Genomic DNA, 144,179 nt, shown 5'->3' with positions numbered 1-144,179 from the left:
AGAAGAAATAAACGAAAGGTGATTGTGCAAGGACGAGTTATGAAAGCGCTCACGGTCGAATCAGGACTTACTCTCTCATTATCGACCACCAGCAGCAGCTCCACGTAATGTGTCTGGTGTAGCACCGCCCTCTTTTTCTACACACACACACACACACACACACATCGTCACACTTTAATAATAAGTACATTCTGTGCATGAACTGGCGCACATTCTCAGACACTGACTCTGATCAGATGACTCTCAGGTCGACCAAATGTAGCGTTGTGGGCGTGGGCGTGGCCAGGTGATACTTGGTTGCCATGGTGACGGGAGTGGGGCGTGCCGCAGGTAAAAGGCTTCGTCTTGACGTCCTCCAGGTGGTAGATGAGGTGCTCATTATCTGACGAACCCTCTAGTGGCTCGATGCCTAAACTGGTGTTCTGCATGTGGATCACGCCTCTATCACACACACACACACACACACACACACACACACACTCAGGACATGTATTAGAAATAAAGTATCATTTCCCATTGTGGTTAATGAAAATCTGCTCATCTCTCCTACCGTAATCCAGAGCAGAGACTCAGAGCAGCGGAAGAGCCGTCTACATCCTCCACGTAACCACGGTAATGACAGTGATCCTGAGAAGGAGAGAGAGAGAGAGAGAGAGAGAGAGAGAGAGATGGGGGAGAAAGAAGAACATATATAAAAATGGCATATAAACCCAAGGAAGTTTGTGTGAAAGGAAGGAAGTTCTGATGGAAGGAAGTTCAAAAGAAAGTTCAGAAAGAAAAGAAAAAAGAAAGTTTGATTGAAAGAAAGCTTGAAAGAAAGTAACAAAGGAAGGAAGGAAGCCAGACGGACATTTTTATCGTTGGAAAGAAGAAAGAGAGAAAGAAACGGCTAGAATGATGTAACAGAATTACACGAAAGCTGCAGGTAAAAGAAGGCGCGTGAATGCTATCATTAGCGGCTAAAGGCTAACGAGCTCCGGCTCCTCCCCTAATGCAGCTCTGGCTAACGCACGAGCCGAGCCTCAGCGTCTTACACTCGACCTGTCGCACACGTCAGAACCACACGCTTTTATCCTCGGATCACGGTGAGATACGCTAATGGGATTCTGGCTCGCTCTCAGAGTTTACAGTGCTCACGTCACACAGACATATCAGTCAGGGTGTCAGAGACTAACGCCATCCTCCTCCTCCTCCTCCTCCTCCTGCGCGGTGTGAGGTTTAGTCACACGGTACAGAGCTGCTTGTGCAGATGAAATCCTCTGGGTAAACAGAGGTCTCTGTTCGTCTCGGTCTCAGACACTTAAAGAAGATACATGTTTACAGTATGCGTCACTGTGCACGGGTTTGCTCACAAACTGCCGGCATTACAGAAGTGCTGCGTCCAAAAAAATAAAAATAAAAGTTTCACGACTCATTTATAGTCTACAGAAATACATTTTATTACTTAAAAATGTTTACAAAAAAACTTAAAGCTTAAATGTGCAATTTAAAAATATTAAGTACAAGTATTTTCTACTAAAGAAAGAAAGTTCGGAAAGAATGACATTCAGGGAAAAAAAAAAAAGTAGCTCAGAAAGAAAAAAAAGAAAGAAAGAAAGCAGTTCGGAAAGAAGGAAAGAACACTCAGAAACAAAGAAAGAAGTTCAGAAAGAAAGAAAGAAAGAAAGAAAGAAAAGAAAGAAAAGAAAAAAGCTCGGAAAGAAAACAAAGAAAGAAATAAAGAGGTTTGGAAAGAAGGAAAGCTCGGAAAGAAAAAGAAAGAAAGAAAGAAGTTCAGAAAGAAAAAGAAAGAAAGCAAGCAAGCTCAGAAAGAAAGAAAGAAAGAAAGAAAGAAGTTCGTAAAGAAAGAAGGAAAAGTTCAGAAAGAAAGAAAGGAAGAAAGAAAAGTTTGGAAAGACGGAAAGAAAGAAAGAAGTTCGTAAAGAAAGAAGGAAACAAGTTCAGAAAGAAAGAAAGAAAGAAAGAAAGAAGTTCAGAAAGAAAGAAAGAAAGAAGTTCAGAAAGATAGAAGTTCAGAAAGAAAGAAAGAATGAAAGAAGTTCAGAAAGAAAGAAAGAAAGAAGTTCAGAAAGAAAGAAAGAAAGAAGTTCAGAAAGAAAGAAGTTCAGAAAGAAAAAAAGAAAGAAGTTCAGAAAGAAAGAAAGAAAGAAAGAAGTTCAGAAAGAAAGAAAGAAAGAAGTTCAGAAAGATAGAAGTTCAGAAAGAAAGAAAGAAAGAAAGAAGTTCAGAAAGAAAGAAAGAATGAAAGAAGTTCAGAAAGAAAGAAAGAATGAAAGAAGTTCAGAAAGAAAGAAAGAAAGAAGTTCAGAAAGAAAGAAGTTCAGAAAGAAAGAAAGAAAGAAGTTCAGAAAGAAAGAAAGAAAGAAAGAAGTTCAGAAAGAAAGAAAGAAAGAAGTTCAGAAAGAAAGAAAGAAAGAAAGAAGTTCAGAAAGAAAGAAAGAAAGAAAGAAGTTCAGAAAGAAAGAAAGAAAGAAAGAAGTTCAGGAAGAAAGAAAGAATGAAAGAAGTTCAGAAAGAAAGAAAGAAAGAAAGAAGTTCAGAAAGAAAGAAAGAAAGAAAGAAGTTCAGGAAGAAAGAAAGAATGAAAGAAGTTCAGAAAGAAAGAAAGAAAGCCGTTCAGAAAGGAAAAGAAAGTTCAGAAAGAAAGAAGTTCAGAAAGAGTTTGTGCTGTAAACCGACAGAAGTCCATGACCACGTCACAATAAACTGCCGAAACGGACTTTGGGTTTAATGTGATTTTGGCCGATCTCTCAGAACTCTACGATCTCTCAGAACTCTACGATCTCTCAGAACTCTACGATCTTTCAGAACTCTATGATCTTTCAGAACTCTGCGATCTTTCAGAACTCTGCAATCTCTCAGAACTCCGCGATCTCTCAGAACTCTACGATCTCTCAGAACTCTACGATCTCTCAGAACTCTGCGATCTCTCAGAACTCCGCGATCTCTCAGAACTCTGCGATCTTTCAGAACTCTACGATCTTTCAGAACTCTATGATCTTTCAGAACTCTGCGATCTTTCAGAACTCTGCAATCTCTCAGAACTCCGCGATCTCTCAGAACTCTACGATCTCTCAGAACTCTATGATCTCTCAGAACTCTGCGATCTCTCAGAACTCCGCGATCTCTCAGAACTCTGTCTGCAGCCGAGGTGTTCCGACAGCGTGGGAATGAAATAAGCCCCTCCCACTGATCCAGATGATGTCACCGTCTTCCCCCAAACATTTTTAATAATACACTTGTAATGGAAATGCTTCAGGTCTTCATGCTGGAAGAGTTTCTCAAAGTAGATGGCACTTTACACACACACACACACACACACACACACATTCACACACACACACATACACACACACACACACACACTTCCTGTATGGCTCCCGTAGGAGTGTGTAGGACTTCCGTGCCTCGGCTAGGTGAGTAATATCCGTCTGGAGCATGGGGAGAACACACTGACTGTCCCGACACTCAAGTCTGGCAGCTCGTACACTCACACCAGGGTGTGTTCTGACTAATCCATAAAACTCACCGCAGCTACTGAAGATACTCCATCAGAGTATTATCACGACGTTTATGATTCATACCTCTAAACATTTTAGAATCTCCAGTATCTGGTACCAGGCGTTATAAAAAAAGAAAAAGTGTGAGCGATGCTGCTTCCACTGCACAATCATCACTTGTTCTGTTTGGATGCAAAGGCGGGTGTGTGTGTGTGTGTGTGTGTGTGTGTGTGTATCCAAAAGAGCTGACTCACATTCCGGGCATAATGCAATGGAAAAAAGTCTGACATCAGAGCTGAAAGTACTCGCACTCTCTGTCTCTCTGTGTATGTCTCTCTCTGTCTCTGTCTCTTTCTCTCTGTGTGTGTGTCTCTCTCTCACTCTCGGTCTCTGTGTGTGTCTCTCTCTGTGTCTCTTCTCTGTCTCTCTTTCCGAGTGTGTGTGGGTCTCTCTCTCTCTGTCTCTCTCTCCGAGTGTGTGTGGGTCTCTCTCTCTCGGTGTCTCTCTCTCTCCGTGTCTCTTCTCTGTCTCTCTCTCTCCGAGTGTGTGTGCGTCTCTCTCTCTCTGTGTGTCTCTCTCTCCGAGTGTGTCTCTCTCTCCGAGTGTGTCTCTCTCTCCCTCTGTGTCTCTTCTCTGTCTCTCTCGCCGAGTGTGTGTGTGTGTGTCTCTCTCTGTGTCTCTTCTCTGTCTCTCTCTCTGAGTGTGTGTCTCTCTCTCTGTCTCTCTCTCTCTCTGTGTCTCTTCTCTGTCTCTCTCTGTCTCTTCTCTGTCTCTCTCTCCGAGTGTGTGTGTATCTCTCTCTCTGTCTCTCTATGTCTCTTCTCTGTCTCTCTCTCCGAGTGTGTGTGTATCTCTCTCTGTGTCTCTCTATGTCTCTTCTCTGTCTCTCTCTCCGAGTGTGTGTGTCTCTCGCTCTCTCTCTGTGTCTCTCTCTCACACACACACAAATTTACTATTATCTTAAAAATAAACATTAAAGGACTTCCAGACCATTTTAGACGAATTCAGAAGTTCTCCAATTTCCCCATATCACCAAACGGCCGAGTGCAAAAGTCTGTGCACCCGAAGGACAAAAACCGAAGACGATCCTAAAAACTGACTCTATAGCGACAGGATTATTTATTGTGTGTATTTATTGTGTGTTTTTGTGCTTGTACGGATCCATCGTTAGTCAGTAGCATAAAATGATAAAATAGGGTTTAGTTAAGATATGACCAGTGAAAAGATTAAAACGATGTCCAACGCTCAAAAGTTTGCATCTCCTAATTTCTGTTCTCACACGTGTGTGTGGCCTAGATGGGATCAGGTCCAAAGACTGAGAACTCCATGTAAACTATTTTCGCAGGACACACTCACATTTATCCCTACTTTCTCTGCTTTCTTTTTTTCGGCCCCCTAGGCTTATAATGTTTTGCAGTGAAACTGTAATCCTTTCGTGGAACTTTTTACAGATAAGGATCTGTTCTTGTGACTGAGTTCATCTCTCACGCTGACAGGCAGCGCCATACCACGTTTGGTTTACAGACAGCCAGAAATATCTGACTCATATTTGATAGAAATTCTGGGGAAGTCATGTGGTAAGTAAGACTTCCTGATTCCAGCCCTTCGGGAGACATTTATTCAGCTTCTACAGCTAACGTCGCGGTATTTACATCTGGATGTGGCTCAGCTGTAGCACAAACAGTCCTGAGAAGTGAAAACACACACGCACACACACACGCACGCACACACACACACACACACACACACACACACACACACACACTTCCAGATTACACACTAGATCGACTTTTCTCCCTGCTTTCCGCTTCCGATGAAGCTGAAACATGAATTCCTGTCGTCCTGCGTAATCTTCCATGAAGATCTGTTTCGGCTCCAGGAACACGAGCGAAGAGAGATGAGGGTGCCGATAGATTCGCACGCTGAAACCGATTCGATAATCACATCCTGAAGTGTTTGATTCGTCTTATACCACCAACCATGCTTTTATTTATTAACGATTGACACGTTGTACCTTTTATCCATTTATAGCTACATTTACAAGGTAAGACAAGATGTACCTTTATTGATCCCCTAAAACTCTTGATAGTTCCTGTAGTCATTTACGTTACAGCAGCTGGAAACGGCCGGACTCGCTTTTTTCCTCTTCACTGGCGTTAATAAAAAGAAAACGGACCACGCTGTGCGTGCTGTTACTATAGAAACGATAACGCGTTAGAACGAGTGCATTGATATAAACCCGGAATTTGCAGCTGCACTACTGTCAGAGCTGCTGTTATAGAAAATTAATCAATACCTACCTTCCGACCAATCAGAATACAGAACACAGAAAGAGCGGTGTGGTGTAAATAATTAATGCGCAAACAGCAGATTACGAGGAAGCAGAATTACTACATTTCTTTAACTGTAATGGGTTATAAATATTTAATGATACGGTGTGATATGGATTTTTTTTTTTTTTACACACATCTGTCTGTGCTGGAATCAGTTTTGCTCCCTCACACACACTGAGATCCCCACACTGAACACCGCACACAGAGATCCCCACACTGAACACCCCACACAGAGATCCCCACACTGAACACCGCACACAGAGATCCCCACACTGAACACCGCACACAGAGATCCCCACACTGAACACTACACACAGAGATCCCCACACTGAACACCGCACACAGAGATCCCCACACTGAACACTACACACAGAGATCCCCACACTGAACACCCCACACTGAACACCCCACACAGAGATCCCCACACTGAACACCGCACACAGAGATCCCCACACTGAACACCGCACACAGAGATCCCCACACTGAACACCGCACACAGAGATCCCCACACTGAACACTACACACAGAGATCCCCACACTGAACACCCCACACTGAACACCCCACACAGAGATCCCCACACTGAACACCGCACACAGAGATCCCCACACAGAGATCCCCACACTGAACACCGCACACAGAGATCCCCACACTGAACACCCCACACAGAGATCCCCACACAGAGATCCCCACACAGAGATCCCCACACCGAACACCACACACAGAGATCCCCACACTGAACACCCCACACAGAGATCCCCACACTGAACACCGCACACAGAGATCCCCACACCGAACACCCCACACAGAGATCCCCACACCGAACACCACACACAGAGATCCCCACACTGAACACCGCACACAGAGATCCCCACACAGAACACCGCACACAGAGATCCCCACACTGAACACCCCACACTGAACACCCCACACAGAGATCCCCACACTGAACACCGCACACAGAGATCCCCACACCGAACACCCCACACAGAGATCCCCACACCGAACACCCCACACAGAGATCCCCACACAGAACACCGCACACAGAGATCCCCACACTGAACACCCCACACTGAACACCCCACACAGAGATCCCCACACTGAACACCGCACACAGAGATCCCCACACCGAACACCCCACACAGAGATCCCCACACCGAACACCCCACACAGAGATCCCCACACTGAACACCACACACAGAGATCCCCACACTGAACACCGCACACAGAGATCCCCACACAGAACACCGCACACAGAGATCCCCACACTGAACACCCCACACTGAACACCCCACACAGAGATCCCCACACTGAACACCGCACACAGAGATCCCCACACAGAGATCCCCACACTGAACACCCCACACAGAGATCCCCACACAGAGATCCCCACACTGAACACCGCACACAGAGATCCCCACACTGAACACCCCACACAGAGATCCCCACACTGAACACCGCACACAGAGATCCCCACACCGAACACCCCACACAGAGATCCGCACACAGAGATCCTCACACAGAACACCGCACACAGAGATCCCCACACAGAGATCCCCACACAGAGATCCCCACACAGAACACCGCACACAGAGATCCCCACACAGAACACCGCACACAGAGATCCCCACACTGAACACCCCACACAGAGATCCCCACACAGAGATCCTCACACTGAACACCCCACACAGAACACCGCACACAGAGATCCCCACACTGAACACCCCACACAGAGATCCCCACACAGAGATCCCCACACTGAACACCCCACACAGAGAATCCACACACTGAACACCACACACAGAGATCCTCACACAGAACACCGCACACAGAGATCCCCACACAGAGATCCCCACACTGAACACCCCACACAGAGATCCCCACACAGAGATCCCCACACTGAACACCGCACACAGAGATCCCCACACTGAACACCCCACACAGAGATCCCCACACTGAACACCGCACACAGAGATCCCCACACCGAACACCCCACACAGAGATCCGCACACAGAGATCCTCACACAGAACACCGCACACAGAGATCCCCACACAGAGATCCCCACACAGAGATCCCCACACAGAACACCGCACACAGAGATCCCCACACAGAACACCGCACACAGAGATCCCCACACTGAACACCCCACACAGAGATCCCCACACAGAGATCCTCACACTGAACACCCCACACAGAACACCGCACACAGAGATCCCCACACTGAACACCCCACACAGAGATCCCCACACAGAGATCCCCACACTGAACACCCCACACAGAGAATCCACACACTGAACACCACACACAGAGATCCTCACACAGAACACCGCACACAGAGATCCCCACACAGAGATCCCCACACCGAACACCCCACACAGAGATCCTCACACTGAACACCACACACAGAGATCCGCACACAGAGATCCTCACACAGAACACCGCACACAGAGATCCCCACACAGAGATCCCCACACAGAACACCGCACACAGAGATCCCCACACTGAACACCACACACAGAGATCCCCACACAGAGATCCCCACACTGAACACCCCACACAGAGAATCCACACACTGAACACCACACACAGAGATCCCCACACAGAGATCCCCACACTGAACACCACACACAGAGATCCTCACACAGAGATCCCCACACTGAACACCCCACACAGAGATCCACACACAGAGATCCTCACATAGAGATCCGCACACAGAGATCCCCACACTGAACACCCCACACAGAGATCCTCACATAGAGATCCCCACACTGAACACCCCACACAGAGATCCCCACACAGAGATCCTCACATAGAGATCTGCACACTGAACACCCCACACAGAGATCCCCACACAGAGATCCGCACATAGAGATCCCCACACTGAACACCACACACAGAGATCCGCACACAAAGATCCTCACACAGAGATCCACGCACAGAACACCGCACACAGAGATCCCCACACTGAACACCACACACAGAGATCCTCACACAGAGATCCCCACACTGAACACCACACACAGAGAACCCCACACTGAACACCACACACAGAGATCCCCACACAGAGATCCCCACACTGAACACCACACACAGAGAACCCCACACTGAACACCACACACAGAGATCCCCACACAGAGATCCCCACACAGAGATCCACGCACAGAGATCCACGCACAGAGATCCACGCACAGAGATCCTCACACAGAACACCACACACAGAGATCCACGCACAGAACACCACACACAGAGATCCTCACACAGAGATCCCCACACAGAGATCCACGCACAGAGATCCTCACACAGAACACCACACACAGAGATCCTCACACAGAACACCACACACAGAGATCCTCACACAGAGATCCCCACTCTGAGATCCCCACACAGAGATCTGCACACAGAGATCCCCACACAGAGATCCGCACACAGAGATCCCCACACAGAGACCAGGCTTGTCATGAAGCCTTATAAGCGCCGGGGAATCCGTTCGTACCTTCATGTTGGGTCTTTCGGTGATCAGTGATCCATCCTTAGCGTAGGAATACACGGTGAAATCCTCCGGCAGGAGAAACCTGAGAGAACACACAAAGAGAAACTTAAAGCATGAATAAACACCAGTGTGCAGAAGAAAGTGTACCGTGTAGAGAGTAACGTGTTCTACGCAGGTGAATGCAGGTGTGCGTCGTCCATGATCATTTCTTTGTCTGGATTCCTGTCATCTACAACCATGAACTAAACTTCACCATGCACCTGCACGCTGTCACATAATGGCGGCGGCCATCTTAAACCAGAAGGACTCTTTTTCCCCATAATATGGTGTCATTCCACCCGCTAGGCCCCGCCTCCTAAAGTTTCATAATGCACTGGAAAGCAGGAAGTGATGCGGAGGAAGCTCTAGTTGCATTTTGAACTTGCTTATCAATAGGACTGTATTTGCATTTGCTTGTATTTCCTCATTTGTAAGTGGCTTCGGATAAAAGCGTCTGCTAAATGAATAAATGTAAATGTAGGACTGTACATCTCTGATACAACGAAAGAAAAGGAAAAAAAACGGAGAACAGGGAAATAAAAAGGGAAAAGTAACAAAAGAAGCATGCACGTACACACACGTACACGCACATATATACAGAGAGTGTGTGTATACGGAGAGAGGCCTAGAGAGAGAGTGGATGAAGTCCAGGATACACTCAGCCCCGGCTGTGTTCCAAATTAGCAGCACTAATCCCTCTGTTCTGCTGCACTCTCTGTGCTGGAGGGAGTGCGTGTGTTTCTCCCAGACACCGGGGATCAGTCCATGCAAGAACACGCCGCCTTTCTGGATCTTTATGCTTACGTTTATATATATGTGTGTGTGCGTGTGTGTGTGTGTGTGTGTGTGTGTGTATTTCTCATTCTTTCTTTCCTAAATATTACCTTCCTACAATATATTGGTCCTTCCTGTATCAAACTTTCTTTTTTCTGTCCTGTATCTTTTGGTCTTTCTTCTATCTATCATTCTTTTCCCCATCCATCCATCATTCTTTGTTTCTTTCTTTCCTATCTTTATATCCCTCCATCCATATGGTCATCCTGTATCTTTCTGGCCATCTCTCTCTCCCTTCCACTCGCTCTCTCTCTCTCTCTTGGTGTGTGTGTGTGTGTGTGTGTGTGTGTGTGTGTGTGTGAGATTAATCTTCAGTTCTGTTGGTGGAGTTTTATAGTTGATTGGAAGCAGCTGGAAGGAATTAAAGCAGTGCGTGCTCGCGCTCTCGCTCTCTCTCTCTCTCACACTCTGTGTGTGTGTGTGTTGTGCTGTTATAGGAAAACACCCAGTGAGCGGGTGGTGTGATGAAGGAGTGACTGTGACCCAGCCTGAAGTTGATTCTTTTCCTGTCACAGCACGATCCTGAATTGTTTATTCCTCTGTATAACACACAGCTGTTCGCCAGAGACGACACGTCATAACGCACAGCTGTTCGCCAGAGACGACACGTCATAACGCACAGCTGTTCGCCAGAGACGACACGTCATAACGCACAGCTGTTCGCCAGAGACGACACGTCATAACGCACAGCTGTTCGCCAGAGACGACACGTCATAACGCACAGCTGTTCGCCAGAGACGACACGTCATAACACAGCTGTTCGCCAAAGATGACACGTTATAACACAGCTGTTCGCCAGAGATGACAGGTTGTAACACAGCTGTTCGCCAGAGATGACACGTTATAACACACAGCTGTTCGCCAGAGATGACACGTTATAACACAGCTGTTCGCCAGAGACGACACGTCATAACACAGCTGTTCGCCAGAGACGACACGTCATAACGCACAGCTGTTCGCCAGAGACGACACGTCATAACGCACAGCTGTTCGCCAGAGACGACACGTCATAACGCACAGCTGTTCGCCAGAGACGACAGGTTATAACACAGCTGTTCGCCAGAGACGACACGTTATAACACAGCTGTTCGCCAGAGATGACACGTTATAACACAGCTGTTCACCAGAGATGACACGTTATAACACAGCTGTTCGCAAAGATGACACGTTATAACACAGCTGTTCGCCAGAGATGACACGTTATAACACAGCTGTTCGCCAGAGATGACACGTTATAACACAGCTGTTTGCCAGAGATGACACGTTATAACACAGCTGTTCGCCAGAGATGACACGTTATAACACAGCTGTTCGCCAGAGATGACACGTTATAACACAGCTGTTCGCCAGAGATGACACGTTATAACACAGCTGTTCGCCAGAGATGACACGTTATAACACACAGCTGTTCGCCAGAGATGACACGTTATAACACAGCTGTTTGCCAGAGATGACACGTTATAACACAGCTGTTCACCAGAGATGACACGTTATAACACAGCTGTTCGCCAGAGATGACCCGTTATAACACACAGCTGTTCGCCAGAGATGACACGTTATAACACAGCTGTTCGCCAGAGATGACACGTTATAACACAGCTGTTTGCCAGAGATGACACGTTATAACACAGCTGTTCGCCAGAGATGACAGGTTATAACACAGCTGTTCGCCAGAGATGACACGTTATAACACAGCTGTTTGCCAGAGATGACACGTTATAACACAGCTGTTCGCCAGAGATGACAGGTTATAACACAGCTGTTCGCCAGAGATGACACGTTGTAACACAGCTGTTCGCCAGAGATGACAGGTTATAACACAGCTGTTCGCCAGAGATGACACGTTATAACACAGCTGTTCGCCAGAGATGACAGGTTATAACACAGCTGTTCGCCAGAGATGACACGTTATAACACAGCTGTTCGCCAGAGATGACACGTTATAACACAGCTGTTCGCCAGAGATGACACGTTATAACACAGCTGTTCGCCAGAGATGACACGTTATAACACAGCTGTTCGCCAGAGATGACACGTTATAACACACAGCTGTTCGCCAGAGATGACACGTTATAACACAGCTGTTCGCCAGAGATGACACGTTATGGAGGTCCGATTTGAAACAGGTGAAAGGCTTTGCTCTACATCCGTACACAGTGTTAGATGGCTTAATACTGTAATTCATCAGGAATTCTCTGCTGCTTCGCATTCCTGGTCAGCTGACTGCTTAAATCGCCGTGAGATCTCGAAATAAATCCGCTGACGAATCCGGCTGAGGAAGAGGAAGCGTGAGCAACAGTGTTAAAGTTCCTGCGTATTTAGCTGGAGTTAGCTCTTCTTCTGAGATGATGTGTGAGGTTAGAAGGTCAGGAAGTGTGATTAAGGGGCAGCTCCTTACTCTGCTCTCTTTAACATCCTGTGTGACTTGATCTGAAAGAACACAGCTTGATCACGTACAGATTCGAGGAACGAGAAGGACTTGAAGGGAAATCAGGAAATCAAGACCCTGACCTTCCTGTTTTTGTACTTCATCAGCACATCAGCAGCTCCCATGTCATACTAACGAACCGCACATCAAATTAATCTGAATGATTTATGCAGAAGTTTCATAATCGCTGGTAGGAACAGTCACTGTCGGGAAGCTCCGCCCCCTTCCCACCATCTCACATGCTCTTTACTGAATTCATGGGGTGCTCCTGTTTATCTATCTATCTATCTATCTATCCATTCTTTTCCCTATCTATCTATCTATCTATCTATCTACATTCTTTTCTCTATTTATTAATCAATCTATCTATCCTGCATATTTCTTTTCTTCTTTCCTATCTCTATATCTATCCATATAGCCCTCCTGTATCTTTCTGGCCATCTCTCTCTCCCTTACTCCCACTCTCTCTCGATAGAGATAGATAGATATATACACATACATATATATATGTGCATGTGCTTGTGTCAGATCGAACACTTAATACAAGTAAGGTTAGTAGTGATGACAATTGTGACAAAGTGATTCAACCACGTCGTTACAATCAGCTCAACAGTGTAAACGTCAGTCACGTGGACGTTACACAGCCGGTCTGTATGAAGATCATATCGAAAATGTACTTTTATCTGTGGTTTTCCGGAACATTACTGCAGAATCACCTTACCCGACCCCCAACCCCCACCCCACCCCCAATCCTGCTGAGTTTTCACACCTGCCGCTGCCATCCAGCAGTTCCCGACTACACCGCTGACAACATTACTAATCCTCCTGGACCTTATGACTTTTATTTTTTCAATGCACAAAAATCAAGCATTATAAATACATCAACCATTACCTACAGCGATCCCATACGTTCTCTAACGTGTTTGATTCTACAAAGATTAGGACGCTGAACACGTTTTTTAAAACGGAAAGTCAGTCCGAAAACAAAACGGAGCTAACCAGGGATGAGAGAGAAAAAGAGAGAGAGAGAGAGAAAGAGAATGACTACTCACTCGTTCTTTTCCAAGATGATGACATGTTCTTTCCCCTGAGCTGGGATAACATAGGACACCTTTAAAAACACACACACACACACACACACACACACACACACACACACACAGGCTCAGTCAGTTCATTGTGTGTGTTCAGAGATAGCCTGAGCAAGCTGAAGCACTTTTATACAGCACTTAAACATCCTCCATTTTAAGGACTTCCTCACGACTCTCGTCACTTTACGCCGCTTTATTCCCCCGATATCAGAACTCGTTCCTTTTCGAAAGAATTCCCGATAAACGTTCGACTTGTGTGACTGGACGTGACGGGAAGTAATTAAAACGTGCATGGAGTGAGCTGTTAACAGTTTTGCAGTTTACGTCTCACCTTTAATTCACGATCACAAGCCAGATTTTACCGACAAACGCTTAGCTAGCGGACCTATCGTAGCTAGTTAGCTAAGAAAGGAATAATCAAGTCGATTAATGTCCGTTAACAACAACGACGACGACGTCGCGAAGAGATTTCTTTCCCCCCCGACAGCAATTTCCCAAATCAATACGATATTTTATTTATCGATGGACGGCACGTCGTAGTTTTTATCCGTTTAATGTCTCGAAAAAAAAAAGTGGGTTCCTGTTAATGCTAATCTTATAGCAGCTACAAACAGTCGTTCTTTCACCAGCCTGTTGCTACAGGAACGGCCAATTGTGATTTGAGCCGTCTGTTACAGAAAATGAAGCCACACCTTCCGACCTCTTCTTGACCAATCAGATTCGAGCTGGTTCGACAGCGCTGTGGTGTCATTATGATTGGTGTAAATGAAAGCGTCGTGTAGTTTTACCGTCGGCGATGCGCGGCCCGCGGTGACCGAAAGCGCTGCGAGGCGCTCGAGCGCACGCGGCGTAATAAAGAGGACGTTTAGGACGCTGTCGATGACGAGGTTCCGTCCTAAAGACACGGTGTCATCATCGAGGATCACCCGAGAACACCGCGAGGTCCCCGAGCCTGGATTAAAGTTAGCGTCTTTAGCCGTTTAGGAGAATACACACACGGGAGAATAATTAAACCCCCTGCCATGCAGATCATTTGGTCATGTGATCACGTCCTGATGACGTGACAGAAGTTGATGAAGACCTTCAAGCAACCTATAAGACCATAAGTCATCTTCCCTCTTCCCTCTCTTCGTGATTTATCAGCGAGTGTATTTCCCTTTTCTCAATGACACAAAGGTGAGTGTGTGTGTGTGTGTGTGTGTGTGTGTGTTTTGTGATGCCCAGCATGACCCTGGCATAGGAAGTCTTCTATTAACTAGGCTCCCGCTGACTGGGCATCTGGACAAAGCAGATGGTTCCTGTAGAATTATCTTACACACACATATATAAATACACACACACACACACACACACACCCCACTGGAAAGAGAGAAAGAGAGAGAGGGGGGGGGACGGATATGAGAGAGAGTGGGATGCATGAAGAGAGTGATGACTGAGTGTGTGGGAGGATCGTGACCTCGTAGTTGTGGTCATAATTACACACTTACTATACAAACTACACAAACTTTTTATTACGTAAACCTAATTAAGGAGGGGGGAGGGGGAGTGGGGTTTGCCAGGTTGGGCTTCACCTTATTGGAAACGGCGCCGTCCTGCTCTCTCCTGTGTCTGCCGATGCGTTTCGGGATGCTCACTTCATACGAAGAGAACTGGGACGTCTGAGAAGCCGAACCTACGAACATACGGGGGGGGGGGGGGGGTAAATAAATAATCTACGCACACCGTTATGTAAGGAATAAAACATTTACAGGGGGAGTGCAATTATAGGAAAATAACCCATGACGGTGGTGGTGTGATCAGGCTTAACATGAGCCAGAGTTACTTTTACCACCATAACAAGTGTTTTATTTCTCCAACACCTCAGCAATTTGCCAGTGATTACATAATGTCGTACTTTTTATCCGTTTATAGTTACATTTATGTTCGTTCCTGTGATCGTTTTTTTTTGTTGTCGCGGCGGTAAACAGCTGTTCCCTCACCAGTCTCTCATTTTTTTCTCTCTCTCTTCAAGTGGCAGAGAAACTACAAAGTTTGGTTCGTTTTTGCTGATCAATCGGCACTGATAGCAGAAATAGTTTTTCCCGATCGCGTCCGTCGCGAGAGCGGCCGAGAAGCGTCCGCTGTCATTATTATATGGTACGAGAGCGGCCTCTACAGGCGAAATAAAAACCATCCAAATTTTGTCGTGTTATTTGAAGTGTTTTTTGATTCATTTTGGACGTGTCTATTTTTATCTCTTATTCGGCGTGTTACTTTTTGGTTCAGTTTGGATGTGTATCTTTTATTTACTTTAATATTTATTAATAGTTATTATATATTGATATTCACTATCAATCCACTATCGGTCGACCTATAATCTAAAAAAATTCACACTTACGTAAATATTATTTCAGGCTTTAACCAAATGGTGCAAGTTTGCGTTTTCTGCCCAAAAACTTCTAGATAATAAAGGAGATTTAATACCGAGTGCACACTACAGGATCCTCCGAATTGCTGACCCTCTCCTCTCACGCTACAGGATCCTCCGAATCCCTGACCCTCTCCTCTCACGCTACAGGATCCTCCGAATCGCTGACCCTCTCCTCTCACGCTACAGGATCCTTCGAATCGCTGACCCTCTCCTCTCACGCTACAGGATCCTCCGAATCGCTGACCCTCTCCTCTACAACTACAGGATCCTCTGAATCGCTGACCCTCTCCTCTCACGCTACAGGATCCTCCGAATCGCTGACCCTCTCCTCTACAACTACAGGATCCTCTGAATCGCTGACCCTCTCCTCTCACGCTACAGGATCCTCCGAATCGCTGACCCTCTCCTCTACAACTACAGGATCCTCTGAATCGCTGACCCTCTCCTCTCACACTACAGGATCCTCCGAATCGCTGACCCTCTCCTCTCACGCTACAGGATCCTCCGAATCCCTGACCCTCTCCTCTCACGCTACAGGATCCTCCGAATCGCTGACCCTCTCCTCTCACGCTACAGGATCCTCCGAATCCCTGACCCTCTCCTCTCACGCTACAGGATCCTCCGAATCGCTGACCCTCTCCTCTCACGCTACAGGATCTTGAACCGCAGACCAGCACACTAATCCCAAAATCCCACTTTCACAGATAAAATAAATAGGAGAGGTGTCGATCACCTGACTTTGTCGCTATTCTGTATGGAATTAAGAAAAGAAAAAAAAACAAAAACGAAAATGTTGAGGAAATATCGGTTGGGGGGACGCAGGTAGCGAGGATTCGTCTGTTCTGCACAAGAGAACTGGAGGTAAAACAAAGCAGCTATTGTTACACTTGTGCATGGTGTTTGTTTGTTTTTTTTGCTCTTCCTAACGACCGTTTTTGGGTACGTCAAGCCACGTAACTTCTTACGGACGCGATGTTATTGCGAGTACAAACAGATGATAAACTGGATTCAGGGATCTGCTGCGCGTGTCCGTAGACCAATCGGATTCTCGTTGGCTGTTTCTCAACGACAGCCAAAGATCTCGCTACTGGATGAAGAGGGGATCGCGCTATGTGGTTTGTCGGCAAGAAACTCGAACATGGTTGAAAACATCAGCGCGTCAGAGACCCAAAATTAGAAAGAAACAGAGTTAAAATCGTGGTAAACGGTCCTATTAATGATTTATATAGGAGCAATATTATAACAGAGGTCTTAGTAAAAAATGTGTGCTCAAAGTTAAAATAAAATACTATTACTACTACAACTAATAATAATAATACGAACACTAATAATAATAATAATAATAATAATAACAATAAACACACCAATGAACTTTAATCAGAAAGAGTTCCAGCAACAGTTTGTGCAATACAGGCTACTGATATTTAAGATTATTACGTCGACAGCCTCAGGAATTGATCTACATCAAATATCAGATTGTTTAGCCTATAAATGTTCCCAGTCCCTATTTTTCCTGATTCTGTGAAAACTCTAATGGGAACTTCTTAGCGTACTGAAAGCATTTATCTTTGTAGGAAGGGGGGGGGGCTCATACTTTTGCACTGTACTGTATGCACTGTATCTGTGCATTAGCATGGGAAAATGATGACCCTTTATTTATTTACTCCAGACTGAGCTGGGAAGCTTTAATGTTACGGTCTGGGTTACACAGGGTTACCCCTCATTCCCAAAGCGGGAACGATATCCGACATCACCACATTTCCCACCAGCGTGAAAAAGTTTGCAACTGGATCTGACCGAATCGCATGCATGCACACACACACACACACACACACACACACATAATACACCCCCGATACAATGTAAACAAACAGATTACAAGATAAAACAATTACAGAAAGAAAAACGCTATTAACTTAAAAGTTATTAACTTAAAAGTAAGGGAAGGAGCGTTTATAAGCGTAGCTGTTATGACGCAAGTGATAACAGGAACGAATACGAATGTAACTATAAACAGATAAAAAAGTATGACGTGTCTCGTGTGGTTCTTTAAATGAATAAGAATTCCCTTATCATACTAGACGATCTCTCGAGGTCACACCCCCTTCCGAATCTTAACGAACCCGACAGTTGCTTCACAAACTAACTAAATACGGAGAACGAAGATGTTAAAAGCGCAACAGTCGATTTTTTAAATACCTTACATGTACAAATAACCTAGAAGACATGTAGATGATTAAAAAAGAACATTTTTTAAACATTTTTAAAACACCCAGTTGTTAAAACCCGAATGGATTAAGACACTACACTCTAAGGACCACCAAAGACCGTGAGGGCGGAGCTTCATGAAATGTCGTCGGGAATCATTCAAATGTCGAACCCACCTCACTATTCAAAAAAAAAAAAAAAGAAAAGAAAAAAAAAAAGACTAATCTTACCCAAAGCACCTTTATCGAGAACCACTGGAAGACGAGATGCTGCTCTAGAGCAAGACCCGCCCCTGGGGGCGGGACGTATACCTCCTAGGGAGCATGTGATTGGACGAACAAACGGCTAGTACAGGATGAGCCGTGAAAAACCATGTTTCAACGTTTTTCAAAAGAGACAAAAATATATATCTTTTTTTTAAAAAAAGATACAGACACTTTTTAAAAACGCAAAAACTTTGGAGAAGAGAAATGAAATTATTCTGGTTTGGGGTTCGTGAATAAATAAGAAAGAAATAAAAGGTGTGATTTGTTGTCCCAGGACCACTTAAGACAGGTATTTGGGAACTGTACCTGAGCTATGACATGTAAATAAAACGATTATAACTTGCCTTCTATTAGTTGTGATGAAAAGTAAACACTACAGCTACCTGCTTGTGTCTCCTTACCTCCAGTGCTGTCGAAGAGTACAAATATCACACATATTATCTGGAAGTGAGAAGATAAAACCACAGCCATGGCATGTACACACACTTTTCTTGATAGTCAGGTTGTTTCGTGTCTTTCTCCAGGCTTCAGGGGTCATAAACACTCCTCTTCCACATAACGCGCCTGTAACAGGGGAAGTAATCTGTCAACTATCTGCTCATTTTCTCTTAGTTTGCCTTCGTGGACAGTTCCTTATTAAACAGATACGAGTTCCTCTTTACAAATGAATGCTTTGCAAAGTAATCCGCTCATCAATGGCGCAGTTGTTGCGCCTAAATCCGACAGAAATAACCGCTTGAGTCAGAGATCTATGTAGTACGCTGGTTTCCGAGGTAGCCCTACTACACAGATCCAGACTGCGCATGCGCACGGAATCACTTCTTCCGATAATCCCCGCCTCCTGTACTGTGCTACGATTGGCTGCTAAGAGGCGCGGCCGTGTTCTGATTGGACAGCGCATGTCACCGTAGAAACCACAGAAAAGCTGGTGTCGCTGTTACAGCGTTAAAGGTGCAATAGATTGTTTGTTTTACTTTAAAAAGTTAGCTTGAAAAAACAAAACAAAAGAGAAAATGGCAAAATATATAGAGAAAAGAGAAAAATACTAGTGTAAGCCATGACTTCAGAACTAAAAAGTATTATGTGTATTATGAGTAAACCCATTTGGAAAACTGACTTCCAGTCCGGAAGGCTTGGTTGCGTCCTATTCGACCTACTTATACTACGCACTAAAAGTGTGTACTCTTTTTGAGTACATACTTTTGAGTGTGTGCAAGTACTAGGACATAAAACTGCTATGTTGTGGACAACTGCAAAAAATGTCTTTCGTTTATTTTCAGATTAATCTTGCATTATTAAGACATTAATAAGAGTCCATCCATCCACCCATTTTCTATACCGCTTATCCTACAGGGTCACGGAGAACCGAGCCTATCCCAGGGAGCATGGGGTTCAAGGCGGATATATTCAAGAAATATTACAAGATAACCACTTAACTACGTTTTACTGCTGAAGCCGCTGCCGTTTTGAGCATTTCCGCATGATGTTGCGTCGGAGTCCACAGTAATTTCCTAGTTTTTCCTAGTACAGTTTAAAGTTGCGATTACGAGTTCGACGAGGATCCACGTGGTCAGAATCCCGTCATAATTACAGTAATTACGACATGGCATCAAAGATACTTTGATCACATTTCAATGACGTCCCTGTTGTGAACGCTATATCAGTGGTTTTCAAAGTGGGGGCTGTGGCCCCTTGGGGGCCGCCTGGGGGGCCTCAACAATTTGGTCGGAGCCACCAAGCCCATCCCTCCCACTAGTGTGTTTTCTCTTTCTCACGCTCAGACAACCACACACACACACACACACACACACACACACACACACACAATCAATTCCTAATGAAATGTAATGTAAAGATGTAAGATGTAATTATTAATAAATAAAAAAAGGGGGATATATTCAGAAGTCTTTGTATTTTTAATGTGTTTTAAAGGCATCTTGCAAAAGGGGAGCCTCGGAAAAAATGTTAATGCCATTTGGGGGGCCTTGCCCTGGAAAGGTTTGGGAACCCCTGCGCTATATGATAACACAGACATGTATTTATTGTCCTGCACTCCTTGTCTCACACTCTTGAGTAGTGTGCGTTATTGTGTAGTCTTACATACTGTTCTGTGTTGCACCATGGTCCTGGAGAAACATTTAATTCAGATGGATACTAGCTATATAGAATAAATACAATAAAAAATACCCCTTGATTTGACTTGAAATTGAAATTTCCACACTGGTAGCTACACAAATGCAGTGTCCCACTTTAACCCAGTTAAAATTTAACTCAGTTAACTTCTAATTTCTCTCACAATGCCATTCTATAGCGGGAGGAAACATCACAAAAGTGTAATTAATGTCTGTATAGATGTAGATGTCGTCTGAAGATGGAACTAGAGTACATCATTAGACTGTTGGGAATGTTAGGGGTAGTCGAAAATTCTCGAAGTTATGTAACTCTTGTATATCCGTCAAATAATTAATTTGTGGTTTGTACTATACTTTATGATTATGCCGAAAATATACGTTTTTAAACGTTTTGATACTCTATATTGTTCCTCCATGAATCCTGTATCTACACAGAATATTAAGTTGTTCGTTTATAATTCGGATGAATAATTTTACCCCGGTCCCTTACGTTTCAGCCAACGTTCACAGCGCAGGAGTCTCAGTTCCTGTATTGCTGCACGCTTATACTGTAAGTACCGTATAAATATGATTAAATGTGATCTCTTTTTCTATTTTAATACACTTGAATACACATAGACGTATATATTTATGATGATACACTACCATAACCTGACTACAAAGAAAACACTTTGCGTAAATGTTTAGACGTTAGTTTATGCTAGCGCTAATGTTTTGCTAGTTAGCGCTAGCTTCTTCTTTTAATAGTCCGCTGAACTTTGAACTACATGTTCCGTAGAGCATCAATGGGGACCAATCAGATGTAGCGCTGTCATCCGGGTAGCATTTTGAGTATCGAAACCATAGCGGGCTAGTTATTTATTTAATTTATTTATTTTGACTTTTTTTTTTCTTTTTTAAATGTACTTGAATGTAAACACCAGATGAAAATCTTTTTTTTTTTTTTTAAGTAATTTAAAAAAAAAAAAAAAAAGACTGAAATGAAGTAGGGAATTTACTTCCGGGATCGGTGTGACACTGTATGACGTCATGTATCGACTTTGTTTTAGTCTCCAGTGAGCCTCCAGCACGCAGGATGGACTCCGTGGATGAAGATGTGGAGGAAAAGGTGGAGAAGATGCTGAACGGAGAAGGGCTGGAGGTTCTCGACATTGACGCTGTGCCTGATCACGTGCAGGCTGTAACCCTGAAAAAAAACGTCTGCTACATAGTGAGCGCTGTCATCTTCAACTCTGAGGTGAGGATCATTAGCATATACATATAAGGCAATATGCATCATGTTGCAGTGACGGTGACTCTGCGTGCGTGCGTGCGTGTGTGTGGTAGGGCGAGGTGCTGATGGTGCAGGAAGCGAAGAGGGAGTGTTACGGTCTCTGGTACCTCCCCGCGGGCCGCATGGAGGCGGGTGAGAGCATCCACGAAGCTCTGCGCAGGGAGGTGAAAGAAGAGACGGGGTTTGAGTGTGAGCCAGTCACCATGCTGCTGGTGCAGGAACAAGGGCGGCAGTGGATCCGCTTCGCCTTCCTCGCCAAGGTCACAGGTCAGCGCTCGTGGCGTCGGCATGTACAACTGGTAGCTGTAGGAGTGTGAGCAGTATTTTGGACGGGATTCTGCCTCAACTTTAGATAATAGCATCTACCAATATTAATACGATTTATAAGTAGGTCTGTTAAAAAACTGTCGATTATTTAACACAATTATTTCATTCTTCTCTTGTGCTCACTGCTTCGCTCAGTCTGTAGACCCAGGTCATCACTTCAGCTGTTATATTAAAAGATATATAAAGATATGATTCGTTCCCCATGTCCATGGAAAAACACTGTATGAAAGGAGTTATTTTCGGTTGAACCTAGAGTTAAGTGCTAAGTGAGGCAGTGCTTGAAGATGGTGTAATAGGAACGCTTCCTCTCTCTGTCCACTAGGGGGCCGCCTGAAGACGCCGTCCGAGGCCGACTTGGAGTCGCTGCAGGCTCGGTGGTGGGACCGCGAGGCTCCTCTTCCTCTGCGCAGCCGGGACATTCTGTGCCTTATCGACACTGGGCTGAGATATCGTCAGAAGCCTTGGTTCCCCGTTTCTCACCCTGTGAACTTGCCTTGCTCTGTAGTGTGTCAGAGGCAGCTCCTGATCTTCGGCTGCGAGGAGCGAATATGGCTGCTCCTCGCTAAGCACACGACCGATCCGGAGACGCGAACTCGTTTTCCAGTGACCGTCTCACAGAAAGGGTATTTGGTTAAATGGGCGGGGCAGAGACTCGTCCGAGAGTGCATGCGCTCGAGGGATCACGAGCTGCACGTGAATGTGCACGGGATTCTGGGAGTGCAGCACGACGGCAGAGTCCTGGGCCGGTCGGATGGGATCTGTTTCAATACGCTCGCCACTCTGGAGTGTTCAGGCGAGGGGGCGGAGCTCAGCAGCCCGCCGCTTTTGGACAGCAAGGGATACACGTGGCACGAAGTGACCGACCAGAGCCTGAAAGGGAAGATACTGAGGAGGATAAAAGACAGATCGTTCCTGCCCATGCACAGTCTCTAACGATCGACTAATTCATTAACAACAACAGATATAATCCGATGACCGGTTCACGCTGCTTTCCGACACGCGCTACAGTCATCTGCGTGCTTCAGCTGTCGCGGTGCGACGGCGTGTGAAACGTGCGATTACATTCACGCGTATATGCTTTTAACACTCCAACCTGAACAGAACTGCAAAACCTGTTTACTCATAAACATTCGAGCTAGACCGCTAGCATTCTCTAGATCTGCGGTATTCAGCAAAAAAAAATCTGTGAACGGATAAGAAGTCAACAACGGTTAACGTTTAATGCTTAGCCATTAGTGATTATTTTAAGGCTACGAGTAAGACAAAACAGTTCGACATGGTTGTATTTGCTGTCCGTTGTCAAAAGCAGCTACTAACCGCTTATTAACTTTTAAAGACAGTGTTCTGTGTCTGTAGTTGTGTCACAGTGTTGAAAGGTTTGCACAGAAGTGTGGAGAGCCAATCAGAGTGCAGCGTTTAAGATCCTGAAGGTCGCAGCCAGAAAAGTGTACGAAATGCATCGCAGTCTGTGTCCTGTGGGCGGAGCATCCGAGTACACTACCGGTCAAAAGTTTAGACACAGTCTTTATTCTTATCCCCCCCCCCCACACACACACACACACATTTTAGAATAATAATAAAGTCATCAAAACTCTGGAGTAACACAAATGGAAGTATGGGAATTATGTTGTGATAAATAAAATCTAAAAAATATTTTAGCATCTTCAAAGTAGACAAGCTTTTTGCCGAGAATTTCCAGAAATGTAGTCTCGGCTGATCCGGATTAAGAATGCCGGGGTTTTCCTTTGAGCGCTGTGACGCGTGGTGAGGAAAATGTATGGCGTATCAGGCATGATATACACGTTTCTGTCTTGTAATAAATCATTTTACTGATACAGCGAGTGTCGTGATTATCATCTTTATATTGTCCATGTTTACACAGATCTCTGAGAACATCTTAATTAATGTCACAGCGATAAGGACTGAGACTCTTTTTAGGAAAAAAAAAATGAATAGAGTGAAAAAGAGAGAAATCGGAAGACGAAACGCACGACCAGACTTATCTGCAGACTTACTGTTTGGGTCAGCTAGGTAACATTAAAACACATCGGATAATTATTAAATGTCCATATGTAACGTATCACACTTAATAAAGACTTTTTTCCGTACTTAATTCAAAGCCTATAATAATAATAATATAATATAAATAATAATATAAGACTTAACTAATGCGCAGAAATGGCTCAAGTCTCCTAAACACTTCTCTGTGATATGATCATGATACTTAAACATTAAACACGCATTAAAGCCGATAATTCTGCTGTCGCTATGGGAAACTCGATGACACGAAGGTGAGATGTGATATGGCTCAGGATTCTCCAAACTCTAGACTTTTTTTTTTTTGTTCTTGGTGTTATGTTTCCCCCTTACCTCAAATGTAGCTCACTAACTAACTGATAATCAGTTATACGATATAACTTAATATAAAATGTGCAAAATTTTTTAGCATGAACGCTTCAATTCGATACGGTCGCTACCCGTGCCTACTCTGTACCCTTTTTTGATTAGGCTGCCTAGATAAGGCAGCGTTTATGGGCAGCTGATTAAGCGTGTGCATTATCTATTTCATGACGTGTGCAGATAACGGTGATCTTCTCTACAACACTAGATTATTGCTCTGTTCCAGCTAAGTACGTCAAGTACCCCTTGCTGCAGAAACAAAAGTCCAGGGGGTGGACATAGACCTGATCTAGCTCCTTCTACCTGTGCAGACTCGAATCAAAAGTCCAGGGGGTGGACATAGACCTGATCTAGCTCCTTCTACCTGTGCAGACTCGAATCAAAAGTCCAGGGGGTGGAGTTAGATCGATCCAGCTCCTCCTACTTGTGCAGACTCGAATCAAAAGTCCAGGGGGTGGAGTTAGTCCTGATCTAGCTCCTTCTACCTGTGCAGACTCGAACCAAAAGTCCAGGGGTGGAGTTAGATCGATCCAGCTCTTAATACCTGTGCAGACTCGAATCAAAAGTCCAGGGGGTGGAGTTAGATCGATCCAGCTCCTTCTACCTGTGCAGACTCGAATCAAAAGTCCAGGGGGTGGAGTTAGATCGATCCAGCTCCTCCTACTTGTGCAGACTCGAATCAAAAGTCCAGGGGGTGGAGTTAGATCGATCCAGCTCCTCCTACCTGTGCAGACTCGAATAAAAAGTCCAGGGGGTGGAGTTAGACCTAATCCAGCTCTTAATACCTGTCCAGACTCGAACCAAAAGTCCAATAGTTGTCGGAACTCAGTGTTTCAGGCTCGATAAGTGTGTGTGTTGTTTTGTGTTGTCCCACGGCTTAGGGTTAGGTTTATAGGAGGAGTTGCATCAGGTCCATTTCAACCTCCTGGACGTTTGATTCAGCAGCGAGGATTATCTTGACTATGCCGCTTAACTTTCTATGGAAAAATGTGCATTAATGGATTTTATCAAATTAGAATAACTACAATTTTGGTTAAAAAAACCAAATATCTAAAAATAATAGTTTTGTCATGATTTCTGTGTATAAAAATACACATTATTAATACTAAATAAGGCCACTGCATCTTCATCACTTTTGGACAGATATGACAATAATATTCGGAGCCATTTTTCTCAGTTTTAGCGTTAGTGTAGTGACTGAGACGAAGAACTCGCCTGGATCACTTTAAATATTTTACCTACTATAGAAGCTGAAAGTCATTCGTCATCATCGTTCATCCAGTCAATTCCTGACTGTTTTAAAGGCACTGCGTGTCTCGTAGTCTTCAAAAAGGCTGGAGAAAAGCAGTCAAGTCCAACCACGTGTGACCATCAACGAGGCAACGGTACCGCCCCTTAGCGGTAGTGACCCATACCACAGTGTATTGTACCCTGCGTTGACAGTCCTGCGTTCCTCTGAAGCACCTGAAGTTTCGGCCCTGTGTTTATTTAAGGGGCCGAGAGATGCTCCTGATCGCCCATGGGAAGTTTGACGAAGGCGATGGCTGCCAGCTCCTTACAGAACTCCTCCAGTACGATCACGCCCTTCAACAGGATACCGTGATCCACTCTGGGGATGGGGGAAATCAGAAACCATACTGTTAAGGGTTTCACTGCTCTTCGAGCGCAATCTCACACAGCGTTGACCAATTAAACAAAAAAAAAAAGGAGGCGGGGCTTATCAACCCATCATCGATAGGATTCGCCATTTAATCAACACCATTTACAACAAGGCTCTGCTGAATTCTCGATTCTGATTGGTCAGAAAGCAGATCTCTTGTTCTGATCTGTTATTTGTTAAAATCACAAAGTGCATTAACGTGCAGAACAACTATACATAAATGCTGAATAAGTAGATAAACTATTAACAGATTGAAAAAAAGACGTGCTTTGACGCTGACGGTTCGTTGTGGTCAAAGATGTCTACGGAGAATGTTTCACTGAACATTTCTGGAAGGAGACTCCAGAGCGAGCGCTTTGTTCCAGTCTCCAGGAGACGTTCGTCCAGTACGCCGAGTCGTTACTTTACGATTGATCGCAAAAACACTCATCGGGATTGAAGAAAAAAACGAAACACGAGGTCTTACACAGTCTCCTCCTCGTGGCCCGTGAGCTGTTTCCTGACTGTGACGAGTCTCTGGGTGAAGTCTGGGATGTGCTGGATCCTCTGCATCAGCTCGCCGATCACCTACAGGAAGAAACAGGAAGCACGTCGAGAAACGAGTAATGATAATAATAATCAACCTACATTCCTACAGCAACGTATAGATAATACATATAATATGTATAAAACGGACATTCACACCTGTCATGTAACGATATGTAACAATTTGGGAAGAAAAAAAAAAGTAAGTCTAAAATGTTATTTTTTTTAGTACAAACTGACGACTTCTACGTTATCGGGTCAGAACAAAAAAAAAAAAAAAACATTTCAGATTCCCAAACGTTAGTTTTCCAGCCCAAAATGAAATGTTACAGAAACACGTTTGTGATGACGTCACGTGACGCGTCTCGGCCCGAACCCGCTGAGATTTTGAAGCTCCTCCGAATATCGTGGAGTAAGTAAGTGTCTAGACTTTTTGTTGCTTTACTCATAGGAACGGACGATGCAACAGGGAGAGAAGAAAAAAAAAATGCTCACTCACTCGGACGAGCGTAGAGAAGAGCGAGCGAGTGCCGGGGCTCAGGCTAACGTAGGGGTCCAGCAGGTACTCGTGAAGATGAGGGTGGGGAAACGCGGCCAGTCGAGACAGCACCGACGTCACCTGAAGGTTCAGCTCGTATGGCTGAGGGGAAACGATTAGAGCGTGTTGAGTTCATGTAGAGAATGTGACGAGTATTTCATCCGGATGAATAGGATGCGGTAACAAAATGGCTACCTGCTCCAGTATGCGTGCTATCCTGTCCAACAGCACTTTGAGGAAATGTCCTTCGTAGAAGTCTGCGCTGTCGGAGTGGACTCCGATGGGTTTCGGGGCGTCCGGCCAACCCCAGTCCGCAGACACAGCCGAACACTCTTTCAGCTGCGAAATGAGAGAGAGAGAGAGACTGAGTTAATCTAACAGCATACAGTTATGGACTACTGAAGATGGAATATTTTGTTTAAAAATTCCCAAACGAATTAATGACACCGAACAGCAGCCGGTCGATGACGTTTACGTCGTATTTTATTATTATATATTTTTGGCGAATGTTTTGCTATCCTAGACGATCGAATCATTAATTAGGAACGTTTTTAAAAAGCAGTGAAAAGTCGCCACGGTAACATAAGAGCTTACACGCTGGGTTTCTGTAAGTCTTACCGATGTTAGAGCATCGTGGACGTACGTGTCATATCCCGCTCCTTGTGCATGCTGGGACGTTTTTGCCTCTTGGGGAACTAAACAGAGAAAACTGGGGGGGGGGACAAAACGGGACACTAATACATCAACGATGTACGTGGCAGCGAGAAGAGAACGTCAAATACGAGCTTGCGCTACCTGTTAACGGTTTCAGCTATCTGTGGGCGCGCGCTGGACTTCCTGTCTTCCCGGGATATGGACAGCAAACGCTCCGAGCCGCTGAACTCGCTGTCTGTGAAGAAAGGATCTTCCTCCATCTCCCTGCCAGAGAAAGAAAGAGAATAATCAGAGTAAGAGAAGATAAACAGTTTTATAGCTTTTTTTTTAATGACTAGTTCCCCCCCTGCCCCCCTCCTCACTCTGACTCTTCCAGGAACTCAGGATCAGCTCCTGATCTCTCGTCGACGCCCCCTGAACCCGGCATCCTATAGGAGCGAGTCTCGAGGTTCCGCAGCACCAGGTTGGTCAGGATGAGCTTGTCGGGCTTCTTCAGGAGTTCCTCGAAGAGCCGTAATGTTGCGACGCTAATCTGTGGTTTTGCAATAAAAGGAGCGTTAGGTTTCAACGGAGAACGCGACAGGGGGAAAAAAATAACGGGTCGGCGATGAACCGTCATCAGACACCTCGTCTGAGATGTGGTCGCAGTGCTTGATGAGATGGTAGCGTAGCACGTGTGAGTGCGGGGGCGTGGCGGTCGGCTGCTCCCGGTGCGTGTCGCCGCCTAGCAGGAAGTGCGCCAGCTCGTGCAGAAGGACGGCGGACCGTATGTGATGGACGCAGCGTGACAGGAGAGCCGTGTGGACCAGAACGCCAACCTCGGACCTGCGTAATTACACACACGGCAAGATTTCACTTAATTCATAACAGAAGTTTCCTTCTGACTGACTGACTGAACATCACTCAACGTCACAATCAGTTTAAAACCTTTACGTTTCCTAGGCAACCCAAAATTTCAACCCACATAATCTTGAATATCTTTTCCCCCAACATACAGTGAAGCTAAAATCCGAATGGCTTCCTAGTCACTATATACGCTCCCCACGTAGGGTACAACACAAAGGCGTTAGTGATGTACTGCACTGTACGAGCAAGAGAACGTATAAAAGCGACGCACAACCATCGCCTCGCGATAATAAGTGAAAATCTTTTCGGATGGGCGTACAAAATTTGGACGATTTTTACTGGAGATGAAGTACAACCTGAGCTTTAACTCCTGCTTTATTATTCAGTTATTCATTTAACAGCAAGTTATTCGAATGAACTCACGTATTAACTCACTACTAACAGGAAATGAAAGTAGTTAGAAAAGGCAGGAATGTAAATCTGGACCTATCCACGATCGCGGAACGTAACGCCGTCACCACGCGCGTTCAGCCGAAGCCATCTTCGAATCGCGCGCCTCGGACGCGAGTACATCTCGTGGTCTCGTTTAGCACCAAACGGCACTCCTAAAACTATTTCGTATGATCGCGATTTCAATTAGTAGACAGTTTTGCAAGGGGAAGAAGAAAAAAAATCCGCAACAGAATCGGACTGGATATTATTAGCAAAGTGTATAAAATTTGAAATTCTATGCTAATTTAAAAATGAGCTTAGGTTAAACTGCTCTCCGGCTCATCCGCAGTAAATCTGCGTTTACATAATAAAAAGAAAAGGTAGATTAGGTACGTAGAATGAATATTCCTGCAGCCAAAAACAAAACAACGATAATAGAGAGCTGCAATAACACCATAACGAATGACTTAAAATGACACAACAGTCAATATGACGGGAATTTTAACGGGTACAAACATTACCCAGGTGAGACGGTTATTAGACTCACATCTGTAGCAGCTGGGGCTGAACGATTCCAGTAAGCCACTGCTGGTGAAGAGCTCTGGCGAGTTTGACGGCGAGCACCTGAACGCACAGAGAGACCGAGGCGTATTTAACGTACGGAGGATGAATGTATAATACCTGTAGTAGTGCGTTATGATAGAAAAAACGATCTTGTGTGATTTATTACCTCTGGCGCGTCTTTAATGAGCTGGTCACAGTAGTCGAGCCAGCAGAAGAACTTGTCCACGTGCTCCTGCGCCGGAAACGTCTGGGTTTCCTCCGCGCTGACCGGGGAGAACCGAATCCTGTACACGGAAACACGGCGTGCTGATCAAAGCTTTTTCTAACAAAGTGAAGTGAAGATTAGCAGAATTGACAGGAATCGTAATTGTTTTAGGTCCGGGTTTGTAACCTGCGTCTGTTTTTCCATCTGTTAAGTAAGGAATAAAACCCTTGGGATCATGCTGTCTCAGGAAATGAATCAACGGTGGCTGGTGTGACGACACGGCGTTCCTCTTACCGCTCTACAGTTCGATTTTTCCCATAAAAACTCGTCCTGTAGCGTTTGATTCCTCTTACACCACAGCGATTACGATTTTTTTCCCCTCAATTAAAGAACAACACGTCGTGCTTTTATCCGTTTACGGTTACATCCGACGTCCACGAAGACACTTCCTGTTCTCACGTTATAGCGGCTACGTTACAAACAGTCGTTCCTTCACAAGCCGCTCTCTCTCTCTCGTCGTGAAACATTACAGCTTCACCTCGGACTGTTACAAAGAGCTGACGCTGGAGACTCCTTCCATAAACGTGAAATAAAAGTCTCCTCGCAGGAAATTTAACCCACGACAACGTTTACACACGATGATTTTTAAAGCTCTTTAGGTGCCGTGGCCATAATACAAGTCCCCGTATGAGTTGTTACTATGGAAACAATAACCTATCAACGAATAAGTAATAATACTTGAGTAACCTGATTCGCAGACATTCCACAAATTTACTGTACTTATAAACGGATAAAAAGTATGTACCGTTCTTTAGTTAATAAAACAGTGTGATATGTTGGCAATAAAACACTCGGGGTGTTAACGGGGACTCTACGTCGTTGATTATTTATCTACAACAGCGCATCCCCAAGCATGTTATTCCATATTCCTCAGATTGATATACTATATAATGTAAAATCTTGTATGTTCTAGTCATTTATCCATTTAGAAAGCTATTTTTTGTTTGGTCTTGGTTGCACACGCGCACACACACCCGTCAATACCTCCACTGTTTGACGGTGTAGCTGTGTATGTCTTCGGGATGGAGTGTGACGGGGATGGCGCCGTAGAGCTCGCACGCTCTCTCTGCTAGAAGGTCACACAGCGGAGTTTCCTCTGCCAGAAGCTTGGACGTGTCCACCTGAGGAACGCTGGTCAGGATTAGCATGCTCTCCATCGCCCGCAAGGCAACGCGGCTTTTCTGACACACACACACACACACACACACAGACAACACACAACGTATCAGCAATCAACTCTTCATTTATACCGTCTGAGCTCGAATTCTTCACCGAGCTAGAAATGAGAACACCCAGGGGCTCACCTGGCTTTTCCCAAGCTGCACGAGGATCCGGATAAAACCCGTGTCTGGCTGGTTCGAGCTCTGCGTGGAAGGGGAAGCCGAGTCCTCTGGACTGGATCCTCCACCGGCTCCTTCTACACCTTCCCCTGACACGGAGCTACATCTCTGAGGCTGGCCTTCTTTATTCGTCTGTGTTGTAAAGGATTTACGTTAAATCAGTGTCTCTCTCTCTCTCTCTTTTTACAAATAAAAGAATCACAGGAGCAGAGAAGAACTGACTCACCTCCAGGATGTAGTTGAGGACGTACGGGTCTTTCTTCACACGAGAACAAATGGTAAAAAGAAACAGCGATTCCTCCTTCTCTGTTTGCGAGTCAGGGAGCCCACATAGACGGATCAGCTTCTGTAGTGCAACACCGACACGTGAAAAAGCATTTAAAAATATATAAATAAATAAATGATCAGCTAACAGATTCAGATGCAGAGCTGATAGTAAGCTGTGGCCTCTGTGCGTATCAGTCCCAGTGAAGGAGGTGTGGCCTCTGTGTCTGTCAGTCCCAGTGTAGGAGGCGTGGCCTTTATGCATGTCAGTGCCAGAAAAGGAGGCATGACCTGTGTGCCTATCAGTCCCAGTGTAGGAGGCGTGGCCTTTATGCATGTCAGTGCCAGTAAAGGAGGTGTGGCTTCAGTGTGTGTCAGTCCCAGTGAAAGAGGCATGGCCTCTATGCATATCAGTCCCAGTGTAGGAGGAGTGGCCTCTATGCATGTCCATGCCAGTAAAGGAGGTGTGACCTCTGTGCATGTGGTCCTATTGAAGGAGGCGTGGCCTCTATGCATGTCAGTACCAGTGAAGGAGGCGTGGCCTCAGTGTCTGTCAGTCCCATTGAAGGAGGCGTGGCCTGTATGCACATCAGTGCCAGTAAAGGAGCCGTGGCCTCTGTGTATGTCAGTCCAATTTAAGGAGGCGTGTCTTCTATGCATGTCAGTACCACTGAAGGAGGCGTGGTCTCTGTGCATATCAGTGCCAGTAAAGGAGGTGTGGCTTCAGTGTCCATCAGTCCCAGTGAAGGAGGCGTGGCCTCAAACTTTTTGCATTGCGCAGTGCTGCATCAACACATCTCTAACTTGCATTGCTCTGACTCATTGGCCTTTTATATTTCGTAAGCTGGCTTATTTATCTTCTATCAAATCGTCTGGGAAAGAGAGCTACACACTCATAGTCCCCAATCCCAGTCCCCATTTATAAATTCTCTTCACTATCACAGAACACTGTTAGTGAATCTTAGCACTAATCGTGTTGGTATCTGGATATCTCTCACCTGTACAGGTCGATACACGTTAATCATATGCAGCATGGGCTTCTGGATCTGTGCCAGGAGTTTGGAGAAAAACAGCAGGACCTGCTGGCTCATTCCAGGAGGATACTGTACAACAAAAAAACATGTTCACTTTGAAGAACAAAGACAAAGACCAGGCTCGCATGGTCTGATGTACACATGCATGTGTGTGTGTGTGTGTGTGTGTGTGTGTATACCTGTGCCTTTCCCAGCGTGCACAGTGTCTCCAGCAGTTTGTGTTGGAGCAGGTACTCCATGCATGGCCCTGTCTCCTCCACGTCCTGCTCTCTCTCCTCATACACCAGGATGTCCAGCATCTGCTTCAGTCTCCACGGGATGTCCGTTTGCTTCACCGGCTGCGCCTCATCTATACAACATAAAACAAACAAACAAACAAACAAAGGCCCAACTCGATCTGTGTGTTCTTTCAAAGGAAAGGTCAAAGGTAAAGGTGTTTAACGATACTCAGATAATACGTTACTGTCATTTATACCACTAAGCTGTTGAATTTTCATTGTTTCTATGGTGACGATTCATTATAGGCTTCAATGCCCAACAGTAAACACATAATAAACACATTTTAAAGAAAACTGTTCTCATTTAACAAAGATGTTTATTATCTCTGATACGGTGAAGTTTTCTGTGTGGAGACGGTTATTTAACATTAAATCAACGGGAGTTATTTAACATTAATGGAAGGAGTCTCCAGTGTCAGTGCGCATCGGGACACGTTTGTATTTAACTTCTCTCTTAATCCCGAGTGCTTCCTGATGTTCTCTCTCCAACCTCACCTGTAGTTTCAATGTAGTAGTTGGTTATTCCTTTCCAGTGATCGACGAAAGAGTCGAGCAGATTTTCTGAAGGCTCTCTCTGAAACAAAGGCAGAACAGAACGCCGATCAGACGTGCGAAAAAGTCCTTGAATTCTCAATCCTGATTGGTCAGAAGGTGTTGAGTAATTTTCTATGACAGCAGCTCTGACAGTAGTAGCAGCTGTCGGTTTATGTTAATGCGCTCGTTCTAATGCGTTATCGTTTCTGTAGTGACAGCGCCGCATAAATTATCATCTAAATGACTGCTAAAACGGGCTGTTAATTAAGAAAGCAAACGTATAATTGAAGGAGTCTCCAGTGTCAGAGGTTTTTTGTCAGAAATTTTCCACAACAGGAACGTCTTTAGGACAGGAGATTGTCCTGTTCCGTTTCTCTGAAACATGACAAGCTGCGTTTTTAATCCGGAAGTAACTTGTTTTACTATACTGGTTATTTGAAATACTATTGCTACTACCACTATTACTACCACTATTACTATTTCTATCACTACTACTATTACTGGCCCTACTTCTACTACTACTGATATTACTACTACTACTACCACAGTAATTACTACTGCTATTACTACCACTATTACTACCATTATTATTACTACTACTACTACTACTTCCACTACTATTACTACTGCTATTACTACCACTATTACTACCATTATTATTACTACTACTACTACCACAGTAATTACTACTGCTATTACTACCACTATTACTATTTCTATCACTACTACTATTACTGGCACTACTTCCACTACTACTAATATTACTACTACTACTACTACCACAGTAATTACTACTGCTATTACTACCACTATTACTACCATTATTATTGTTACTACTACTACTTCCCCTACTATTACTACTGCTATTACTATCACACTAATTACTACTGCTATTACTACCACTATTACTACTATTATTATTACTACTACTACTACTACTACTTCCACTACTATTACTACCACACTAACTACTACTGCTATTACTACCACTATTACTACCATTACTACTACTACTACTACTACTTCCACTACTATTACTACCACACTAACTACTACTGCTATTACTACTTCTACTTCTAGTACTACTACTTATACTACTTCTTCTACTTTTAGTACTACCGCTACTATTACTACTACCACCACTACTACTACTACTTCTACTACTACCACCACCACTACTAATTACTACTACTATTAATACTTCTACTATTACTACCACACTAATTACTACTGCTATTACTAATACTAATATTACTACTACTTATACTACTTCTAGTACTACTACCACTATTTCTACTACTACCACCACCACCACTAATTACTACTACTACTTCTAGTACTACTACAGCTACCACTACTACTATTATTACCACATTAATTACGTCTGCTATTACTAATACTAATATTACTACTACTTGTACTACTTCTAGTACTAGTACTACCACTTCTACTACTACCACCACCACTAATTACCACTACTATTACTACTACTAATATTAATACTACTACTATTACTACCACAGTAATTATTAGTACTACTAATACTAATATTACTATTACTTCTAGTACCACCGTTACTCTTACTACTTCTACTACTACCACCACCACCTCCAATAATTACTACCACTAATACTACTACTTCTAGTATTACTACTAATACTTCTACTTCTAGTACTACTACTACCACTACTATTACTACTACTAATATTACTCCTACTTCTAGTACAACGTCTAGTACTACTACTACCGTTACTATTAATACTATTAACTAATACCATTACTACTACTGCTCCTGGTACTATTATTAATACCGATACTACTATTACTTCTATTAATACTATTGCTAATACTACTTCTATTACTATTACTACCACTGTTACATGTAGTACTACTATTACTATTAATACTGATACTACTACTACATCTATTATTACTAGTTACTGGAACTAACTTATTTTGCAGATGTTCCAGGACACTGAATGTAACTATAAACTGATTAAAAATACAACTACTACTACTACTAATAATAATGATAATGATAGTAATAATAATAATAATAATAATAAAGTATGACGTGTCATTCTTTAATTCATACAGAACTGGAATCATTGGAAATTGTTGTGGTGTAAGAGGAATAAAACACTGCTGCTGTTGGGAAACAGTCATCTTCCAGGATGGGAACAGTAATGATGCTTCATGCTGTTGATGATTTATCTATACCAGCACGACACGGAGTGTATTTCAACCGGATTTATGAACAAAATGAATAAAGCTGACATGAATTTGCTGCATTACTGATTTTAATGTCTTAGAAAGCTAGTTATCCAGCTAACAAGCTAGCAATACAATACACAACATTTAAACTCTTTTTTAATTATTTTTTTTAAGTATTACACAACTCAATCCTGTTCCTTTTCTATAACTTCCCGACGATTTATTTGTCTTGTTAAACCTGTCAAGCTTGTTCTTTACACACTTCTCACGGCTAATCAGCTAGCTGCTAACATGCTAGCCTCCAAAAGACCAAAAGTTAACACTGTATTATATAACTTACTGTTTCCAGGGCCTGCTGGAAAAGAGTCGTCAGTTTATTAAACATATCCATTATAGGATATTTTTGTTGTTGTTGTTGTTGTTTTGTTTTGTGTCTCTAATAACGAAAATATGACGAGTCACATATTTTAACTTTTATCTGCAGCTAAGCCTGAGCTTAGCCAGTTTGTTTGGACACAGTTCCTTCAACACGTCGGGGGCCGGATCTCAAATGTCGCCACCCTCACTATTGCTGTGCACTACACAGGGCACGAGCGCACTGGATTACACACCCCATATAGTGCACTAAGCGTTTAACAGATATCCATTTGGGATGGGTCTTGTTTATTTGCCGTGTTGTCTCCTCTCTCAGTGCGAGCTGGATAACGTTACAGCAGATAAAAGTCTAGATTAAATTAATCATTAAATGAATGCTTCATGTGGGGTTTTTAAGAGTTGTCTCAAAAGTGTAAAAAATAAATAAATAAATAAATAAATAAATAACAATTCACTGAATATTCAGATTCAGTATAATTAACGGAATGTTTCATTACGATATAATTAAAGCATTCTGTTTAAATAAAAAACTAAATATATAAACACACATAATATAAAACATTTAAATAAATTATCCTAGTTGTTTGAAATGCTACTGATACCAATGCTACTATTATTATCACTAATACCACTACTACTACTACTACTATTACTATCACGACGACGACGACTACTACTACTACTACTAATACAATTCAAATTATTAGGGATTAGGGGGATTATTAGGGGCGCATGATGGACAATTGCCAATTTGGGAATTTCGCCAGGACACTGGGGTTATACCCCTACTCTTTTATTATATGTGTCCTGGGATTTTTAATGACGACAGAGAGTCAGGACCTCGGTTTAACGTCTCATCTGAAAGACGGTGCTGTTTTTATAGTAGTGTCCCCTATATTGTCAATATACTGGGACATTAGGCCCCATACAGACCACATGGTGAGCGCCCCCTGCTGGCCTCACTAATACCACTTCCAGCAGCAACCTTAGTTTTCCCCAGGAGGTCTCCCTCCCATCCCTGTACTGTCCAGGCTCAACCCTGCTTCTACTATTACTATCACTGATACACTACTGCCACCACTACTAGCAGTAATATTATTACTACTACCACCACTGCTGCTACTACTACTATTACTCTTGCTACCACTATTACTATTAATACTACCACTACTACTACTACTACTACTACTACCAGAACTAATATTGCTGCTACTAGTACTATTACTACTAATAATAATACTAGGCTATAGCTACTACTAATACTACTACCACCAATACTACTAGTAATATTACTACTGTTACTGGTACTACTACAACTACTATTGCTACCACCACTACTACTAATACTCCTACTACTCCTACTACTAGAACTAATATTGCTACTACTACTACTACTACTACTACTACTATTACCATTAATATTATGAATATTACCACCACCACTACTACTACTACTACTATTACTAATAATACTAATAATCATCATCATAATCATAATAATATAGCTACTACTAATACTACTGCTCTAATACTACTACTACTACTACTAATACTACTACCACTAATACTACTACTGCCACTGCTACTACTATTACTACTACTACTAGTAATATTACTACTACCACTAATACTACCACTGCCACTAATTTTCATAAGAGACAATAGTAAAACATTTTTTTATAACAAAATAAAACTTTAATCCTATGTTTAAAAGATGTAGCAGGCATTACAACAAAAAATAACTTACTTTCTAATTTAAAAAATAAAACGACCTTTTATATTCTAAAAATGTGCTTCACACCGATTCCTTTTCTGAAGCAGTGTAACAGGCACATATCAGAGGCATATTTGTTTGATCTATTATCTAATAATTCTCCATTTCGAATGAATCTGCTTCATACAGTCTTGACGTCTGTCAGTTACTAAATATACTAATGTGCTGTTTATGTGTATGAATTTACAATTCATTTAACTTGAGCGTCTGAAATCTATTTCTACCTTCATACCGTATATACCGTACACACCGACAGTGTGTGATATATTCTCTAATCCTCAGCCTCCAGTAAAACTACCAAGCAGCAACATGAGTGTGTGTTGAATTTGCATTCTCGTAGAAGCGCAGTGTGGCAAATTTAAATGCCTCTGATCAGTGAGTTGAAATGTAACCATCTGGAGCTCGTCAACAAGATCTCAGTTACATTTCCGGTGCAGTTATTCATGTGGACGTTTCAAAGGTATGGCACGGTTGAAAAATTTGCCAGGAAATGGGTTCATAGGCACCCTGCATGGTGAGGAGGATGATGAGGAAAACGTTTCAGAATGGCAGAATTTAGTTGTTTTGAACGCTTTGTTGAAAAATAGCGACTGTAAAAAATGAAAAATCCTCCAAATCTAGTGTAAAATTTAGCAGTGGGTCATTGATGCCTTGGGGCTGTTTTGCAGCTGTTGTTGTTGTTATTCAGAGGCTCTTGTAAGAACTAATACCCCCCCCCCCCCCAAAAAAAAAAAGGTTGCCTCTGCCACGAGGTTAAGGCTTGGTCGTATATCAAACTTCAACACAATGAGCCCAAACTTTACACCTAAAACCCATGTTTACAGGACACAGATCACTGTTTTTTTTTTCACTGACCATATCAGTTTCTAGATTTAAACCACGTTGAACAAACCTGAGAACATAAACGATCTTAAAATATCTTTCTGCATGTAGATCTTCTACAAGCGTCTCCAGTGTTCTGGCAAAAAAAAAAAAACAAGCCCAAGTACCATTATGATGTCCAGGACAGTCAACACGCATTGTAAAGGTGCCAATAATTTTGAAACCAGTACTTTGAAACAATACAATGTCCCCATAAGAAAGCTCAACACTTTCATCAAGGGTGCCAATAATTATGCAGCTGGCTGTAGAATTATATATTGCGAGTCACTGTGATTTTTCATCTGTTTTTTTTTTTTTTGTACCACTTCTAATATAATGTAACCAAAAAAAACAAAAAAAAAATTCAGTACAATAATTTGTAGTCAGCTAATGGAGCGGCTAATGGAGCTAATTTTGCTTTACAGAATAGCTAGCTTGAGGCAAACGCCTCTGATTTATTTCATCCGACACATCCTTGCTTACAAGAGCACCCATTAAACTGCAATGCTATTATAGTGTAATGCATCTGAAAAAAATGTTTTTGAAATCGGCTTAACTCGATGGAGTTTACTTAGAAAGTGGGGGGAAAAAAATCCCATTTCTTCACATGTGCTTTTCCAGAAAACGGTGTCATATAATTTGTTTTGTGCATTGATACTTAAATACTTTGGGGTTTCTCATCTTACTTCCCATTGGCTCATCTTACTTCATTGCTCCATAAATAGAACGGATCGATGTACTGTACCTCGTGCTCATGTGATCTACTGTATAATGAAATTTTTGTTTCGCAGTGCAACTCTGTCACGGAGTAATGAGAAGAATTTCAGTATAACTACAAACAGCATTTATGAGAACATACTTGAGCGTTAAGTGACACTTCAGGAAACACTTAAGTGACAAAAGGAGGTTAATGGCTGTACAAAAAAAATGGCCGAATTCTCAATAAGACTATCCCAAAACCTCCAAAACATCTGAAATTCCAAGCTCAGTAACACCATGCAATACATGATACCACAGCATGGTTGAATTCTGGATTCTGACTGGTGAGAAGTTGTTGATTCATTTTTATTTATTTATTTATTTATTTTTAAAGAAAGTGACGCCGATGAGGAAATAATTGTAGCTGCTGAAGCATAAGTGTTAATAGGAAGTGACTTGTTTTGTTTTGACATAACGCCTTGACAAAAACACAATCAAGGACAGAAACCCAAAAACTTCATGAGACCATGAGTAAGCAAAAATCAAACCGAACTGATCTAAAATGATCGAATCATAACCATGGAAAATATAATAAGGACATAATAAAAATTTCACAAAGCGTAAAAAAAATCACGAGCGGGGTATTACTGGTGTCGTAGAATAAAACGTGATCATAGCTTGAGGTTGTATTAACCACGGACCTCATTTCAGCCATTTAACCAAAAACCCATTCAAAAAACCCCCATTGACTTCGGGACGGTGGAACCGGAAGCGCTAAAATTCACAACCCCGTTAGTCGTTTAAAAGCAAAATCCAACCTGAGATGGGTCATCACATTTTCTGAAGGTTCAAACAACCTTGACTTCCTGTTGTTCTTGCGTTTAAACTATCATTTAATTCAAATCGCAGCCAAAGTGTCTCGAAACATCCTTAATGGGTTAACGGCTCAAATGCAAAGTCAACTAAAAAACACAGCAGAGCCCGTTTCACGCCCGGGGTCAAAATAAATAAATAAATAAATAAATAAATAAATAATGACTGCAATGATTAAACAATGACGAATGGGATTGTGAGAGCGACAGGCGGGTCACGCCACTGATACCAGGCATGAAACATTGAAACATCATCGGAGTGATCCTGAGATATTGGTGCCTGTTAAAAATAGCTACAGAATGGTTTTGCGCAGTGGGTGATGTAGGGCAAAGCCTCGTATGAACCCTGTGATAAAAGCTGAGCACCAACACGGGCTCTGTGGGGGGAAAAAAGGGAATCTGTCATTCCTAATTCATCTTTAAAATCCATGACGTTTATGCACAACGTTTATGCCCCAAAGGCTGAAACGCGTAGGTAGAATCCATCATATAAAAACTTCTTGGGATGTCTTTTATTTATTTATTTATTTTACATATATATTTGTGACTATGTATAGAGTTAGTCTGGTTGCCTTAATGTGCACTCATATACGTATGTGAATTAATCCTGTTGTTGCTATAGCAACAGACATGTCTGGTGGATTTTCCACACAATCCTAGACTTAGATGAAATACATAGATGAAAAGAAAAAAAAAACATCATTAATAAATCTTGCTATTCTTTAACAAAGAAAACTGTGTGACTGTTGATAGGTTTATGGAAGGAGTCTCCAGTGTCAGAGCTGTTGTTAAAAATTGTTATTTTGTTTAAAGATCTTTTTTTTTTTTATTTAGTACCGCCCTTCGGAAGCTACATAAGATATTTACATGTTTCCCAGAAGACAAAATAATAACAATTTTCACCGATCATCCTGTTCAAAAGTTTACCCCCCCCAGGTCTTAACGTATTGTGTGACCTTCTCGAACATCAGTGAACGTTCGCGCCTTTTGTAATAGTCGTGTACGAGTGCCTCAGTCGTCCTCAGTGTGAAAAGACGGATCTCGACATCAGGAAAGTAAAGAACGTGCCGGACCTGGAGGAGTTTTCTGAAGAACAGCGGGCGGTTTAACCGCTCAGGACAAACAAGGGACTCGTGAAGAACTCTCACAAAACATAAACACATCATGCCGGTGATCATCCAGGTAATGACACACGGGATTAATAATCGAGCGTGTGTAAACTTCTTAACTGGTTCATTTGTGTACATTCAGTTATTATTGTGTCTAGTGGACTAGATGTAAACATCTCTTATGTGACTTAATAAACAACTAAATGCAATTTGAATGATTCCTCTTATAATTATTATTTTTTATTATTTTTTTTTTAAATTTCTAACATTTTGCAGATTCTGCCAGGCGTATGTCAACTTATGAGCTCAGCTGTAACTACAAACGGATAAAATCTGAAACGTAACTTTAACACAGAGGTGGTGACAGTAATCCGACTACACCCTGTTGTTGATTATTTTCCCATGACGGCAGGACACGTAATCTTTCGCTCTTTAAATAAACCAGCTAATCAACTGGCAATGGCATTTCGTACTGTAGCTCTTATTATTAATAATATGTCGATGATTTAAAGAGTGCTATCATGTCATAATTCATTATAAAGTTTATGGTTCGTGCGTAATGGGTCGAGACACTTCATTCACGTGAAACAGAATCGAATCCAATCCAAATTTCTCATGAGATTAGGTGCTGCAAGAGGATTATGAGATTAATCTAGAGGAAGGAAATCCCCAGGTGACATGTCAGGTGATTCTGGAGGAGTTCTGGAAGGGTTGTGTTATATTACTACCAGTCATCTCGAAGCAGTTTTACAACAAGACAAAAATCCAATCCCGTCAAAGTTCCGACCCGTGTCTGTCACTGTGGCTTTATTTGACCAGCGTTTCTGTCTGCTCACTCCCGTTCTGTCCTCGGAGCTGCCCTCTGAATAATTGAACAGGCAGAAAGAAATGAAAGAATAAAAATGCCCTTCCCATGACAGAGACATGCTGCTACTGCGACTGTCTCTCCGCCACACCGTCATCCATTTTTAATGACAATGCACCACTCATGACTTGCTTGGGAATATTCTAAAATATTCATAACAACCCTTTCTTAAAAAGCCCCCCAACCCCCCCCCCCCCCCCCCCCCACACACAAAATAAAACTAGTTATATAAATCATAAAGACATCTTATCATTTGTTCTGCTTGTATGAGATATCTGTCGATCCTCATCTCTTTATTTCATTTTATTAATAATTGTTGTTTTAAACTGTATGTGTGTCACTTTTGATCATTTTTTTAATCATATCATTTCCTCTTCCGGTTCATGAACGCATTCATTTCCATTTTAGATTCGGTTTTCAGTATTATAGGTATATGTATCACGTGTACATTCTATAACTCGCACAACTTATTATGTGATGTTAATCATTTGACGCTAAACTATTCAAAATAGGCACATTTTTCTCCCATCGTTCTTCGTTCTTTTGTATTATTGTCGTTGCAGCTGTTACTATCCTTGTCATTGAGGTTAATTCTCACCTTCCTTTTCTGTTTCTCTCAGCCTCCTCCACCTATCACACACACACACGCGCATACACACAACACACACACACAAAATTAAAGCTCAGTAAGCCTCGCTGCTCACAGTGTGCTATAAATAGCCCGAGCCATTCAGCCAGAGTCTAGAGACAACCCCTGCACACCTTCGTCATAGTCTTCTCTCTGAATTCCTGCACACACACACACACACACACACACACACACACACACACACAGTATTTGTCTTTCTACCTTCCTCCTTCTCTCTCTCTCTGTCCGTTCCTCTTTCTTTATTAAACCACTACAGCATCCCTTGCATTTCATGGCTTCTTAGCAACAGTCTCCAGGGCTACAAAATGTCTCCCACACCCCTCATCCCCTTAGTTATCCCTTCTGCTGTTATTGCTATCTTAACTTCTTTATTACTTTCTTCCTGTTGCTTTATTTATAACATGAAAGCATTCCTCCCTCCCTCCCTCTCTCTCCCTCCCTCCCTCTCTCTCTCTCTCTCTCTCTCAGTTCAGTTTGATTCAATTCACTTTGATTCAATTTGATTCATCATTCATTCATTCGTCTTCAGAAAGAGCTTTATCGTGCGAGCACTTTCCACCTACCAGTATGTTTTTGGGAGATGTGAGAAAACCAGAGAACTCAGAATAAACCCAAAAGGACACGACAAGAACCCGCGAAACTCCATACAGACAGTAACCCGGACTTAGGATCGGATTCAGGGACGTGAATTCATAAAAAAAAAAAATAAATGAAAAATTGAATGATCATTAGGTAATATAGACACAACTACCGAATGCTACTAAGTACAATCCCAAAATGTGTAATTTATAGAAATTTACATTTTCAAGCATAAAAAATACGGTTTTTAGCCGTTTTTTTTAAAAAGAAGTGCCGTAAAGCTCAAAAGCAGATTTTTTTGCAAAGAAAAACATGCTGAAAATGTGCAAGAAAAATGTTATTTTTTGATTGCTGTAACTACAATATCGATTCACATTCCTTGTGCGTGTTATTTAAAAAAAAAATAAGACTCTCAAATCAGTTTAATGTTAATTTTATCGTTTATTATTTACAAGGAGTTTTTTGATCCCACAAATGATCCACTCTGTCTTCATTTGTATGCACTGGAGTTTTAAGCATGAGACAAATAATAGTTTCTTCGTCGTTTTGTTTTTTATCATCATTCTCTTGCTTTCTGTTTTTCTCTCTTTCACCTCTACCAAGGACGGGCCTTATTAGATTCCCTTGATCAAATCCTGATCCGGTGATTCACCGAGGATGTTTTCTGTGAAAGATTAGAGCACGGCTTTTGGGATTTTACCCACTCGCTCATTATAATCTGTACTCTTGCGTCACGGATTCGGAGAAATGTTCCAGCCTCACGGCTCATAATCATGTTCTCGGAATCAGCCATTTTGTTCGTGTCGAACCCAAAGTCGTGCTCACGGGTCAGAACTCACAAACTATGTGTCTAAGAGTGAAGGGTATAAGCACTTAAATCATATTCTTACAGTATGTTGTGTTGTGCAGGAAATGTATACAGTAGCCGTGCTCCACAGACAGACGTAGCAACGTTTACACGCAGAAATTTCTCCTTTAACACAAATGTACTTCCTGATGTTTGCTTATTAGCTAAATAGGTCTGTATTAAAACAAATTGGAACTTTTTTATGCTTCGAATCACTTCTAATAAACAATTCAGTCTGTACAGGATTCTGTGGAGTTTTTTTTTGTGATTGTCGTTGCTAAAAATGTTTGATTTTTGCTGTGGCTTTTTTTTCGTATTTTGCGATGCAACTTGCAGAGTTTTTTTGTGCTTTTTTTTTGCGGAAAACTACTTACTGTAAATTGGTGAAACGGCTAACGAGACCTTTTAGCTGTACTCATGCTCGACATACGTGAATTGAAGAGGGCTTTGGCTGAATTCGCGTCGTGATGACGTCACACGACACGTCTCCGCCCAAATCTGCGGAAAATCTGCGTTAGTTTTGAAATTTTTTATTTTGCGTTAATATATATTCCATTTTTACAGACGACATCAACAAATCTGACTGGTATCTTTTAGGTGTTTAGACACCAAACATCCCCTTAGTGATCAACAATATCTTAGGAAATTGATGACATTGTTGTCAGGATATCACTTTAAATTCTTGACAATACGCAACACGATAGCCTACTTGTTTTAAACTGCCACATCCATCCATCCATCCATCTTTTATACCGCTTACTTCTTCCTTCAGGGTCACGGGAAACCTGGAGCCTATCCCAGGGTGCACCAGGCACAAGGTGGGGTACACGCTGGACAGGGTGCCAGTCCATCACAGGGCACAATCACATACACACTCACACACCCATTCATACACTACGGACACTTTAGACATGCCAATCAGCCTACCATGCATGTCTTTGGACTGGGGGAGGAAACCGGAGTACCCGGAGGAAACCCCTAGAGCACGGGGAGAACCTGCAAACTCCACACACACAGGGTCACGGTGGTCACGGTGGCCACGGTGTAAATGACCTTTTAACCTCACAATACCGTCATGAACACAAATTAAATTGACCTTAACAAACAAAACAAAAAAACAACAATACACGTTCAACGTTCAACAAGCTTAGCTTATTCTTTTTCGTTCCATTCACACAAGACAAAGAGATGCCTTTATTTTGCCTTAAGCGCCTCTTAAATGATCCATTTGGTCTCCCTGGAAACTATTCATCTACTTTCATGTGCTTTTACGTGCGTAACCAGAAATACGGTTCATGCAAAATAAATAATGTCATCTTAACCATCTAAATAACAATGTCTCTTAACCATTGACCATTGGATAACCATTAACCAAGTGCACTTAACCATGTTGGGTCAAATAACAGAATTATAATGAATGAGTTATGAGTTTACAAAAAAAAAAAAAAGATATTTAAAATCTTTAGTAACTCCGGTGCGAGAAAAATGAAAGAAAGTAGTGCCTTAGAAATAAAGCTACATAAAGTAGACTAGATGAAGTATATTAGTGTGTCATTATATTGAAAAAGGAAGCAGGAAGCTGCTTAAAAATCCCCAAAATTGTGACTTTTTGTTTTACATCGCAAGTTATTAATCCGACACTAAGCACCATTTCTCTGCTGTTGTTTAATTAAACCTGTGCTAACCACTAAGCCTCCGTGCTCCCCTTAATTTAATATTGATTATTTGAATTACATAATCATTCAATCTGTGGAACAGAACAAGATGGAACCTTGTAAAATTTTCCTTTTTTTCTTTTACACACACACACACACACACACACACACACACACACACACACACACTTATGTACATTAAATCCGATGTCTCGTCACCTCCTGAATGACAGCTGGTTTATTAGAGCAAAACCTGGAGCTGTGGCCAGTTTTAACGATTAAAAGCCTCTTCCATCATCCCTTCATGTGGCAAACCACTAGCGTAGCCACTGGTATACCCAAACCACTTATATTTGCAGCTAGTGTGGTGGACGAAAAATCCATCCAATTTATGGACGACGCACACATGAGTCTTATCCGAAGCTGACAACCCATAAAGACTCCCCAGCTTATTGTGTAGTCGATACGTCAATTTATAGATCCTAATAAAGAAAAGCGATCGGGTTAGCCGTGTGCGTTTTTTTCCCCTTGGACTGACCTAGCGACCTGTCATTTTGACCATCTAAAGTCCATTGGCAAGCTTACAAGCTCGCACACTCTCTGTGAATTTTGTTTGGGGTGAATTGTCCAATCACAGGCTTTGTCTTGTAGCTTTTGCCACGTGCACAGTAGATTATTCGTTTACTGCTATCACGACATATTGTCTGCTGTCATTTTTTTTTTCTATGCTTGGCTGTGCACTTTTGTGTTGTCATATAGTGTTTCTCTAAAATAACAACTAAATGTAGATTTCTGGCTATGCTATTGCACCAAACGTCTCTCTTTTTTTTCATAGTAGTCAAAAATCATGCTAATGGTGGGTGGACCTTTCACCTTAATCAAATTTCAAACCAAGAACACCCAGATGGATGGATAGATGGATGCATAGATATATTGTTAAAAATATTTTGCCTTATTTGCTCAATGTAGTATGCCAATCCCATTAAAAAAATTATAATAATAATAATTAGCCTGCCTGTCCTACCCTATTAGGGTTCTTTAAGGGTTCACTGAATAAATAAGGATTAATACTGTATTTTTAAAAAAGTGGTCTACTTGAAACCCTGATTGGGAAACTCTGCTGTACGGTGTTTTGAGTGTTCCCCCAAAGGGGCAATCGAAGAACCCGTAATTGTTCGACATTTTCTAAGAGTTTAGGTACTGACTATCTCAAGATTTATTCTAGCTAACATATTGCTAGGTAGCAGACTAGAGTAAACAGCATAGTTAGCGAGTTACCTTAGCAAGCAGTTAACTTACAGTAGCAAGCTACACTTGCCTTAAGTTAACTCACAAACTTTTAACAATGAAATCCAGATGTTGCAGTGTTGAATCTGCTAGCAGTGAGAAACACATGACTGTAGTGTAGCTATACTTCATAAGAAGAGCAAAGCTAAAATATGAACATACAGTACAAAGCAAACTTCTGTCGTGGCTCAAAATGACTGCAGCTTTTCAGGAAGCACACAACCAACTCCCTATTTATTTACTACACCTCTTAATAAGAAGACTATCAGCCTGGCTGTCCTTTTAATTATGCGGAAACTAATCACGGCCTGTCTAAGACACACCGCGTTTTTAGAACATGCGTGTGAGAACAAGACAAGTACAGGCAGGATTAGCAAGACAGGGACAGGCTATATTTAGAAATGATTTATTCTGGGTGTTTTTGTTGTTGTTGTTGTTGTTGTTTGTTCTTTCGAGTTTCACCAGGAGGGTTTGTGGTTGGAGTGCTAGAGGCAGTAGGGTCTCTGGAGAAGTTGAATTGGCGACGGGCATTCAGCTAGGAGACTGGAAGGAGAAGGTATTCGTTTGGCTGAGGCAGCCTGCTCATTAGAGCTGAAATAAAGGGCAGTGTGATGGCATGGGAGAGGACATGTCATACCTGCATGGACTAGCACTGCCATGATCAGCGGGGTTATACACAAGATCCTACATTGCCTCACACAGCAGTCACAGTGCACATTTCTGTTACACTGGAGTACATTTGTCTACGTGGGTCCACTTGGAGAATCATAATTTGGGTTAGCACACTAAAGGCACTCCATTAAGGGAGGTTTCGAGGCAAGATTCAATCAATGGAATAAATTAGAGCCTCTCCAGTAGAAGAAAAAAAGGAGTGTGATTATCTTAGAGAACCTTCTGGATTGTATTTAGAGAAATGCTGTTTATTTGCTATTAGTTATAAAAGGAGGCCACAACGATATCGTCCATGCTAACTAATTACTTTATTATTCAGTACATTTTCACTTTGTTTAAGTAAGGAATTAATTCACATCGGGGTGTGCTGTTATAGGAAAGTAGAGTAACTGTAGAGTAACTATTAGTACCCTAAAGTTTTCCTGTAACAGCACGTCCCTATGTGTTTTATTCCTCTTATACCACAGCATTACCAAATGATCATGGTTTTAATGTTTTTTTATTATTAATTAAGGAACAACACATCATACTTTTGTCCACTTGTCATTCCATTTAATGTTGTGGAACATTCATGAAACATGCTAGTTCTACATTATAGTAGCTATAAATACTTGTTCCCTGATCAGCTTTTCTATTTTTTTAATAATAATAAAAAAAAGCGTCTTTGGATTTTGAGTTTTCCACCAAAATTGGTGATTTTTTCACAAATTTGGAGAAAAAAACAACAACATTTGCCCTTTAGTAAAACTGGGCAGCCAAAGTGTCTCCAAGCTGGGTGACTGAGCTCAACCCTAAGCTAAATACATAGACACATGATCGCACATAACTCCAAAGGCGGTTAAACAAGCAGAAGCATTAGCAAAAACAAACAAAATAAAAGCTCATTGAATTTACTACATCGGGTTGAGTTGCGTTAACACAATTTCTTTTCATACATCCAACATTATATGAAAGGTAAAGGCATGGCAATGCCACATTTCCATGCATCTCTTCATCTGCCTTTTCTGGCAGCGCATATTAATAATGATATATTATAAGCTATTAATGTAATTTTAAGATTTATTTAAAGACCCTGGACCAAAACGGCAACTTACAGTATGTCAGGACCAACCAATGAATGTATTCATTCGTTTTCATCAAATGCATGAAAGAAGAATTTTACAAATATATTTCATTATGGAGGCAATACGTAGAAGTGGACTGATAAAACGTGCAATTCTGAATGGTAGTTTTAGTAAATCCAGCGATGCTGGTTTGGTCATTGGTTGTCATTATGACCGATTGGTAATGAGCTAAAAGAGTCCACTTAAAACGAATCAATGACACATGCTATGTGCCGTAACCCAGGTGATACAGGGAATGACCTTCATTTAAAATAAATGAGCTTCTGCTAACATCGCGACTCGCTGGACTGACTTGAAAATTAATCAATGCCATTGGATAATTTCTCATGCTCAGTTTAGACACCTAGAGTGCGTTGGCTAACTGTGTTGAAGTGTTGAAGTATGTAGGCAGAGAGTAGATTCAACACGAATAAAAGATTTCCTGTTGAAAATGCCTGTGTGAAAGGAAGTGGGAATGTGAAAAAGGGAAATCGCTTCCAACAGCTGTTATTTAAACTAGGTCAAAGTCCTTGTAGTTGGTCTGTCCACTTGGTCTTGCCATCTTGGCAACGCTTGTGGGAAATTATTTTCAGTCATACAAGATCAGGATAGATAGATAGATAGATACTTAAATGGGAAAAGTGTCATAAACCAGAAATGACAGTATGACGAAAAATATATGTAACTGGATATAAATGGAGGAAAACATTTGATGGACGTCTCACTATTCTCCTATTATGTCCTGTTAGTCACAGCTTTTAGCTATCTAGCTATCTAGGTAGCTGATGTGTTCACTGTTTTATTTCCTGTTGTTGTACTTGTTTTCCTGAGTATGTTCACCTGTTCCTTGTATCCCTTTGATTTGTTTTGTTCCTGGCTTCCCTTAATAAACATAACGCTAAGCATGTGATTATGGTATGTTTTGAAAGGTTTGACGACCGTTAAATAAATCACTAAGAAAATTTACGATGTTAGCAAAATGGTAGCAAGTTTACTAGTAGTTTACTATGTGATTCGCTAAGTGATACCAGGTTACAGCAGGACGTAGGGGTGTTAAAAGTTTCCAAAAATACTCATACGCCACAGGTTTTAAGGGGTTAGAAATGCATATTTTTTTCAATTGTTTGTAAGAGCTTTTACGAAACGATCGTATGTTTACATGTAGATTCTTCTACACGTCTTTATGAATGAGGTTCCTGGTATTTTTTACTGTCTTTGAAGTAAAGTCAGATAAACTTAAAACATGAATAATCACATGATTCTGATGTGAAGTTTACACGTGGTTTTCCACACATTTTTGTTTTGTTTGTTTCACAGTGTAGGTCACGTACTATTATTATTATTATTATTATTATTATTATTATTATTTTACATGTAATCACATATTATTCACATGACGTCACGTGTTTACTTGAATTCACATGTGCAATTTCTGGGGTAACCTGGGGTGAACACGTGAAATGTATGTAGAAGTTACTAGAACATTCACGTTATTTGATCTGTTCTAATAGTTTTAATAGTTTAAAATGATATGTTCTGAGGGACTTTGAGGAGAGAAAAGGGCTAAATTGGCTACAGCACAGCGTTATCTCTCTCTCTTTCTCTCTATGTTTTCCATCTGTGTGTGTGTGTGTGTGTGTGTGTGTGTGTGAGAGAGAGAGAGAGAGAGAGAGAGAGAGAGGAGAACGCGGCTCTCCATATCACAGACTCGACGGAGGTACTGTTTATCCAGCTGCACCTGAGGACTGTATATTTTACCGCAGAAATGCAGGTGAGCGTGTCATTATTTATGTTTTATTTCCTGTCAGAATCAAATTGAATCAAACGACAACATTTCAACTACTATCTAATCTATTTACATACATTTCTATTAATTTTAACAACGACCAGTCACTGGTTACGGGCGACTTGTCGTTAAGTAACGTCCTTAACCGACCCTCTGAAGTGTCGCGCGCGGGATTATTTTAACGGTCGTTTTTTAAAAAATAATAATAAAAAAAAAAAGAAGAAGAAGAAAGAAAAGAAACCGCACGAGCTGCTGTAATGTGCGCGCGCGAGGGTTATAATGTCGCTCGCGCGGGCTGCAAGTCTCCCAATAATGATTACAGTTTTGTCCCGGGATAACCTGCGAATGCTGACAGGAATTTAGACTGAATTTGTCCTCCTTTGGTCACTATAGCAACAAATTGTGGCTAGTCAGATCTGCTGTCTCTAACACAAATGGTTTCATCTTTTAGTATATGCTAAACTGTTTTTTTTTTTTTTTTAAATATTATTATTATTATTATTATTATTAAAGAAATAGTTTAGAACCCTGAAATGATGTACATAAAGTTTAAAGAAATGTTCTACTCAATGCTGAGTGGATTACTGAGAAGAAAATGGTCCAAATTACACTACTAAAGGTGTCATTACTAGGCTAATATAAAGCTTTTAAATGACTTTTTAAATAACATGTCATAGGCTAATCTGATTCATTCTTGACTATTATTGGTTTATTTATTTCATGTTTCATATATACACTTCATATACAGTTTAGAACGATATTAGTCATGTTAGTAAGGTACAAAAGTGTTTCCAGACCTGTAATAATCACAACACGTGTCAAAGATACCTTAGAACCTTAGAAAGACATGTGGTTTCCAGTCTTTCAATGCAACGGACCTGGCAAGTTTCAATCACCATTTCAGGCTTTAGTATACCTACACAAAGGGTTCTTCATGGGTTCTTTAAGGGTTTTTAATGGAAAATGATGTGTTCTTAACTTATTGAAAAGGTTCTACTTTGTGATAGGAAAGTACTCTGTAGGATTCTGCATATAACCTGAGTTCTTAAGTGTTCCCACAGAGGAGCAGGGAGAGAGTGCGAAGTCAGCTAATTTTGTCCTGGAAATGACGCTGCATTTGACTTAGCGCTAAAGTCTGAACTTGGAAGTATTATTGTAAACCCAAGTAATATTATGTTTTAAGAAAAGCGGACTGTAGGGCTACGGTCAGTGTCATAGGTTTAACTAAAGTAGAGTTGACTCGTTGCGATTTAAGCAAAGTCATGCCGAGTGTTCTGGTCAGTTCTGGAAGAGAAGGAGTAGTTTGTGGACAAATAAATGATTTGCGACTACGATTATATTTCTGCCAAGAAATGACGGGTGTGGAAACAGAATATTCGTTGTATTTATACCAACTGTACATCTGATCGTGAATATTTTGAAGATTTCTGTAAGGAGACTTTTTCCGTATTCGTGGAAGGAGTCTCCAGTGTCAGCGCTTCAGGATATACGACATTGGGGTTTTTTTTTCTGTAGCAAGTTTCTTGTCCTATTAACTTGCTGATTTGCGATAATCTTTTGTGGGCATTCCAAAACATTGAATGTAACTATAATTGGATAAAAAAGTACATCCTTTCAGAAATGAAAAGTCTTCATGTTTGCAAGCTGTTGTGGTATCAGAGGAATAAAACACTTTCTTGTGTGTCGTTACTGGGAAATTGTGTGTTGTTATTGGTGAGAACAATAGCTTCACTTTATGACATCACCTCATTGATGATAATTTTAAATTTAACTTCTATAATCAACGAAATTATCACCAAGTGTTTTATTCCATACTTGTATGGATCTATCCATGCTATACAACATAGGAGATTTTGCAGTTTGACTAATATATGTGTGTGTGTGTGTGTGTGTGTGTGTGTGTGTGTGTGTTGATTTTTGTGTGGACTCGATGGGAAGAGCAAGCGAACAGTGCAGATATTTGATCTTAGCTGTGGATCAGTTTCCTGGATTAAACCCCGTCTTTGCTTTTTGAGGACAGAGTGCTCTCTCTTTCACTGCACATTTAGACATTTCATTGAGGGTTGATATGAATATGATTATCGATATTTGATGTGCTTTTCCCATAAGTAAGCTTTTAAATTTGTTCGTTTTTGGGGTTGTTGAACACGTAATGTGACGTACAAATCTCTGTCATATATTTTTGATTCACATCCCAGAGCGTGAGCGCCACTATGACGCTCGTCTAAAAGCCACCAATAGGAAGACGGCATAGGATTACGCAAGACTCACGGGGGACAGCTACAAACACGCTAGTGGTGATCGTGAAGCGTAAGCGTAAACGTGCTAATAGACCGAATGTTTGTGTTTACGTGAGCCCATTTTCTGTATGAGGTGACTTCTGGGTCTCGCTGATTCATGATGTAAGCAGAACCTAGTAATTTTCTTTAATCACAGGTCTATCGTAAGAGGATCTTCATTGTACAATCTGACTCGGAGAACACACGTTATCTTAAAGAATTCAGCAAGGATTTGATCAGGGTCTCGTACAGCGTGATCTCACAGTCACTACAGAACAGAAGCGATAATACAACTCGACCTGGTGATGCATTTTGATTCGTTCTGGAGTGGATTTTTAAAAGATACGATTACTCGGCAATTATGGGTGAATTTCAAAGTAGAACTTTCAAAGCCGCTGACTATCAAACGGTCCCAAGGTGTCTAAGACAGAGATGTAAAGAAGGTCGTGGAATCAAAATCAAGGATTTTCTCTGCCTGATTATGGAAACCAAATACCAGCCTTCCAAGCATTCGGTCCATATAGAGCGGTGTCATTCAGTAAGGTAATACAGCACACACACACACACACACACACACACACACAAGCATATACACATGGCCGTCTGGACCAAAAAGAGACTGCGGGACGGACGTGATGAATAATTTGGGGTTGATGTAACCATACACTATTCATAAGGAAAAGAGAAAGGAGGGAGAGAATGGATGAAAAGACGTACATTCATTATGAATAACGGACAAACCCACATCAGCGCTTGCTTTACATGTACCAGTGTCACACTTTTTGTTTTTATTATTATTTTTTTTTCCATTTTTCAGTGTATCCAAACACATTTCAGAAAGTTCCTGCTCTCACAAAACCCCAAATTTGCCTTGCTTTAGTGCCAGAAAGAATTTTAACACTCAGTATAAGAAAAAAAAAAAACAGATTTCTGTCCTGTATCTCTTGTCTTTAATCACTCCTCCTGACTGACTTGTGGCACCTAACCTCAAGAGTGACCTTGACATCATAATGGAAGGGTTAAATAGTTAATTATACCGCAACGCTATCGAATTCTCGATTCTGATTGGTCAGGAGGTGTAGATTCATTTGACATAAGCTCTGACTATAAGCCTCAAATCGCAGGTTTACATTAATGCATTGTTAATTAAGAAAAAAGAAAGAGAGAGGCTTGTGAGGGAACGACTGTTTAAAATATCAATTAAACGTAACAATAAACGGACAAAAAGTACGAGTTTAACGTTTACAATGTGGCTAATCAATAGCTCGAATCGAATGTTTTATTCCATAGAGATTTTATACGTCTAATACGCTGGACGTTTATGTTTCGGCTAGCAAACGTGTAACGATGCCGAACGTTTCGACGTATCGAACACGCCTCGCTCCTGGTGCTGATCTCCAGCGTTCTCCATCCAGGTTTTCATTTCACCTGAGCACAGGAGCCACACCTCATTCCATTTGGTTAATCAAATGATCTTCAAACAAATATTTGGTGTGAGTCTGGGCGAGAACCCCCAGGCACACCTGATAGCTTTGTGGGTCTGAAGAACATACAAAGTACACAACAGCAGCCATTTGACATAATGAAGCACGTCTTGACTATCTCATCACCGTCCGGTGTTTAAACACGAGCCTCGTGGTTCTTCGTCCATTCACTCGACCGAGCTCTGTTCAGGCTAAACCAAACTTTTGGTCAATTTTATTATGTTTTGGTTTATTTTTTTAAAAAAAGTTCAAAACAACAGCCGATTCAACCAATAAAAAATAAGCAAGATTATAAAAATTGCATTTTTAAAAAAAAAAATTTAGCACCGCTGTTCAGAAGCTACAGAAGATGCTAACATGTTTCCCAGAAGACAAAATAATACCAATTTACACCAGTGAGCTTGTTCAAAAGTTTACCCCCCCCCCCCCCCCCCCCGGCTATTAATGCATCGTCTTGCGTTCTCGAGTATCGGTGAACGTTCGCACCTTTTGTAATAGTCGTGTACGAGTCCCTCAGTTGTCCTCAGTGTGAAAAGACGGATCTCGATAACATCATACAGCCGCTGTCGGAACCGGGTCTAATATGCAGAAGATGCTGGAAAAGCGAAGAATGTGCCGGACCTGGAGGATTTTTTTCTGAAGAACGGTGTGCAGATTAACTGACAGAAATACGCACAGCATTGGCAATACGCTTTCTGATTAGCGAATCATTTCGAGACGATCGTTTTTGGCGACAGATTTGGCTTTGAATTTTTGTTATTCGCTGACGCCGAAATACAAAAAGCCCATCATGAAATGAAGGACAATAGTGAGTGATGCTTGAGATTCAGTATCCTGCACTGTGATTTCGGTGCATCACTGTACATGGTACGTTCGGCTTTGCCCGAGACGCTGACATCTATCGCGTGCGTGCGGTTGATGGATGTGTCGGTTTAGTCTGAGCTCGGTACCTAAAGCGACGCAGATGACAACGCCTGCAAAGACCTCGAGAACGGATCGTGCACGGAAACGCAGAGTGACTGTTGAGAGGAAGTGCGTACGGGTTCTGTATCGATGGCCACCATTAGCACGTTTTATTGTCTTGCGGTGAGCGCGTTGAGTGCGCTGGTCTGTCTGCTGCTCGTGGCAGAAGAGAGATGGAGCCTGTCTTTTTTCATCTGTAAGCTGTCCCTGTGGACCCATTAGAGGAGCGTGTGTCCGGGCTGAGAGGAGAGCGGGGAGCGACGTCAAGTCACGGCACATAAATGTGTTACACCAGTGTTTATATAATGCACTATATAGTCACATAGCAGCTATGCACGCACACACACACACACACACACACATATACACATATGTATGTATATATATATATATATATATATATATATATATATATATATATATATATATGTCCATGGTATGTATATGGTAAATACAGTCATCGCTGCACTTATTGGTCAGCACACACACACACACACACACACACACACACACACACACACACACACACACAGTGTGACAGTAATGAACAGATGCTCTCTCCTAGCAGACCTGCCACCGGTGCCCATGGAGCTGACGTCCACCCACTTACAGATGGATTGCCAAATGTACAGGGCAGACCCAAATAGCAACACACACACACACGCACACACACACACACATACACTCTTTGTTCAGGCAAACTTTTTGTTCTGTTTTGTTTTCCAGGATTCAGCTATAGCGACATTATCCTAGAAACAAGTTAAGAACACGCTGGGTGCCGGGCGTCTCGCTTTAATCAGCCTGCTTTTAAACGCCTCCCGAGTGTTGTCATGCAGATCAACTTTAGCAAAACCTGACACGACAGGTAAGGAAGGTCGAGGCAGCTCGCGGGATTAGACGCTGCTTTTCAGAGAGGATTTGACAGGATTTTGGATCATCTCAGGAGTCCATGCATGCGCGAGATAGATCTTCACACCTGCTTCTAGAAATAGAGCTGTTTGTGTGTGACGGTTCGTGCTGTTACCCGCTGGAGTGATGCGAGTGATTGACAGCCTGCCAGCGGCGCGTGGAACGAGCTGGAGTACGGCGTCTTTATCTTAGAGAGAGGGAGAGAGAGGGAGAGCGGAGAAGTCATTTAAGCGCCGAAAAGGAGCAGGAGATATAAAGTATCATATAGGAGGACAGGGTCAGAGTCAGTGCAGGTAGCTGGAGGGGTGGGGGAGGGAGAGAATGGACAGAGAGGAGAGAAGGATAGAGTAAGGTTAAGTCATGTATGGAGGAGAAAGGAAAATCTGTCTCTCTGTCTCTGAATCATTTTTTTGTTTTTATCACTCCCACGTTCTCTCTCTCTCTCTCTCTCTCTCTCTCTCTCTCTCTCTCTCTTTATATGTCTATCTGTCTTTCTCCATCTCTCTTTTTCGGTCTGCCTCTCTGTCTCTTTCGCTATCTATCTATCCATCAGTCTATCTATCTATCTCTTTTTTTTTCTGTTTCTTTCTCTCTGTCTGTCTGTGTGTCTGTCTGTTACTGTATCCCCACCCCTCTGTTTCTCTCTCTCTCTTTGACTGTCTCTCTATCTCTGTCTCTTTCTCTCTCTTCCTATGACTCTCTGTCTCTTTCTGTTTCTCTCGCTCTTTCTTTTTATGTCTATCTGTCTCTTTCTGTCTCTTTCTGAATCTCTCTCTGTCTATCTGTCTCTTTCACTCTATTTATCTCTCTCTATCTATCTATCTATCTATCTCTTTTTTCTCTCTCTCTCTGTCTTTGTCAGTCTATTTCTGTCTGTCTGTCTATTTCTGTGTAACCCACCTCTCTCTCTTTCTCTTTCTCCCCCCCCCCACCTCTCTCTCTGTCTCTCTGTCTCTGTTCCCCGCTGGGATTTTTACAGTAAGAGAAATGAGAGGAGTACAGGTTGGAAGACGGCAGGAGCAGCAGGTGTTTGATCTGATTGAGGAATCTCTCCGTCTTCACCATCTGTGGCGATCTAAGCTAAAATTAGCCGCTGTCAGTGTTTCCGAGTGTGTGTGTGTGTGTGTGTGTGTGTCAGTGAGACTGCCTCGGGAACGCCAGGAGGCTTCTCTGGAGCTGCTCCCAATCAGCACAGGACTTATTAACCAACCTACTCCTCGCCCAAACCCCTCCCACCCTTCCTCACAGTCACGATCTCTCTCTCTCTCTCTCTCTCAGCTTTATTCTACATTCTTCTCGCCTCTCTCAGCGAGCCCCCCGCTGCTCTCCACATCGTTCATCTGCAGGACGATCACACACAATGCCGCTGATGAGGGAAGGTGCGACGATTCGATCGCAGCCCGTCTCCCTGCGTGTGCGTGCCGCACGTGTGTGGACCGTTCACAGCGTGTGACTGTGATTATCTCATGCCTGGTGGCAATATTTCAATTTTAATCCAGATTTAGTCCCCACTTTGCTGCCACGATAAGCTCCGTTCTTCTGGGAAGGCGTTCCACTAGATTTTTGGAGCGTGGCTGTGGATTTGGGTTTCCATTCAGCAGCACAAGAGCGTTAGTGAGGTCAGGCGCTGATGTTTGGCGAGGAGGTCTGGGGTGCACTCGGCGTTCCAGTTCATCCCCAAGGTGTTCAGTGGGGTTGAATTCAGGGTTCTGTGCAGGACACTCGAGTTCTTCTACACCAACCTCGGTACACCATGTCTTCATGGATCTCGCTTTGTGCACAGGGGCGTCGTCATGCTGGAACCGGTTTGAGCCTCTTCGTTCCAGTGAAGAGAAATTAGAACGCTACAGCACACAGAGGCGTTCTATACAATTGTGTCCTTCCAACTTTGGTGAAGAACCACATTTGGTTTGTGATGGTCGGGTGTCCACATACTTTTGGCCATACAGTGTATGTGTAATCCCTTCATGAAGTGCGAAGAATGAATAATTGGTGAACTGGGCGGGGCTATTCTATGGTAAAGCATGTATAAGCTTTGCCTTTACTAATCGCGATACGTAATCATAACGCATGTCAGCTATTTGAAATAATACGATGTTTAATAAGAATAACATCGCCATCACTGAACTTTCTGCTTTAGAGCTTTTTTGACAGCTCTAACGTTTACCACTGTTCGTCCCGTTTCACGGCAGCGTTTAAACCACAGTCGTGCCTGACGCGAAACGCGTTTTTGCCCGTTTGCGTGACGAGGTACCGATTTAGTCATTTGAAAGTCTCTCTTCAGAATATTAGGCCACGCCCACACATTGCTAGCGTACGAGCTGTGTTTTAGTCCGTTTCGATCTCGTTACCTTCGTTCAAACCACTCGTTATTTAATATAACGCTCAAGTCATGTTCCCCGGGAACAAAGCACGCCATGTTCACAGACCAGGGATGTTTCACGCAACTTTTACGTCGTCATCATTTGTGAATTTACAGTAGGACTAGCCCAGATTCTAATCAAAGCTGGTCATACTGCTACTAAATCATATCGTATGCTCTAAAGACAAGATTAAATTAATGATTTAATCCATTCATTGCATCATCGATTGATTCGTTGATTGATTCGTTTAATTGATTCACTTATTACTTCATTGATTGCTTCGTTGATTCATTGGTTGGTTCATCCGTTGATTAATTGATTCATTGGTAGATTCATTGATTCGTTGGTTGAGTCATTGATTATTCATGAATTAATTAAAGGATGGCTTCAATAATTGCTTCATTGAGTGACTTATTCATTAATTGATTCAATCATTGTGTCATCAATTGATTAATTGATTGAATCATTGATTCCTATATTGATTGATTCATTAATTCATTTACTGATTGCTTCATTGATTGATTAATTTATTCATTGGTTGATTCATTGGTTGATTCAATGATTATTCATTAATTAATTAAAGGATTCATTAGTTGCTTAATTGAGTGATTGATTCATTCATTTCGGTTCGGTTTGATACGGACAGAAACGACGTAGCAGCATGCGATCTTTTTTTTTTTTTTTTTTTTTTTAAGTGGGTACAAACGGAAAGACGTTACGACGTGCGCAGAACTGTCAAAGACGGGAAGTTGTTTTCCTCTCCCGGTCTTTTTGCCGTGGCGTGTTTACTAAGAGCGGAGTGATGGCGCACAGCTCAGCGTGTGCTTGATGGCGTTTTAATGGAACAAACGCACTCTTATCTAGTGTAGAGATCTCCAGCTGTTTCTCCGCACACACACGCCATGCTGCTGTTACACACGCCTCATTTATTATTCAGCTTCTCCTCACATTTACTCTGTTAATGGTCCATAGATAAATCCTGTGTGCTGGTGTACAGAGGGGAGAAAAAACACAAACACGCACGGTTTTATTAGTTATGGACGGCAATGAAAAACTACAAACGCGGATCAGATATCCCATGATACAACATGTTTTTCCATCCTGTCATGCTTCAGTCCACGTTGTTGCTTCAATCAGTAGCGTTGATGAGGCACAGTTGCAGTTTATTCCTCTTACACGTCTTACAACAATTTGCTAACGATGATTGAAATCTATGAGCAATTTTTATCCGTTTATAGTTACACTTAATGATGTGGAACACCCGCAACACAAGGGTGAGCTCAAGGGTTCTTGATTCCAGCTTTCTGCTTGGAACATTTATTGAAAGACTGTACAGGACAAACTATTGAAACCTATAGGATGCTAGATGGAACCTTATTTTCCGTGGATTTTTGTAACTGGTGGATAAATTTAATAGTCATAGGTTCATAAACGTATGTGTAGCGAAATACACGCTACTGCAAATGTCTCAATGTCTAAAGAAAGCACTTTTTTTTCTTCTCTGATATCATGGGTTTATAGTAAAATCTAAAAGGAATCTAAAAGCAAAGTGTAAAACTTCTGTCACAGTTTGTAGCTACGAGCTCCTTACTCATTAGCTAAAATTAAAGAACCACACTGTATTCACCAGGCTGATTTAAGCATGATGCTTGGTTTGATTTAATTGGTTCATTAATACATTGATTGATTCATTGATACGCTGATTGATTCATTGATATGCTGATTGATTCATTGGTTCATTCAATGATTCACTCATTGATTCATTCATCGCGTAATTGATTGATTCATTGATTTGTTTAATTGATTCAATCATTGCTTCATTGATTGCTTCATTGATTCACTGGTTGGTTCATTGGTTGATTAATTGATTCCTTGGTTGCGTCATTGATTATTCATTAATTAATTAAAGGATGGCTTCATTAATTGCTTCATTGAGTGATTGATTCATTTATTATTGATTTATTAATTGATTCAATTATTGTGTCATCAATTGATTAATTGATTGAATCATTCATTCCTATATTGATTGATTTGTTGATTCTGTCATTTATTCATAAATTAATTTACTTATTGCTTCATTGATTGATTCATTTATTCATTGGTTGGTTCATTGGTTGATTCATTGATTGATTTGTTGATTCAATTGCTTCATTGATTGAGTCATTGCTTCGCTGATTCATTAATTGATTCAATCATTACATCACCGATTGATTCATTGATAACTTCATTGGTTGATTAATTGACTTATTCATTATTCATTAATTAATTCAAGAATGGCTTCAATGATTGATTCATAGATTGATTCATTGATTCATTAACTGATTCACTGAGTGGTTCATTGATTGATAACTGTTTTTCCTGACACTCGTTTCACCCTTAAGATATCGCTTTCCTTTTCCACTCTTATACCTTGTCCTTACACCTCAGCAAAGTGTTATAAATGTTACAAATTTTTTAGCATACAAGTGACTCCATTAACGCTGGCTGAGAGTAGAAGAATAACCCGTTACATTTGCATATTTGTAAAAAAAAAAAAAAAAAAAGCGATAAATACGCAAGATAATGAACAGGGCCTCGACCTAATTTGCATATTCACACCATGTAGACGTTTATTGTCTTTTCGGGAAAAAAAAGAGCTTTTGAGTTTGCAGATATTTATATCTTCCACACTTCATTATATAATGCTCTCTCTCTCTCTCTCTCTCTCTCTCTCTCGCTCCCTCACTACAGAAATAGTTATGCAAATTATTGTCCCTTGCCAAGTCAGTTTATATGATCTTCCCCCAAACCTCTCGCCATCGCCATCAGTTCCCCCGTCGCCCCTTTTTTATCCACACGTCCACTCTCTCTCTCTTTTTTCTCTCTTTCACTCGCTCTTTCTTACACCTTTTTATTCTCTGTGCTCTCTAGATATACTGTAATACCGGCAGAGATTTTTTTGTTATACCATGCGTAAACCAGATATTTTTATATTTCCATTTTTGTCCGGTCGCTATTTTCGTTGTGGAAAATGACTCAGCTGGAGGATGGGGTGTCGCAACAAGGCTGTGATGCTGACGTTGATTTCGGAAACTCGGAAACTTCTATCCAGAATTGCTGTTGCGTTGCTGCCTACTGAGATCTTAACATAGATTTCAAGGCCACAGAGGTGTTTATTCCTGACTTCCTGCTTAGGCTTAATATTTCTGTTCCATTTCGTACAAACCGGGGCGGAACTGGTTTCGTGGATCTAACGAAACGCATCTCTGCATAAACATCACGTTATTTACGAAATTAATGAAATGTCTAAGACCGCTTTCACACCTAGTAGTTTGTTTGCAGAATGAAATTGGATTGTTTGTGATTAAATCTTATGTACGCGCCTGCATTTCGATCACAATTCCACACATTTTCCTTTCACTTCACTCCACTCTGCATTTTCCACTGTTTCCATTTCTCTCTCTCTCTCTCTCTCTCTCTCGCCTGCTCTCTGTAGTTTTCTCTCTCCCTCGTTCTTTCCCGCATAATTTTGACATTGACCGAGCTCATTATCCGTATAATTAGAATGTAATGTATTCCTAGTCATAGATGTTTGAATATTTATTTCAATCCTCTGTCTTTATCACACCCTCTCTCGCTTTCTATTTATACCCCCCCCCCGACGGAGCCTTCACACTCCTTTCCCTTCACTTCTCCGTTCCCCTCCCTCGCTCATGTTTTCTCCTCCACCGAGCCCTCCTCGAAGACAAACGCCGGCTCTGGGCTTCGTCTCTCTTTCATCTCATCCCTCGGTGTCTCCGCCTCGTCGCTCCATCCCAGGGGTCTCCGAAGACTTCGGATTCTCTTTAATCACCGAGCGGCGGAGAATGAAATCACGCGTGTGTGGGTGCGTGTCTTTGATCCGATCGGACCGTTCCGCGGGTCTTACAGCTCAGCCCGACTCATTCAGGTCAACAGGAAGGACATTGCGGGATTAAAGCCTCGCATGCGAACTTTGATTAAAGTTTAATAGATACATCTTCGTCTTGCGAAGCAGTCAGCGTTCTCTAGTGACTGAATTTTTGCAGACTGCTTCCAGTTTCTACCTTAAAAGGCCCGGTTTTCACAGTTTTTAGCAACTTTAGCAATTTTATCCGGAAATGGAATACTTTATGCACATTTCTATTACGGAACCAGGCCCGATTTCAGTTCCTTTTAGTTCTGGCTTTAGAAACCAGCGCAATGATATAAATAAAGTGATTTACCTTGTAGGCGGAGCTACTGTCAGAGCAGACCAATCAGAATCGAGGATATGACAGCGCTGTGGTATAAACACATAGAAAGGAACGTTATTTCCATTTTTACTGGCAAGGTTTGTTCCAGAATGGACAGTTTCGTGGAACACGTCGATTTTATTGTCCAAAAAAACCAAAAACATTATCAGAAAACACTTATAGGTTCTTGAAAGCTTCTATGTAGAACCGTACAATTAAGCGTTTCTTAGAACCCTTGTTCGGAAGCGAGGGAACTGTTAATTATCCCTGTAAGAATGCACATGTCAAATAATATACTGTAAATAATATGTTGTACACATGTTATTTGATGTTTCTGCAGTGTGGTGGAAACAGAGCAGGTTGGTGTCATTGGAAACTGTGGATTTCCTGTTCAGGAACGTTGAAGTTCAAGGATATCAGGAATATTTCTAGGCTTTTTTTTTTTTTTAAGGTCAACTGATCACTTCCTGTCATGTTAGAGACAGTTCAACCCAGAGGACATGAGCTGACAAAACGCACACCAAATACACCAATGTTCCAGGACTTCCAGGAATCATCAATTTCTTTCCTGGGCAGCCTGAAGTACTACAGCGTGAAAGTTCTCATCCTGTTGGGTTCGGCGTTTATTTTTCACCTTCTATCTGTCCTGCCATTCAGGCTTGACTCTATCTGGTTAGCATTTACAGCTCGGTTTGCTCCAGTCTTCCGCTCTGAGCCGAATCGATGTCTGTGTTTATCTCCACGAGGCTCCTCTCAGGCTGCCGCTGAGATCTTTTGTGAGACTTTCTTCACGCTTTTGTGCGCGCGTATAAAAAGCCTCTTTTGTCAGAGTGTTTGCTGCTCCCTCTCGTATTGATGTGTTTTATAGAGCGACTCTGAATAATCGAGAGCTCGTCTGAGAGATCCGTGAGCCGTGGCTTTGCTGAGGAGGAAGGAGGTGACAGGAGGATTCCTCCAGTAAACACACCACAAACCGGGTGTTTAGAAGAGCTGCCATTTTGATTGGCACTTTTAATGAGCGCCCGAAGGTTGACGCTGTAGCGCCGGAGAACAGGCTCGGGTTATAAAATGAAAATGATAATAAATATCTAGATATTGGGGAAAAATCCGAACAGAATTTGGGAATATATCGCGACCTTGAAGGTGATTTTCCAATTACAGCATGTCCTGAAGTGTTTTACTCCTTAACACAACAGCGATTTCCAAAGAAAACTATTTTCATTAGGTAAATAACGACATGTTTTGCTTCCTTATCCATTTCTATGGATTTTAACGTTTAATGTTGTGGAAGGTCTGCAAAAAAAGTCACTTCCTGTGCTCACTTATCTTATAGCAGCTAGAAACAGTCAGAGTAAACCCCTCTGTCTTGTAGAAGTTGGAAAAGATACTATACAGCTTTACCGGTGACTGTTACAAAGCGCTGACACTGGAGACTCCTTCCATAACTGTTAAGTAAATAGATATCCCCTTAGAGAATAATTCCCAATATCCTCAATTACATATTTGTTTTTAATCCGTTTATGTGGAGAGTTCTTTTACAGTTCTACAGTATAGTTGCTGCACTACTGTCAGAGCTGTTGTTATAGAAAATTAATCAACACCTTCTGACCAATCAGAAACCAGAGTGCTGTGGTATAAACTAGCAGATCTAAGTGAAATTCGAGAGAAGTCCCTTTACTGCGATGTCTAGGTATGTGTACTGTTTGTCATTTCACTGCGTGTTGAGCTCGTCGAGCTTCTGTTCATTCGAGCATTAACTCTCGCACTGACCCTTAGCGTACTGCTCATTCTCCGCACAGACCTCAGTGATTCAGCACCGCGCTCACGCTCATTCTCTGACTCATTCTCTAAAGCCGCTTCCTCTTTATTCCTCTAACAAATATGCTCCCAGATCATTTTACACACTTTCATAGTGAAAACATGGCACCAAATGAGCCTTCAAATATACAACCGCTACTTGTACATGCAGACTAATAATAATCTGCTAATAATAACATGAATAGCACAGTTGGAATAAACAAAAAATTGTCTTATTAATGTCTTTCTGTTTAATTGAGGTGGATACGCTATTTAACCCCTTAAACTCCTGACTTCAGTGACTACTATGAATTATATAGTAATTACAATAAAGCTAATAGGAAATCATTTTTATGTAGTAATGAGAGGGAGGAACGTATGTCCAGAGACCAAAATGTGTCCTGACAGATTACAGGGTTAGTAATGAATTAAATATAAAGGTAAATGTTATGCAAATCTGTAAACCTAGTTACTTTTACAATCTTTTTGCACATCCATTTTGCACAAGATGGCGACCAACCAACGAACATTGGCAATTAAACGACCAACATGGCGGCCAACTGACCAAAATGATGAACAACAGGCTAACATGGCGAACAACCGACCAGAATGGTGAACAGCTGACTAACATGGTGATGAACATGGCAACTCAATCGACCAAAATGCTGACGAACCGACTGACATGGTGACCAGCTTAACAAAATGGCGGCCAACTGACCAAGATGCTGACCAACCAACCAAAATGGCGAACGACTGACCAACATGGTGACCAACCGACCAAAATGGTGAATAACCGGCTAACATGGTGACCAACTTGACAACCAATCGACCAAATGGCAACCAAACGACTAACATGGTGACCGACCGACCAAAATGGTGACCAACTGACAAACATGGCGAACAAATGACCAAAAAGGTGACTAACTGACCAAAATTGCGACCAACCGACCAAGATGGTGACCAATCGACTAACACAGTGACCAACATGACAACCACTCGATCAAATTGGCGACCAACTGACAAACGTGACCAACCAACAAAAATGGTGACCAACCAACCAAAATGGTGACCATCTGACCAACGTGGCAACTAACCAACACGGCAAAAAAAAGACCAAAATGGCACCCAAGTGACGAACATGGTGACCAACCAACCAAAACGGTGACCATCTGACCAAAATGGCAACCAACTTACAAACATGGTGACCAGCCGACCAAAATGGTGGAATACTTGTACTCTTAATTACATTAACCTCACGTGTCCCTTTATACCTTCAAAACATTCATTAGAATTCTCAGCGCTCATGACTCAGCAATGTTTTCTTTTGCTCAGCTACTAATTAAAACACGGTTCTACGCATTTAAACCTTATTTATTCACAACATCTAATCATCTAATAAGCCTACTGATTTGTCTAGAAACCACATGTCTCAGTTACTTTTCAGACATTAATATTACTTTACACCACATTGCTGCATTCTCAATTAATGCACTTGTTTCTAATGTGTTTCTATGGTAACAAATTACACACGGACTTGCGTGGTGAATGATCCCCAAAAACGGATTTTAAAAACTGAAATTTTCTGTGGTGAAGATGTTTATTTCACATCCACTTATTTATCATTAACGTTCTCTAAGAAAAAAAACATTTCTCGTGTGAATAGTTATCATTTGCACTCGCGTGTAATTTGCACGTGAACCGAGCTGTCTTCAGGCTGAGTATATAAAGGTTTCAGTGAGAAGAGTGCGATGAGAGCGAGTCAGTGGAGGATAAACACTAATCAGGAAGAAGAGCCGGTGTGGATGTCGTCTGAAAAGGGTGTTATGTAATCGTGTAATTATCACGCTGAGTGATTGTCAGTGACCTGACACATCGGATCACGTCACGGGACGACGTCGGCCTCGGAGGCGCCTGCGACGATGATGGCGGTGAATTGTTTTATGCTCCGTCTCTTTCCATGTTCACGAGCTAATTTTAGATTCACACAGTTGCAAATAAATGAATAAATAAAAAAAAATAACAGTTCGTTATTTCAGACAGCTTTCTGTAGAAATCTGTATTCCTGTTAGGCTTGTGCTGATACTGCCTATATTACGATTCAGAAGTCTCACTCTTCCTCTGGCTCTCTGTCTCTCGCTATTTCTGTCTCTCTCTACCTCTCGGTTTCTCTCTGTCTTTCTCTCTTTTTTCAAATTCTTTGTCTCTGTTTTTGTCTCTTTCATTGTATCTTTATTTCTCTCTCTGTGTCTGTCTCTATTTCTGTCTTTTTCTCCGTCTGTCTTTTCTCGAGCCTCTATCTGTGTCTCTCTCTGTCTAACTTTATTTCTGTCTCTCCCTATCTGTGTGTGTGTCTCTCTCTCTCCTGCAGGAGGATGGGAAGATGGTGGACGGTGGGCTGCTGGGTGATGCTAACGGCGTGGGTTCGGGCTCTGCGAGGCAGAAGGACAGTGGGAAATGGCAGAGGCCTCGGTTCACACGGAAGGCCCTGATGAGGTGCTGCCTGCTCCGCTGGATCATCGCCAGCACCAGCCCTAAAGAGCAGGGTGAGTATGTACTGTACACACCCACACATAGGCTTACACGCGAACAGGGAAATATGAGGAATTGATTAACTACATCAGGTAAAAATCTTGAGAGATATTATTTAACTTACTGTCTAGTCCACGTAAATATCAGGCCTGATCAGCCTTACTGTCATGGTTACTGGCAAATTAAAAAACAATGAGAGAATAACCAGTTAGTCAGCACACCAATTAACCAACGGTAAAGCCTAATTAAAAGTTTACATTGCAGTTCACTTCAATGAATCGTATTGGTGGTGAACCGAATCGTATCGGACCAGTAGTGAACTGAAGTGAACTTGGTGTCCCAGAATGCAATGCAGCTACATGATGCATCTGCGTACAGACAAAATAAAGACCGTGAAGAAATCAAATCAACTCATATCACTGCTGAATCGAATCATCTCAGAGCTGAATCTAATCATATCAATCCTGAACTGAATCATATCTATCCTCAACTGAATCATATCAGTGCTGAACTGAATCATATCTATCCTCAACTGAATCATATCAGTGCTGAACTGAATCATGTCAGTGCTGAACTGAATCACATCAATCCTGAACTGAATTATATCAGTGCTGAACTGAATCATACTGTGTAAGTGCTGAACTGAATCATATCAATCCTGAACTGAATCATATCAGTGCTGAACTGAATCATATCAATCCTGAACTGAATCATATCAGTGCTGAAGTGAATCATGTGAGTGCTGAACTGAATCATACTGTGTAAGTGCTGAACTGAATCATATCAATCCTGAACTGAATCATATCAGTGCTGAACTGAATCATATCAATCCTGAACTGAATCATATCAGTGCTGAAGTGAATCATGTGAGTGCTGAACTGAATCATACTGTGTAAGTGCTGAACTGAATCATATCAATCCTGAACTGAATCATATCAATGCTGAACTGAATCATATCAATCCTGAACTGAATCATATCAGTGCTGAAGTGAATCATGTGAGTGCTGAACTGAATCATACTGTGTAAGTGCTGAACTGAATCATATCAATCCTGAACTGAATCATATCAGTGCTGAACTGAATCATATCAATCCTGAGCTGAATCATATCAGTGCTGAACTGAATCATATCAGTGCTGAACTGAAGCGAATTGAATCAGTAATGAAATGAATTGAAGAGTAATGAATCATTATTAGTTTACCTTGTTAGATTTTTGTAGCGTATGATATGGTACTTATCAAAATGCGTATCGTATCATCTGAAAGACTCATGTACGTGACATCACACATTTCTTTGTAAAGGCAAACCATGGATGCAGACACTTTGCTCTTGATCACGCCCACAATATCTTGTGACAGTGTGTGTGTTTGTGTGTGTGATCTGTGGAGTTATTGATCTCAGCCGTTCAGAGATTATAGAAAGGGAACGTCGTTAGCGATTTGTATAAGATTTGTATAGATTGGTGGACTTTTATGTCAGAAATCCATTCTTTAATTCTCGCTAACTAAGATCGGCGTGAATATCGTTTCAGTTTAGTCCTAAAATCGGCCGTGTAAAACAAAATGGAGGACACCAATATAGAAGGAGGCGTACAGTAAGAAACAAAGCTAAATAAGCTGATTTAATTATAGAAACTCATCAGTTCAGTCGTATTTGCGTGGCAGATGTTGTGCAGTTAACGCGGTTAATAGTCGACGTCCTGGTCTTGTTTTAATTTAGCCTGATATAGAGAGAGGATAATTGAATTTTGGAGCGATCAAAGCCAATGTTTAATTTTGTGTACCGAACACATCGAGCTCCTGTGTGAAGTTTGGCTGCTTCTCCCCCTGCGTAATGACGCCGTGCTGACTGATATTAGGACGCGCACAACAGATGGCACACGCCTGAAGCTCATAATGATCGCTGCACGCAACAAGCTTACACACACACACACACGCACACACACACACACACTGTAATGACTTTTGAATAGATTTGGATGTGACAAACATTAGAACACAAGCAAAGACAGTGAAGCACAGGGACGTCTAATTTCGCACACGCTGCTCCATCTGCATCAGCTGTGTTTGTTCAGGTGCAAAGCAAAATAATGGCACCCCTGAAAATGACCGCGTTTAACCTCATAAATCCCATATCTGTGTCAGTACAACATTTGAATATGAAAAGCCCTGTGAGGAAGCCACGAAGTCCCACAATGCACCACAAATGATCAGCATTCGAATAATTTATATTAAGTTCCTTTCATATTTCCTATAAATTATCGTCCTCCGGCAGCACGTCTTGGAGTGTTTTATTCTACTTACAAGAGCAGAAATATGCCATTGATTGCAGCTTTTTATTAATAATAATTTTTTAAAAAAAAGCATGTTGTTTTAGGATGCCTTTCAGCATCTGACCAGGAAGGACACGTAAACGACATGAAAGCTCCGCCTCCTTTCCAGTTCTGCACGGTGCATGAGTAATAAAGTCGTATATAAATAAATAAACAGCGTAGCATACGGAGAGCACGAGCCAGAACGGGAGCTTTTTATACACATGCCGGGTTTTTGTGCTGCGGTATAATGACGCAGGGGGGAAATGCGCCGCAGGAGAAATGAGCAGGTGGCTACAGGTGGAGACTCGGGCAGCGTGCTGGTATGACCCATTTTCATTTTATTTTAGTAAAGATGGAACGACATCTAGGAATAAATCTAATGAAAACACCGCAGAGTTTAAGTTTGTTCTTCATGTTATTTGTACACACACACACACACACACACACACACACAGAGTACGTGATGTTTAAATTTCTAATAATTGAGAAATTCAGGGTAAAATCCTGTGAAACCAAAGTTAACAGCAAACCTAGGACCTAGGAGTGCATTCTGGAACGAGGGTTTAGGATTAATCTCAAATCCAGAGTTGATTTCGCCGGATCTCGTACCTCTGGATTTGTTGATTCCAAAAAAAAAAAAAAAAACATTAAAAAAAAACAACCCCAGATATAACAATTTCCTTAAAAAGCTCTGATTAGTCTATGTGATTAAATTTGAATTGCATGGAAAGAAAAAATTTTGCAGGGGAAATTTTTTTCCCCCCACTGCAAGTAAGTGAGTGCGTACTGATAAAGATATGTTTAAAAAAGCCAAACTAAAGCAGCGAAAGAAATGAGGATGACACGGCAACGAATCGTTATAATGCATACGATTCTAAATTTCCCAAGTCTGTTTATTATGCATTTAATATTTAGGCAATATTTAGCGATGGACAACGTGCATTAAAGGAATGAAACTCCCGAGTCATGCTGTTATAGGACGATCATCAACGACGGGGCGTTATACATCCACGACAGGGCGAATGGGATGAAGCTAATCTTAATAAAGTTAATGATTTCACCCAGGCGTTAATCAGTTTCCGTTCCCCAGAGTGTCTCTCTTTTTAAATTAAAGCGCTGGTCTGTTAGTGCCGTGTAGTGGCTGGATGAAAAGTAAAGCAGCGCTCTCTCTCTCTCTCTCTCTCTCTCTCTCTCTCTCTCTATGTCAGAAGCGAGTGATGGCTCCATCTAGGGTTCAGTAGATGCGCATCATTATGATCGTTCGAAAACGTTGACACAAGGCAGGAAAGTTTGCACACCCTCCAACATATGAAGGATTTCATTTATGAATAGACGCCACATTGGCTCGACATTATGACTTGGTCATAACCTACGGAAGTTGTTGTCAGTGACAGCAAGAAGTAAATATTTCTCTCTCTGATAAACAAACAAAAACAAAATCAACAAACAAAATCAAAAATACCGCCCAGGTATATTTGTGTTCCGCAAAAGCACAAACAATGGAAATGTAACCTTGTTAGGTATGACAGCGTTCCTTAAAGATGCAGTTATATCAATTATATCACTATACAATATATACAAGAAATGACAGGTGCAATCTTTTTATTTATTCTACCGTAATTTCCGGACTATAAGCCGCTACTTTTTTCACACGCTTTGAACACTGCGGCTTAAACGATGACGCGGCTAATTTATGGATTTTTACGGGCTAACGAGCTTCACGCCGCCAAAACATTCAGCCTCGTCACATCGGACCAATGAAACTGTTCGAATTAAATCAAACGCACTCACACTAATTCTTCAGATCAGTCATTTTGCGCTTCATGCACACACCATCATCATGGAAAACACACGAAGAAATGCATATGATGCAGCTTTCAAGTTAAAGGCGATCGATCTGGCTGTCGAAGAAGGAAATAGCATGCGAAGAGCAACTTTTGCTCAAGTCTGCCAGTGGATCCTAACAGCGTGGAGCAGTGTCAACAAATCTACCATCACCAACGGGTTTCGAAAGGCTGGACTGCTGCGTGATGAAGAGGACAGCACGAGCTCAAGGGCGAATTTGCCTCGAGACGTAAGTGACATCGAGAGCGACAACAAAAGAGAGACTGAGGAAGTGTGTGACGAAGTACCGGTCATTCTGATTCTGTTCAATTCCGACACTGAACAAGACGACTTTAGTGGTTTTAGTGCGCAGGAGGAAGATGAAGATAGCGATCAAGGACTTTTCCTGGTAGGCAACTGTATTTTTTATTTTTTTAACCAGCCGTGTTACAGGCACTGTTCGGAATAAAGCATTTACGGTACGTATTTAATTAAAAGTTTAAAAAAATCTCTGTGTAACATCTTTCTGTGTAAATTTCTCATGTTACAACGTGGACACCTGCGGCGTATAGACAAGTGCGGCCTATATATGTACAAAATTTTTTTTCTTTTTAAAGTTAGTGGGTGCGGCTTATATTCAGGTGCGCTCAATAGTCCGAAAATTACAGTACGTGTACAAATAAACCGTATTTGTCTAAGCCATGACGTCAGCACAGGTGTTTACACGGGTCACCTGTCAATCCATTTGATTGACACCGCCCGACACCGCCATTTCACCGTCAATTTGGGATCACGCGATCGCGGAAACGAATGCAAAATCAAGCAATCTCTGCGATATTCGGAGGGTCAGCCAAATCCCGCTCCGATTCAGGAGTACAGCTAAAAGGTCTCATTGACCAACAAGCAGCACCGCGAAAGACCGTGCGCAACAACTTCTCGCGATTGTAATCTCGCCGATCCGAGTCGATTTCCATAAAAAAAAAGCACGAGTTTTTTTCCAAGCATTTTTGGCCGCATCAATAAAATAAATGGAAAAATCTGCGGAATCCTGCGCAGATCGATTTCAGTCTGTCCGGAAAGAAAAATCGGCACGCGCCCAGCGCAGCCGGATAATTCTCATTTGAGGAACTTCCGGAGCTCTGTGTTCGATAGAATACAGAAGATGATTTCTGTCTAGAAGTTTCTCCTTCTCATCACCTCTGGACAACTTTTGGATCCTCTCGGTCGAAAGGAGAGAAACATAGAGCCCTTGTTTGAGATTTTTCCAAAGCCGTGGTGTCAGAAAACACATCAACGATGACTCTCCGAAGCACGTGCTAAACTGCTAGCTGTACGTCAGCTACATTAGCTAAAAATGTATAAATAAATATATAAACACACTAAAGGCATCGGCACCAAACACTTCATGGCTGTTTGGTGTAAGAGATAAATTTGTCCCTTTTTAACACAGGACTTCAGACTGTCTGAAAATGGACATACAAATTTGAATAAGATTTCCGATATCAATCAGATAAGAAATGCCCTACGCCAGCAGCTGAAACTGGAGTCGTCCCCTTTATCTCTCTCTCTCTCGCTCTCTCTCGCTCTCTCTCTCTCTCTCCCACCACTGTCTTCTATCTACATTCAAATGTTAATCTTCGAGAGAGACACCCGAAGTGCTACACACTCCTTCTAACCTTGTCAAAGCGATTCAATCGAAGACATTTTGCACTTTTCGGACCCTTCGGGCCGCTTTGTTTTTTTTTCCCAGTTCTGCTCCAGGAGGCGTCTCCGGAGCAGATCTTGCGCGTCACGTCAGCAGAGGACGCCACTGTGATGTCAGTGACGTCTTTCTTTCATCGGATATACCGGTGAGTTTGCCATGGATTGACCACGAGGTGAGATCAGGAGCGTGGAAGAATTCTCCTGGAGAGTGTGAAGAAGTTTGCCTTAAAAGAAGTTTTAAAGGAAGTGGGGTTTTTAAAAAAAAAAATTTTTTCCGGGTTCACGCGTGGAGTTCAGCATGGAGGTGTTGATGAGATTTAAAGACCAGTGTCAGAAGGAGCTGGACAGAATCCTGCGCTGTTTCTTTGGATTCATCAGCGGCACTCTCGTTCAAGGTCAGCACAGCACCGCTTGGGTTCATCGTCATCCCTCCTCACGGTTCGGCTTATCTTCTTATCATCTTTCTGGCTTCTCCTTGAACTTTATTACCGCGCCGAGTGTGGCTCCCGGCAGATTTGCGTCGCGTACGTGAGAGGAACCGGTGCTGTATCGCAGAACGACCGTCCTCCGCGTAATGCGCTTACGATGCGTTCTGTTTGTCCTTCCGTCGCGCATTGATTTAATGTAAAACTATCTTTCTGCACTACCGTCATGTGTCATCATCTACTACCGTGTGTGTCCCGCTGGACTCCTTAAAGGTCAGATCTCACTCTCGTTGCTTCTGGGAAATTTGTTTCGAAGTCAAACAGTTTGAATTTTCTTACAACCGTACTTCTAGGTCTTCTTCATGCCCTTTGTTTTGGTTATGGAGTGCGTTTTTCCGAGAAAGCTTTCTTCAGAAACTTTCTTCCTTCGGACATGTTTCCTCGGGAAAAGCAGGCTTGAGACGTTCACATTTTTATCGCAAAAGGCACGTTCGACTTTCACATATACGAGTCCGAAATAGAGTGGAATTCATACTTTTGCTTTGTTTGCCGGTTGGTTCGGTTTATTTTCACACCGCACATTATTAAACGCGCATTAAATGGGCAGCGATGGCTCACTGGTTAAAGGTTCTGGGTTACCGAGCAGAAGATCGGGAGTTCAAGCTTCAGCACTACCAAGCTATCGATCGGTACGTTTACATGGACGCCAAAAATCCGATACGAACCCGATTAAGACGATACTCTGATTAAGAAACTAGCGAGATTATTGATGACCTTAATCCGATTAAAGTCACACTCGAAGTAAACACGAATGGAATTAAGACGTGTGGAGTATTTCCTGTTTTAGTCGCATTATGGGCGTGCGTTACAGACATGTACACACCTTAATCACACTATTAACATCATGTGGGAGTTTTCACCGCATTGTACGACAGGACACGTTACACACACGGCAGCGCTCGACCGTTTGACGGCAAACAAGAGAGCACGGCTGCGTCCCAAACCGCGTACTTGCCTACTATATAGTAGGAGAAATACATGTATCTCGACTACTTTATAGACGGTAAGTACACGGTTTGGGACGCAGCCCACGGCTTCAAGCGGTCGTCTATTTGCACGCACAGCACGACAAATGACCCAAACTGTATGCCGATACGTGAAATTCCGGAGGGGACGGCGTGACGCAGTGACGTAATGACGTGTGCTGTTAATCGATCTATGTTCTATAACACATAAAACGGGTACATGAAAGGAGTATTCTAAAAGCAACTCATGTAAACACCTTAATCAGAATATCATACGTCTTATTCAGAATAAGGTCGGTAATTAGATTACTGCTGTCCATGTAAACGTAGTCACTGTTGGGCTCTTGGGCAAGGCCCTTAACTCAGTTGCTCAGTTGTATAAATGAGATAAACGGAAGTCGCTCTAGATAAGGGCGTCTGCCAAATGCCATAAATGTAAATGAGCCAGGTTGGTCAGAAATAGATGGAAAAAGAGAAGCAAACCTTTCCCAGGATCACAGACGCACGTGTTTATTATCTCCAGAACACATCTCATTTTTTCTGCAGTGCTACAGCTCTGTCGTTTGGCTTAGTTTAGCGGTTCACGTCTAGAAAAAAAAAAAAACCCCACACGCTGCAACTCAAAATCACACGGCACGTTTGAGAAAAACATTGTGCAGCCGAGTCGATTCCGAGTCATTAAGTTATTTATGATGTAGAATTGCTAGATGGCTTCGGAATCATGTCTGCAGATATTGTTAGACAGTATCCAAACTAATAAAATTAGGTACAGCAATTAGGATTAATTAGTCAAATATTTCTCCAACAAGATTGAGTGATGGAAAAAAACCAACAACATTTTGTTGCCTGAAAGCAGTAGAAAGAAAGCTTGGGTTTCCCCTCCCTCCCTCCCTCCCTCCACTCTCCGCCCACACACACAAATTGATGGAAGATTGTTTTCCAAAGCCCCGAAAGCACGACATCATCATCATCATACTTGATTCAACTGTCAAAAAACGAACAGACAGTCTCTAATAAGAAGACGAGGAAAAAAACCCCCAGAGCATTTCATTTCACACTCGGATCAGAGCGGTGAAGTCAGGGTCAGCGGGGAGCGAATTATCCCAAATCTCCCCGAAATGAAGGCCGAATCCCTGCAGTGAAAAATCACCGAGCGGATGGGATCAGCCGCTCACGACACCGTTATCAGCACCGTATGTGTGCGATGATGATGATGATGATGACGACGACGATGATGAAAGTGCCTGAAGAGAGAAAGAAACCAGTGCAGGGTTTTAAACGGATTCAGAAGTTCATAATGAAGACTTTAAATAGGAACACTCAGGCTTCAGGACTGCCGTGTGAAAGTCCTGCAAATACAGGAAGACTCCGTCCTGAAGGACATTAACCATATACTATAATATATATACCATATATATATATGGTATGGCTATAATGGCTTAGTGGTTAGCACGTTCGCCTCACACCTCCAGGGTCGGGGGTTCGATTCCCGCCGCTGCCTTGTGTGTGCGGAGTTTGCGTGTTCTCCAGGTACTTTGCAGCGTTTGTAGTAAGAAGGTTTGTTTGTAAGAAACAACAAATGGTCCAATTTGGTGTTGATCCTTTTCTGGTTTGATCACAATAATGGCAGTAATAATTCGGTTTGAAGGATAAGCTGACCAAGTACTCATCTGCTGTGCTTACTTGAATCAGCTCACTTGAATGATTTAATGATGAATCATTTTATTCACCGGTAAATCGGTCCTTGAGATACGCATTGCCTCAGTCGCAATGATTAGATGTCCTCTGTAGATTTTAAAAGGATGATACTATTAACTAATCATTAATGACTAATATATAGTGGCTTCTTTATTGGCCGGAGACAGTGGCGATCGATTTATGAACCTTCCTATGATTTAAAAAAGCAACTCTTGTTTTTGTCTTTTTCTGTTCTGTTATTTCACCAACATCTCTGTCTTGAGACAAATTCAACCACTATAGACGTGATGTCAGTGTCCCCTGCAGCGGTCACTCTTCTGTCAGGTCAGTCAGGTCTCGAATGACGCCTCTGCGTCTCCTGGGGAACCTTGTCTTTTCCCCCCGGCGCCGAGGTGTTCTTTAAATGAAGAGAAGAATAAACATATATATATATATATATGTGTGTGTGTGTGTGTATATATATATATATATATATATATATATATATATATATATATATATATAAACACACACACACACACAGAAGAATGCCGGTCACATCAAGAACAATTCTGAGAGAACTCAGAGGTGTAAAATTAGGATTCGTAGCTCTACTCACAAACATGGCTTACATTCACAGTTATCAATCTGATTATTTTTATCGTTACATTATTTTTATCATTACATACAATTAACGGTTGCCTTTAACAGGAAATGACTTCACACATTCATTGGGATGCAGCACTAGTGTTTGTCATTTCCTGGTTTGATCGTAGCTCCGCCCTTTCACCTGTATGTCTTCAGTAAGTTGTCTTTAATAAGTTACTGGATGTCGGTTCGGAACCTGTGTCAGCGTTACAGTGACTAAAATGTCACTCCTGACCAATCTGAGCTCGTTTTCTGGGGCATTTCTAAGGCAGAGAGGTGCGAGACCATCAGGACAATTCAGAAATGAAGATTTAAAAACGATACTAAAAGATTTAAAAGCGGTCCGATTTAGCTGCAGGTAATACCTGCATGGTCACATGGCATGGCAACGTTTCTCTTCATTTTCATTTTCTTTTAAGTGGCTACTTCAAACAGAAAGGCCTGGGAAGAGGAAGAGGGGTGTGTGTGTGTGTGTGTGTGTGTGTGTGAGTTCTGTTTTAAGCTAAATGTCACGACTGGACGGGTCTTTTGATGTCTCTTTAACAGACAGGTGGACACAGACACACACACACACACACATCATCATCATCATCATTATCGACTTAGATGTCGTCACCAAACAATGTGTAGAGCCTTTTGAAGAGATCCAGACACGTGTCTCGACACGTACACGCGCACAAACAGACACACACACATACACGTGAGTGTGAAGGTCTTTTCCTTCTCCATCAGTGTCTCTATAGTCGCGAGCTTGGAGCTGGCTACGTCGTAGTCGTATATATTCGTTCTGCTCAGCGTGGATGCCTGAGCTCACTCCATCAGGTGGACATGGGGAGTGTGATCGCCACGCTGTCTTTCGAGGCACGACGCCGTTTATCTCGCCCCAGCTTCCTGTCCGAGTGTCGGCACGGTATGGCACGCTATCAGCGCTCAGGTAACACAGTGCTTGCCAACATACACGCACACACACACACACACACACACACACACACACACACACACACAAACTCACACAGCTGTGTGTGAGTGGATCAGAGTGCGAAAGTTAAACGGATCAGAGTGCGAAAGTTAAAAGGATCGGAGTGAGAAAGTTAAAGGGATCGGAGTGAGAAAGTTAAAGGGATCAGAGTTAGAAAGTTAAATGGACCGGAGTGCGAAAGGTAAACGGATCGGAGTGCGAAAGTTAAATGGATCAGAGTGCGAAAGTTAAATGGATCAGAGTTAGAAAGTTAAATGGACCAGAGTGCGAAAGTTAAGCAGATCAGAGTGCGAAAGTTAAATGGATCAGACTGCGAAAGTTAAATGGACCAGAGTGCGAAAGTTAAACAGATCAGAGTGCGAAAGTAAAATGGACCGGAGTGCGAAAGTTAAACGGATCAGAGTGCGAAAGTTAAATAATTTGTAACAATTCTCATGGACGTACAGTTACTTCTTTACTCACTGTCAATTATTTACATCTAAAAACGCTTTACATTTAGTATAATGATTGTTATATTCAGAAATATTATTGTTATTTTTATTAAAATGTGCACATTTTAAGCTAGTTTGTTGTATGTTTATATTAAATATTGCAACACATCGCTTTTGGATGGTCACTTTTTGCATATATATACTAAAAATGAATCATTATATATATATATATATATATATATATATATATATATATATATATATATATTTTCAGAATAATCAATTCTGATTGGCTGGAAGATGTGCGTTAAGACCGTGTATACCACAGATACGTAGTTCCGGTCAGTTTAATCACCGTTCTAAATGAATGCCCTGCCTATAAACAACTGTAACCCTAGTAACATGCAATTAAACTCACAGCTTCATTATTAGTAGAGATGTGCCACATTTGCCACATTCACACATGCTCAAACTCTCTCTGGCTTTCTCTCTCGCTCTCTCTCTCTCTCTCTCTCTAATAACTATTTATTATAATTCATTCAAATAAATGTAATCTTATCCCACGACTTTATCTCTGCGTATGATGTAGAGCAGGCAGAATTCTTCTAAATTTCTTCTAAAATTCTTCTAGAATTCTTCCAACGACCCTTATATAAAATAACTAACGCAAATTAACCGTTATTTTAATCTTTTTAGTGAAATTTTGCGCCGCAAACGTCAACGACAGCTTTAACTAGTCAATGCTGGCAAGTGACCCCTGGTAAAGGCGGGATAATCCACAGGGGTGTGTGTGTGTGTGTGTTACACAATTTTAATGCACTTTCAATTTCAACACCTGGAACCAACCCTGGACCTCTTATTTCCGTTATCTGCCATGAAATAACAAGGAAACAGGTTACACCTGGCCATGAAACTGCTTATCAGTCGGTTGTCCGGTTACTTTTGAGCCTGTGAGAATGGAGGGACTCTGTAAGTAAGTGTAAACGGTTAATGCAATATTTTTGTTAAACCCCTTGAATTCAAGCTGAAGGTCTACACTTCAATCACGTCATTGCTTCATTTCAAATCCACCGTGGTGGTGTACAGCGGCAAAATCGCAAAAACCGGGTCACTGTCCAAATACTTACGGACCTGACTGTACAGAGAGACTTGTATGTTTTTTTTGGGGTTCGGACTGCGTACGTTCAAATTTAATATATGTTTATAATATGTTCTATAAAATTTATCTTTCAATATTGGAAAATAAAAAAATTGATGGTCTTCAAAGCAAGGACGAATTCTCAGAAATTCTCAAATGTCCTGGTAGATGGACTCGGTCCTGCTGCGTGTCCCGCCGCGTGTCCCGCTGTCATCTACACATTCATAAACACTCTCGTAAATGCACGTGTTTCGATTGGTCTTCTTTAGAGTCTGATACTCTAAACCAGAAACTGATACACCGAACCAGAAAGAGTCAGATTCTCATACACCGAACCAGAAAGAGTCAGATTCTCATACACCGAACCAGAAAGAGTCAGATTCTCATACACCGAACCAGAATCAGTCTTTTCCTCATTACGGTCAGCCTGAAAGGACAGAAAATTAACGTTAGAAGGTGAATCCGATCACAGTGTACGGTATGATTTATTTAACCTGAATTTCGCTCACATGTCCTCGGTGCGTGATCGGCTCCTGTGGGTCTTTACTGGGAGATGATTCGTGTGCTGAAAAGCAGAGAAAACTAACTTTGTGTTGTAATTTGTGTGTGTGTGTGTGTGTGTGTCTATACACTTACATGTCACTCTGTAAAAGCAGCAGTAAATAATGATAATCACGACTAGTGCTACGATCACCATGGCTCCACGTGCCAGGGTGCCATAACTTATGTACAGCTTCCATCCTGGAGAAAAAAAAAACATACGACGTCAAAAGTGCTGAAAATAATATACTCTGTGAGTATATAATAAAGTTTGTGCTTTATTTTTTTTACTAAAGTATCGTGTGGGATTTCTTTCACTTCACCTAAGCAGAATTTTAAAAAAATAATAATAACAACATTAAATTTGATTAACAAACATTGTTTTTATTCCTGAAATTTTCATTAAGAAATGTTGTGTGGTGTTTTTTTTTTTTTTCTTCAATTCAACCTGTACAGTTTAATTTACTGTATTAGCTATATTTAAAATATCCAAAAACAACCCCCATTTAGTTGCAACACCATCTGGATCTGGATTTCATTTCAGATAACTTATTCTTTTCATTAACACTGATTGGACACTGTTTAAATTTCACTTAAGTATCATTTTGACATTGAATTTATTTTTGAATTAAATTAATTCTGGTACAACTTTCACAGTTTTTTTTTTTTTTTTTAATTTTTTGAATTTGGAACAATATTTATTCATATCAGCAAGAAGTGCTTTATTCAGAAAGGACAAAAATCAACAAAATCGCACGTTGCAGACGTGAACATTCGCGACTTTACATCTCAGACTGAAGTGCTGGATGATCGATTCGAACGAATCATTCGATTCTGAATAGCTTACTTACTTGTCCGCTGTGCGATGGTGTTCGCTGTCGTTCGCCTCTATCGCTGCTCCGAAACCTCAGCTCTTCTTTCCTCTCCAAAAGTATTTCCACCCACAAGTGAAACTCGACTTTAGGGTCACGGTTGTCACAGTCGTGTGAGAAAGGTATCGTTGTCGCTTTCTTTCTCATTATGTGAATTTAGCTCTGTGCTTACCTGCCCAAAAAAACACACACACACACACACACCACAAGCAGCACAAAAAAACCCTCTGCACTATGAACAGTTTTAGCTTTGTTTCATGAGAAGAAGATATCATGCTTTTCATGATAAATTATTAGCTATTTAATTAGCAATAAACTATTAAGTCATAAATATTAAAGCTTTATGTTAGCTTTAGTGTTGCTCGAGTGCGGTGTTCTATGGAGTTATTATCTCATTGTGTAGGGTGTGTGTGTGTGTGTGTGTGGATCTGTTGTACATCGAAGGTCTCAAGAAATTATTTTCGCTATACATCGAAGACATTTGTGTTTGAGATGAAAAGATGAAATGACGACAGATCAGAAGTTCCGCTTTTATTTCCTCAGATTTATATCTAGATGTGTTAAAAACGTAGAAGATGGCACCTTTTGTCAGTGATCAGAAATACTGGAGCAGTCAGGTGTGTCTTGCTGCCCAGGTGTGCCTTGTTAAATCGATCGTTCAAAGTAAATGAATAGCTCTGAATGTCTAAGGTCTCGGTTTGAGCCCTAGGTTTCGCCTGTGAAGACTGAATTTGTTGTTAAAAAGGATAAACCAACATGAAGACCAGAGAGATGTCTATGGGAGAAAAGCAAGAAATGTGGATTCAGTGGGTGGAAAGTTCGGAAATTAAAACTAAACTAAAATAAGATATTAAAGGTGTTAAGGTGGGCGGGGACAGAGCCTGTCTATATAAAAAAATGTAAGAACCCCTGCTCTGTGGTCTGTATTAGTACCTAGCTACACACACTCCATCTTCCATTTACAGTCTGGGAGCAGACTTTGTCAGGTCAGACCATCCACCGTGTGCTCACCTGCTACAATGCAAGTCTCAAGGAAAACCTGTACTCACTATACAGATAAGTTAGTATCACAAATTTACTTTCTGGTGACCTAGAAATAGTGCAGAATCTTGAATACTTAACATGCAAGATGCTAAACATTTTTCCAAACTTTCTGCTTATTTGCAGGCTTTAAATCAAATAAATTCCAGATTTTCAATACGTTCTCATACTTTTGGACACCGCCGAACGTCCCTAGTATTTAAACTTTTATGCTGGATCAATATTAGATACACAATACTGGATTTCTAAGCCGCAGAGAGATACGAGAAGATAAGTGGATGAATATCCACTAGAGGGCGCCGTCTGAATTGTGAGGAGGATCTGTAATCATTGGAGGAGCAGGAGATAAAGTAAATGTGGCTCAGTGGTGATAGTTCGGTGCTGTGATTTTTGACTGGAAGGTGTTAGGTTCAAATCCCCAAAACTGCCACTGAGTAAGAACCTCAAAGTTCAGTGGAAATGGAAATTTATGTTATTTAGACACTGGTGTCTGTTTATAAAAATGGACAAAAGAGCTGAAACAGTCATGGGTCTGTCTTGAATTCTTCCTCAGCATAAAGTGTGGAGACACTGAACACCTGGATCACAGTCAGGTAAGAGGCGTGGCCTAAAGTTTCAAGGTGGAAAGCTTTCACTTTTGGCTTCTCTATTAAAGGTGCAATAGTCCTGAAAACTTACAGACCATTTTTCTTACTTAATGCATCTTTAATATTCCAAGCAGATAATCTTTTCCTATCTGTAATTATTATTAAGTCATGTACAGATTATGGTGCTTGTTTGTTCCCTGTTGGTGTCCTAAATCTGGCCCAGACAGTTGGACTGGCTCATTAGAAAGCCGATAGACATTAGGGAGCGTGATGGAGGAGCTGCTTTCTCATCAACTGACTCAGCAAATTCTGCAGAGTTTCCAGGCAAGAGATCAGGCCAAGGCAAGTTTCCCAAACCTTTCAGAGTCCCATAATGCATTAGACTTGTTCTGTGTGTGTGTGTGTGTATGTGTGTGTTTCTGTAAATATATTTGTATATTTATATAGTAATGATATAGTGTGAAAGTCTGAGACAGAAGTCCAAAAGTCTGAGAAAGAAGTGCGAAAGTCTGAGCCACAAATGCAAAAGTCTGAGACAGGAATGCAAAAGTCTGCGAAAGAAGTGCGAAAGTCTGAGACAGGAAAGTCTGAGACAGGAATGCAAAAGTCTGAGACAGGAATGCAGAAGTCTGAGAAAGAAGTGTGAAAGTCTGAGACAGGAATGCAGAAGTCTGAGAAAGAAGTGCGAAAGTCTGAGAAAGAAGTGTGAAAGTCTGAGACAGGAATGCAGAAATCTGAAAAAGAAGTGCGAAAGTCTGAGAAAGAAGTGTGAAAGTCTGAGACAGGAATGCAAAAGTCTGAAAAAGAAGTGTGAAAGTCTGAGAAAGAAGTGCGAAAGTCAGAGACAGGAATGCAGAAATCTGAGAAAGAAGTGCGAAAGTCTGAGACAGGAATGCAAAATTCTGAGACAGGAATGCAAAAGTCTGAGAAAAAAGTACGAAAGTCTGAGACAGGAATGCAAAAGTCTGAGAAAGAAGTGCGAAAGTCTGAGACAGGAATGCAAATGTCTGAGACAGAAGTCGAAAAGTCTGAGAAAGAAATGCGAAAGTCTAACATAGAAGTTGAAAAGTAAAAGTCTGCTCTAATGTATTAACCCTTGTGTGTCCTTATGGACATTTTTCATTTTTGTTTTTTTTAAATCATTTTGTCTGTGTTGATGCAAACAGCATACATTTTTGCAAAAGGTGTGTATTTTTATTGGAATTTTAATATTTCATAAATCTATTTTAAACTAGGTACACAAAATAGTTACACTCAGGACTTTAAGGATAAAAATGTCCCCACTGACACCCATTTAGTCTGCAATATTTAATCCCCGTGATGTTTAAGAATAAATTATTTTGTTCACAAGGTTTCAAAACATGGAATTTTTTATTTTTTTTTAATTCCTGAAACGTGTAGTATTTTCTCAGGTTTAGCCTCTGGGGAAAATACATGCTTTTCCTTTTTACTGATTGTGTGTGTGTGTGTGTGTGTGTGTGTGTGTGTGTGTGTGTGTGTGTGTGTGTGGATGTCATAGTTGCGATTTGTATGCGTGGACTGAACATTTTATGTGTGCGTGAACAGATTGAAATTAAGAAATGATCCGACCCCATGTATACGAGCCAAAGAAGATTCCTGAGCTTTGAAGATTTCGGTGTTCTGTAAAGAAACCGGTGTTTAAAGGGTTAAAATCCTGAAAATGAATGAACGTTTGGTAATTATGATCAGAACTGATGCTGGTAAAAAAATAATAATAATAATAATAATAAAAAACAAATCGACGTTAGTGAAAGTGGAAAAATAAAATAAAAAATTAATAATAAAAAAAAATTAATTATATGAATATATAACATTTTTATGACGGTTTTAGCACCTGGACATTTTTGTCCTCTACGGACCCATGTGTGTACCTTTTTGAACTGCCACACACGGGTTAAAAACAATATTCATACACTACTTTATCCCAGTAGCTCGAACCAGACTTTTCAACTTTCTACACTTTTACATTACCGTCCTCGAGCCCTATCGATTAACAGATGGCCCGGGCTGCACCCGTGGAATATCTTCACAGCGCCTTCTCTGCTTATTTTGATATAATTACGAGCAGAGCTTTATGAGAGAGCTGGAGATGGCGTACAGGGGATAAAGTGGTGTGTCAGCAGCCGCTTGTCTCTTTAGCCGTGTTTAAGAGCTGCTGATGGCCTAATGGTCTTACAGGAACCTGTTCCTGTACCACTCAGACCTACTTCCTGCTCGCTGCCAGCACTTCTGCTGATACCGGTCATAAAGGCAGAATTTGAAGGAACACTCCGTAACAGTAGTAGTAAGGTTGTAATTGTTAGCATTAGAGCAGCTGATGTACTGACATCATTCCGATGGTCCATCGGGGTCAGGTTTATGTAAAGGAGAGGCTTCCATTTAATGAGGGGGGACAATGATGATGAAGCTCAATATTGAGGAAATCGATAGACTTTCCGAGGGCTATCTCTGAGGCAGCTCGAGAGAGAGTGATATAGAGAGAGACAGAGAGAGAGAGAGAGAGTGATAGTGGGAGAGACAGCTTTTGATTTCACCTTCACTTAAAGCTGCCATTACGGCTGTATTGATCTTTTTATCTAACTGTACTGTTCTAGCACTCAAGGACTCCCCCCATCTCTTTCTCTCTCTCTCTCTCTCTCTCTCTCACTCTCTTATTCTTCATCATCTTTCGCATCATTTTCTCACTTTATCTCTTATATTTATCGTCACGCTTTTAGATGACATTTCACCAGACCTTTATGTCTGTCCCATTACACAGGATAAATCAGCTGGTTTTTGGTGGAATTTACCTTTCAAATGCCTTTGAGTTTGTTTACCACCTGTGTGTTTGTGCCATGACGTTGACAGAAGTGCAAAAGTCTGAAAGACACATATATAAATATATATATCCAGGAATGCATGTCAAAAAGAAACGAGGAGGGAAACATGAAAGCAAGGATTTTTGGTAGTGAATGCGTGGGAGGACTTCGCAACGGGACAGCAGGGTATACATACAGAAACGAATCAAGGGATGAACGCAGAACAGGTGCACACATTGGGTAACAGACCAATGACAAGACAGGGGCGGAGACAGGACCAAAACAATAGCCCTATCTGGACAGGATTCAATTTAAATGGGGTCCAGGGGTAATTTCCTATTTTGCAGGAGCTCACCTGGGACTTTATTATTACTGTCCGGATTAGCCTCGGTGGTGTTTTTCTCCGTCCTCCTCTGAGAAAATTACAGACCGAATTCCTCCCCCAGTCCAAAGACATACGTTGTAGGCTGATTGGCATTTCCAAATTGTAAGTAGTGTGTGAATGCATGTGTGATTATTGGCATCCCATCCAGGGTGTCCTACTCCTTGTGCCCCGAGTTCCCCGTGATGAGCCCCAGGCTCCAGGCTCATAAGCGGTATGGAAAATGGATGGATGGATGCTCATGTCCTTGATTTTCTATGCAGTTGCCTCACGTTTTCAAAATAAAGATGTACGACTGCTGCTACTTGCTGAATTTAGTCTCGTAGCACGCATATCATTGACCCCCCACTCAGATATTAACCATTTCCCGAGACGCCAAAAAACGAAAAATGGATGCTTCTGGAGGCTGATTCTTTGTGATTATTGTTTCCTTGTATTTGTAAATTGTTGCTGAGGACTTTGATTCGGCCCACACTGAAAGAATAGCCAGCGTCCCTTCTCTGCTCCAGCACCTCTTCGAACGCTTGGACACCATGATGTGAACGGAGCGTGATCATATGACCGTATGATCCAATCCAAATAGGCCTAAAGGCATGGGGAGAAACTTCAACAAAACCCACATGGAGTACAAGGGATAAGTCGTATACGGTGTCATCGCAGATGATTGACGCGTTGGTCTTCCTGGAATCGGCGCTTATGCAGATTAATTCCTGATAAATGTTTCACTAATTGCTAAGTGCATGTTTGAAAGGGGGTTGTTATCTTCTCATTTAGGATTTTTGCAGCGATCTCTTTCCTCCGGCCTGTGGTGTTCGTCGACGGTTCAGACCAGCAGACGCAGCTGTTGTTTTTAGAGGGATTACTCACTGTCTCCGGTTTTCCCACAGAGGCCGAGTCCTGCATCGTGTTATTCGAGTCGATATGATGAAAGACGTGAGAGGGAGAGGGGGGGCAGGGGGACAATGCAGACGAGTTGTATGGGTCGACCAAGATCAAGGCTGGGGGAGAACCAGAGGGAAGGGGAGGGTGTCCCTGGAATCTGATCCCCCTCACTCAGGCTCGATTTGGGAATGTGACTTTCCTTCATGTCCCCAAACAGAGTGAAAGAGAGAGATAGAGAGAGAGGGGGAGAGGTTGTGGTAAGGCCCCAAGGGTCGGACAAAAAGAGCGAGCCAGTCTGATAATGTGTTAAGGGCGGTTTGCGAGACAAAAACAACAACAGCAACAAAAAAAGCAAGGGATGGATGGAAGAAAGGACGGAATGGGCAGACGAAAGAGAAGACAAGGGAAAGCAGTAGAACAGAGGATGGACAGAGAGGTGAGGGAAAACAGCAACAGGACCAAGAGGTCGACACTGAAGAATTTCCAAAAGAGGCGGGGGAGAAAGAGCGTGAAGTGCAGTACGGGTTGAAAGGAGAGACAGAAGCTTCGTAACTGCTGACAGGGTAGAAAGAGAAGAGGAGTGCGCCTAACCTGATGGGAGAGCCCGACGGAGGAGGAGGAGGAGAAGTCAAGCTACGTTCGTCCGTCCATTATCTCTCCCTCATACCTCATTTGAAAGTTCAGCAGCAGCCCTCACAGGAAGGAGGCGTTTATCAGGGTTATCCCGTGCCAGATCTTGAACAAACACCAAAGCAACACTGTGGGGAGCAATAATCCGGATCGTACTTCTGTGGATCTACGCCTGGACGCCGACGTCTTCACCTCAGAGAGTCGCGGCACTGATTTGAAGATCTTCTTGTTCGTCTGGAGGATGCAGGGAGTTTTGGCTGAGTTCAAAAAAATAAATGGACGAATAGGAGGCTGACGAAGGACTCGATTTCGTAATCTGCAGCGATTTCGCTCAGATCGATCAACAGAGCCTCTGTAGTATGGGAAGTTTGTGAATACGTGGAGTGTGATACAGGACAGAGTGCGGTGTGGTTACATGATTTATATCGGGATTAACACGCCACCAGGTGATCAACTCAATACTCCAGAAATGTTCCTCTAATTACTCATATTACGATGACGTTTAACAAAGGTCAATATTTCGAGTCTGTCAGCTGACCAAGCTCGCTTAATCCAGGTCCTTATTTCTTTCTTCCCTCCAGCTGTTTCAACCGTCTTGTGAAAGTTCTTATCGAAAGCTACGTGTTTTTGGAGACCAGTGGCAGCGGGATCGCACATCAGTCAGTGGCACGGTTTAAAAAGACTCTGTTGTTGACACTTGCGAATAACATCCACGGCGCATGATGGCTTTTGCACGTCTGGACTGTGTAAAAGCGCAGCAATCCGCGCCTTTATTTATGCGCGCCTGCTCTCGGGAGGAATGACCTAACATGGAAGCGCTGACTTCTCCACTCATCACCAAAATAAATGAGGCCGGAGAGGACGCGTCGGTTTTTTTTTTTCCTTTCTCCTTCTTCTCTTCTCGTGCGCACGTCTGCTCAAACGGCTGACGTTTTCTCATAAATATCTCTCACTTCCTCTGTTTTCGTCCCGTTCGACCAAATGAAACTCTTTTTAAACTGAGGCAATCTGAGCGCTTCAGCGCCAAGTATCATGGCCCTTGCTGGTACGCACTAGCTCCATTCCTTCCTTTTCAGCCAAAGCCGTCCTCTCACAAAGAGGGCCTGTAAAATCCTCTCAGTCATGAGTATCCAGGGTATGGAACTGTTTGCCATAGCAGTGGTCATTATTCTCTTCGTGGCCGTCCTTAAGCAGTTTGGCATCCTGGAGCCCATGTCTCTGGAAGGTAAGGAGCACAGCTGGAGCCGTACATCACACTCGAAGGCAGGCGTTGACTTGATCGAGTGCCGGCGTGTGTGTTTATGACAGCGAGGCACTCGGATAATTTCACATTACACTTTGCAGGTGTGACAGAGGAATTTGTAGTGGCTCAGATGGCAAATAAGGGATGAAATAGAGGCCGAGGCTCGCCGTGACAAATGAGGTTGTCCTGAATGTTAATAATATGCAGAAATATTGCTCTTTAGTTGTTAATATTATCAATTATAATAGTAATAGTCTTTATTTTAATTGTTTGGAGTTCCATTTACAATTCCTCAAGGCTGATTTGAGTTGCCTTCCTTTCCTCGCCACTGAGATTCAATTACGCAACCAGTCAGATTCCCACTGCGTCTCGATTCTTCGATTATGTTCTAGCAAGGGTGTCCCTCGGGTACGGCAGCTGCCCCACCTTTGTACCGCCAGCAGCACCAAAATGATATCTGATAATTTGCTATGGAGCAGCACGTTTCACGTTCAACGAAGTGTATCATAGCATCGTTCATTCACTGTGCATCGAAAAGAAGAAAATGTGTTAGAAATGTTATTGCGCAATATCCCTCGGGGGGGAACCTGTAAAGCTTTACGTACTGCAGAAGCCTGACATGGACGTTTGAAAGCTAAGAACCTTTCAGTCTTTGAAGCTTTGGATGGGTAATGGTGCTAGCATCCTAAAACGTTTCTACCCGGGAGCTTTTGTGAATGGGAAGTCGTCCATTGTAGGGTTTCTACGTAGAGCATTTAAAGGTTCCTCCGAGAGATACAGAGATATACAGGTTTGTCACCTGGTCAACAAATCTACCATGTTTTCTTCTGTAGTTTGTCGGTTGTTCAAACAATCAACAAACTGTAGTTGAGGCCACTTCTACACAAGGGTTCTTGGATATATCGGGTTTCTGCTTCGAACCCTTTCTGATAGAGAAACACTCTGGTCTAAGGGTTTCTCCAGTGGGACAGCCAGAGAACCCTTAAGGATTCTAAACAATTGTAACGTAATGACTGCTCATTCTGAGATACCGAAGGAAAAGAAGACATTATAATGATGCAAATAAATGGGAAAGTTTGCGTGTTGTGATATTATATTCGCGTATAAGAGACCGTTAGAGTTTAGTTCAAAAGTTTACGTCCTACATCCTGGACAACGGCAAAAAATCTATAGAATAATAATACATTTAATAATAATAATAAGAAGAAGAAATGAAACAGAAGAAAGAAGTCAAAGCTGTGCCATGACTGTTGGTCTGTAGAATCGATGTGAGTGTGACATCTGTTAGAATAGATACAGACAGGTGACAGATTAAAGGAAAACATTTTTTATGTCTGTTACGCTGTTAGGGTTTTTCTTCTCAGATGATTTGGCTTCCTTAGTGTGAAGTGTAAAGTACAAATCAGTCCAGAGTTCTTCCGACTGGATCTCCTTCATCCTACGATGATGAAACCTTTCTATCCCGATCGGACGTGGTCTCCTCCAGGATGACTCCGCCCCCATCCCCACAGGGCACGAAGGCTGACTGATGAGGATGAAAATGGTGTAAATCACCATTAATAAATATACGATCACCAGATCGGAACCACTTTGACCTCCTCTCTCCGACACCACCATGAGAACACCAGCTGAGGCCAAATCTTTTATGAGAACCGTGTTCATCTCTAGTACTAGTACAGTTTCAGAGACTTGTAGAACGGATGCCACGCATGCGTCGAAGCTGTTCTGGTGGCTTGGGTTGGCCTGACGCCTTCCTAACACACGGTATATTGGGTTCTGTTTTAATATGCCATCTCGGAATACATAATTTGGCATGCGAGGTGAAGGAACGTAACCTAAGGAAACCTAACACTAAACTGATTTTGTTCTAAGGGTAGGGGGTAGGGTGAGATGATTAAATAAAATATAATATCATGATTCTCAAAGGTATTTCTGAGAGACATGATATGTATCATAATATATACTATAGGTTTGCTTACAAACTGACAGCAATACATTTGTGTTGCATAAATAAAAGTAAAAAAAAAAATCATAATATATTTGCTGCTTCCAGTCAGGATGTAATCATTTAAAAATAATAATTATCATTTTTATTAATTTTTTTAATATCTTATGAAAACATATTTGTTACATAAACGATCGCGGCATTGTCATCATATCGTCATATTATCCAGCCCTATCTGAGGGTGCACAAACTTTTGCACTCCCCTGTCAGGGATTTTTTTTTTTAAATTTTGGACAGATTTCACACAATACACTGATCATTTAATAGGTTATGGATATACACTGTTGTGTACTCGACTGCTGCTCGGTGCTGAGCGTGTTTATACCCGGCCCACGAGGAGTATAAGGTGAAAGGTCAGATGTGTTTGTTTGTCTGCGTGTCTCTAGCCTTCGGGACGCGCTGCCTTGCTAACGCTATGCGCTATTCATAGCACTGCGGTGTAACGTGGACGTTCCGGCGTTAGAGTTATTAGGGGTTTATTATCGTACGCGTCCATATTAAATATCAGAGTGCATTTAGTCTTTATAAAGTCTCCGCGAGAGTCTCCGAGCCAAACATTATTAGCACGCTCGAAACACCCGAGCGTCTCCACCCACCGTCCGCCTGAGCTGCTTTCCCCGTAGCGTTTCGCCTCTCCCTTTTCTCGAGCCCAAAAACAAGTCTAGCATTACTCTTCATCCATTATGCATGTAGTATTGAGTGGGCTTATTTTACCGCCTCCTTAATACGGGGTTTCAGAAGGACACTGTCCGTTCCTCAAAATACCCACACGCACGCACGCACGCACGCACGCACGCACACACACACACGCTCGCACACGTACACGCCGTCCCATCCTTAACCACACCCATAAAAACATTTCACACTCCCCTAAAGCCTTAACGTTTCCGATACTCCAGTCCCTTAGTGGGTATCCACAGCCTGTAATCATCCCAAAAACTGATCGATCCATCTGCAGTGTGTTGCTCTTAGGGCTCCCACTCACTCCCTCCATAATGGGAGCACGGGTTCTCACGTTTCATACACAAGTGCTCCTGTTGGAACGCTGCTGATGAAAGTTTGGGGGGGGGGGGGGCGCGTTTATGAACACAGCACTGAATCATCACTGAATAACAATTTGTATGGTATAACCTTTATAATAGAGTTCCTATCTATGGATTAAAGTGTGTGTGTGTGTGTGTGTGTAAAGTAATGTGGTCACTGAGATCCCCAGACGTTTGACGGGAGGAAAAGTACCTGGATTAAAAAAACAAAGGTCAAGGGTATACATCATATAAAAGCGCGTTTACGTATACGTCATGGTTTAGAATCGTCGTCGGAAATGCCGATGCGGTTTACGTCTACGTCCTTCGTTTGGCAGCACCACCGCTCTGAGATTCCCGCCGTTCCTCACGCGACCCTGACCGACCCACGCGTCTCTTCCGATTCGGACACGCCGTTACTTCCTGGTCGGAAATAAGTACCAGGGTTACGAACAACAGTTATATTAAGGATCGTATATAATACTTACGCTAAACAAACGCGCTATTTTTTTCTTCCCTTCATTATTTACGAGGAAAGACATTTGATGATTGATGGGCGTCATTGCTTGAATATATTTTGGAAGAAAGTGACACGCCCTCCGTGATGGTGCTGCGGAAACGACCGTATTTGAGTAATGGTGCGTGTTGTGTAGCTTTACTGTTAGAATTACTCTAATTAGAGCTCATTAAAGGTACTTGAATCATTTTCAAGGTACGCTACGACGTTAGAGATACAAACAACAGGCGCAAAAGATGTCCGCTTGAAGGTACCACCCGACTGACAACATCTGAAAGGTACAGCTTAGTGCTTTTTGTTGTTGTTGTTGTTGTAAAGACAGAGACAGGAAGACGGGTAAACGCAGGTCCTGTATTGCTTTTGAAAACAGACTTGTCCTGTCGTTGTAACGTAATTAATCTCCCCCGGACGATGTGTTTTAAACACGTTATTATTATTATTATTATTATTATTAGCGTGAGGTGTTTATTTCCAAGGCAGGGGTTTGTACGTGATGCGCTTGACACTGTAGTGTTTTCTGATTATTTCAACGTAATTACTATGACGTCATTGTCCAGAACATCGTCGTATTGTATCGAGCGTAGTTTCTCCACTAGAGGGAAGACACGGCTCTGGTTTCGGGATCCTTGCGGCTCGGGCTTGTCAGACTGACCCGAGAGGTGAAAAGTCTTTCATCTCGGGGATCGGATTTACAATGGAAGTCATTAACAGGGAAGGATAAGTGGTGATTAGAGGAGATAAAGAGACAGATTTAAGACATAAATGCTGTAAGTACACGTCAATATGAAATCTAATATTTCCTGCTGTAAGATTACATTCAACCAAATACAGGATTATTAAACCTAGACATTTAAAAAAAAATAAAAATAAAAATACGTTCATGCTCAAAGTTTTCTTTTTGGTTCTTTTTTTTTTCTTTTCTTAAATTTAGCCGAAATGATCTGCCAATAGAACGAGGCTTGACCTTTCAAGCTTGAAATGTTTGAAAAGGTCTCGAGATAATCCTTTTAGAATGGGATTATTTTATTGCTTAATCTTATCACAGGAAATACTCGATGAATGCTACGTTTTGCTGCCGTTTTTCGAATCGGGGCTTGTCAAGTTCGGCACACAGGATCTGAACTGTGAAAGTGAAAGGTTTGACGATACACTCTAGATTCCTCTCCGCCCTTCCGACAAGGCGTTTTTTTTAAGCGTCCGAAACGTCAAAGCCGTGTTTCGGGAAAAGCGAACCGTTCCTTTTCTGACACGCTGATACAGACGCCGATTAAACAAGCCCTCTTATACACCTCAGTTAACTGATCGATTGCTTCCTGGCCGGGTTCAGACGTCGACCCGATAACCTGCTAAAGCAAATATGGAGACGTGAAAAAATAATAATAATAATTTTTAAAAAAAAGTCAGAATGTCCTTGAGTGCGTTTGTATTGAAGTGGAGCGAGAGACAGTGAACGCCTTGTCTTTTTATTTGGACTTTTCCGACGCTCTTAGTCACAATCCATACCCGGAGTCAATGCACAGACGAACACGCTTAATGGAGAGAGATCTATATTCCTGACTGACACAACACACACACACACACACACACACACACACACGTCTCATTCCTGCAGCCAGTCAGGTATTTAGACACACACACACACACTTTCTGTTTTATTACAGTTTTATAAATAGTGTGTCGCAGATTTAACACAGCAGCGAATAAAGACAAATATTCAGCAAGGTGCATCTGAAGGGTAAAGCGGTTCAGAATTCTACATTTAAAAACTATTATACATTTAATAAAGATTGTATGACAAATACAGAGAACCCGTTGACCTAAAGAACCCTCGACGAACTCGTGTGCGAGTGCCTAATTAGCTTGATCAATATATCCTCCTTTGGCAGTTTTTTTTTTTCCCACTATAGTCACGGACATTTCTCGGTTCACTGTTCTAAGAGTAAACTCTTAGTAAAGGTTCCTTTGGATAGTTAAGAGTTCTAATGGTGACCTTTCTGTGTATATATACGGAGCGCCCTCCACTAATATTGGCGACCCTCATATGGTAAATATGAGCAAAGAAGGCTGTGAAAAAATTGTTTTTATTGTTTAACCTTTTGATCTTTTGTTTAAAAACTACTCTGCTCTCATGGATATGAAACAGCACACGAGTTTATCTGCACAAGTATAAAACACAACTTTTATGTGTGCAACAATTATTGGCAACCTTTTAGTCAATACTTTGTGCTACCTGTCTTTGCCAAGATAACAGCTCGGAGTCTTCTCCTATAACGCCTGATGAGGTTGGAGAAGACATGGCGAGGGATCTGAGACCGTTCCGCCATACAGAAGCTCTCCAGATCTTTCAAAGTTCAAGGTTCATGCTGGTGGACTCTCCTCTTCAGTTCACCCCACAGGTTTTCTATGGGGTTCAGGTCTGGGGACTGGGATGGTCATGGCAGGACCTTGATGTTGTGGTCAGTAAACCATTTCTGTGTTGATTTTGATGATGTTTTGGATCATCGTCCCGCTGGAAGATCCGACCACGACCCATTTGAAGCTTTCTGTCAGAGGCAGTCAGGTTTTCATTTAATATCTGTTGATATTTGATAGAGTCCATGATGCCGTGTATCCTAACAAAATGTCCAGGTCCTCTGGCAGAAAAACAGCCCAAAACATTAAAGATCCCCCTCCATATTTAACCGTGGACATGAGGTACTTCTCCATATGGCTACCTCTCTGTGTGCTCCAAAACCACCTCTGGTGTTTATTACCAAAAAGCTCTATTCTGGTTTCATCTGACCGTAGAACCCGATCCCATTTGAAGTTCCAGTAGTGTCTGGCACACTGAAGACGCTCGAGTTTGTTTTTGGATGAGAGTAGAGGCTTTTTTCTTGAAACCCTTCCAAACAGCTTGTGGTGATGTAGGTGACTTCAGATTGTAGTTTTGGAGACTTTCTGACCCCAAGATGCGACTAACATCTGCAATTCTCCAGCTGTGATCCTTGGACATTTTTTATCCACTCGAACCGTCTTCTTCACAGTGCGTTGAGACGATATAGACACGCGTCCAATTCCAGGTCGATTCATGAGTCAACATTTCCAGTTGACTGCAACTTCTTAATTATTGCCCTGATGGTGGAAATGCGCATTTTCAACGCTTGTGCTATTTTCTTATAGCCACGCCCCATTTTGTGAAGCTCTACAACCTTTTTCCGCACATCACAGCGATATTCCTCACTCTTACCCATTGTTATGAATGACTAAGGGAATTTGTTACCTCATATTTATACCCTTGTTCCTAGTCACCCAGGTGTACTAAAAAATGTAACATATGAATGGGAATATACTTCAAATATATTTTTCTCACATGAATTCATAGCGGTGTCAATAATTGTTACACACATATATTTAACAAAGGTTTTTTTTTTTTTTGGATAAACCTGTGTTGTGTTTGCAATTGTTTGATATCCATGACAGCAGATCAAAAGGTTAAACAATAAAGACAATAAAAAATTTTCACAGCCTTCTTTGCTCATATTTACCATATAAGGGTGCCAATATTAGTGGAGGGCACTATATATATATATATATATAGTGTATAATATACTAAATATATGAGCTAGAAGTTCAGCATGTATGATTTTGTGTGTAATTGGGACAGTTTGTCTCCTGGGTGTTTGTCATAAAACTGTACTTTGAGCGGCCTCTGTGGATTTCTCAGTGAAAGGTTAATTAGATCGCAGAAAGGAAAGAAGATTGAAGGAGGGAAAAGACGAGAGAGAGGAAGCCGACGGCTCACACCTGGATCTTGACTTGACGTTACTTTGGATTACTCAGGAAAGCACGCTTGTCATTTTTAAAGTGTTTTAACTGGATTTCGTTGCGTCACGTTTTTTTTTTTTTTCCCTTTTTCCTTCTCTTTAGTTAGATCTCTTTAGTCGCATCGTTTTTAAAAGGAAGAAATAGAAGAAAAAAAAATCAGCTTTTTTTTTTCTGGTGTACAGGATTAATATTTTTCAAACTGAGAATGACGTGGACACTCGGTGTGTAGATGCCGTGAGAGGAAGACTCGAAATAGGCGATTTGTTGGGGTTTTTTTTTTTTTTTTTGCTTTTTTTTTTTTTTTTTGAGAGAGAGAGAGAGAGAACTGAAAGTTGAAGGTGTATAAACGGAGGATGAGTGTGAGATGGGAGACGGAGGGACTGCAGACTGTGGGTATCGTCTGCCTGGTGTTCATGTTCCTCAAACTCATGCACTTACTTGGACTTATAGACATCACCGAGACAGGTGAGAGACAGACGGACAGACAGACGGAAAGAGAGACAGATCAGTGTCGGTTTTATAACGTCCTCACCTCGGTTTGCTGTATATGTGTGGTTTATGCAAAAAAAAAAAAAAAAAAAAATGTTTGACTTGACTCTTCTCTTCTTTTTTTTTTCCTTTTTCACTCTCTTCTTTTCTCTACTATCCAATCATATCCCTCTCTCCCTCACTCGCTTTCTGTCGTCTGTGTGTGAAGACGGTGAGCATAAGCACGGTGAAAACCGACCCGGCCGTTTCTTCTGTTCACTTTTTTCCTCCTCTGTCTCGCTGTTGTGTCGTGGACTTTGTGTGGTCTCTGTGTTTTGGTGTCTCGGTGCTTTTTTTTTTTTTTTTTTTTTTAAACTGTGTGATTGGTTCCTGTTTATCTGTTTCCTGTGCGCTAAAGATCCTTTTCTCTGCTTTTTATGAGCACAATCCAGCCTGTTAGAGCGTGGGGGAAAAAAACACCACAACAACAATAGACTGCGGTTTAACATTCCTGCTCCAGGTTAATGTAGATAACATGTAAAGAGAAGCTTCTAGGGACCGGTTTAGCATCGTGCGCGCTGACGTTCTAAATCATCAAACACGCTTAGGGTTCTGTTTATTTGACGTTTCTTCGATCTCCAGAGGGCGTCTACTTTTTAAAGAAGGAACCATTTTTACATTGAACCTTCAGCGGTTTCTCCAGAAGGACAAGCCAAAGCGCCCTTAAGGCTTCTAGATTTAAAACAAAACAAAACAAAACTTGCATATAACTATATGAATCATTTCTAATATTCTACTCTATATTCAGTCTTTAGGCCACGCCTCCCACCTCAGATGCTTACCCGAGTTCAAGATGGCTGCCGGGACTGTTTTTGTTTTTTCGCGACACTGTTTTAGCAAGTGTGCACGATGCTAATCCGGACGCTGTAAGCATCCGTTCACGTTTAGCTACGCAAAAATAATCCTCCAATCCTTTTGTTTTTTTTTAAATGCTATTTTATTTTCATGTTAGCCAATCACACAGAACAAGGCTTCTCTTTCGTCCAAATTTGTCCCAGGCTCTCTCTTTCTCTCTGTCTTTATTCTTCTTCCACTACAGTGCTAACACTTTCTCGATCTCGCTCCCTCCTTCCCTCCATCGTTCCCTCCGCCCTCGCTCCCATCGCACGTTCGCTACATCCTGTCCGTTTAACCTGCATCCCATTTCCTCACCCCTTCCCTCCGTCCCTCTCTGTCTCACTCTCTGCCCCTCTTCTCCTGTCTTCCGTCGCTCTTTTTCTCCCGTAGACAGCAGCGACAGCGACTTGGAGCTGGCCACCGTCAGGCACCAACCCGAGGGCCTGGAGCAGCTGCAGGCTCAGACCAAGTTCACCCGCAAGGAGCTGCAGTCGCTCTACAGGGGCTTCAAAAACGTGAGAACCTGCTGAGCACTGACTGGGCTCGCTAGCCTTGCTGTTAGTCAGTAAACAGTTCATTATCATGATCTATACTGTAAAAGCTTAAAGGGATAGTTCACCCAAAAATGAACATTCTGTCATTATTTACTCCCCCTCATGTTGTTCCAAAACTGTACGACTTTCTTTCTTCTGTGGAACATAAAAGCAGATATTTTGAGAAATGTCTCAGTGGGGTTTTTTTTTTTTTTTTTAATCCATAAAATGGAAGTCAATGGGCACCAAAACTGTTTGGTTACCAACATTCTTCAAAATATCTTCTTTTGTGTTCCGCAGAAGAAAGAAATGCGTACAGGTTTGGAACGACATGAGGGTGAGTAAATGATGGCAGAATTTTCATTTTTTGATCAACTATCCCTTTAATATTAGTACGTGCCTTTGGAAACGAGGGCAAGGACGACAAAGGTCAAGACAAAATGGCTTCCAAAGCAGGAAGTCAGAGTGACGTCGTGTCGAAGTGCTCGACTGACTTCCTCGACAGCATTTGAGATACACCGCACCCTCGGAGAATCTAAACAAATATTTAGCTATTTATCTAGCTAGCTAAATAATGAAGAGCGGCGAAGAGATCAAGGAGAACTTTTTACTCAGTCTTACTGACGGAATGGTGTTCTCGACCAGTCTACGATAACGATATATCAAGCGGAATACTGTATTCCAGGAGCGAAGAGCCCGAAACGCTTCCGCAAAGTGTCTGCGACGTAACCGCGACCTCGTACAAACTCCACCTTCTTCAGAACGGATAAACGCCGATCGTTTTTTCCCCTCATCCAAGCAGTTCGCAAAAAGTGGGCGGAAAGATGTGGAACCAAAAACACATCAACGAGTCATGTTTACTTTTAACAAGCTATTACTGTAGAGCAAGCCCCGCCCTTCGGGGGTCTGGGACATCTGCGGTCCGAGAGAGGTTTTTAATTAGATGAGCGTGAAGATTCGCACAAATGTGAATCGTTAAAACTTTACATTTGTTGTTTTCATGGAAGTGATGCGGCGGAGGGGGGGGTGGGGTAGGGGGGTTGGGGGGTGTCGGGGGGGGGCAAGGTTCAGATCTAAAATCTAGGTCTAAACTTGAGGTCAAACACAAAGCTACAGACCTGAGACACAGCATTAAATCATCTGAAACATGATGTGAGCAGAGATTTAGGACAGCGGGAAGTGCGGGTGCTGTGGGTTTAATTAGACCTTTAATGAGTCCTTCTCTTCTCTTTCCATTTCAGGAATGCCCGAGTGGCCTGGTCGATGAGGAAACTTTCAAGACCATCTACTCTCAGTTTTTTCCCCAAGGAGGTAAAAAAAAAAAAGGACCTCGTTTTCTTTTTTTCTTTTTCTTTTCTTTTCTTGTCACATACATAAAAACGAAGATTTCACACGCCGTACTCGCCCCGTGCGTTTACTTTCCTTCCCTAGATGCCACCACGTACGCTCACTTCCTGTTTAACGCTTTCGATCTGGACAGAAATGGCTCCATTCGCTTTGAGGTAAGCGCCATGCAAGCGGAAATGTCTTCGATATGGGCAAATGTTTCTAATTATGAGATGATTCTAGATCGAGTATAAGATTACTCAGCCTGTTAGATGGCCATTTACTCGTTTCAGGCTTTAGGTTTTCTTAGTCTATTGGCAGATAATAATTTCGCTTCTTTCGAGAAATAAATGCTTAAAATGAAGAAAAATGATTAGAACATGACTAATTGCATCGCGCTGGAAATGAGTAAAAATGTCTAGAAATAGATTTATTAATAATAGTATATTTTAGTTTAATGTAATCCTGTAAAATGACACTTTTGTAACAGTAAATTTGTCTATATTCCAGATTTCACTTGCTAAGATGCCATTTTTTATTTTATTTCTGTTGAGGATTATGTGATTGGTCTGATTGATATATATAATATATAATAGAACTGATGCGGTTGTATTTATATATAATAGAACTACTGTATGTGACCTATCCGGTATGTTTCTATTTGATTGATGGTTGTGTTTCATAGCAAGACATTATGATTTGTCTGGGGGTTTTTTTTTCGTTGTCTATAGTAAGTCTGACGTTTTATAGCTGGTCCTTGTCAGAGCAGTTTACACCTGTTGAATTCTCAATTCTGATTGGTCAGCAGCTCTGACCAAGTTGTTCTGGCTACAAGGCAAATCACAGGTTTATATCAGTGCGCTTGTTCTGATTATCACGTACGCGCCTCTCAGCGCATATCGCAGCTCACGGCGCGTACTTCCGTACTCGTTTACGTTGCCACGTGTGTTTTTGTTTTGGTTCGTGTCTCGTCTCGTCTCGTGTCTTGTCAATGGTCGTCCGCCTCGTGTGTCATGACTACTCTCGCCTGTTTTCACTTTGCCCTTTGATTAGTCTGAGTATTTAAGCCCTCGTGTTTCTTTGTTCGTTGCGAAGTATATACGCTCTGTGTCTTTTGTGTCAGTCGATACCAAGCCGTTGATTATTGTTTGTCTTTCTGGTTTTTTATCTAGCTTCTGGTTTTCTTGTTTTGCTCTTGCCTAGTCTAGTTCACGTTGTTTGTTTATTGTATTGTATTGTAGTGTAGTATGTAGTATTGTATTGTAGTACAGTAGTTAGTATTGTATTGTAGTATAGTATGTAGTATTACAGTATAGTATATCGTATTGTATTGTAGTATAGATTGTAGTATTGCAGTATACTGTAGTATGTAGTATTGTATTGTAGTACAGCATTTAGTATTGTATTGTAGTATAGATTGTAGTATTGATGTATATGTAGTATTGTATTGTATTGCACTATAGTATGTAGTATTGTATTGTAGTATAGTATGTAGTATTGTATTGTAGTATAGTATGTAGTATTGTATTGTAGTATAGTATGTAGTATTGTAGTGTAGTATGTAGTATTGTATTGCAGTATAGTATGTAGTATTGGATTGTAGTATACTTTGTAGTATTGTAATATAGTATGTAGTATTGGATTGCAGTATAGATTGTAGTATTGATGTATATGTAGTATTGTATTGTATTGCACTATAGTATGTAGTATTGTATTGTAGTATAGTATGTAGTATTGTATTGTAGTATAGTATGTAGTATTGTATTGTAGTATAGTATGTAGTATTGTAGTGTAGTATGTAGTATTGTATTGTAGTATAGTATGTAGTATTGGATTGTAGTATACTTTGTAGTATTGTAATATAGTATGTAGTATTGGATTGCAGTATAGATTGTAGTATTGATGTATATGTAGTATTGTATTGTATTGCACTATAGTATGTAGTATTGTATTGTAGTATAGTATGTAGTATTGTATTGTAGTATAGTATGTAGTATTGTATTGTAGTATAGTATGTAGTATTGTAGTGTAGTATGTAGTATTGTATTGTAGTATAGTATGTAGTATTGGATTGTAGTATAGTATGTAGTATTGTATTGTAGTATAGTATGTAGTATTGTAGTGTAGTATGTAGTATTGTATTGTAGTATAGTATGTAGTATTGTAGTATAGTATGTAGTATTGTATTGTAGTATAGTATGTAGTATTGTATTGTAGTATAGTATGTAGTATTGTAGTGTAGTATGTAGTATTGTATTGTAGTATAGTATGTAGTATTGTATTGTAGTATAGTATGTAGTATTGTAGTGTAGTATGTAGTATTGTATTGCAGTATAGTATGTAGTATTGGATTGTAGTATAGTTTGTAGTATTGTAATATAGTATGTAGTATTGTATTGCAGTATAGATTGTAGTATTGTAGTGTAGTATGTAGTATTGTATTGTAGTATTGATTGTAGTATTGCAGTATAGTATGTAGTATTGAATTGTAGTGTAGTATGTAGTATTGTATTGCAGTATAGTATGTAGTATTGGATTGTAGTATACTTTGTAGTATTGTAATATAGTATGTAGTATTGTATTGTAGTATACTATGCAGTATTATAGTATAGTATGTAGTATTGTAGTATAGTATATAGTATTGTATTGTAGTATAGAAGGTTGTATTGTATTGTAGTATACTATGCAGTATTATAGTATAGTATGTAGTATTGTAGTATACTATGCAGTATTGTAGTATAGTATGTAGTATTGTAGTATAGTATATAGTATTGTATTGTAGTATAGAAGGTTGTATTGTATTATAGTATAGTATATAGTATTGTATTGTAGTATAGAAGGTTGTATTGTATTGTAGTGTAGTATATAGTATTGTATTGTAGTATAGAAGGTTGTATTGTATTGTAGTATAGTATATAGTATTGTATTATAGTATAGTATTGTATTGTAGTATAGAAGGTTGTATTGTATTGTAGTATAGAAGGTTGTATTGTATTGTAGTATAGAAGGTTGTATTGTATTGTAGTATAGAAGGTTGTATTGTATTATAGTATAGTATTGTATTGTAGTATAGAAGGTTGTATTGTATTGTAGTATAGAAGGTTGTATTGTATTGTAGTATAGAAGGTTGTATTGTATTGTAGTATACTACTTAGTATTGTAGTATAGTATGTAGTATTTTATTGTATTGTATTTTATACTCAGATTCTCAAATATGATTGGTCAGTAGGTGTGCATTATTTTTATATAACAGCACAGGTAGCTCTGGCTGTAACGATATTAATATTAATATGCATTGTAATTATTATTGATGTTACATACGCTCGTTCTAATGCATTATCGTTTCTCATAGACAGGGACTTGTACGGCGGACGCTCCACATAATCTGAGCCTAATAATAAAGGGTTTTAAAAATGTGTTGCTGCTTAACAGAGTAATTCTCATAATCGTTGATGTGGCGAAGTTTTTTGTTAGGAGATGTTTATTTAACGTTTATAGAAGAAGTCAGCACTCTCGGTCTCAGTTACGTTTATTGTAGTCTTTGGCCAGTGTGCTGTCCTGTACTTTGTGTGACAATGCACCAAAAAGAATTCCTTGTAAACCTTGTATTCGGCGTATAAAAAACTGTCTCTGATTCTGATTTAGGATTTTGTGATCGGTCTTTCCGTGCTCCTGAGAGGCTCCGTCACAGAGAAACTGAACTGGGCCTTCAACCTTTACGACATCAACAAAGATGGCTACATCACCAAAGAGGTATCTTAATGTTATTTAGTGTTATTAATCCTATTTACACACTATTTTAACGCTATTTTGAGTTTGAATCCCATTCGGTAGAGAAGAAAAACTCTATTTTAGTTTTTTTTTTCCTAATAAGGTGTGGACAGTACTTGAGTAGTTGTACTTGGTTACTGTACTTAAGTATTAGTTTGGTGTAGTTATACTTTACTTGAGTATTATTGAACTGGAATATGTGTACTCTTACAGCGTCCTCCACTAATATTGGCACCCTTATATGCTAAATATGAGCAAAGCAGGCTGTGAGAAATTGTCACAAAAATACTCTGCGGTCATGGATATCAAACAATTTCAAACACAACACAGGTTTATAAAAAAATATCTTTGTTAAATATAGGTGTGGAACAATTATTGGCACCCTTTTAGTCAACACTTTGTGCTGTCTCTCTTTGCCAAGATAGCAGCTCTGAGTCTTCTCCTATAACGCCTGATGAGGTTGGAGAAGACATGGCGAGGGATCTGAGACCGTTCCTACGTACGGAATCTCTCCAGATCCTTCAAATTTCGAGGTTTACGCTGGCAGACTCTCCTCTTCAGTTCACCACACAGGTTTTCTATGGGTTCAGGTCAGGGGACTGGGATGGCCATGGCAGGGCCTTGATTTTGTGGTCATTGGTTTCATCTGACCGTAGAACCCGATCCCATTTGAAGTTCCAGTAGTGTCTGGCACACTGAAGACGCTCGAGTTTGTTTTTGGATGAGAGTAGAGGCTTTTTTCTTGAAACCCTTCCAAACAGCTTGTGGTGATGTAGGTGACTTCAGATTGTAGTTTTGGAGACTTTCTGACCCCAAGACGCAACTAACATCTGCAATTCTCCAGCTGTGATCCTTGGAGATTTTTTATCCACTCGAACCGTCCTCTTCACAGTGCGTTGAGACGATATAGACACGCGTCCAATTCCAGGTCGATTCATAACATCTCCAGTTGACTGGAACTTCTTCATTATTGCCCTGATGGTGGAAATGCGCATTTTCAATGTTTTTACTATTTCCTTATAGCCACGCCCCATTTTGTGAAGCTCAACAACCTTTTGCCGCACATCACAGCGATATTCCTCGCATTGTTATGAATGAATAAGGAAATTTGGCCTGTGTGTTACCTCATATTTATACCCCTGTGAAACAGGAAGTCATGGTTGAACAATTTCCTGTTCCTAGTCACCCAGGTGTACAAAAAAATGTAAAACATCAACGGGAATATACTTCAAATATATTTTTCTCATATGAATTCATAGGGGTGCCAATAATTGTTGCACACCTATATTTATTTAACAACAATATTTTTTTTATAAACCTGTGCTGTGTTTGCAGTTGTTTGATATCCAAGACAGCAGAGTATTTTTGTGAATTTATTTTAAAGAAAAGTTCAAAAGGTTAAACAATAAAGACACATTTTTCACAGCATACTTTGCTCATATTTACCATATAAGGGTGCCAATATTAGTGGAGGGCGCTGTATTAAAAACTGCAACTTTGTATGTCAAGTTCAGATGTGTTAAGACTAATTAATCGTTCATTTATTCATTCGTTTATTTGACAGAAAATGCACATTTTTTGTAGTTTTCTCACGTCCGCCATGGCATTAGACTCTGTGGTGCTCGCTGGATCAGAGAGTTACAGCATCATCTGCTGGACAGAATACAATACAGCCGCGTGTGCGTGTGTGTGTGTGTGTGTGTGTGTGTGTGCAGGAAATGCTGCTGATCATGAAGTCTATCTATGATATGATGGGCAGATACACTTACCCCAGCGTACGAGACGAAGCGCCGTCTGAACATGTGGAGAAGTTCTTTCAGGTACACACACACACACACACACACACACACACACATTTCCCCCCCTAGTAAAACACCACAGTGCTCCTCTGATCCTGTCACTGATTTCCGCAGAAAATGGACAGAAATCAAGACGGCGTAGTGACGATCGAGGAGTTCATCGAGACGTGTCAGAAGGTATTTACTTTCATTTGCACTCACTAAGGAAAAAACATACCTCAGTATAATGATCAACACACGATAGAAGAATAATCGACTGTTACGGAAATTGTTTCATTTTGAAAAACGACATTTTCCTGCTTTATTTGAAAATATCGTCAGTACACTGCCGTTCCCTTCCGCCTGTGGAATGGAAATCGACTCATCGGACAATTTTCAGTCAGTATAAAGAAATGAATTATTTTATCGCAGCAAGTCTGTTATAGAGAATGGGACCGTGACGTCAGCCGAAGTGAGCAACGCAAGGCATTGTGGGATTTTAGGACACTGAAGCTGCGGTTTTTTGTTTTTAATTCAGATTTACACCAACTGTAGATCTAAATCCTAGTAACGCAAATATCCAAATAATTCCATAGTCTCGGCTAGGGGGCGTGGCCTACAGTTTAAACTAATAGTTTAACAGTTTTACTTATTACTTAATAATAATAATAATATTAATAATAATAATAACAACTTTGCCTTGGGTCAGGCCGCATCACACCTTCCTGTCCTTGATTATTTTCATATAACAGCACAACCCTCAGTGCTTTATTTCTTTTTACTTGCCTATCTTATGAAATAATGTCTATAAACGTACTTTGTTAGTTAACGCAGTGATTCACTAAAGAAGCAACTCGTCGACCAGAACCAGGAAGTAAAGATGGGGGGAAAAAAACTGCACCTTTTTATTTTTGTCTGATCTTTTCCTTTAATCTTTGTCTTGTCTGTGTTGCAGGATGAAAACATCATGAGCTCCATGCAACTCTTCGAGAATGTGATATAGAGATATAAACCAGGCCGCTCGCTACAGATACAACAAACTCCTGGGGGAAAAAAAAAAAAAACACTCTTCCATTATCCGAATCTCCTCACACGAAGCCGGGAGATCAGCGTCTGGCACTCCAACTTGATAGAGACAACACGCAGGGGTAAAGAGGGCTGGGGAAGGGGGAAAGGAGGGGTGGGTGGTGGGGGTGGGTTTATTACTGCACAGCACAAAGTATATGAGGAAAAAAACAGAAGAGGAATGCAGAAGAATTCACGGGGGCGGGGGGGGGGAGGGGGGAGTGAATGGATTTTCTGGATTGAATAAGATGAGATCTTCATTTTCGTCTTTAAGCTTCCTGCTCCAGAAACGAACAGATCGTATGGATTATCCTGTAGATTTCACCGACATCACGGTTCCTCCAGCGACCACCGGGGGCACCAAAGACTCAAAGAAGCACAAGGGTGGGAGGGAGGGAGGGATGAGATGGGATGGGATGGATAAAATCACCAAAAATATATATATATATATATATCGAACTTAAGCATGCTTATCCAAAACGACGTGTGATTTTCATGGTTTGCCTGCACTGAGAATGACAAAGTTGTACATTTCCTTCTTTTTGTTTTGTGGGCCAGTAGATTTCTCCCAGAGACGACACACACTACAGGACTCGTTTGTATAGCGTGACGTAGCGTAACTTATTAACTTATTTCTGCTCGAATCTTTATTGCACTGATCATCAACAAGGCCACGGTTTGGCTTTCTTCTTCTGAATTTTAACGTTTTTTTTTCTTTTTTTTTTAAAGTGTGTCCTGTAATGATATAGTGATTGATTCGGATTCAGTTCAGGGTGTGAGGGTGTGGCGGTATCGTGAGAAGAAAGACTTTACCTTCTTCACGCAATTGAGTTAGACTTCGAATCCACACATGCAGCGATGTAAATGTGTTCATATTATTTATTCTGTTTATTTGATAACGAATATTATGATGAATAAAGAATGCACTACTCACAGCGTTATGATGTTTTCTGAAAAATCATAATCTTAAAAACTTGACTATTTGCTTCAACAGAGCTTCAGCTTTCTATAAGTATATTCCTATGCATTATGGCAGGGGTGATTAATCTTTTCTGGAAAGAGCCAATGTAGGTGCAGTGCAGCTTTTTATTCCAGTCAGACTTGGCACCCACACCGGCTCTTTCCGGATACGATTGGACAGCCCTGGATTATGGCATGGCAAATAACAGCCAATCAAAGTTCAGATCTTGCTAAAATCTTTCAAATAAAAATATCTTAAACTAGGTTGGAAAAAAGATTTTGAATATTTCACTGACTTGAGTTTTTTTTTGGCCCACTCAACTAAAAAGAATTGTTCACTGATCCATTCACTGATTCGTTTGATGATTCATTCAGTAGCTAAAAAGGTTTGTTTACTGTTTATTTATTCATTCACTGATTTGGTTACTGATCCATCCAATGATCCATCATTGATCCGTTCATCGGTCCATGACTGATTTGTTTGCTGTTTCCTCCAGTAGCTAAAAAGCTTCGTTTGCTGATTTGTTCACTGTTTCCTTCAATTATTTGTTCACTGAATTGTTCACTGATCCATTCACTGGTTCATTCACCGACTCATTTACTGATCCATTCATTGATTCATTCACTGATCCATTCATTGATTCATTCACCGATCCGTTCGCTGATTCATTCACTGATCCATCACTAATTTATTCACTGATTCCTTCAGTAGATTTAATTACTGATTTGCTTAATGATTCATTTACTGATCCAATCACTGATTCATTCACTGAATTGTTTACTGATTCATTCACTGATACATTCACTTATCCGTCACTGATTCATTCACTGATTCCTTAAGTAGCTAAAAAAAAGATTTGATTACTGATATGGTTAACGATTCATTCATTGATTCCTTCAGTAGCTAAAAAAGATTTGATTACTGACTTTCCTATGATTAATTTACTGATCCATTCACTGATTCATTCACTGAATTGTTTACTGATTCATTCACTGATCCATTCACTTATCCGTCACTGATTCATTCACTGATTCCTTCAGTAGCTAAAAAAAGATTTGATTACTGATATGGTTAACGATTCATTCATTGATTCCTTCAGTAGCTAAAAAAGATTTGATTACTGATTTTCCTATGATTAATTTACTGATCCATTCACTGATTCGTTCACTGGATTGTTTACTGATTCCTTCACTGATCCATTCACTTATCTGTCACTGATTCATTCACTGGTTCCTTCAGTAGCTAACAAAGGTTTGATTACTGATTCGGTTAAAGATTCATTCACTGATTTGCTTACTGATTCGTTCACTGATCCACTCACTGATTGACTTACTGATTCATTCACTTATCCGTCACCGATTCATTCACCGATTCCTTCAGTAGCTAAAAAAGACTCGATTACAGATTCGATTAACGATTCCTTCGCTGATTCATTCACTGATTTGTTTACTGATTCATTCACTGATTCACTCACTACTTCATTCACTTATCCATCACTGATTCACTGAAGCACTTCCACTTTCCCCACTTTTCTTTGTTAGCTAGAGTATTGTAAACCTAGCTAACCACTGCTTCTTTCTTTGTGTCATTTTACAACATTCTTGCATCTTCATATTTAGACCGAATCTTTTTCACACTCGGCAACACCGCTGCCCCTTCTGCTGTAGTCATGACCGCTTAGATATTAGATACAGTAGACCATGCAGTGAGTCACAATCCCACATTTACAGATTGTGCTTAGTGTGTAGTGTATAGTTCTCATTCTGCACATACTCATTACATCACGCAGACATTACCAGCACTGCTTTTGAAGTAGTATCGCGCCGTGTAATTATAAGGCTGCCGTGTTTAGGGTGTTTGAGTGCTTCATATCGACAACCACAGTTTTGCTGATGCACCGGTGCTGTTGTGCCGAGCCTGTGTGTTTACCGTAGCCGGAGCATTTAACCCCACCTTGTTTGTCTTTTTTTCTCCGTCTCACTCAGCACTTCTCTTCGTTTCCACATGTTCCTCGGCTCCTCTCCGTCCTATCTTCATCTCCCTTACAGGTCAACAGAGGATACAGCTGCTCGGAGGACGAGACGTCACGGCTCTCACAATTCACTGCAGGGTCAAATAAATCCTCGTGCTATGAGTTACATCAATATGTGTGGGGATTTGATTAGAAAATAAAGAATTACGATCCAAAATTGTTGCAAAAGAGGGGACATCTTGACGGGTGACGAATAAAAAAATGTGATTGTTCGAAAATTGCCATGGTGTAAGAGGAATAAAACACTTTTTTTTTTCATTCTTCACCTGTAAATCTGCTCTTTTGTGCAATTTGACTGAGACTAAAGAGGGTTGTAAACCGGGATACACACGTCACTCCGTCATTCAGAATCAGAATAATGGACTGCTATTTCCAGCTCTTGTATCATTTCCTGTGCACATTCACTCACTGGTGCATGCCCCGAAGGCTGGGTTATTGCTTTTTATGTGATATTAATCTATCCACACACACACACACACACACACACATCTGGTTAAATAACAAGCTTTAATATAATATGTAAAGACGTTATGCGTGTGTCCTCATTTCCGTCATGACTAACCTGCTCGTTCTCGTCGTACCGCTTTAAGGTCGTGACGTCACATCACTGCTGCTGACATCAGAACAGAACAGAGCCAGAGGGTTTCAATTACAGTTAGTGACTCTTTCTTTAAAAGGGAACACCGTTCAGAACTGCTCATGATGTCCTGAAACACACACACACACACACACACACACACACACACACACATACACACACATACACATACACCGAGAAACACAGATACACACACACACACACACACACAGAGAGAAACACAGATACACACACACACACACACACACACACACACACAGATACACACACAGAAACACAGATACACACACACACATACACAGAGAAACACAGATGAACACACACAGAAACACAGACACACACAGATACACACACATACACACAGAAACACAGACACACACAGATACACACACACACATACACAGAGAAACACAGATGAACACACACAGAAACACAGACACACACAGATACACACACACACATACACAGAGAAATACAGATACACACACACACAGAAACACAGATACACACACAGAGAAATACAGATACACACACACATACACAGTAACACACACACAGAAACACAGACACATACACACAGAAACACAGGGAGAGAGAGAGAGACACACACACAGATACACACACAGACAGACAGACACAAACACAGACATGCACACAGACACACAGAGACACAAACACACACACACACACGACTAGATTTTGAAGTGAGGATCTGGATAAGTCGCTTTCATGAGGTTTTAGTAATTATGTAGGAATAATAATGTTTAAAGTTACACTATATATTATATTTAAGATAGAAGAACATATTTCTCTGTTCCACGGATGTTACACGGTGTGTGGATGCATTCAGTCCAGACACCTCACCATTACTCCTGACATTAGTACAGGTCGATATAAAAACTAAATGGAAAACATATTCAAAATATTTATTTAAAATAATGATCTTATTCTACCACAGCAACAACAACAACACACACACACACAAAAACAACCTTCTTGATCCTTTTCCGTTTTATAAATATAATTATTGTTGTTATTATGCAGCAATAACAGTAATATACAATGGTTGTATAATTGAAATGTTTTTTGTAACATATATCGTGACGACATTGTTCCTATTACTCAAGTTGCATAGCAACCAGACAACTTGCGTAAAGCATTGGCATCCAATACACCGCGGGTCACGTGACTCTCGTTACATAGCCTGGACCTAGACTGCATACGTAACCTTGTTCTCTTAGGTAATGACGCAGTGACGTGATGCGGACGCTAGGTGGGAGTATAGAGGCTAAAAACCAAAAACGAAACAAAAAAAAAACCGTTAATATACACAACGAACGCATACATGTACGTGCATACTACAGCGGAAGATAATGTACTTGACATCAAATTTAGCGCCAGTTACATTAAAGCGCTAGTTTCGACAGCGCATTATTTATTATGCAACGGATTAACGGATAATCAGAAGAGTCGACTGTCTCTTTAAGGATTCTATCGCACGCGGTGGCTTTCAGAGCAACCTGATTGGTTAACGCTCTCCCTACGCAGGTAGAGCAGTGGGCGGGACCCAGCGGCGGAACATTTTATTGAGCATGCGCAGATGGTTCTCGTCAGTCGGCCTCGTCCAGACAGCGCGCGCTGAGAGCTAGTGGAGGCGCTAAGAAGAAGAAAAAGACGAAAAAAGAAAACGAAAAAGAAAACCGTGTCGTCTTTGCGATAACGTGTGTCCGGTGTGTGGCGTTTTGCGGTTGAATTCAGAACCCGGAAATCCTCCGCTGTGCCCGGGTTCACGTGCGTGTGTGCTGCGGTGAAGCAGTCGGCGAGGTTTGATTGAGAAACACCGCGAGAAGGAGAGAAAACTTCCATCCACTCTTCTCCTCCTTGGACAGGTGAGGCCACGCTGGACAACTTCTCAAACCTCATACAGGTCTTTATTCTGAATGTTCTTAATAATTAAGCACGCCTATTAAACTGTCTCTCTGAGGTGCTTATCAGGCGGTAAGGCCTGTCGCTTATAAGGCTCGTAGAAGTATATACAACTAGCATGGTCATGATGGTTCAATAGGATGCTGTTGTCAAGGCGACACGGTACATCAGCTCTCACGCGTTATCGCGATATTCCTCGCGGTTACGGTGCTAAGACTACATCACGACCTTATCGTTATCGCGCTCCGTTTCTCATTCATTCTGAACAGGTTTATCATCTCACACAAGGCAGGCGGGTTCCTGTGTATCTTCAGCCTGTAGCATCTTAATATTTTGGATTTTATTTTCCTCGGAGTGTTTACATAAGCGGGACCCATATCCGTGGATTATAAATCCTTTAATTCTAATGTTTTGAGATGCCGGATTTTTGATTTACGTGAGCTGTAAACCGTAATCATCTAAATAAATAAAGGTTGAGATATTTCACTCGATGTGTAATGAATCTAGGATATACGAAAGTTCCACTTTTTGAATTAAACTACAGAAAAAAATGCAGTTTTCCATCATGTTAAAAATTTTTTTTTGGAGATTTCTGTTCCTGTCTGTTTCTCGTGTTTACGTATTGTCTGGAAACAGCAGCTCTTTCCGTGTAGCGTCAGCGTGGCAGGACGAGCGATTCCACTGATTCACTGCCTCATCAGCGCCTCTGTGTTTTGTGTTAATTTTACGTTGATGTTTATACCAGGTTCGACCGTATCCTTTTGTAAAAACTCACGTTCTCTTTTTAAATGGTCGACAGAGCCGTTTATTTCATCCAGGCTCCACTGACCGGTCTCTATGACTCCCATGACGTGTGTCATTTGAGAGCCAAATGATGTCCCGGCCCAGCCTGTCCTCACGCTACACTGACGGTCGCTACGGAGTTAACAGGAAAATGAACGGATGCGAGAGTTTAGAGTGAGAGCCTCATTCATTCGAACGTGGTCCGAGATGTTTACGCTTACGCGACGATGTCCGATCTGTGTCTGACGTCGGATGCAAAATAAATAAATAAAACTTTTTTTTTTGTTTTACATCCAGAACCAGGATGAAGGGAATGATTCACATTGAGTATTGACTCAATCAGAATCTAGAATTCATGTGATGTACCTCGAGACTCATTTCAGCTCACACGGCGCGCACGGAGAGCTCGGGTGGTCTGGGGGGAAAGGCCGAGCGGTGGCGTGAAGTGCTTTTGTGACTCTGGTTTTGATGACTGGCGTGTTGAGCTCATGATCTGTAAAGTGAGATCGGAATTGAATCCTTGCCAAATGTCACATCATGACAAAACAAGTGACGCATCGTCAGACCGCATGTTTATGACCTGTGTTCTCAACTCTGAGGAAAGACCGTTATTATTTTACTTAAGGGAAATTCGAGGGAAACTAGTATTCACTGTGAGGAAGTTTCTTTCTGCTGCTACCATATGCTTCAGACTTTTTTTTTCCTAAATATACATGTGTAGTACATGTTCTCTGGAACTAGAACATAAACAGTGCTTCATTTCCCAGTGAAGGGTGAGAGAAGATTCACTGATTTTGAATCATTTAGACACTGATTCAGTGATTAAAAACTGACCTCTGTACTCGTGGGTCCCAGTGAAGGAGGCGTGACCTCTTAGTCCCAGTGAAGGAGGTGTGGCCTCTTAGTCCCAGTGAAGGAGGTGTGGCCTTTATTTCTCTCAGTGAAGGTGTGGCCTCTATTTCCCTCAGTGGAGGAGGTGTGGCCTCTGTCCCCGTCAGTCCCAGTGAAGGTGTGGCCTCTTAGTCCCAGTGAAGGAGGTGTGGCCTCTATTTCTCTTAGTCCCAGTGAAGATGTGGCCTCTGTCCCAGTCAGTCCCAGTGAAGGTGTGGCCTCTTAGTCCCAGTGAAGGAGGTGTGGCCTCTATTTCTCTTAGTCCCGGTGAAGATGTGGCATCTGTCCCCGTCAGTCCCAGTGGAGGAGGTGTGGCCTCTGTACACATTGGTCCCAGTGAAGGAGGCGTGGCTTCTGTACACATCGGTCCCAGTGAAGGATGTGTGGCCTCTATTTCTCTCAGTGAATGTGTGGCCTCTGCATGTCACTGACAATGTAGGAGGCGTGGCCTCTGTCTGTCCCAGTGAAGGAGGTGTGGCCTCTGTGTCTGTCCCAGTGAAGGAGGTGTGGCCTCTGTGTCTGTCCCAGTGAAGGAGGTGTGGCCTCCAAAGGCGAGAAAGTGTTTTCTTAGTAAACTCGAACTGTTTGTACAGTCACATTCTATTGCATCGCACTGCATTTATGTGATGATAAGTATTGAATATCATCTCAGAAAACAAGTCAAATAAAACATGATTCCAACTGACCACAGCTTCACCGAGAGAACAAACGAACAAAAGCAAAAACTTTCCACTATCTAATAATCACCCAAACCGCACGAGGAACAAAGACACGAACAGGGGAACTTCGTGACCACTCCACCTCGCAGAAGCCCTCTCGTTCTGGAACCTTCCCAAGTGATAAAAATCGTCCCCGTGTGGAAAAATACGCTTTCGGAAAATCAGAAACGGGAACTTGAAAGGTCGTTTTTGTTTTGTTTGTTTTTTTCCTTTCCTTGTATATTGATTTTGTTTAAAACTCGTCAGCTGGGTTAGATCTGCAGTTGTGTCTGCAATCCAAAATATTACATCCCGAGGAAACGTCCTATTCGTGTTTTTGGTTGCGCTAAGGGGTACGTCCTGTAAGAGTGAGCTACGTGTTTTTATGATCCTGAGGAACTCTATTTCACCTCTCGCACACTTCCGTCAGCTGTTCTGGGGTTATGAGGAAATGATGGATGAAGGTGTTTTGCTTAAAAGTGTTCTCCGGGTCACTGAGGGCATACAGGATTTTATATACATTCCGGCTAAATGAGATTTTACACCCTGGAGCTATACTCTCACTGTGTGTGTGTGTGTGTGTGTGTGTGTGTGTGTGTGTGTGTGTGTGTGTGTGTGTGTCTCCTTCGAGCAGACGAAGCGTCCTTCATGTAGTTGCATCTCCTTGATGTTTGCCTACAGTGAAACCGTGGGGGTTTCTCCTTCCCCCCAGTGAACGAGACACAATCCTGTTAGTAGCTTTAGCTTTTATTTAAGATCTTAATTGAGAAAATGATTCCGTTCTCCGCTGTACATGCCGAAGGGATATTTTGAATGATGTCAGACTTTGTGGTGAACTAAAGAGGAAGTCTGTTTAACAGGTCACGGAGGCAGCATAGCTTATCGAATATTTTTAAACCTCGGGACACTGAGACTCGGTTGCTCGTCATGAGTCAGCGCGCGCGCGTGTGCGTGTGTGTGTGTGTGTGATTAAGTCGCTAATCGATACTCCTCGGTCTGCACCTGGCCTCCTTTGTTCGTCGATATCTGCCGCACGGCTTTGCCGAGAAGATCCGATGTCGAAGCAGACGTCTCCAGGATTTCCTGAAATATCGCTCTGGATCACGTGAGCCGATTCGACCGTGTATGCTCGCGCGTTTTTTTTTAACCCGTTTTCCTCGAAGCGAAGCTGGCAGCTCGAGCGCTAAAACGCTAACTCGTCTCTGGGTTTTGGCGTACAAAATGACATCATCCCTGCGCCGCTCTATGGTGACTGGCTGTACGTTTAGGAAGCGGGTGATTTTGATCTGCAGCGGAGTTTTCCATGAGCCGAGGACGAACTTTAAACGTCGATATCGCAGTCGATCGTGTTCATGTAACCGTGGGCGGTCAAAATCGTAATCGCGGTCGATATCCGATTAATTGTGCAGCCCTACCAATGGCTGTGTATTTGCTGCACTCGGCGAGGAAGTGCAGTCGGTCCTCCACGGTCCGTCGTCTCGGTTCGGGTCTTCTCGTCTCCGCCGCCAGACTGTGATCACTGAGTCCATACTGAGACAGGAGCTTTCTTTGTTGGTAATCTTTAACGTTAATGAGGACCCTCCGGGTGTCCTGCTCTGTGTATAAAGGCGCGGTGGTGGTGGTAGTTTTCTGTCTGACGGGTGAAACCAGAGTCTTGTGGGGTTCTTTTTTTTTTTTTTGGAATATCAGCTAGAAGAGGAAACCTACTGAGCTCCGCCCTACAGACCAGTTCTGGAACATTTTCTGAGTTCCCATGGTCGGTCTGTCTGACTCTGTCGACACTCCTCATTACCCATTATCTAAAATAATCTGTGCATGCACCTGTGTGTGTGTGTGTGTGTGTTGTGCTCTGCTATTAAGGCATATAAAGACTCTGATGCTCTGACATGCCCACCACATATTATTGTCTAATAATGAATCGTTTATGTTTATTGTTCCTTCGTGCACACACACACACACACACACACACACACACACACACACACACACACACACACACACACACGCGATCTTTATTGATATAGGTTAATCCAAGAGCAGAATGAGGAGTGATCTCATCTTTGAGGAACGAGTGTGAGTCATTCAGTCCTTGTTTTATCCCGTCCGGTCTTCACGGCTGGCCGGGTCGGATCGGGTCGACCGCGTCATCAAGTTTCTCGCCATATCGATGTCACTTCTCTGAGATCTCATGATTTAAAAAGTAAAATAAAAACAAGGATCTTTTCCTCATTTTCAGTCTAGATTCTTTCCTCCAACAATGCTTTTGTTTTATAAATATAAAAAAAATAGAAGTATATTTTCAGTTTATTACATGAAGTGTTATTAATCTGCATTTCTTCTGATCTCGAGTACTGTTTTACTGGAAGTTTCTTCACAAACCTTTACATCATGATACGTGACCTGATGTTTTTTTGTCACATCACCCAGCCTTTGTTGATATATATATATATATATATATATATATATATATATATATATATATATATATAAAAATAAATAAATAAATAAATAAATAAATAAAAATTCTTGTAATTGAATTTTCTGAGATCATCAGTATTTTCAAAAATAAAGTTTTTAAAAAAATAATATTTTTTTTGTTTTTTGCCATCAAACTGATTGGAAATCTCTGATTAGATTCAAATTCTTTTGGACTGAGTCTTTTAAAATAGTTTTTAAAAAATGAAAAAATTTTTGCAAACCCTTTTTTTTTTTTTTTTTTTTTTTTTTTTTTGGTAGAATTAAACAAACTTCGTGTTGTTGCATTATATTTTCACATCCTTACATTATATCGTGATCCATATTGCACATCCTGGAAATGTTGATTAATTTTCTATAACTGCAGCTCTGACACTCGCAGGTTTATTTATTTATTCACTAATTGATTCGCTCTTTCGAATACGTTACCGTTTCTATAGTAACGGCTCGTTCACGGGGACTTGTACAGCAGACGTTCCACGTGAGCAGGTTAAAACGGCGCGTAGTCGTTAGTGCGGAAAAGTTTTTTCCGCAAAGGGTCGTTTATGGAAGGAGTCTCCAGCGTCGGCGCTTTGTAACGGTCGGAGGTGACGCTGCAGCTTTAAGTTTTCCGACAGAGGAGTTTGTGTTTTCTTTGCGGTTGCTTGGTAACGTGGCACGATTCGCTTTTCGAGAGGCAAAAAAAGTAAATAAGAGAAAGCGTTGAATAGAGCATTAAACGGAACTAAAGATGTGTAAAAAGAACCTTTTTATTCATCCGGAGCGTTTTGTTCCGGGATTTACGATCCCGCTCGTGTCCTCGTGCAGTGGAATATGAACCTGCGTGCCTGAGGAGATTCCTGTACGGCGCACCGAGCCTGCTTTATTCGCGGTATTATTCCTCAGATTATGACCCACATTTGAAGAAGAGGAGTTCCGGCTTTACCTCCGACTGTTTACAAAGCGGTTTTTTTTCTCCCCTGGAGCAGCTGAGAAGCGTCCTCTGTCATTATTATACGGTACAAGAGCGGCCCCTAGAGGTGAAATAAAAACCATCGCTGACTAATTTTGTCGTGTTATTCGAAGTGTTTTTTGTTTTTATTCATTATGGACGTGTCTATTTTTATCTGTTATTTGGAGTGTTACTGTTTGGTTCAGTTTAGATGTGTATCTTTTTATATACTTTAATATTTATTAGTAGTTAATGTATAGTAATATTGCATATATTTATTTCATTTGAAAGAGTGCAGTAGATTTTCACGGTGCAGTCAGAACTGTTTATTTTTGTACTAAAGTTCAGCAATATTTTTATACTTTGAGTGTTGTGTTTTCATTCAGTATCCATTTTATAAACGATCGGTTGGTTAATCGGTTATCGGCAGGTAGGTACCGCCCGGCTTAGTGGATTTTAGCGATAGATTTGAACTATTAACTTCTTCTTTTAGTTTATATTCTATTTTTTTTCCCCAGACAGACTTTAAGAGCGCCTCTGACGGAAGAAGAACGTATCGAAATCGTTCTCATGGCGGGATCGGGAAGCTGTCGCGAGGTCTCGATGGACGTGTGATTTACACGCGTAACACCGGGTGTGTTAACACGAGTTCGTCGTGTGTGTGTCTACACAAAAAAAAAAAAAAAAATGGCCGTCACGTAGATGATGTTACATTTTGTACGAAACCCAAAAAGATTCCGTTACTGCTCTCGAGCCTAGTGTGAAACTTCCCTTCGAGGTTCTTCTCGCTCGCCCGAAAGGTCATTCCCAGACGTTTCGTTGAAATGAGTGGCTCCGCCCCCTGCTGTGATGCACACCGATCCCCCGTTTCTCTCTTCTTCTTCTCCTTCTTTGACACTTTTATCCGCAGGGCCCACTGCGGAGAGGGTTTTAATTAAACGCGGCAGCGGGGCGAAGAGAAGAATGCGAGCTCCGCCGTTAGGTGACTGTTGAAGCTGGACGCGAGTCAAGAACGATTACTCGGTCAGACAACGGCTCTGTAATTAAATCAATTATCATCACGTGCGTTCTCAAGGGAGATTGTTTCGTTTTCATTTTGCGTGTGGTTTGGATCGTCCCGTGCACGGTCGGGTCACACGAGGGCGAACGATTGTGTAACAGGGTATTTACTTTCTCGAGAAACGGGAACCACTTGCGTGATGGAATAAAGGCGGCGTGCGTATCGTCTTTTTATTATACGTTTAGAGTTTTCTATAGAAATGGATGCATCGTTTAGTGTCTGTAATGAATTTTAGCTTCAGTTCATCTTAATGTGGATCTGTTTCTATTAAAAGGAAAGTTTATGAAGGTGTTTAGTTGAAGCGGTATTATTAGTAGGTTTTGGATTTAAAAATGATTGTTTATTTGCATTTTTAGTTGTACGATCCAAATGACCATATAGTTGAGATTTCCCATTATGAGATTATGTTGATTATTATAATAATAAAATAATTATAGCATGATTATGAGCTGATTTTACACTGTATTTAATACTTTAATACACTAATAGTGGAAACATTCTCGAAGTGTTCCTGTCCTCCTTGTTTCGTGTGTGTGTGTGTGTGTGTGTGTGTGTGTGTGTGGACACTGTTATGTCATCCAGCCAGTTCTGGCATTTCACGACATTTCTGCTGCCTCAGATTACTGGAAGTAGTTTGTTTTCTGGGTTTCATCATGTGCTCTCCTGTCTGGTGGAAATGTACTTCCTTGTTTGTAAATAAAATATTCCAGAGGGGAAACTTTTTTCAGACTAAGCTGGGTTTGACGCTTTCTGTTTAGACGAACAGCCTTATTTGGTTCGTTTTTTCCACTTCACTGTGAGTATGTCTTCCACAAACTAAGATTCTGTGCCTGTTGAGTGCTGGAGAGACTCTGATCCCTCGGTGCGGTCCGGTCATCAGTCGGTACGTTTACAAGCGCATCGATAATCCGATATGAACCCGATTAAGACGATACTCTGATTAAGAAACTAGCACGTAAACCGAGATTATTGATGACCTTAATCCGATTAAAGTCACACTCGAAGTAAACACAAACGGAATTAAGACGTGTGGAGTATTTCCTGTTTTAGTCGCATTATGGACGTGCGTTACAGACATGTACACACCTTAATCACACTATTAACGTCGTGTGGGAGTTTTCACCGCAGTGTGCGACGGGACACGTACACACACGGCAGCGCTCGACCGTTCGAGAGCACGGCTGCGTCCCAAACCGCGTACTTACATACTATATAGTAGGGAAATACATGTATCTGAGCTACTATATAGACGGTAAGTACGCGGTTCGGGACGCAGCCCACGGCTTCAAGCGGTCGTCTATTTGCACGCACGGCACGACAAATAATTAACCGCACTTGAAGCTTTCGTATAATTAAAAACGAAACACCCAAAAGTGTACACGGTTCCATAACGAAGACCGACTGTATGTCGATACGTGAAATTCTGGAGGGACGTCGGACGGCGTGACGCGGGGACGTAACGACGTGTGCCGTTAATCCATCTGTGTTCTATAACACGTAACACGGGAACATGAAAGGAGTATTCTAAAAGCCACTCATGTAAACACCTTAATCAGAATATTGTCTTATTCAGAATAAGGTCAGTAATTAGATTACTGCTGTCCATGGAAACGTAGTCAGTGTGATACTCGGTAGATGTAATATGAACATTTCAAATGATCATCTCTACTACTGTTCTTTTCTGAGGGTTAAAAAAATATTTTTTTTATGAACACAGTCAAACCAGTGCCAAATTTGAAATGATTATTTTTAATTTTGTTTATTGATGTATTTTGTTGAGATTTTAGACGTATTTTTATTTATTTATTTATTTATTTATTTTTAGATGTTTTTAGATGATATTTTATTCAGAGATTTTAGGTTTTTAATGCATTTTATTTGGATAAGTTTTTTTTTTAGTCAATTTAAAGCCTTTTTTTTTGTAAGATCTTTGACTCATTTTATGTCGTTTATTTGGTTTTTGTTTATAGGGACATACTTATTACTCGTGTTCAATCAGTTTGAACTGAGCTTTTTTATTTTTTTTTAAATTCTTTTTATGTATTATTTTATGTTTGAGTTGGTTAGGATCTTCTTAAACTCAATTTTATGCTTTTGAATGAATTTTGTTGGGTTTTTGAGTCCGTTCTGTTAGGTTTTTAAAGCATTTTCCCTTTTGTTAAGCTTTCGATTTTTTTCAATATTTTTGTTAGTGTTTTCGGTTTGGTTTTTTGTTTTTTATTTCAGTGCCAGATTTCGCTCGGTTATGCTTTTACAACACCTTGAAGCGCTTCTCTCAGGAAAGTGAACACCTCAGTACTTTGTTCTGTCAGTTTGCCCTTTTCAGCTCCTGAGCCATCATCACTCCTGTAGCTTTTGGTGAAACGCCGGCTAAACGAGACTTTGATCAGGTTTAACGACCCAGTTTACACAGAGAGAGAGAGACACACACACACACACACACGGAGAGAGCGAGACGGGGAGAGATCAGGTTCGAGTAATTGATCAAACATGTTAGGAGAGATCTGAACTACAAAACAACACCGAAGCTAAATGTTAAAGGTCTTCAGCGTTCATCAGAAGGGTATGAGCTCTAACCTCACTGATTATTACAGATACTAACACTCTCTCTCTTTCTCCTTCTCCATATATTCCCTCTTTCTATATTTCTAGATTCTCTTTGCTTCTTTTTGTTCATACTTTTTTCCTTTTCTCTTCTTATTTAATACTCTTTCTTTTTCTTTCTGTTCTATTTTCCTATCTATATATTCTCTCTCTCTCTCTCTCTCTCTCTCTCTCTATATATATAATATATATATGTGTGTGTGTGTGTGTGTGTGTGTGTGTGTGTGTGTGTGTAATTAATAAATATATATAATATCCTTCTTTCTTCCTCTGTATTTTCTCTCTCTCCTTATAAACTGCAGTTAGAGCATCATCATGATGATTATATCACTTCGTTATAAAAACAACTCTCTTTATTTCACCCGTGTCTCATTCTGGACTCATTACAGACGAAGCGTGTGTGTGTGGGGGGGTGTGTGTGTGTGTGTGGGTGTGGTAACATTTAAAATAAAATATTTTCATTTATCCCATTTGAGCTGAACACACACACACTATCGCTTGTGTACACACACCCCATGGTGTTTCTGATAACCAGCTGAGAGGAATGAATTACATGTTAACTCAATCTGTCTCTCTCTGTCTCTCTCGTGCTCACACACACACACACACACACCCCGGCTCATACCGGTGTCTCCGTGTACACTCCTCGTAGACGGTGTTGTGCATTAGGCAGTTGCTCTTCACAGCCAGTTCTCACTGATGATTAATTCCCTCCAGCTGATCAAACTCCTTTCTCTGCACGACCTTTACATAGTGACTTTCTTTCTACTCTCCTTTCCTCTCTCTCTTTTTTTTTTCATCGTTTCTTGCTTTCTTTCTTTTTATTAATATTCTCATTTCTTTTTTCCTTTTTTTTTTTTTTTTTTTTTTTTTTAGTTTTTCTTTCTCAAGGTTCTGTTTTTGCTCGTTTCTCTCTTGCTTTCTTTTTCACTGTACACGTCTAATTCTTTGTTCTTTCCTTTTATTTTTTTGTACGAGGTGTATATTGTCTTGTTCCCTATATATATTCTTCTTTTCTTCTTTTCTTTCTTTAGTATTTCTGCTTCTTTTTTGTTTCTTTATACACTTTTACTTTCTACATCTAGTTTTTTTTTATTCTTTCTACTCTGTCTCTTGTTCTTTCTCTTTCTTTCTACGTGTTCTTTGGTTCCTTTTCTCTCACGATACAGTGCATTAAAAGATACTAATACGTTTTTCATTATAAATCAGACATTTTGGCGGCAGGTGATTTTTAAAACTGCGACATTCTCGTTCTTACAGAATTAGTTTCTGTTTTATAAACATCGTAAAGATCATATTTTATGTCTGTGATTATTTCTGTGGTACGGCCTCGCTATGAATCGGACCGTGCCAGACTTTAACTGGGTCAGACGCTTGGTATGTGTTGGGAATCGTGGACGTGGTCCAGAACCCTATGCTGCATCATCATGGAGTCTGACATGATACTGACCCGACCCTAATACACGGCTCGGCGTGGAGCGAGGGTAGGGAGCGAGGGTAGGGAGCGAGGGTAGGGAGCGAGGGTAGGGTTTAGAACACAGTTGCACGTTGAGGGTTATAAAGAGCATGGGAAAAGTAAACAGGACATGACAAAATAGCAAGAAAATGGGGGGGGGGACCTTCTGGAAGAAACTATTCTGACCTCATACTTGACATGGTTCATTTGCTTTACAGATCCCTGTGAATGAACTTTCGCTATGGAAACGAGCACGAATATAAGCCGCGTTCACGCCGTGTCGTAATGACCGTATTTACGAGGTTCCGACTTGTAAAAAGCGCTCGCGTCCTCGTAGATCTCGAAGTCGCAACGTGTAAACTAGGAATTTTCCGGCATCTCCGGTCGTACCACCTGACCTCCGCAGCGTCGTGCGGAAACGCTCCAAACGGCGGCGGCTTCAGCGGTAAAACGTGCTTAAGTAGTTATCTCGTAATAATTCATATTACCGTCTATTATTAACGTCTTTTTAATAACGCAAGATTAGTCTGTAAATAAACAAAAGACACAAATTACAGGAAACCGTATTGTCGCAGCGGTCCGCAACATCGTCTCACACCGGTTCATGTAATTCCGAGTCCGAGGACGTGAACAGCTCCGGGTAGGACGTCCGGGTCGTCGTCGTCGTGGTGGTGTAGTAATTACGAGTAATAATTCCAGCGTGGCGTGAACCTGTGATTTCCAGTGCTGGAGGAACTCCTGTCAGAGCTGCTGTTCTAGAAAATGAATCGGCGCCCTCTGAGTCGAGGATTTCGAAAAGGGGTTCTTTAAAAGGTGCTTTGTTAATAAAGATAATGGTACTTGGCTTATTAACAACGTTCTAGTTTGGAAGCTTTATGACCTGAAAACCACTTTAAAGCTTTTAAAGCGTCAGTGCAGGAGGACAACTGAAGAACCCTTGTTCTTGTAGAATGTGTGCAGTGATGATCTCTGTGTCTCTCTCTCTCTCTCGCTCTCTCTCTCTCTCTCTCTCTCTGTCTGTCTCTACAGATGAGCGGGCCGGCCGAGCGCTGGACCATGTGAGTGAGGAGAGCGGAGCGAGCGACTTCCTGTCAGCGTGAGAGAAGGAGGAGGAGGAGGAGGTGAGAGAAGGAGGAGGTGAGAGGGAGGAATGGGCGTGGGGAAGAACTCCATCTGCAAATCCATGGACTCCAACACAGAGCCGGGCAAATATGAGGAGGAGAGCAAACACAGCGCCAACTTCTACCCCATCCCAGTGAGTCTCGGCGTGTCTGTGAGTGTGAGTCTCGGCGTGTCTGTCTGTGAGCGTGAGTCTCGGCGTGTCTGTCTGTGAGCGTGAGTCTCGGCGTGTCTGTCTGTGAGCGTGAGTCTCGGCGTGTCTGTCTGTGAGCGTGACTCTCGGCGTGTCTGTCTGTGAGCGTGAGTCTCGGCGTGTCTGTCTGTGAGCGTGAGTCTCGGCGTGTCTGTCTGTGAGCGTGAGTCTCGGCGTGTCTGTCTGTGAGCGTGAGTCTCGGCGTGTCTGCGAGCGTGAGTCTCGGCGTGTCCGTGAGCGTGAGTCTCGGCGTGTCCATGTTTGCTGCCGGCTACGAGACGTCTGCCGTGTCCGTGAGTCTCGGCGTGTCCGTGAGTCTCGACGTGTCCATGTTCGCTGCCGGCTGTGAGACGTCTGGTTTCAGGGCCACATGCGAACAGCCACTTTATACAAATGACCTATAAAAGCTCTTCCGTCTGGTATTTTTACATATTCAAATAAACACCCTTCAGGGTCAGGACTTTTCTCACACACACACACACACACACACACACACACACACACACACACGGGCTGGGTTATATGACGATATACAGTCAGTTTTTTTAAATAAAGAGTCCCTCCATTTTCACGGGTTCAAAAGTAATTGGACAAACTAACGACCATAAATATTCGGAATATTTTTAACTCTTTGATGCGAATCCTTTGCTGTGAATGACTGAAATCTGCAACTGCCTCAAAATTGTAACGTCGGTTAATCGAGCTTCGATTAATTACAGGTGACAACAATTGGAGAAGGCAGATCTTGAGTAAAGTGTGTGTGTGTGTGTGTGTGTGTGTTCACGCTGTACCTAATCATTTGCATGTGTTTCCATAAGCTCAGCCTAGTCTCTTTCTACCTTTTGACTTTCTACCAATGATTTATTTATTTATTTATTTATTAAAGAATTACTTTTTAAGCATTTAGAGTTGCATTTAATGCTGTGGAACATCCATGAAAGAAGTTGGTTGCTGTTAGCGCTCGTGTTATAACGGCTATAAACAGTTTTTCCCGTCTCTCTCTCGCTCTCTCTCTCTCTCTCTCTCTCTCTCTCTCTCTCTCTCTCTCACTCGCGCTCTTTCTAAAAACTGCAAATTAGCCTATCTTATTAGCTCTAAAATGTCCTTTTGGAATTGGATGTGCGTAATAAATGACTGTTTTAAGGACAAAATCCTGACAACTGTATTGAAATAAGACATCTGAACAATGTCCTGAGGCGTGGTAACTGTGGTAAAAGCGGAATATTTGACTCCGGTCCGTTGAGTTATTAGAATATGATGCACATATTCATTTTCTGATAATTAAACGTGTGTGTGCATGTGTGTGTTTGACAGGTGGTGGTTAATGGAGTGTCCCCAACTCCTGGAGACCAGGACAGGGAGGACACTGAGCTCATGGCCATCTACACTAAAGAGAGACAAGCGACTGATAAAGTGAGCTGACTCTGATTTAATCTCTCTCTCTGTGTCTCTCTCTCTCTCTCTCTCTCTCTCTCTTTGTGTCTCTCTCCTCTGTGTGTGTGTCTCTCTGTCTTTCTCTCTCGCGCTCTCTCTCTCTCGATCTCTCTCTGTGTGTCTCTCTCTGCCTGTGTGTGTCTCTCTGTGTCTCTCTCTGTCTTTCTCTCTCTCTCTCTCTCGATCTCTCTCTGTGTGTCTCTCTCTGCCTGTGTGTGTCTCTGTGTCTCTCTCTGTCTTTCTCTCTCTCTCTCTCGATCTCTCTCTGTGTGTCTCTCTCTGCCTGTGTGTGTCTCTCTGTGTCTCTCTCTGTCTTTCTCTCTCTCTCTCTCGGTCTCTCTCGGTGTCTCGCTGTGTGTGTGTGTGTCTCTGTCTTTCTCTGTCTCTGTGTCTCTCTGTGTGTATCTCTGTTTCTTTATATATTGTATTATACCTAGCTGATAATCAGGGTGTGTGCAGGACACTTGGAGTCTCTCTGTCCCTCAGGCTGTCTCATTCTGTGTGAAGGCTGCAGTGTGTCCCTCTCCCTGTCCTTAAAATGAGTTTTCATTTCTCATCTTGTTAGTTCATGGAAATTGGGTATTTAGTGAGTGATGGTCAGCGAAAGTCTGTGTTGATCTCAGCGTGGAGGAGGAAGTGCGTCTCTGTCTCAACCTCACCGCTCATACTCTGAGCTCACGGTTCTCTGTTCTCAGCCGGGTTCTCCTGCGTCGGCTCTGTTCCACGGCGAGGCTGTGCTCACTCAGGCTGTGCTTAGTCAGGATCCGTCTTTGCTTTATATCTCGGCCAGTTCATACTGTCTGTTTAGGGCCCGATAGCAGTGTAATCTGGACTGGGTTTGGGTCTGACTGTCCCAGTGCCCCAGATATACTCTTCTCATAAGTTCAGTAATTTGGTGGACTCTCATTAGACCGTGGTGAGCAGTGCATTTTGTAGAGTAAGCCTTTTCCAGTCGGAGACATCAGAACAAGGTCGTCTGCGTGGAGCAGAAATGTCTCTTCTGTATTGTTTACGGTCATTTACCTCATTTCCGGGTATCGCCTCCCGTCATTTACCCCACGCCAATTTGTAAAACTTGATCAAATGATCCCATGTTCCAAATTTTAAAATCGACAGAACACACGAATATAGATTCTCTTTGCTGATTTTGGTGCGTGTGCTGGATGATTAGGCCGTGCAGGGTGTAATCAGTAGTGAGATTATTTACTCTTACTCAGGACACCGTGTTCCTAAGGACGGCCTGTATGTTTGTGTTGATGATGCAGCAGAAAACCTTCTCTAGCTCACACAGATGCCCTGCTAGTTGTTTGGGTCTGATTTTATTTCACTTGGGGATATAAACCCGCGGTTCCAGAAATGAGGAAAGCAGCCAGCGTGGGGAACCGGGTCGAACAGCTTTAATAACTCTCTCTGCATTTCTCACCTGATGCTGTCAGTGACTTCCATTCCGTTAAGGTCACCCTACTAGCCACTGCCATACCAAACATAAGAGACAACCCTTGAGAATGCCCCGCCTACCACCATGAACACCCACCCACTCTTGCCCCGCCTACCACCATGAACACCCACCCGCTCTTGCCCCGCCTGTCGCCATGAACACCCACCCACTCTTGCCCCGCCTGTCGCCATGAACACCCACCCACTCTTGCCCCGCCTGTCGCCATGAACACCAATCCACCCTTACCCCAGTTCAGCACTTTATCCCTGTGTTCCTGTTAACGTCAATGTATATCATGTTGCATCGCGTTATTGATTTTGCTGTATATTAGCATTTTTCTTTCTTTTTTTTTTTTTGTATTACTATTTTTTTCACTTTTTGGACAGTTCCTACTTCTCTTGCTCTGTTGTTGTATGCTGCTTTGTCAGTACAAAGGCATCTTTTTTCATGCCAATAAAGCACACATTGAATTGGGGGGGGGGGGGGCATTCCTTCAACATCAGGACTGATGACCTTCTTGAAAACGGGCGAGTACCACAGGAATACGTTCTTCCGAAACGCAGACGCCTCGGGGCGAAACCAGAAAGCGTGCGCACGAGTGTTTCTGCGCTCTTGCATCGACCAGATAGAGGGGATACTGAAGAGTAAAGTTTGTTGAGTTTAACTTTTGAACCGTGTAACCTATGCATCACTTTTAAACCGTATACGTCGTAGTCTAGCGTTTTATCGAGCGGGTACGAATTCACTTCAGTCGCTCTTCCCAAATGTCTATCTTTGGAGATAATGACACCCATGTCGTCTTCCCGGGGGATCTGAGGACACTGTAAAATGAGAGCGAGACCAGGAAATGGTCTTGGGGCAAATCCTGAAACCTTATCAGATTTTTTTGTTTGTTTATAACTTGTATTTGTTCTAAACAGGCTTGCTTTAGTTGCAGATGTATGTAGTATACTTCACTTATTTGTTTTATTGCTAGGTTTACATTAGTTTGGTTGGGCTGGAGTTATTTGAATGAGGTTAGGTTAGTGATTTTTACAGAGCTCATTTCATCTCTCTCTCTCGCTCTCGCTCGATCTCGCTCTCTCCTCCTCTTATTCGTCTTTTAATTAAGAAGTGACAGGTTGGTGCTCCTGTAAACTCTTAATCTCCCTCCCTCTGGCCTCCTAACCCTCACCACATGCTTCTTAGTCATCATGACTCTGCACTTTTGCTTGCACGTGCAGCGGGGGGGGAGATGAAGGCTGGCAGATCATGTGAGCGTTGCAGGAAGTTTCTCCGTTTCTCCCTCCATCTCCGATTCAGTGCCTTGTAGTGCCCTTTAACCCCATTCACCACTTTCTCTTCGTTATTAAACATTAGCTCGAGGGATTAGTGGACCGTCAGAGTAAGAAGCCGTGATTTTTAGCAAGACAAAGTATGGCCTGACAATACAACACTGTTGTATTTATATATAAAGAGGGATTACAGATAATATAGGCATGATATAAAAATAATACTTGCTGTACTTTTATCTTCTGTTCACTAGTGCTGTGAACTTCTTTTACTTTATTCCTTTGTTTACAGTCGAGTGCGAACGTTTGCAGCCAAAAGGCCTTGACAGGGTGGTGTTTATTTATTTAAACACCCCCCCCCCCTCCCCCCCATTATCATGTTGTAACAACATGCTATTAACATATTAATAGTGAAAATTAAACTGGCATCAACTCAAATAAATCTCTAAGCTTTTGTATCCCAAACACTGTCCTTTTTTTTAACTTGAATTATTTTTGTGTTTATAGAAATTGTAAAATAAGGGTACGTTTTATTTATTTTTTATTTTTCCCCCATTTCCTTCTCCCAGATGGGGGATACAAACTTTTCCACTCAGCTTTACTTCTTTCTCTATCATCCAGCCGCTTTCAAGCTAAGACTAAATTGTCCTTGAAGACTTGTCGAAACATGGACTGATGTGCATGTTCAAGAAGAAGCAGTGATGATGATGATGATGATAATTTGATAATGAACATGAATGTTGTGCTGTAGTCTTGATTTATCTCACGGTTTAGCCACAACTCTGTAAGGGAGAATTTTTTTGTGTGTGTGTGTGTGTGTGCGCACACTGACCTATAATCAGCCCCAAAAAACACTCAGTGATCTTTTCCTGAGAGCGGGGAGCGGTTACCATAGAAACGACTTTGCTGCAACATGTGTTTGTGTGTTCCCTCTCCACCAGAGTTCCTTATCGGAGACAGTGGACAGCACAGACAGTACGGACGCCAGGAGAATGGACATGATCTACACCATAGAAGACACCCCGCCCTGGTATCTGTGCATCTTCCTAGGTTTACAGGTACACAAGCAGTGACATTACACACGACACCTTTGATACATGATGCAAAATGAATTTTGACCCTCGGTTGACTCACTCGGGCGCTCAGATGACTCACTCGGGCGCTCAGATGACTCACTCGGGCGCTCAGATGACTCACTCGGGCGCTCAGATGACTCACTCGGGCGCTCAGTTGACTCACTCGGGCGCTCAGTTGACTCACTCGGGCGCTCAGATGACTCACTCGGGCGCTCAGTTGACTCGCACAGTTACTCAGATGACTCACTCAGGCACTCAACTGATTCACTTGGACATTTCATAGAGCCCTATGGACACTCGGTTGACTCACCTGGGCACTCGATTGACCTACACAGACATTTACAAAAGACACTCAGATGCTTGATCAACCCACTCAGACACTGGCAAAAGGCTCGGTCACTCGATTGACTCACCCAGACTCTCATTCGACTCAGAATGACTCACTCAGACCCATGAAAGGCACTGTGTGTGTGTGTGTGTGTGTGTGTGTGTGTGTGTGTGTGTGTGTGTGTTGACTACAGTATACTACTACAGCTTAGCTCGGTGTTATAATCACAGTGGCTGATTTTAGTAACTACATGCCCTGTTCTCTCTGTAATTTAAGACATGACTTGTTCACACACGCACACTGGCCTGTAATTGTTCTCGTGTGTGTGTCTCCACAGCACTACCTAACGTGCTTCAGTGGGACGATCGCTGTGCCGTTCCTGCTGGCCGAAGCCATGTGTGTGGGATTCGACCAGTGGGCTACAAGTCAGCTCATCGGCACCATTTTCTTCTGCGTGGGCATCACCACACTGCTGCAGACCACCATCGGCTGCCGGTGAGGGAGTGTGTGTGTGTGGGGCTCTGACCTTAAAACTTTATTATAGACTATGGAACTTGTGGTGTGTGTGTGTGTGTGTGTGTGTGATGTTCATGGCCATGTGGGTATATATTGCGCTGTGTATTTTTACCGTCTAGTTAATCTTTTTTTTTTCTTAGTGTGAAAGCTGACCGCACGTGTCTTTTTCATGTTTCCTAATGAGCCGAGAGTTTGAAAAGGTAGAGGGGGGAAAACGTTTCTACAACAACGCAGCAGCACGGATCAGTGCCTTCACGTGATTCAATAAATACCAGGAGAACACCTGTGTGACAGCAGAGAAACACTCGAACTGCTGGGATTCGGAAAGATTTCTCTGCTCAAGCGAGTACGATGGGGGGATTCTGACCGGAGAGAGAGAGAGAGAGAGAGAGAGAGAGAGAGAGAGAGAACAGGAGGGAGGGAGAGAGAGTAGGTGAAGGGAATAAAGAATATGCAGTGTGAAGATGAGAAGAGAGAAAATGGATAAAAATAAATCAGCACCTGCTTATACACACTTATTTTCTCTTCCTCTTTCTTTGTCAGTCTTGGTTCTCTCTCTGTCTGTGCCTCTTTCTCTTTGTCTTTCTCTTACTCACTCACTCACTATTTTCGTCTCTTGTCACTTTCTGTCTCTCTCACTCGCTATTTTTCAATTTGAAAATTGTCTCTAATTTTCTCTCTCTCTCTCTCTCTCTCTCTCTGTGGCTTGGTCTCTCTCTCTCTCTCTCTCTCTCTCTCTCTCTCTCTCTCTGTGGCTTGGTCCTTCTCTTTTTCTGGCTGCCTCTGCCACCATTTCTCTGTTTGTCTTTCATTCTTGCTTTCTCTTAGCCTATTTCTCCCCTTTTTTTCTTCTCTCTGCTGCTCAGTCTTTCCTTCATTCTCTTCTCTCTCTCTCTGTCTTCTTAACATCTTGTTCTGTCTCTTGAATGTCTTTCTGCCTCTCACTTTTTCGTCTCTCACTGTTTCTCTGTCTCGTTTTCTGTCACGTAATCCTAGCATATCTCTCTCTCTCTCTCCCTCTCTGTAGCACTTCTATTTCAATGCATCTCTGATAATATTAGTTGGTGTGTCCCCCCCCCCCCGTCCCCCCCGAATGACACTGAGATGAAGGCTGTCTGCTCTCACTCTCTCATGCAATGTTTAAACAGCCCTCGCTGTGTCTCAATGGTATCGCACCACCGCCCGTCCGCCCCCGTCTCGCGCATCCGCGCCAGGGCAAGGTCGAAACTATTTCATAACGGAAAAAGGCAGTTTATTCGGTGCGCTTCAAAATTGTTTTGTAGAGAGAGGTGCTGAAAATTTGGCACAAATCAGTTTCGGTAGAACGGTTCTACAAAGCGATCCCTAATTACACGCTGATGGGTTTTTTTTTTTTTTTTTTTAAGCACAGCTTCCTGATCGAGTCCAGACACGCGGGAGCTGAAGTTGAAGAGTCGTTAACGTGACGTACGATCACTAATCCCGGTTTAAAAACTTTAAAACCTACCCTGCGGCTGAAAGTAGGACGTGTTCACAAGCAGCGAGCGGGTCGAATAAAGCCGGGGCGCCAAAACTTTTCATCCTGGACAGTTGTGCCTTTTCTGTGGCTTTATAGTGTTCTATCAGGTATATAGTACCCTGTGTAGTGAGGTAACCGTGCAGTGATCTGATCTCACATGACCTCTGTTGACCTCACACACGTCGCACATGTCGTCTCCATGGAAACGTAACTAAAGAGCACTGAAAAACCAGGAAGTAAGATATGTGATGACTCGGCGTTCCCACTGAGACGACACTCCTGCCCTCTCTCTTGGAAAGTAAAGTGTGAGCCTGTGTATTTGTGTGTGTGTGTGTGTGTGTGTGTGTGTGTGTGTGTGTTACCTACAGCTGTGCACACACACACAAAGTCCATTCCTGATTCTGTTTCATCATCCAGAGTTAACGGATGAAGGTGCTTTACATCAAATGAATTTTTTTTTGTCAAAAATGTAAATAAATAAGCTGCTTACAGTGGCCCATTGGCAGTTTCTGGGATTTGAACCCACACCATTCTGAGTAGCGCAGTGATGAAGCTCAAGTCACAACAGCGCCATTGAAACATGGCCTTGCTAGTAGAGACACCTAGTGGTTGTGATGTGGTACTGCAACTGTCGTTCTTTTATGCTTATCATGCAATCACAAAAAATACACACGCGCGCACACATACCGCAAAAAAAGATGACAGAAGAGGATAAGTGTGTGTGGGATGAAGGAAGAGAGAAGGCCTCGGTGTGTCCATGGTGGTGTTCCTGCTTATGTCCTTGTAGGTTTATATTAATGACTGTCTGTGTGTGTGTGTGTCTGCCTTTTCAGACTTCCGTTATTCCAAGCCAGTGCTTTTGCATTCCTCGCCCCAGCCAGAGCCATACTTTCTTTAGACAAATGGAAGTGTAATGCAACAGGTAATTGATATATAAAATACACACACACACACACACACACACACACGTACGTGTTCATGCAGTTCATTCTCCTGTATCCTTCCCTGCCGCAGATATTCCTCTGGTGAACGGCACTGAGCTCATGCACACGGAGCACATCTGGTACCCCAGGATAAGAGAGGTGAGACCAATCCACTCCAGCATTCAAAATGGAGGACGGTTAAAGTTGGTCGCTAGGCAACCAGGAAAGATGGACACATGGGACATAGCGTGATCTAGTTTCGATAACTGAAGAGGTAGTTTTGGTTTGTAATGGGGTCTAAGGAGTTCAGACATTTCTGAAACACCGAGAAGAAAGAGAGAGACTTGTACTTGTGACAGAATGTAGAGAGAGAGAGAGAGAGTGTGTGTATGTGTGAGAGAGAGAGAGAGAAGTGATTCATATTGATAAGGAAAGATGAGCGAGATAGACAGTGTGAATATGAGAAGAGAGAAAATGGATAAACACCTGCTTACACACACACACACACACACACACACACACCTTTCAGTTTTCTATCTGTGTCTGTTTTCTCATTTATTTTCTCTCCCTCTTTCTCTCATCAGTCCTGGTTCTCTCTCTCTCCCCGTTTCTTTCTCTTTTTGTCTCTCCCACTGTCTCTCTCTTTCTGTCTGTCTTTTTCAGTCTCTCCCTTTCTTTCTCTCTGTCAGTGTATGTTTTTCTTTGTCCTCTCTCTCTTTCTTTCTTTCTTTCTTCCTGTCTCTCTCACTCACTTATTTTGTCTCTGTCTCCTCTCGTCTCACTCTCTCTGTCTCTCTCACACGAACAGCCTTTGCGAACCCGTATACAGTTTTTGGTAAGGCTTTTAGTTTTAAAGGCCCGCGGCCCCGTGCGCCGTCCTTTCAAACGTCCAGCTCCATTAAACGCTTTCTCACTGCGTCGAGTGGTTTCGCAACTGGATTTGCTAACAGCGTTTGGCTCCCGTGGTGAAACACGGGCTTTCCCACGGGTCAGTCGGAGCGAGCCGTATTCCATTACGCCGGTCGTGAAAGGGTCTGGAGGCGGCTTTAATCGACGATCCTTCCGTCCTCGGCTTCTTCCGTGTCTCTCTCTTGTCGCCTTATCTCCTCCACTCTCTCTCTCTGTCTCTCTCTCAAATACAATTTACTCACTGTGTACACACTGAGGCTAGACTCACTTTCTCCATGCCTCTCCCCCGTGCTCGTGTAGATTCAAGGGGCCATAATCGTGTCCTCTCTGGTCGAGGTGTGTGTGGGAGCGCTGGGTCTCCCGGGTCTGTTGTTGAAGTACATCGGGCCCCTCACCATCACACCCACCGTGGCCCTGATCGGCCTCTCCGGCTTCCAGGCAGCAGGGGAGCGGGCGGGCAAACACTGGGGCATCGCTATGCTGTGAGTATCACATGTTCATTCCCACACAGTACGATATGGAAGGAATAACACACTCTAGGACGCGTCGTTCTAGGAAAATAATCATCTATAATCAAAATAACACGATGAGACGGTGTTACCGTTACCATCCTGATGTTTTTAGTGTTTTTTTTTTTGTTGCTTAAAGACCACATTCCATAGTGTTTAATTTCCCATCTACAACGACTTTAAAAATATATACTGTGTATGTAAACCTGGGTTGCTGTTTTAGAAAATGAATCTTTAACATCTCAACCCTTCTGACCAATCAGAATCGAGAATTTGACAGCATTGTGGTCAGCATGTGATCTGAATATTGTGATCAGATCGTATCTAGGGCATTTTATTTTACCATCAAATTAGTCTTGCAAGTCAGACCTCTACAAGCACCCTGTATATGAAAATTGTAGATTGGTGTGTTAAGAAGAGTGTGTGTGTGTGTGTGTGTGTGTGTGTGTTCTTCCCCAGGACGATTTTTCTGGTGCTGCTGTTTTCTCAGTACGCTCGCAACGTGCAGCTGCCACTTCCCATCTACAAAGCCAAGAAAGGCTGGACCTCCTACCGCCTCCAGCTCTTCAAGATGTTCCCCGTAAGTCCTTCTGCCATCAACACACACACACACACACACACACACACACACACACACACACTAACTCCTTTCACTGACAGTGCATTAAAATGTATTTAACTATTTCAATTCCTTTTGGAAGGGCTCGTTTTTCAAAGCAGACCCCGTCACACTGGATAAATATACCAAAATCAGCGATATACTGTAAACATGGAAGCATGAATTAACACCTATTAGAACCCGGGATAGATGTACATATGGCAAAAGTAGCTCCATTTCCTTAATCCTTTACTGCACGGTGTTGCCGTATGGTAACAATGAATTTATCTCCAGTTTTTTGATGGGCAATAAAACAAAACGACTGTTTTCCTATTTAACTGGAGAAAGGGGGGTGTTAACTTTGACACAATATAAAAAAAACCCATGTCATGGCATCACATGGCATGGTGAAGGTCATCCTGAGAGGGTTCTCAAAATGATATATATTTTTATTACTTGAACAGATTCGAGCAATGCAAATGCATTAAAATGTTGTTAAACACAGTAAAGTCGTGTGTCGGTGTTTGTTAACGACGCACGCTGTCGAAGCGTCGTTCCAAATCCGGTGTATATAAAACCGTGTAGAAAATGGGAATAACGTAAAACGAAGACGCAGGTCCGCTCTCGAGCGTGTCCCCGTCGTGAACGAACTCCGTCGAGTGTCTGGTTACAGGATTACGGTGGTCATTAGCATCCCGGTGGCACCAGATGGCAGACGCCGGAGCGTCTGATGAGCTCTTTGGCATGGGAGTAGGGTCACACCTGCGCCAGGCTCTGTAACGAACTCCTCATGCCAGGCTCGCTTTCCGGCGTTATCTAATCCGGCGTGGATATCCGAGCAGCGCCGGTGACGCGGACGAGAAACCGATTTTTAAAAATGTTTTATTTTATTGACGTTACATGCCTAGACCGCGTACGTACAACACAATCGATTCCGATTGGTTTAATTTTCTATAACGGCAGCTCTGACGGTAGTGCAGGGTTATATATTAACACGCTCGTTCTAATACGTCTCCGTTTCTATAGTAACCGCTCGTTCACGGGGACTTGTATAGCAAACGCGCGACAAATCTGCCGTGTTGAAGGTTTCTGTAAAGGAGACGTTTATGTAACGTTTATGGAAAATTTAGCCTAAATGAGCTATTTTTTTAAAAGAAAAGAAAAAACCCAGCTTTTTTTAATGTATAAATATTCAGATGTTTCAACAGCGCTAGTGTGTAAGCGTGTCTGACATTTCGTGCGATCGTGAGTGTGACGTCTGTCTCTATCTCTGTAGATCATCATGGCGATCCTTGTCTCCTGGTTTCTGTGTTTCATCTTCACTGTGACGGACGTGTTTCCTCCAGAGAAGGATCAGTACGGCTACTACGCCCGCACAGACGCCAGGCAGGGCATCCTGGCAGCCGCGCCCTGGTTTAAAGTTCCCTACCCCTGTGAGTGAGCCCGTTCTCGCAAATGACGGTCTAGATTTTAAACAATTGAACGTAAATGTGTCAATTTTAAAATGAGTGGGTTCAGGGATAAATTGCGTACGTTATGCCAGAATATTAGACACGCGCGTCTATGTAATTGTGAAATTGAACGTAAAACGGATCGATGTGGTGTTTTTGGTTTATTTATTTATTTATTTTAATCGTAGTTCAGTGGGGGTTGCCGACGGTAACCGCAGCCGGGGTGATCGGAATGATGAGTGCCGTGGTGGCCAGCATCATCGAGTCTATCGGAGATTATTACGCCTGTGCACGGCTGTCCTGTGCCCCGCCTCCTCCTGTACACGCTATAAACAGGTAACACACACACACACACGCTAATGTCCTTATGTTGTATGTGTTTAGGATTAAAGCGTTTCCATATGTACATCAAGGCGTATGTATACGTATATTCCATATGCACATATTAAGGTGTTTCTTACTTTTTGAAATGTATTTATTCTGTGTGTTATTTGACACTGTAAAGCACTTTAAGCCGCATGGTCGTCTTTTCTCATTTCTGTCTCAGGGGGATTTTTGTCGAAGGCCTGTCCTGTGTGCTGGACGGTTTGTTCGGGACAGGAAACGGTTCCACGTCTTCCAGTCCAAACATCGGTGTTCTGGGGATCACGAAGGTATCTCGGCGCTGTAATAAGCAGGAAGCGAACGTGTATAAAAGAGAGGATGTTTGTGATTGGCTGATGTGTGTGTGGTGTGATTGGTGCAGGTGGGCAGTAGGCGGGTGATACAGTACGGAGCGTTGCTGATGCTGATGCTCGGCACTGTCGGGAAGTTCAGCGCTCTCTTCGCGTCTCTCCCGGACCCCGTGCTCGGCGCGCTGTTCTGCACGCTCTTCGGGATGATCACGGCCGTGGGTTTGTCCAACCTGCAGTTCGTCGACCTCAACTCCTCACGCAACCTCTTCGTCCTCGGCTTCTCCATCTTCTTCGGGCTGGTCCTCCCCAACTACCTCAGGGGAAACCCTCTCGTCACTGGTGAGCGCGCGCGTACACACACGCACACAGACATGCCAGTACTCTCCTTAAGATCTGTGTTTCTCAACTCAAACCATCTACAGTTACTACCACTGCTCTGTTTTGATTCGGCTTGAGTTTGAGTGTGGTGTTGACACCCTCCTGTCTCCCGTTCACTCTTGCACAGGAATCGTGGAGATCGATCAGGTGCTGAACGTTCTGCTGACCACGGCCATGTTCGTCGGCGGTTCCGTAGCCTTCGTTCTGGACAACACTATTCCCGGTGAGTATGTTCTGCGTTCAGTGTGACCGTTCTCCTCCGTGGGTATAACGCAATGCAAATTCAACGCCTTCCTGTTTGCGTGTGCGCAGGCACCCCGGAGGAGCGAGGGATCCGTAAGCTGAAGCGCGGCTCCGGTTCCGGCACGTCCGAGCTGAAAGGGATGCGATCCTACGATCTGCCGTTTGGCATGGACTTCCTGAGGCGCCACCGCATCTTCCAGTACCTGCCCATCAGCCCTACGTTCAGCGGTTACCAGTGTAACAGACTGGGCGGAGCCTGTCGGGGGCGGGGCAGCATACGAGGAGACGAGGGCGTGGCTGTGAGGACGGAGGCGGGTGAAAGCAGAGTGTAGTGTGGAGAGCGTGTTTTCCCTGCACTTACCATCGCGCTGTTATTAAAGCTCTCGACGAGCTCGTGTGTGTGTGTGTGTGTGTGTAGGTTAGAGCTCGTGCTAGTCTATTTTTCTCACCTGTGAACTCTCTCTCTCACACACACACACACACACACACACACACTTTTAATCTGCAGTATAAAAACCTTTTCATATTATGTGATGGGACACTGTTGTTTCAAGATGTGGAAGTCATGGAAACCTTCCACCAGGGGGCGACCATCTTAGGACGTCTCCCAGACTGAGAGATGGAAATTGACTCGTCAGGAAACAAAAAAAAAAATACCCACACAGCATGATTTTCTTTTTCCTTAGCAAACCTGCTGAGAAATGTCGTTTTGCGCGTTTTAGATTTAGACTTGACGCAATACACGTTACATTTCTACGAATACACGACGTGTCCTCAAAACGTTGCCGTTCGTCCAGGGTGTTTTTCTTTTTTTATTTTAAGCGTAACACGGAAGCTACAAGACTAAAAAAAAAAAATTCGTTTTCTGTTCGGCTAGGTTTGAGCTACGTGAGCTGTCGCTTGCTAAACGCAAAACAGTTGTGATCTATGCGAGAGTTTGCAAGAAACGCGCACACGCACACTTTTTAAACCAGTTCCTCAGTCTTGTAACCTGATATTAACCTGGGCTGAGCCTTTAGCATTTCCACTGACCTAAAACCCTCTCTGCTGTCTGTGTGTCTGGTTTCGCTGAGGTTCCATTTCCGGCGCGAAGTCTTGCCAACTTTGAATTGTTCTACAAAATATTAGCGCAGGTTTAAGTTTACTCAGTTATTTTTCTGTGCTTGTTAGACAGGACATGTGCAGTGCCAGTAATGTTTTGGAGCATGTTGATAATGCATGGGTGGGGGAGAGGGGGCAGTGATTCACTTACCCCAAATGTAGTCGAGTAGCTAAGGCATGTTTTAGTATCTGATGTTTATTTCTTTACTATTGCATGGGAGCAATGAGAAGTTAATAGGTTTATTTTTTATTCTTTTCTTTTTCTTTTTTTTTTTTTTTTTTTAAATTGGCTTGTTGATTGTTCATTCCTGCTGAACGTGCTGTCTAACCTCGTTAATCTTCAAGCTTTTCAGAATCGCTGCTAAATCACGGGAGAATATTTCGAATTAAAAATACAGTATTCTCACCCCACCGCAAGCCCTATATTCCATTCTATTCCATTCTATTCCATTCTATTCTATTCTGTTATAGACGGACTGAAATCTTCTCCGTAGGCAGCGCGAAGTTCTTCATGGCCATCCAGTGAAGCTTTGTTCATGTTTCTAGATAACAGGAAGTCCCGCTGTGTCCTGAACCGTGTCTGTAAAGAACTGGACGTGATTTGAGAACAGATTTTTCTGTGAGATAGACGTCCGTCAGCATTAGTAGCTCTAGTTTCGAGGGGCGGGGAGAACTAAAAAAAAAAGCAAACATCAGACACCAAACATGTCTTGGTTGATTGACTGCATTGGGGTGATTTTTTTGATTATTATTATTATTATTATTATTATTATTATTATTATTATATATTTTTCCTGAATTGTTCCTTTAAAACAAAGCAAAAGCACTTAAGTCCTGATCTGTCTGATGTTGTTCTGTTGAAAGGTGCCAGTTTTATCTACACTATTAGGAGCTTTGACACTCGCAGTACAATGTGTTTTTTTTTCTTGCCTGGTTGGTTTTCACACTATAGACGTTGTTCATATTATTATTATTATTATTATTATTATTATTATTTTCCTCGTTGTGTTTCTTTACACAAAGGTCGTCACGTTCAAACAAGCGGTGTTTTTAAAATCTGAACGGTCGGCTCGGCCGCTGCGACGCGGTATCGGACTAACGGCGTCGTGAAAGCAGCTTAACGAGTACGTGGGTCCGTGTCATCGAAGCACGAAGAACCGAACCGCTTGAACGTTTCCTCGTTAATCACACCAAAAGATCCAAATCCAAAAAAAACACGACTAGAGACAGCCACGTAGACCGGAGCGTACATGTTTGCGTATTTATTTATTTATTTATGGTAGTCAGGGCTTTGGCTGAAAACGTCCACGCAAACAGAAGAGACATCTCTGAAATCTAGCGAGTTGGGGGGGGGGGGAGACCAAGAAAACGCTCTGGGTGGAAATTTACGCGCGAGAGATGAGGTACTGGAACGTTTGCGACTTTACACTTTTACAGCTGAACTGGTGCTTGATGTAAAAGGTCATTCCACGTGTCGTGATGATTCAGCTGTTACTCTCTCTGTTTATTTACCTTTTATTTTACTAGGCTCTCTCGCTACTGGATAAACTTGTCATTCGATTCGTATCGTTTGTTCTTGTTTGTGTTTTGTTTTAAATCTCGTGTTTTCATTGGATGCACTCGTCTTACTTTTGAACCGACGTCATTTTTTTTTTTTTTTTTTTTTTTTTTTTTTTTGGTTCACCGAGCAATTTTTATCCCAAATATCTGGAGCTGCACCAACGAGGATTAAATGAACCAGAGTTTGAAGCTAATCACGGATTTGTTAATCCGAGCTTGGCTTTAACTCAGGTTGCGAACTCGATTTCATAAACAGGAAGTAAACTCTTTCGCCTTAACTTTGTGAAGAAATCCTCAAACCGGCCGATCAGAATCCGTTCTTTGAGGAACGTGCGCGTTTTATGCAGTCGGTCTGATAAATACGGAGAATTTAAACCTCATCAGCTGCTAAAACGAATCCTTAACCGAACCCATACGTTTTATCCTTGAAGCAATAGAAGAACAGGATTAAACACGGTTGAAAGTTCGATGCGACTTGATTATTCGATCTCGCTCTTGCGTCGGTGCAGCCCAGAGACTGTTTGTTTTTACATTTCCTCAGCCGGTCTTTGTGCCAGTATTAGGGACGTTAACGGATTCTGTGCGGGAGACGGAGCGAAGTTCGAACCTAATGTTTACTACAAGTATGGCAAAGTGAACTACAGCACTATAAATATCACTGCAATAATAAAAAAAGAAAGAAAGAAAAGGCCTGAGAAAGAGGCAATGTCTTGAAACTTGTGTAGAGGTATTTGGATGTTTTTCGTTCTATAGTGAACTCGTTATAAAACTAGAGTCGGGGCGACTCTATGGATGGAATGTCTGACAGGACAAAAACAGCAGTGTTGCATTTTTACTCGTGAGTAAATTATCACACGCAGGTGGAAGGTACTTAAGAAGCTGTCATTTTTTTCCCCCTCCTTTTTTTTGGGGGGGGGGGGGGGGGGGGCGGTGTTGGCGGGCTACAGTTGAGTTATAAGATTTATACTTGACCCGAGTATAATTAACAATTAATGACATTTCTGTGAGAAATCCCAAACTGTTTTACTCCTCCTACGTTATAAATCTCAAAAGATTATGATTCCCCCCCCCCCTCTTTTGCTCGAATGTTTGTCCAATCACGCTTCAGTCATATTTTAACTTTAAATTTTGTTCATCAAATCCCAAATCCACACCAGTTTATAAATACAGAAGTTAGTTTTCATAAGAAATGAAGACGTTAAACGAAATTTCGTAACTATATAACATTTGTAGCTTTTTAATACAGATCACATTGTTTAAATTTTATTTAAAAAATATCGTAAATGTGACGCCAAAAACAGGAAGTATCATTTTGTCTTGGTAAGATTTCCACCGTGAGATTTTGATCCAAGTTTTATTTATCACTCCAGTCGTTGTAATCCGATCGTCTCGGTGTATTTCCACATCGTTTCTGATTTCTTAAAGCGTTTATTTCTTCAAAATTGTTCTGCGTGCTGTAATTTCAGTTGGATAATTACTTAAAGTTAGTAACTGTCTGTGGGGGGGTTAAATGTTAAAACATCTTAAATGTTCTGTACAGAAATATTAGATGTCTTGCTACATATTTTTCAAGATGTTTCCACTTTGCGAAGGAAATTTTGGTCGCTTTCTTCTTCTTCTTTTTTTTTTGCGCACAGTGAACACGTGATTTTTGTGGGCGGAGTTAAACATAACACTATAACGCTTCTGGCCCTGTTTATAACGTGAAACCGTTTCTCGTGTGAAGTATAGCTGTAAAACACCAACGTTTTGTGTCAGCCTGAGCACCACATGTTCACCGTGTCCTCTCTTTCATTCTTCAAACTTTAACTTCTTGAGTTTTTAAAAAAAAAAAACGTTTGTAAACCGCTCTCGGATGCCGAATACGACTCGGACGGGCCTTCTTGCTAAGACCTCTCGCTTCCTCCCGATCCAGATCCCGATGTTCGCTGTGGTACGGTAACTCTGGCTCTGATTGACGCCCGTGCGGATTTTTAAATCGGCAGATCGCGAAAATAAATTTTTAGCGTTAATATAACGCGTAAAACGGAAGCCTCAGATTTGACCTCGATGTCAAAGGTGAAAGGTCGTGAGGGGTCTCCGTAAGACGGTCACTAAGAGTATGATTTCAAAGATAAAATCCCTTCAGTTATTTTGAAGGAGAATCTATCTGAAGAATATACTATTGTCTATCTGAAGTGTTTGATATCTTTTTCTTTCTTTCAGGTTTTTTTTGTTTGTTTTTTTTACACATGATTTTTTTTTTTTTTTTTAAATGTTTTTACAGATAAAGACGTGTTTGTAGAGATCACGTGTATAAACGTAAATATTATAATACCATGCTGCGAAGCGCACCATTTTTGTTACACTTTTATTTAAGTGGAATGAAAAAAAAAAAGTTTTGTTTTCTTTTTTAATTTTATTCTTTGTCTCTTTTTGAAAGTTTTTAGAATAGCTACTTTTGTTAGCTAGAACATTTCTTCATAATGTATTTTTCTAACATTGCTTCCAGTTTGATGTCGAGTCAATAGCAGAATAAAACTAAGAGCGTTTTAGTGAGATACTTTATGGTAAATATATGGATATACTGATTATATTGAGTAGAGTACGGCGTGTGCTTTACTCCTGGACCAGGCTTTGTGAATACTAATTGTAGCGACTGATTTATTCCTTGCTCCTAAAATGATTTAAAAAGATGTTACACAATGAACTCTTGTGTGCTTCATTTATTTCTTCAAAATTCCGAGTGCTGATGAGTAACCAGTCCGGACCGGATTTCAGGAGTTTCTTTTGTGATTGTTGCGGCCAAAAACGCTCGGTTCTGCTGCGGTTTTTTTTTCAAAATTTGTGATTCAAGTTGCGGAGGTTTTTTTTTTTTTTCTTTTTTTTGTGGAAAATGACGAAAGTGCGCTCTCTCACCGTGATGTCGGTTGGTAAACGAGACCTTTTAGCTGTACTCGTGTTCGCTTTGGCTAAACGATGACGTCACATGACTCATTTCGGCCAATATCTGTTAAATCTTCAGTCGTTTCAAAAAATTGCGAGCTCCTGCGGATGTTGCGGAGTTTCCTCGAGTTTAATCGCGTTCATTTCTGCGATCGCAGAATCCTGGATGGACCGAGTAACAGTTTGGGGGGAGGGGCAAGAAAACCTTTCGTTCACGTCAAGAACTTTTGAAGGGAAAGGGGTATTAAAAAGAAGCAGAAATAGAAATGAAAGCTGGCACGATGCTACTTTTTCTTTTCCGATACCAATACGGAAACCTTCAGCGTAAGCAGGTCTCCATAATCTGGCCAAGGATTTTTCTTTAAAAACTAATAAAGCTTTTAAATTATTATTATTTTTGTTGTCGTTGTTAAATGAATCTTTAAAAAAAAAAAAATACAGGAAACAAATACATAGCAAAAAAAACTTATGAGAAGTATAACTGCAATAAAAATAAATTCTAGGCAAAAATCCAGTCAAGTCTCATTACATGTAAATATTTCTACTTCCAAAAAAAACCCTTTTCTAAAATTTATTTATTTATTTATTTATTTATTTTTGCATTTTTTTGTTACTTTTTTTTTCTCTGAAATCCAGTCTACCATTATTATTTTTTTGCTATCAGCCCAATATTAATGAATGAATGAATACTCTGATATAAATGAATATTTTCCACTTTATTAGGTACACCTCCCTCATACCAAGCAAGAGTTATGAAGAAATGAGCGATTCCAACAGGAAGATCGACTTCTTTCAAGCATAAGTATTGGCTCCCTTCGTACAAAATAACACCTGGGAGATTTTTATTTATTTATTTATTTTATCAGGGGAGGGGAACTATTTTACCTGCTGGTGTATACGTTGTTTCATTCACCTTGAAGCACGGGATCGTCTCGGGTACAATCATCACACACAATACGAAGTCCACTAAGTGATGAAGCGGAGTTACTCCTAACATCCAGGAGCGGTTTATTTTCCTACATCGTAGCTCGTCCTGAAGTGGTTTATTCCTCTTATACCGCGGCAATTTTCCAACGATTCCAATTTTTCCACTAAATACATGTCATATTTTTTATCCGTTTGTAGATACACTTAATATTGTGGAATATCTGTGTGTAAAACAAGTTTGTCACCGTTCTAACTTCCACACCAGCCTCAATTTTTTTTTTTCTTTCTTTCTTCCCCTCCCCTCCCCTCTCTCTTCAGTGTTAGTGAGGAACCACAAAGTGTAAACTCCTCTGTCCTGAAGACTTCCACGTGAAGGAAAACTAGCTGTTACAAAACACTGACACTGGAGACTCCTTCCAAAAATTTTAAACAAACATCTCCTTACACAAAATGTCATATCAAAGATTTTCCTTTGTGAAATGACACTTTTAAAAAAACAAAAAACAACCAAATAAATCTGAGACTAGTTGTTACTATAGAAACTATCACATGAAAATGAGCATGTTTAAGATAATCCTGTGATTTTCAGCTGCGATGCTGTCAGAGAAAATGAATCAACGCATTATGACCGATCAGAATCCAGAATTTAACAGCGCTGTGGTTGGAAATGACAATTAAACCGACACTTAGGACGAGAGTGTCCCCATAAGAGACCGCCAGACTCCTGTAGGACATTTAAGAGAACCACCAATTATATTCCGAATCAGTCACAGGACCCT

The 144,179-nt window shown here is 41.8% G+C and overlaps 5 protein-coding genes and 2 long non-coding RNA genes across 16 annotated transcripts in view; 3 read left to right on the top strand and 4 right to left on the bottom strand.

The window, feature by feature from the left end:
* Nucleotides 1-19,431, bottom strand: part of adam9 (ADAM metallopeptidase domain 9) — a 31,233-nt gene extending 11,802 nt beyond the window's left edge. The window contains 7 exon segments of the mRNA XM_053624233.1: nt 72-137; nt 228-441; nt 551-627; nt 9,326-9,404; nt 13,676-13,734; nt 15,286-15,386; nt 19,000-19,431. Of these exon segments, the coding sequence (XP_053480208.1) occupies nt 72-137; nt 228-441; nt 551-627; nt 9,326-9,404; nt 13,676-13,734; nt 15,286-15,386; nt 19,000-19,069 (666 nt within the window). The 5' untranslated portion in view covers nt 19,070-19,431.
* A 1,510-nt stretch (nt 19,432-20,941) lies between these two features.
* nudt18 (nudix (nucleoside diphosphate linked moiety X)-type motif 18) lies at nt 20,942-24,167 on the top strand. 2 transcript variants are annotated; one of them, XM_053624239.1, is made up of 4 exons: nt 20,942-21,280; nt 21,780-21,967; nt 22,057-22,270; nt 22,653-24,167. In XM_053624239.1, the coding sequence occupies exons 2-4, from the start codon at nt 21,806-21,808 to the stop codon at nt 23,261-23,263; spliced, it is 987 nt and encodes a 328-aa protein (XP_053480214.1). In that variant the 5' UTR covers nt 20,942-21,280; nt 21,780-21,805; the 3' UTR covers nt 23,264-24,167. The 2 variants fall into 2 exon arrangements, with proteins under 2 accessions (XP_053480214.1, XP_053480212.1); XM_053624237.1 differs by lacking the exon at nt 20,942-21,280 and having other exon boundaries at nt 21,477-21,967.
* A 363-nt stretch (nt 24,168-24,530) lies between these two features.
* fhip2b (FHF complex subunit HOOK interacting protein 2B) lies at nt 24,531-36,811 on the bottom strand. Of its 2 annotated transcripts, XR_008385865.1 has the most exons (18): nt 36,219-36,811; nt 33,626-33,704; nt 33,032-33,201; nt 32,817-32,921; nt 31,781-31,900; nt 31,519-31,686; nt 31,199-31,395; nt 30,116-30,233; nt 29,933-30,009; nt 28,734-28,932; nt 28,470-28,639; nt 28,249-28,371; nt 28,072-28,162; nt 27,649-27,792; nt 27,415-27,555; nt 26,857-26,957; nt 25,095-26,339; nt 24,531-25,033 (listed from the first exon to the last, which is right to left on the bottom strand). XR_008385865.1 is itself a non-coding variant. In XM_053624234.1 (17 exons), the coding sequence occupies exons 1-17, from the start codon at nt 36,267-36,269 to the stop codon at nt 26,219-26,221; spliced, it is 2,175 nt and encodes a 724-aa protein (XP_053480209.1). In that variant the 5' UTR covers nt 36,270-36,811; the 3' UTR covers nt 24,531-26,218. The 2 variants fall into 2 exon arrangements, 1 of the variants encoding a protein (XP_053480209.1); XM_053624234.1 differs by having other exon boundaries at nt 24,531-26,339.
* Nucleotides 36,812-79,542: 42,731 nt separating this feature from the next.
* LOC128607401 (uncharacterized) lies at nt 79,543-81,269 on the bottom strand. Its single transcript, XR_008385861.1, has 3 exons — nt 81,124-81,269; nt 80,242-80,473; nt 79,543-80,159 (listed from the first exon to the last, which is right to left on the bottom strand). It is a non-coding gene; the product is annotated as an uncharacterized LOC128607401 (long non-coding RNA).
* A 4,022-nt stretch (nt 81,270-85,291) lies between these two features.
* Nucleotides 85,292-105,925, top strand: kcnip3a (Kv channel interacting protein 3a, calsenilin). Of its 5 annotated transcripts, none has more exons than XM_053624209.1 (8): nt 85,292-87,931; nt 88,067-88,710; nt 96,774-97,956; nt 99,216-99,476; nt 102,946-103,053; nt 104,787-104,891; nt 104,985-105,047; nt 105,805-105,925. In XM_053624209.1, the coding sequence occupies exons 3-8, from the start codon at nt 97,534-97,536 to the stop codon at nt 105,850-105,852; spliced, it is 1,008 nt and encodes a 335-aa protein (XP_053480184.1). In that variant the 5' UTR covers nt 85,292-87,931; nt 88,067-88,710; nt 96,774-97,533; the 3' UTR covers nt 105,853-105,925. The 5 variants fall into 5 exon arrangements, with proteins under 5 accessions (XP_053480184.1, XP_053480187.1, XP_053480185.1 ...); XM_053624212.1 differs by having other exon boundaries at nt 85,292-88,710; nt 97,832-97,956; nt 99,216-99,285; nt 99,406-99,476; XM_053624210.1 differs by having other exon boundaries at nt 85,292-88,710; nt 99,216-99,285; nt 99,406-99,476.
* On the bottom strand, nt 103,375-110,907 carry LOC128607400 (uncharacterized). 3 transcript variants are annotated; one of them, XR_008385860.1, is made up of 5 exons: nt 109,470-110,907; nt 109,174-109,364; nt 105,751-108,978; nt 104,841-105,070; nt 103,375-104,721 (listed from the first exon to the last, which is right to left on the bottom strand). It is a non-coding gene; the product is annotated as an uncharacterized LOC128607400 (long non-coding RNA). The 3 variants fall into 3 exon arrangements; XR_008385859.1 differs by lacking the exon at nt 103,375-104,721 and having other exon boundaries at nt 104,729-105,070; nt 109,470-110,405; nt 110,498-110,907; XR_008385858.1 differs by lacking the exon at nt 103,375-104,721 and having other exon boundaries at nt 104,729-105,070.
* Nucleotides 110,908-111,252: 345 nt separating this feature from the next.
* Nucleotides 111,253-142,237, top strand: slc23a2 (solute carrier family 23 member 2). Of its 2 annotated transcripts, none has more exons than XM_053624206.1 (15): nt 111,253-111,394; nt 123,359-123,584; nt 124,956-125,054; nt 128,726-128,842; nt 129,526-129,683; nt 132,036-132,124; nt 132,217-132,284; nt 133,335-133,516; nt 134,003-134,123; nt 135,418-135,574; nt 135,781-135,928; nt 136,140-136,245; nt 136,338-136,605; nt 136,772-136,867; nt 136,957-142,237. In XM_053624206.1, the coding sequence occupies exons 2-15, from the start codon at nt 123,480-123,482 to the stop codon at nt 137,217-137,219; spliced, it is 1,977 nt and encodes a 658-aa protein (XP_053480181.1). In that variant the 5' UTR covers nt 111,253-111,394; nt 123,359-123,479; the 3' UTR covers nt 137,220-142,237. The 2 variants fall into 2 exon arrangements, with proteins under 2 accessions (XP_053480181.1, XP_053480182.1); XM_053624207.1 differs by having other exon boundaries at nt 111,291-111,432.
* Nucleotides 142,238-144,179: the final 1,942 nt, after the last annotated feature.

The sequence above is a fragment of the Ictalurus furcatus genome, chromosome 5, assembly GCF_023375685.1.
Source record: "Ictalurus furcatus strain D&B chromosome 5, Billie_1.0, whole genome shotgun sequence".
NCBI classification, from domain to species: domain Eukaryota; kingdom Metazoa; phylum Chordata; class Actinopteri; order Siluriformes; family Ictaluridae; genus Ictalurus; species Ictalurus furcatus.
Note: the sequence above shows the minus strand (reverse complement) of the source record. Positions and strands in the feature narration are given on the sequence as shown.

Bases quoted from the DNA above. Each gene is read 5' to 3' on its own strand.
- kcnip3a (XM_053624209.1), top strand. From the start codon at position 97,534: ATGCTATTTTATTTTCATGTTAGCCAATCACACAGAACAAGGCTTCTC. The intron at 103,054-104,786 runs GTATCTTAATGT...GTGTGTGTGCAG, and splicing joins ATGGCTACATCACCAAAGAG to GAAATGCTGCTGATCATGAA. The intron at 104,892-104,984 runs GTACACACACAC...TGATTTCCGCAG, and splicing joins ATGTGGAGAAGTTCTTTCAG to AAAATGGACAGAAATCAAGA.
- slc23a2 (XM_053624206.1), top strand. From the start codon at position 123,480: ATGGGCGTGGGGAAGAACTCCATCTGCAAATCCATGGACTCCAACACA. The intron at 132,125-132,216 runs GTAATTGATATA...TCCCTGCCGCAG, and splicing joins ATGGAAGTGTAATGCAACAG to ATATTCCTCTGGTGAACGGC. The intron at 134,124-135,417 runs GTAAGTCCTTCT...CTATCTCTGTAG, and splicing joins AGCTCTTCAAGATGTTCCCC to ATCATCATGGCGATCCTTGT.
- nudt18 (XM_053624237.1), top strand. From the start codon at position 21,752: ATGACGTCATGTATCGACTTTGTTTTAGTCTCCAGTGAGCCTCCAGCA. The intron at 21,968-22,056 runs GTGAGGATCATT...TGTGTGTGGTAG, and splicing joins CTGTCATCTTCAACTCTGAG to GGCGAGGTGCTGATGGTGCA. The intron at 22,271-22,652 runs GTCAGCGCTCGT...TCTGTCCACTAG, and splicing joins CTTCCTCGCCAAGGTCACAG to GGGGCCGCCTGAAGACGCCG.
- fhip2b (XM_053624234.1), bottom strand. From the start codon at position 36,269: ATGGATATGTTTAATAAACTGACGACTCTTTTCCAGCAGGCCCTGGAA. The intron at 33,202-33,625 runs GTGAGGTTGGAG...TATGTTGTATAG, and splicing joins CTACTACATTGAAACTACAG to ATGAGGCGCAGCCGGTGAAG. The intron at 28,933-29,932 runs GTGAGTCTAATA...GTAATTACGCAG, and splicing joins CAGCCCCAGCTGCTACAGAT to GTCCGAGGTTGGCGTTCTGG.